General features: G+C 44.2%; 23 protein-coding genes and 2 long non-coding RNA genes across 35 annotated transcripts; 14 read left to right on the forward strand and 11 right to left on the reverse strand.

Moving 5' to 3' along the window:
* Positions 1 to 1,524: 1,524 nt before the first annotated feature.
* LOC6619626 (titin) lies at positions 1,525 to 39,047 on the forward strand. The gene is made up of 7 exons (XM_032722786.1): positions 1,525 to 1,906; positions 17,229 to 17,335; positions 27,914 to 27,952; positions 28,870 to 29,067; positions 29,134 to 29,388; positions 29,452 to 37,201; positions 37,277 to 39,047. Exons 2-7 carry the CDS (start codon positions 17,242 to 17,244, stop codon positions 37,377 to 37,379), a joined length of 8,439 nt encoding a protein of 2,812 aa, XP_032578677.1. The 5' UTR covers positions 1,525 to 1,906; positions 17,229 to 17,241; the 3' UTR covers positions 37,380 to 39,047.
* Positions 39,048 to 39,370: 323 nt separating this feature from the next.
* Positions 39,371 to 40,576, forward strand: LOC6619628 (beta-1,4-galactosyltransferase 7). The gene is made up of 3 exons (XM_002043807.2): positions 39,371 to 39,563; positions 39,625 to 40,243; positions 40,308 to 40,576. Exons 1-3 carry the CDS (start codon positions 39,467 to 39,469, stop codon positions 40,555 to 40,557), a joined length of 966 nt encoding a protein of 321 aa, XP_002043843.2. The 5' UTR covers positions 39,371 to 39,466; the 3' UTR covers positions 40,558 to 40,576.
* Positions 40,562 to 41,105, reverse strand: LOC6619630 (ER membrane protein complex subunit 6). Its single transcript, XM_002043809.2, has 2 exons — positions 40,888 to 41,105; positions 40,562 to 40,831 (listed from the first exon to the last, which is right to left on the reverse strand). The coding sequence occupies exons 1-2, from the start codon at positions 41,018 to 41,020 to the stop codon at positions 40,623 to 40,625; spliced, it is 342 nt and encodes a 113-aa protein (XP_002043845.1). The 5' UTR covers positions 41,021 to 41,105; the 3' UTR covers positions 40,562 to 40,622.
* Positions 41,106 to 41,339: 234 nt separating this feature from the next.
* LOC6619631 (nuclear hormone receptor HR96) lies at positions 41,340 to 45,347 on the forward strand. Its single transcript, XM_002043810.2, has 6 exons — positions 41,340 to 42,307; positions 42,376 to 42,432; positions 42,498 to 43,318; positions 44,306 to 44,515; positions 44,587 to 44,799; positions 44,859 to 45,347. The coding sequence occupies exons 1-6, from the start codon at positions 41,641 to 41,643 to the stop codon at positions 45,057 to 45,059; spliced, it is 2,169 nt and encodes a 722-aa protein (XP_002043846.1). The 5' UTR covers positions 41,340 to 41,640; the 3' UTR covers positions 45,060 to 45,347.
* Positions 45,348 to 45,497: 150 nt separating this feature from the next.
* On the reverse strand, positions 45,498 to 49,502 carry LOC6619632 (telomerase-binding protein EST1A). Its single transcript, XM_032722787.1, has 10 exons — positions 49,206 to 49,502; positions 48,773 to 49,143; positions 48,257 to 48,706; positions 47,817 to 48,196; positions 47,611 to 47,753; positions 47,419 to 47,554; positions 47,268 to 47,363; positions 46,415 to 47,212; positions 46,041 to 46,177; positions 45,498 to 45,980 (listed from the first exon to the last, which is right to left on the reverse strand). Exons 1-10 carry the CDS (start codon positions 49,396 to 49,398, stop codon positions 45,838 to 45,840), a joined length of 2,847 nt encoding a protein of 948 aa, XP_032578678.1. The 5' UTR covers positions 49,399 to 49,502; the 3' UTR covers positions 45,498 to 45,837.
* Positions 49,503 to 49,923: 421 nt separating this feature from the next.
* Positions 49,924 to 55,139, reverse strand: LOC6619633 (YTH domain-containing family protein). The gene is made up of 10 exons (XM_002043812.2): positions 55,015 to 55,139; positions 54,917 to 54,950; positions 54,725 to 54,746; positions 54,493 to 54,588; positions 54,282 to 54,389; positions 52,679 to 52,773; positions 52,451 to 52,594; positions 51,725 to 52,389; positions 50,746 to 51,658; positions 49,924 to 50,677 (listed from the first exon to the last, which is right to left on the reverse strand). The coding sequence occupies exons 2-10, from the start codon at positions 54,932 to 54,934 to the stop codon at positions 50,636 to 50,638; spliced, it is 2,103 nt and encodes a 700-aa protein (XP_002043848.1). The 5' UTR covers positions 54,935 to 54,950; positions 55,015 to 55,139; the 3' UTR covers positions 49,924 to 50,635.
* Positions 52,969 to 54,025, forward strand: LOC6619634 (purine nucleoside phosphorylase). Its single transcript, XM_002043813.2, has 2 exons — positions 52,969 to 53,878; positions 53,941 to 54,025. Exons 1-2 carry the CDS (start codon positions 53,042 to 53,044, stop codon positions 53,974 to 53,976), a joined length of 873 nt encoding a protein of 290 aa, XP_002043849.1. The 5' UTR covers positions 52,969 to 53,041; the 3' UTR covers positions 53,977 to 54,025.
* A 317-nt stretch (positions 55,140 to 55,456) lies between the features above and the next one.
* Positions 55,457 to 56,521, forward strand: LOC6619635 (transmembrane emp24 domain-containing protein bai). The gene is made up of 5 exons (XM_032722798.1): positions 55,457 to 55,708; positions 55,780 to 55,900; positions 55,965 to 56,035; positions 56,100 to 56,226; positions 56,289 to 56,521. Exons 1-5 carry the CDS (start codon positions 55,529 to 55,531, stop codon positions 56,408 to 56,410), a joined length of 621 nt encoding a protein of 206 aa, XP_032578689.1. The 5' UTR covers positions 55,457 to 55,528; the 3' UTR covers positions 56,411 to 56,521.
* On the reverse strand, positions 56,513 to 61,190 carry LOC116801694 (inositol polyphosphate-5-phosphatase A). Of its 4 annotated transcripts, XM_032722794.1 has the most exons (9): positions 60,999 to 61,185; positions 60,553 to 60,783; positions 60,181 to 60,360; positions 59,952 to 60,124; positions 59,806 to 59,893; positions 59,594 to 59,749; positions 59,297 to 59,536; positions 58,717 to 58,753; positions 56,513 to 56,952 (listed from the first exon to the last, which is right to left on the reverse strand). In XM_032722794.1, exons 1-9 carry the CDS (start codon positions 61,074 to 61,076, stop codon positions 56,678 to 56,680), a joined length of 1,458 nt encoding a protein of 485 aa, XP_032578685.1. In that variant the 5' UTR covers positions 61,077 to 61,185; the 3' UTR covers positions 56,513 to 56,677. The 4 variants fall into 4 exon arrangements, with proteins under 4 accessions (XP_032578685.1, XP_032578687.1, XP_032578683.1 ...); XM_032722796.1 differs by lacking the exon at positions 58,717 to 58,753 and having other exon boundaries at positions 56,806 to 56,952; XM_032722792.1 differs by lacking the exon at positions 56,513 to 56,952 and having other exon boundaries at positions 57,141 to 58,753; positions 60,999 to 61,190.
* A 1,159-nt stretch (positions 61,191 to 62,349) lies between these two features.
* On the forward strand, positions 62,350 to 63,489 carry LOC6619636. Its single transcript, XM_002043815.2, has 3 exons — positions 62,350 to 62,511; positions 62,764 to 63,243; positions 63,309 to 63,489. The coding sequence occupies exons 1-3, from the start codon at positions 62,403 to 62,405 to the stop codon at positions 63,386 to 63,388; spliced, it is 669 nt and encodes a 222-aa protein (XP_002043851.2). The 5' UTR covers positions 62,350 to 62,402; the 3' UTR covers positions 63,389 to 63,489.
* On the reverse strand, positions 63,427 to 63,738 carry LOC116801696. Its single transcript, XR_004362173.1, has 2 exons — positions 63,635 to 63,738; positions 63,427 to 63,562 (listed from the first exon to the last, which is right to left on the reverse strand). It is a non-coding gene; the product is annotated as an uncharacterized LOC116801696 (long non-coding RNA).
* Positions 63,739 to 63,743: 5 nt separating this feature from the next.
* On the forward strand, positions 63,744 to 65,505 carry LOC6619637 (thioredoxin domain-containing protein). Of its 2 annotated transcripts, XM_032722797.1 has the most exons (6): positions 63,744 to 63,960; positions 64,067 to 64,391; positions 64,490 to 64,651; positions 64,713 to 64,838; positions 64,928 to 64,957; positions 65,319 to 65,390. In XM_032722797.1, the coding sequence occupies exons 1-5, from the start codon at positions 63,828 to 63,830 to the stop codon at positions 64,935 to 64,937; spliced, it is 756 nt and encodes a 251-aa protein (XP_032578688.1). In that variant the 5' UTR covers positions 63,744 to 63,827; the 3' UTR covers positions 64,938 to 64,957; positions 65,319 to 65,390. The 2 variants fall into 2 exon arrangements, with proteins under 2 accessions (XP_032578688.1, XP_002043852.1); XM_002043816.2 differs by lacking the exon at positions 64,928 to 64,957 and having other exon boundaries at positions 63,745 to 63,960; positions 65,319 to 65,505.
* On the reverse strand, positions 64,490 to 66,339 carry LOC116801697. Its single transcript, XR_004362174.1, has 2 exons — positions 66,251 to 66,339; positions 64,490 to 64,677 (listed from the first exon to the last, which is right to left on the reverse strand). It is a non-coding gene; the product is annotated as an uncharacterized LOC116801697 (long non-coding RNA).
* LOC6619638 lies at positions 65,839 to 69,129 on the forward strand. 4 transcript variants are annotated; one of them, XM_032722801.1, is made up of 3 exons: positions 65,839 to 65,993; positions 67,237 to 67,612; positions 68,541 to 69,129. In XM_032722801.1, the coding sequence occupies exons 2-3, from the start codon at positions 67,370 to 67,372 to the stop codon at positions 68,691 to 68,693; spliced, it is 396 nt and encodes a 131-aa protein (XP_032578692.1). In that variant the 5' UTR covers positions 65,839 to 65,993; positions 67,237 to 67,369; the 3' UTR covers positions 68,694 to 69,129. The 4 variants fall into 4 exon arrangements, with proteins under 4 accessions (XP_032578692.1, XP_032578691.1, XP_002043853.1 ...); XM_032722800.1 differs by lacking the exon at positions 65,839 to 65,993 and adding an exon at positions 66,331 to 66,422; XM_032722799.1 differs by lacking the exon at positions 65,839 to 65,993 and adding an exon at positions 66,355 to 66,679.
* Positions 69,130 to 69,473: 344 nt separating this feature from the next.
* Positions 69,474 to 70,533, reverse strand: LOC6619639. Its single transcript, XM_002043818.2, has 4 exons — positions 70,390 to 70,533; positions 70,071 to 70,208; positions 69,962 to 70,003; positions 69,474 to 69,897 (listed from the first exon to the last, which is right to left on the reverse strand). The coding sequence occupies exons 1-4, from the start codon at positions 70,531 to 70,533 to the stop codon at positions 69,634 to 69,636; spliced, it is 588 nt and encodes a 195-aa protein (XP_002043854.1). The 3' UTR covers positions 69,474 to 69,633.
* Positions 70,534 to 70,905: 372 nt separating this feature from the next.
* On the reverse strand, positions 70,906 to 72,022 carry LOC6619640 (transforming growth factor beta regulator 1). Its single transcript, XM_002043819.2, has 2 exons — positions 71,880 to 72,022; positions 70,906 to 71,816 (listed from the first exon to the last, which is right to left on the reverse strand). The coding sequence occupies exons 1-2, from the start codon at positions 71,940 to 71,942 to the stop codon at positions 71,070 to 71,072; spliced, it is 810 nt and encodes a 269-aa protein (XP_002043855.1). The 5' UTR covers positions 71,943 to 72,022; the 3' UTR covers positions 70,906 to 71,069.
* Positions 72,023 to 72,245: 223 nt separating this feature from the next.
* Positions 72,246 to 80,203, forward strand: LOC6619641 (protein unc-13 homolog 4B). Of its 4 annotated transcripts, none has more exons than XM_032722789.1 (15): positions 72,246 to 72,341; positions 73,470 to 73,749; positions 76,064 to 76,404; positions 76,468 to 76,515; positions 76,823 to 76,982; positions 77,042 to 77,862; positions 77,924 to 78,138; positions 78,196 to 78,473; positions 78,530 to 78,620; positions 78,686 to 78,759; positions 78,819 to 79,184; positions 79,244 to 79,504; positions 79,564 to 79,733; positions 79,789 to 79,970; positions 80,032 to 80,203. In XM_032722789.1, exons 1-15 carry the CDS (start codon positions 72,289 to 72,291, stop codon positions 80,121 to 80,123), a joined length of 3,432 nt encoding a protein of 1,143 aa, XP_032578680.1. In that variant the 5' UTR covers positions 72,246 to 72,288; the 3' UTR covers positions 80,124 to 80,203. The 4 variants fall into 4 exon arrangements, with proteins under 4 accessions (XP_032578680.1, XP_032578679.1, XP_032578681.1 ...); XM_032722788.1 differs by lacking the exon at positions 72,246 to 72,341 and adding an exon at positions 72,860 to 73,027; XM_032722790.1 differs by lacking the exon at positions 72,246 to 72,341 and adding an exon at positions 73,384 to 73,409.
* A 198-nt stretch (positions 80,204 to 80,401) lies between these two features.
* Positions 80,402 to 81,430, reverse strand: LOC6619644 (protein lin-7 homolog C). The gene is made up of 4 exons (XM_002043823.2): positions 81,319 to 81,430; positions 80,989 to 81,255; positions 80,722 to 80,855; positions 80,402 to 80,657 (listed from the first exon to the last, which is right to left on the reverse strand). Exons 1-4 carry the CDS (start codon positions 81,353 to 81,355, stop codon positions 80,508 to 80,510), a joined length of 588 nt encoding a protein of 195 aa, XP_002043859.1. The 5' UTR covers positions 81,356 to 81,430; the 3' UTR covers positions 80,402 to 80,507.
* A 224-nt stretch (positions 81,431 to 81,654) lies between these two features.
* Positions 81,655 to 82,545, forward strand: LOC6619645. The gene is made up of 2 exons (XM_002043824.2): positions 81,655 to 81,781; positions 81,848 to 82,545. Exons 1-2 carry the CDS (start codon positions 81,718 to 81,720, stop codon positions 82,477 to 82,479), a joined length of 696 nt encoding a protein of 231 aa, XP_002043860.1. The 5' UTR covers positions 81,655 to 81,717; the 3' UTR covers positions 82,480 to 82,545.
* LOC6619646 (dolichyl-diphosphooligosaccharide--protein glycosyltransferase subunit STT3B) lies at positions 82,532 to 85,420 on the reverse strand. The gene is made up of 5 exons (XM_002043825.2): positions 83,981 to 85,420; positions 83,732 to 83,922; positions 83,204 to 83,674; positions 82,952 to 83,150; positions 82,532 to 82,897 (listed from the first exon to the last, which is right to left on the reverse strand). The coding sequence occupies exons 1-5, from the start codon at positions 85,370 to 85,372 to the stop codon at positions 82,826 to 82,828; spliced, it is 2,325 nt and encodes a 774-aa protein (XP_002043861.1). The 5' UTR covers positions 85,373 to 85,420; the 3' UTR covers positions 82,532 to 82,825.
* A 299-nt stretch (positions 85,421 to 85,719) lies between these two features.
* On the forward strand, positions 85,720 to 86,739 carry LOC6619647 (zinc finger protein 830). Its single transcript, XM_032720280.1, has 2 exons — positions 85,720 to 85,868; positions 86,021 to 86,739. Exons 1-2 carry the CDS (start codon positions 85,783 to 85,785, stop codon positions 86,697 to 86,699), a joined length of 765 nt encoding a protein of 254 aa, XP_032576171.1. The 5' UTR covers positions 85,720 to 85,782; the 3' UTR covers positions 86,700 to 86,739.
* A 247-nt stretch (positions 86,740 to 86,986) lies between these two features.
* Positions 86,987 to 88,558, forward strand: LOC6619648 (trypsin-1). The gene is made up of 4 exons (XM_002043827.2): positions 86,987 to 87,518; positions 87,581 to 87,967; positions 88,030 to 88,106; positions 88,163 to 88,558. Exons 1-4 carry the CDS (start codon positions 87,260 to 87,262, stop codon positions 88,439 to 88,441), a joined length of 1,002 nt encoding a protein of 333 aa, XP_002043863.2. The 5' UTR covers positions 86,987 to 87,259; the 3' UTR covers positions 88,442 to 88,558.
* Positions 88,559 to 88,588: 30 nt separating this feature from the next.
* On the reverse strand, positions 88,589 to 90,514 carry LOC6619649 (glucoside xylosyltransferase 2). The gene is made up of 4 exons (XM_032720279.1): positions 90,214 to 90,514; positions 90,021 to 90,139; positions 89,465 to 89,762; positions 88,589 to 89,403 (listed from the first exon to the last, which is right to left on the reverse strand). The coding sequence occupies exons 1-4, from the start codon at positions 90,214 to 90,216 to the stop codon at positions 88,735 to 88,737; spliced, it is 1,089 nt and encodes a 362-aa protein (XP_032576170.1). The 5' UTR covers positions 90,217 to 90,514; the 3' UTR covers positions 88,589 to 88,734.
* A 210-nt stretch (positions 90,515 to 90,724) lies between these two features.
* Positions 90,725 to 92,191, forward strand: LOC6619650 (U3 small nucleolar ribonucleoprotein protein IMP4). Its single transcript, XM_002043829.2, has 2 exons — positions 90,725 to 90,972; positions 91,425 to 92,191. The coding sequence occupies exons 1-2, from the start codon at positions 90,786 to 90,788 to the stop codon at positions 92,132 to 92,134; spliced, it is 897 nt and encodes a 298-aa protein (XP_002043865.1). The 5' UTR covers positions 90,725 to 90,785; the 3' UTR covers positions 92,135 to 92,191.
* A 6,223-nt stretch (positions 92,192 to 98,414) lies between these two features.
* Positions 98,415 to 100,629, forward strand: LOC6619652 (fork head domain-containing protein FD4). The gene has a single exon (XM_002043831.2). It carries the CDS (start codon positions 99,203 to 99,205, stop codon positions 100,319 to 100,321), a length of 1,119 nt encoding a protein of 372 aa, XP_002043867.1. The 5' UTR covers positions 98,415 to 99,202; the 3' UTR covers positions 100,322 to 100,629.
* Positions 100,630 to 109,720: the final 9,091 nt, after the last annotated feature.

The following is a 109,720-nucleotide window of genomic DNA, read 5'->3' on the forward strand; positions in this document are numbered from 1 at the left end:
ATTGGACAGCACTTCGACTGCCGGGAGCGGGTGGTTTTTGTTCCCGGCTTTTCTTTATGCCACTTTCGGAGATGCTGCCCCTTGGTGTGGCTGTAGTTTCTGTTGTTGTTGCTGCGTTGCTGTGTTGATTGCTGTTCCATGGTGGCAATGCGACAAATTCCACGCTCAAATGTTCGACACGCGCCGGCGCAGTGACGGAAATCTGGCCAGCCGCCTGACCAAAAGGACCAAGATGCTGAGCGCGGCCAAAGGATGCCGGCAAAGCGGAAATGTTCAGTTCATTAGCGAAACGTGCGCGACGTGTAATGGACGTGCCACCGGCTCGGAAACAAGCCAAATTCCCCAGTTCAAACGGTTGGTAGAACTCGTACTCGCTTTTGGTCATCTTATACTTATCGCGTGCAAAGTGGTTAAGCTGAGTGAGTGAGTGAGTGAGGAGAGCGCGCGCGCGACTTGCAACTTATATTTTGGCCAAAAAAAAAAAACAAAAAAAAGGCCAAAGTAAAATAGAAGTAAAATGCGGGGAGACGAGACAAAGCCAAGTGCGAAATTGCCAACTTGGCGTCGAGTAATTAAATAATTAATTGAACCGAACAAAGGAATTTCGCAAGTCAAAGCCAAGAAATGCGAAAAGCAAGAAACAATTAACTGACTTTAATTATAGGAAAGGTCAATACTACGCAGACGGGAGTCACGCACTTTTTTCTTTTCTGTCTGTCCAGCAGGGAAGCTATTTGTAGTTGGCTAAAACCAAAGAACCGGTTGGTCCAAAGCAGCCAAATCCAAGCCATATTTGTCGCCCCTTGTTTAATTAGAAGTCAACACCTGTACTTTGCATTTTGACTGGGTTCCTTCAGTCTGTGTTTTTCTTCACTTCACGTTATTTCCACTCTTGGCCAAACCAAACCGCAAAGAGCCGCTTGATGGCCAACTGACTGACTGAAGCGGCAAGAGCAGCAGCAGCAGCAGCAAAAGCAGCAGCAGCATCCACTACAGCATCATCATCATCATCATCATCTTCGTCGTCGTCGTCGTCTTGGCCAATTCTTCTTCTGCCCGTTTTGGCCATGGCCAAGACCGCGACCACGAAGTTGCCAACCGAAGACCAAGAACTTGCCGAGCTGCAGAGCGTGTGAGCCGAGCTTTTGGCGTCGCCGAAGCCGGCTTCAAAGCAAACGCAACTGCGCTGCAGCAGCGCCGGCGACGTCGACCGCGGCGTAGTGAGATCCAATTGATGAGCAGTTTGCTTTTGCTTTTGCTTCTGCCTTTGCTTCTGCCTTTGCTTTTGCCTTTGCTCGCACAGCATTTGAGTGTGTTTGTATTTGGGGTTTGGGGTTCTTAGGCGCTCTCTCTCTCTTCGCTGCAAGTTGTTGCTTTTGCTGCCGCTGCCCGCGTCGCTGCCGGCGTCGCTGCTACCACAGCTCATACCTTTGATTTAAAATACAAAAAAAAAAGGGGAAAAAAACCGCCGCGCTACGTAGGCTATATAAATAAGCAGCGAGAAGCTATTGGGTCCAGTCTCTTTGAATTTTATGAAGCGGTTGTATCTTGGTGGTGCCCCAAGCAGCCGAAACGAACCGCCAACAGAGAACATCACCATCCTCAGTTGGCCAAAACCATTCCTTTGCCTTTTACCTCCAGTGGATTACCTTTGCCCTAAAGAAATATAAAAACCAACAAGCATCGCAGCTAAAACTGTCAAGTGAACAAACAACGAGTTGAACAAACCCATGAAGTGCGCGAAATGTTGAGCTAAGTGTAAAAGCGATTTAAAGGATCTTATAACTCTGTGGAGATACAAATCAAAGATACAAATCGAAAGCAGAAAGAAAGTGGCTAGTGATCCCCCAGAATTCTTCGCTGAGTTCTAAACGACGAAATCCGTTCTGTTACTTGCGTGAAAAAGGTGAGTTTCGATTCGAGCAGCGTGAGTCCTTCGAAAAGGACATTGTGGTGTTTGGTGAAGATTCAGAAGATTCAAGAAGTTCCAGAAGTTTTAAGAGCTTAACTGTGATGAAATATTTTCAATACTACTTTTATTATTTTAAATTATGAAATGATTTAAGGTGCTTAGAATTTACAAAAGGTTTCAAATAAAACAAAAACTTTCAGAAAAAAATATTTAAAGTTCATTATTTTAAAATCTAAGTATTCAATTATTTATTTATTTAATTTTTTCACATTCTAAGTAATCAAGTGAAAGCCTTTTTGGAATCGAGAAAATTATTCCATTTATTTTCCATTCTAATTCAAGATATATTTAAATGAAATCTTTAGAACTTTTCCCAAGACTTGTTGATTTCATTCAATAAATTTTTCAATTATTATTTCCTGAGATGACTAGCTGCAGCATAGCTTCTGTAAATTAAAATAAATGCCACGCCAACTTCTATGGCTAATAATAATTAATTTACGGGCCATTTAAACTGGTGTTATGCACATGTGTGACGCGTTGCGCAATTGTTTTAAGTCCGATTCAATAATAATTATTCATTTCCGCGACATTTTCCCACCCAATCGAAAAGTCCCATCGAACTGGGGTGTCAACTCTTTGTAGGGCAAAAACCAGACCTCCCATTAAGGCCATTTTCAAAGTGCGGCTGGCCGGAGGGGGAAGGGGTCACTGCAGTGGAGCGGCTGCATAAGCCGCTTTAATCTTTACGGCTGCCAATTAATAAAAATTAATTTGCTTACAACCAAATTAAAGCGAAAGTCAGCCAGGCGTTAAAACGGCCTCAAAGTTATTCATTCATAAAAAAAAAGAGGTTCGGCTCGGCTCGACGGCTGCTGGTGCAAATTGCTGCCATTCAGTCGGCGGTGGCTGGCTCATTCATCCACAACTGGCTGCACCACCGCACCACTGCACCAATGCACCACTGCACCGCTAACGTAACTGCCACGCGCCGCGGCCCAGACTGCCTTTTGGCCTTTTGGTCTCTTGGCCACGGCCATTGTGCAAATAGTTGCAGCATGCACAGGCAGAAATATGTTATTACGAGGATCCTTATTTAAAAAGAAATTATTACTTAAAGAAATTAATTTTTAATGAAACTATGGCTTAGGTAAATGGAGAATTCTCTGATTGTAATAATTCGATCTTTTCTTCGAGTTACTTCCACAACGTTTGTAGAATCAAGAACCTTAGGTATAGTTGCACATAATTATTTCTTAGAAATTCTCATTGTTACTCGTTCAAATGAATTTCAATTTCCACCGTGTGCTTTGGCATAATTTATGAAAAGCCAGCCTGCAGGCCGAAAATTTCCAGTGAGAGCAGCTCTAATTAGAATTTATGCCCACACCAACTGGCGCGCAGCTTTAAATGGCCAACAGGCCAAACAGGCAGCGTCGACATTTGTCAAACTCGTAAAAACTAAAATAGCCCGAATGTAAAAGCTTTTAGTTAGCCATAAATAATACAAACTATGGCCGAACAACGAGCCCGACGAGACCCGCCATGAAAAGCCTCCAACCCCACCCCTCTCGCATTCCCCATGAAATAAAAGCCAAAACGATATATTTATAGTAGTTACAAGTGCACTGTTCTAGGTCCTGGTCCTGGTTTTGGACCCTGCTCCATGGCTGCTGTTCCTGCTGCCCGCATCACGGCTCCTTTGGCCGGGGGCCCAATAAAAATGCAAATAAAACCCTGCCGCAATATGTGACCATCGTACCCACTCCCATTTCGTTTTTTTGTTTTTTTTTTTTTTATTTTGGTTTTTTTTTTGGTCCCACTGGCTGGCAAACATTTGCAACCTGAAATGACTTTGAGTGTTATTTGGTTGGCCAGAGATTTCATTGGCAGCTGGCCAGAGCGTTTGAGCCTGACATTTGAAGGGCCCTGACCATGACTGGACTCCAGGGCATCCTGCATCCGCACATTCAGGGCAGGAGCAGCAGGTGTTTGGTTGTGTCTCCCTTTTTTCTGGGGGGAGGGAGGATGCCATGTAAGAGTGTCCTGGTCGGAAATAGTGTGATTTATAGACAATTTCCAAAAGGCGCAGAGGGAGCAGGGCAAATTTTGACATTGGGTTTTGTCTGCATCGGCGCCAGCAGGAATACAGATTTATTGATGAGCCAACAGGAAACATGGCCAATACGGATATCGGAAACGGGTCTAGTTGTAGTTGTTATTGCGGCTGCCCCATTCCCAATCCCAATCCGATATCATTCTGTGGTTTCAGCTTTTTTCCAGATTCCACGGCACATCTGCTGCAGCATTTTAATTAAAAATGCCTGAAATGTCTACCCTTATATAAAAGTATATATATATAGTGTGTAGACTTGGCTATAATGACATAAATGCCTCGACTTAGGGCACTTTAAGTCGTGTGGTTGCGATTGCGGTTGCGGATTGAATCGGAGTTGAACGGAGTCTTCAGTGTGGCGAACTTCCGCTGCTTGGGGCTAACATAGAAAGATAGATAGGCACAAACTTTGTTAGAACTCCATCACTCAGGGGAGCGAATCGCAAAGTTCGACAGTTTGCGAAGTTTACGAGCTTATCGCCGGCTAACGCTGCGTATGCGTAACTTTATCCACCTGCGGGTTTGATGAACTGTAGCAGATCTGCGGCTTTCCATAGTCACTTTCAATATCGCAATAGTTCCTGGTCTTTTGTTTAGACGCTTTCTTTGCGATGTTTACACACACTTAGCTTGTACTGAGTTGGTCGGCATTATCATAACAATTAAAAGACGCTGCAGCCAGCTTTATTCGGCTTTTTGGGCTCTTCGACTTTTATGTTAATTTATTTTAATTTTCGTATCTTGGAAAGAAAGATTAAAGCAACTGCGGAGAACAGCTCCCTCCGCGTTCTGACGAGATGCGCAGAAAAAAGTCTTTAAAATATTTAATTGGCTGCCATGAGGCTACTATTTTAAGTTATGATGCGGGCTCTGACATCAGCACACCAGAATATCATAATATGGCATAAGAACACCACCGCCAGAACATCACAAGATCACATACCGGAGAAAGGAGCCGTCGAGAACCCGACAAATTACATAATAATAGGCTGGCCCAGGCTAATGTCCCATTGTTAAGGCTTCCATTTCGCCGTTTGGCAAGTGGCGATGGACCACAACCATGGCCAGAACCAGAAAAGAACCGGTAGGGAAGTCATCGTGACAGGAGGAGGAGCAGCCCGTCACATCACATCGCATAATTTAATTAGACCCAGTGTATGCAAATGATATGCTCCGCTAACTGAGTGAAAAGCTGTGCGAAAGCCTAATGAGCCGAGGCCGGGTCATGCATCTCGTATCTAGTACCTGGCATCTGGTGCGAGTATCTCGTGCTATACGTATCTGCCGGATGCAAGCGGCTCCGGCGTGACTGCCACACTCGGTTATCAGTTAATCCGATTACGACGGTGTCTCTGAACCCATAACACACATAAACAGTCCCTGTCGATGGCCAATATTATGGGATTTGTTCGAGGTTTTATGGCTTTAAAGGTGCAGAAATTATGTCACACGTATGGAAGTTTCTGATTCTTAATCATGAATCTATAGTATTTTAAATTTTAAAGACCACCCATAGCTATTTGCTTTTTGATTTAGTTAACATTTAAAATTAGACAAATGACAAATGTATAGCTTAATGGTTTTTCTTTGCCTGTGAATCATAACCATACATCAATCCATTAGCCGTTTTTAAATATTATCTATCGACTTGAGATAACCAAAGCTGCATGTTCAAGAGATCGAACAAATTAAATTGTGACGCTGCCAGTTTTTCGCCTATTTTCACCTTGGGCACCATTTCTGCGCATTTCAAAGACACTTGAAAGAAACAAAACGAAACCAAACCAAAACCAAACTGAACATCATTCCCGCCAGCGATTTCTTGTGATTTTAAAGTTTAATTGAGTAAATCGGTTTATGTGCGGCATTAGCATTGTGACGCTGTGTATTTTCCAACGTGTTTCTATGGGCCCCAAAGAAAGTAAGCGCAACTAAGCACATTACGACTAAGCGACGACACTTGTCTCGCATTACGCCCAAGTAGCCAAGTAGCAAAATGGCCAAGTAGCCAAGCAGCTAAGTAGCCGTGTAGCCAAGGTTAAATCGTGGTCTAGAACCAGGGAACTTGTGGCAAGAACTCCGACTCTAAAGTGTGTCGTGGTGGGGCGCGAATTTCTCTAACCCAAATTGTTGTTGCCGCTGGATTTTGCTGAAGTCTCGGAAGTTTCTGTCTGAAGCGGCTGCGATCTGGTTTCCAGCCACCGATGGTTTCGAGTTCAATAGCCAAAGAAAGTGTCGGATGGTAGAAAGAAAAAGTGTGCGGAACGAGTGGAACCAAATGGCGACATAGATTCCATTGGAGTTGCTAGTGCAGCAGCAGGCCCACCTGGCGTATGCGTAATGCCTATTATCAGCCGCAAAATGCATTTGGCAAGTGGCTGTTAATGGCCATTTCGCGGGGTGTTAATGCAAGTGACCATTCCAATTTTGGCCACAGGATGGGGGCGAGTTCCTGGCCCGTCATTAAAGCCATTCCGAAGTCCATTAGAGCCAAAAGCCCTGACAGGCATTTTGGCATGGCTCTTAGAGCTCTAGAAAACATAATTTGATTCAATTTCAAATGGCGAGCATAATGGCCAATGAGGCCAAAAGCAAAGTAGGGCCCACAAATTCAATGCGGTCAAGGTGTCAACGCGCACGATGGCCAAAACTACTGCACAAATTAAATATGTTTTTCTCTCTGGTTATTGGTTACTATTGGTGTGTGCAAACGGGTCTACCAAAACATAAAAAACTTAACTGTTTATGGGCCAGCACAATTAAGCCAACGGTGCGCTAGCAAATATCAGGGTCCAAAGCCAATAAATTAATTCAATTAGCCTGAGGCCAGAAACGAAAAATCGAGAAACCTAAAACCCGAAATAGGCAAATCAAGTTCGACCATTTCTTCTGCTCTTTCTGGTGGCAGATCGAAGAAATTCCATTCTTTTGTGAGAAAATATGCGAAAAGTCGTCGTCGCCTGCGTTTGAATGGCCAAAAGAAATCGGCTGGCCGAAAGCAAAAATCCCAAAAAATATATATATACATATAGTATACAAAAAGAATAAAAACTAGTTGTGAGCCCCGCGGCTCTTGGACAGAAAAATGGATAGCGGTGGTGAAGGGGCTGTGTTGACGCGAAGATGTTGCTGCGATTCGTGAATGAAATTAATTTCCATTGTATTTGGGGGGGTAAGTAAGTAAGCCATAAAAGAAATACAGTTACGTTTCAAGGCGGCAAAATATTGCAAATGAAAATGGATGTGAGAATGGAGAATCGAGCGATGATATGGAGATTGATCGCTCGAATCGTCTATAAAACTGAGCTCATTATGGCCTATGCTGATTTCTTATTGCGGTTCGCATAGAAGCTGGCTAAAATCCATAATGAGCTGGAAGCTTCTTTCGGGATTTTTATTGTGGCCACTGCTATATAAATTCCGAATCATCAGCTTTCTGTAGAAATTGTGTGTGTGCTTTCTGTTTAATCAGTGCGATCATTTAGGAATTTCACTCGGCTTAGTCAGACAGAATAAAACGCGCGAATAAATATAAATCAGTTCAATTAAACGAGAAACATCCGAATAATAAACAGTTTGCCCACCCTTTCGATGACGACAGCCCGCGAGTTGTCGCATTTCTGATGGTCTGACACATGTAGATACTTTGAATGCTATAGATAAAGATCTGGTTTTTGGGGGGGCTTTCGTGTCTAGCTGACCCAAATTCGTGGTCTTTCTTGACTCTTGTTTTCTTCTGATTTACATTCCAACACACACACACACCGATCGATTCCGATCGGTTGTGGGTTCTAATGATCCATCACAGCTTGGCTAATCGATTTCCCCACTCTCTGTCTGCTTTCAGGTATGTAAGCTCCAGTCCGGATGACAATTTATCCAAGAATCCGGATGGGCACCAGGTAATTGAGACGTCGGTCTGTCGGCGCGCAGAAGTATGCAATGATAAATTGGAAGGCAAACAAATGGCTGCACTTTTTGTTCCGCTGCGCTGCTTAACTGCTTCAATTTGCATAAATAAATAATTTAGCAGTGCATTCGTTCGGCGCTGAAACAATAAAAGTCAGCAAATTGAGTCGCGAAATGAAGCAGTATGGAAAAGAGTGGTAAGGGAAAAGGGGCGGGACAGAGCTGCTGCCATTTAATTTATGCAGCTGGAAAGCAATCAGAGCACAGCTCGGTTCGCGCAGGAGGAGCTGTGGCTCCTGGGTGGCCAGGAGTAAGGTGCGTGCCTCGACAACACAGACAAGTCGGGCACATGGGCTTTGAGTTCTTCTGATGAGGCAATACACCAGTGCTTTCATCCTTAGACATGGCGCTCATTATTGAAGAGGTTACGGGTACACAGGTCGACTATCCCATCCGGCACATCCTTGTATCCCGGCATATCCTTGTGCGGGGAAATTCCAACGCTTCTGCATTGTTTTGCCTTTGCCACTTGACTTCATTGCCTTCAAGTGCCACAAGCCCCCTCCTTTTGGCATTTGCAACCCTTTTTTCCTTTTTTCCTGCCATTTCAGTCGGCTTTAAGCCCAGTTTGAGCTACTCGTACAGCTTGAATGGAGAACGAAAACAATACGATGGCTTCTAATTGAAATGCAGAATATATGTTTTGCCATTTCCGAGTGGACAGGTCAGCGGCTTTTGTGGTGTGACACTTGCAGTTGGCCGACCGAACAATGGCCATGAAATTGATGGCAAAGTTGAAATTTGTGTTTTAAATGCCACTGCATAATTTATTGTGCACTCACATCGCGGCGAATAAAAATCCATATATCGAACAGTCAATTTATTTTGGCTCATGCAATTATCTAGAATCTCGTGGGGTTGAAAGCTCGCCCGCGATGCCAAAATCAATTTGAAGCCAATTTGCAGGCGCTAATAAATTGAGTTAAGAATTTTGAAATAAAAATTTCTTCTCGTCGTGGTTTTTTTCACATTTCGGGGTGCACTTTATCGCACACCCTATGGAAAATTTGAGAAAAAATAAGTATGGGTTCATTGCATTCTGTCGTATGATGAATATTACACTTTAGATTCTCCACGGAATGATTTTTCTGGCTAATAATACGGGGGGAATTCTCTAATTTAGAATGATTTTTTTCGAGTGGCTGGTTAAGATCGTTTATCAGCCGGGCAGAGTCCGCGCTGTGGGCGCTTCTAATTGGGTATACGTGTGCTCGATGGCACAGTCATTCCAATCCATTCCATACCATACCATACCATACCATCTCATGCCATGCCGTCAAGTGTTATGGCAAGTATTTATACTTATACGAACATCATAATGCGGAAACTCTTACCCGAAATGCCTCGCAGTGGCGGTCGGTTCTAAGAACCCGCCTCTGTTAATAAGAATAAAAACTGGTTGGGGGTTTAATAGCCCCCCACTGGCTGATTCTTCTGCCAGCGTAATAGCCAAGTTGACCAGCCATGAAGTTCAATTTCATTTCATCTCTCATTTGGTCACTCATTCTTTTTTTTTCGGAACATTCTCGGAAGTTAGTTTACTTTATGATGGGGTAGCCAAAGTGTAAAGTGCATTAACCGCCGCTGAGCTACTAAAATAGAATCTGGATAGACTAAAGGAACCCGAAAATATATAAGTAAGCTAAGTAAAGTAAGGCCCAGCACAACACACCTGCATAACTTTTACCGAGACAACCACTTTCCATGGCGGTCTCTTAATAGGTTTTTATATCTCATCGCTCGTAGAGAACACTTTCCTTTGTTCGGGGGGGCAAATAAACTGGACTGAACCTGGCCAAATAAAAGTGAAATTGCCGGGGCAAATTTGTTTTCTCAATGAGCATGGTTTTCTGCTGGTCCAAATCTCACGTTCATCTCTTAATGACGGTACATCATTTTAATTATTCGAATGCACGTGTAGAAATGTCAGGAAAATGCGAAGAAAGGGCTCACTATCTTCCCACTCCTTCGCTACTACTGATAAATCGCATCTTGGCTGGCCTGGAGCACCTGTGAAATTGGTCATAGCACCTCGGCAGATCCCCAAGATACCAATAATCCCGATCCCAATCCCGATTGCAGACTGCGCTTGGGGCGCCGTTCGATGGCCTATCCCGACTATCAAGTGGGAATGGGCCGGGTATCGCCTTTTGGCCTGGCCAGAACCGGGGATGCGCTTTTCGGGATTTATTTGTGTGGAAATGAGCAGCTAACGGTATATGAATCATGACTTTGGCAGGCAGCATGATTTAAAACACTCACTCATATGCGGCGGCGTCGGCGGCATTGGTTCTTCTTCGAGTTTCAGCTCGGATTTGCAGTTTGCAGTTTGCAGCTGCAGTGTGAGTGCCATGACTTTGTGCTGCTCGGTCTGGCCAGGTCGGCTCTGGCCTGGTCTGGTCTGGGCCAGGTTAAGACCGCAAGACGCTTCCCTCGCCGTTCGGCTGTTTGCGCATATTTTAGCACATTTTGCCCTGTCCAACTCGAAGCTCCAAAGCTCTCCTCGATCGGCGATCGCGACGCGACTTTGTAGCGCGTAGGAAAACGTGCGATTTCAAGTTGACAGCACAGCTATGCCATATCCCCCATATGCTATGTGGCTTGAACCCGGGCCCATCCCCATCTCCATCCCCATCCTCTCCGCCTGGTGGAGCTGGTACTCCGCCTGTCTGCCTACCTGAAATCAGCTGGAAAAGGCAACGTTTTTCATTTTCTACATTTTAATGCAATTTTTAATTTATTTGTTTTGTCGAGGCAGCGACACAGACAGGGACAGCGACTCCAGAGCTTCAGAGCTCCAGAGCTCCACCTCCGAGTCCAACTCCAGCTCTCTATCGGCGGACAACGCATGTATTCCTCATTGATTGGCATTTCCTGGTTGGCAGCATTAGACTGGCCAAGTCAAGTGAATTCCTCGAAGCGGACAAGACCAAGGATGAGGCTCACAACTCCACAGCTCCAGAGCTCCAGACTTGGTTGTTTTTCCTCCACTTCAAAGGAGGGCGGGGAGGACATATATATATATATATATTCGCTGCATCGACTTTGAGCAAGTTCGCCCTGGGCATTTGTAATTATCCAACTGGCCAATGAGTCACTGGGAATGATCGATGCTGACTTGCGGATCGGTCGGTAGTCGCAAAACAATGCGAGATCGGCTCCATGACATCACTGATCAGTGGCGAAATAGAGTCGCATCCGGGCCATTCCCATGCCTGTCTTTGGTAGCATCCCCTGGCTCTAATAATAATTTTGGCCAGCACTTCACATGCCAAATTACATGGCCATGAGTAATCACATTAACCAGTCTCGATCCGAAAACGCGCCAAAAGCGCGCGCTCATTGATCCACTTTTCGCCAAATCTACTCCCCAATCACGTATTTACGTCTATTTGGCTAACTGTTTTTGGCCTGGCCGAATTCAAATTGAACGCATTTTGGGCGACTTTGGCATAATTAGAACCAGTTTGCTGGGGAATAGAAGGCGTAACTCTCTTCGCAAACACAACTTAAGTGTTAGTTATATATTTAGAAATGGTACATAACTTCACTGCAGTTACTTAAGCATTTCGTTACGCTTGAGTTTCATTCGAATTCCCAGAGCGTCTGGCACTCGAGCACCTTGATTATTCACCTGTTTCTTTGTTTTATGAGTCAAAGTTGCAAATCGATTTGAATGTTGTATAACCAACCTAGTCGATTGACACGTGTAGGCGTCGTTAAGTTTTCGCCGGCTTTTTGGGCCAAACGGCTTCAAATGGCCAAGAACCAAATGTGCTGCTCTCAAATTCATAATCACGTTTGAAAAATCGCACTGAAAAGTGACCCCGAAAACCAGAGTGCCCCGGGTCGAAAATGCCTAATTGTGATGTTGATTTTAATTAAGCGAATCGCGCAAAAATGGGGAAGCTCATTAGTCAGCGGCGAGCTAGAAATCGCATGCAGCTGCATTTGCAAACTAGCAACTGGCAACTGGCGACTTGCAGCTTGCAACAACTTGCAACTGAGGGAAATCAGAACGCTTCTTCGGCAACAAACTTGACCCCAAGAAAAAGAGAAATTTGTGGCAAGCGAAAAAATGAGGCTCGAAACAAAATCAGCTCACGATCTTCCGCAGTTTCAGTTCAGTTCAGTTGGTGTTGCTTCTGCTGGGTCAGTCCACATATGGCTTCCAGCTTCCAGCTACTGGTATCCACTGGCTACTGGCTACTGACTACTGGCCAGTGGCTTCTGGTTGCATGCCGCATGCTCCATGCCGCCAGCGAGCACTCGGTGGTAGCCAGCGTCATCAAGATTTGTCACAAATCAAGGCGGGCAGGCCACTAATCCAGTCCAAGTGCTGCCTCCGACACAGCGAAAATGGCAAATTGCCGTCGCGCTGCTGGCGGTGGAAAAGGAGTTGCTGTTGCCAGTTGCAGTGGCAAGTCAGCGTTGGCGTTCCACCAACCAGCATCCATACACTTGAGCAAAATCAAGCGACTATTTTGGAAACTACTGAAATCTGTACCACATGAACAAAACGGGGCAGATGTACGATGTGGCTTCTACATTTTTGATAAATTTTCTAAGACTAGGTGCCTCTTTTCGGCGAGTGTAGGAGTGGCATGCCGTGGTGGAGTCGTGCTGGGCAGCTTCCGCATGCCGACAAGTGACTCACAAGTCGGTCTCCAAAGAAGTTCGGTTTTGGCGCGTTTGTTTGTTTGCTCGGTTTTGTTGGCCACCACTCGGCACCGTTATGTTTGCAGATTGTGCTTGTTGGCCAAGTGAGCTGAGCTTTATTAATCTCGAGCCAGCTCCTTCAATTTGGCCGCTGAAGATGAAGATGGTGCCGAAAGTGCCACAAGGTCGATCGGTGCTAAGGACAAGCACAAATTTGCATGGGGTCACTGATTTGCATCTAACGATCTGACAATCTGGCAATCAGACCTCATTTCTGTTACCACTATCACCGCACATTCCGTAATTGTCGCCACACAAAAATCACCGGACATCATCGAAAACCCTGATGCAATTGCAAGGTCGCACATTCCCAGAGGCCAACTGCAAATTGGCTGTTTTCCGGGGTTCAAGCCGCAACAATTTGGCCGACAATTGGCCACAACTATGCGATGTACTCAATAGGCAATAGGCCCACGTGTTTGGGTCCAACAGCAACATCCGCAGCAACAACTGCAGCAGCAACAACTGCAGCGGCAACACGAGATTTATGAGGATGACGTGCTGAACGAAAAGAATAGTACAGCACACTGGGAGAAATGGGACAGTGTGTTCTAGTAACACCCAAAAATAAATGGTGTTTTTCAAAGAATGAGATTCAGATTCTTTGAGTAACAATGAACCATTAAAATATATATAAAACCTTTATGGCACGACATTTCACATGTTTGTGGTTAATTTTCCAGTGCACCGAACGAATTAGCTATAAAATAACAAAAAATGCAATTTGCAATTGCTGCCGATGCTGCTGCACCGTTAAATGTGTGGCACTGCGACGATCGAAAGAACACAAAACCAAATTAACGCCATACAGCAGCAAATGCAACAGCAACATCCAATTGCAATTGCAATTGCAATCGAAGAAGTGTAATGCGATAAGCTAGCTGGAATTGGGATGGGGATGGGGATGGGAATGGGGATTGGCATCGAGATGGGGTCCACCATCTCCAGATGGACGCGTGAGGTTGGGGTCAAAACTGCGGCATTCTGACGGGACTTGGAATGGGGATCGCAGGATCGCCTCGCTTCGCATCGGATCGGATCGCATTGCATTGCATCTCTTCGGTTTGGAGCTAAAGTCTGTGTGCTAAATGTCAATTTGATACTGGGGCCAGAATCCAATTAAAGCTGCAGGCCGCACCACAGTTGCAGCTAGCAAATTGCAAATTGCCATCGATCTTCTGGCTGGGATCTCTGGCCGATGTCGATGGGTCGTCGTTAGATGCGTGCGCCAAAGTGTATTTGTGGGTCATGGCAGTAGCATGGTACCAATCTCGTGGAGACACGGACAGCACACATTGGACACGACAGCCGACACAAGATAGCTCTCTGACAAGAGACACCTTTTGATATGCTAACGAAGGCTTTTCCATTTCCATTGGAGCGGAGCTACCTTCCTGCTCCCTCCGGCCCTCCTGCCCTCCAGCGAACTCGTGCCCCGACTGTCAAAATGCTGCCCATGGATAGCTGCCTATCTGGGAAATTTTCCCACCCTCCATTGAGGCCGTCTGCTGCCTTGGTAAAATGTAAATTTTCGTTTGTTTGCCGCTCCGCAGTGCCACACATTTATATTAGAGCTGAACTGGGCTGAGTTGCAGCTGCAGCTGGGCGCAGAGAGATGAGAAATGGCAACTAGAAACTGGGAGTTGCAACTGACACAGACACTGCCACTGCAACTGCAACTCCACGCATGCGCAGATGCCAAGGCAGCAGCTCCCCTGGCAATTTCCCAGCCTGTCCGCTGGCTATCCTTTGTGGGCATTGCGACCCGGTCAAGGAGGAGGAGTTCTCCACTCCATACCATGCCATACGATACCATGGCATATTCCTTATGCAAATAGCGACCGGCACTCTTCACGCATGAAGACTTTGTCTGGACCTGAATACATTTTTCATGACGCACTTGGCTATTCCATTGTTGGATGAAGATGCATTGCTCGCCTTGCCCTTGCCAGCATTTTCCCAAAAAAAAAAAAAATAAAAATAAAAAGAAAAAGAAAAACAAACAGAAAATCTTGCAAATTTCCCATGACCGATATACGCCCCTGGCCAAGTTAGCCAAGTTGGCCAAGTTAACAAGCGCCTGCCTCTTTTTGGGTAAAAGTTTCCATCTTCCGAGTGCAGCGACTTTTGGTCACTTCATTCACAAATTGAATTTGTGTCACACACATGGCCGGCCGCTCAGTTGGTTGGCTAGATGGCTTACCCAGGCAGCTGGCTGCTGGCCACCCCTTTATTTGGTCTTAACCTAAATACTGAAATGCGGCAGAAATGCGAAAGAATAAAAATTGTTTACCATTTAGCCGCGGCAGAATAATTACCGCAACAAGTTGCTGCTTGCTCTCCTGATGGCTGCTGCTCCTGCTAGTTGCAACTCTTAGTAGTTGCTAGTTGCAAGTTGGCAAGCAGCAACATGTTGCTCGTGTGTTGCTAATAGCTTTAGAACAAGTGCCATTTTGGCCGGCAACTAATAGCCAGTTTGTGTCGCTTCCGTTGTCAGTCAGTCGGGCTCACCATCCACAGCACAATCATCATCATCATCTTTACCATCGCAGCGGTGTGAGATTATCATTATTGTTATTGTCGCTCGTCATGTCAACTCGTCATCAACATGCCGCTTCTCCGGCTGAAAAGCAGACGAGGATGCTGGTGTCTTCTGTCTTCTGGCATCAGCACACAACACACAGCATTCAGCACACAGCAACCAAGCATCCAGCATCGCAGCATCGCAGCTCCGTGGAGCAATCTTTCAACCTGACCGTGGCAGCTTCGTGTGTTGCATACCCCTTGTTATTTTCGCTGTTGCCACGGCACGCAGCAATGCTATTTGTGGCTCCCGGAGAAGCCCCCATCCTATCCCATCCCATTCCATACCATCCCGCCACCCGACCTGCCTGCATTTTAATGAGCACAATTCGCGCATTTATTATGAGCCCCAGCCTGAGTCGAGCATTAGCCGATTTTAATTTGCCTGTTTCGTTAGCGAGCTGATCTGAGTGGAGTAGCAGCCGCAGGGGGAAACGGAAGCCACTCAGATTTCCAGAGGTTCGCGGAAGGGGCAGCTGGGATGAGGGGCCCACCGAGTAGCCGCACTTATGGTATGCCCCCTGTGACAAGTTCGTTACTATGGGATTCGGAATTCATCGGATATCCATCTATTAGTCCGATATCCATTGTGCCAAGAAAAGTATGCTCATGTACTATTCAAATGTAAAATGTACAATAACTTGCCAGTCATTCTGTAAAAACCAAATAATATACCAACTTTAGCAAAACTGTGCTTTATCCCTTACTATTTCTACCAAAATGCGGGTATTAATTTCAACACTCCTCCATTTGCGACCCCAGTGTGCTTAGGTGGAAGTTTTATTGCTTTATGGAATGTATAAAATTGCATAACACATCCACCAGCCACGCCCCCCGAAACAAACAAGCACTCAGCATCAATTCCCCCCAAACTTTTTGGGACACGGAAACCTTCGCAGGAGGGGAGCAGAGCAACCCCTCGATGGAATCACGTGTTGCATCTCCTGGGACTTGATTAAAGTAACATAAAGCAAATAAAGCCGACAAGCGAACTGGGCTAATAAATGAAAATATGAAGCGTATGTGTTGGCCGGCCATTCGATGCCATTATAGGGCGACAATAAAATAAATCCCACTCCATAGTATAGTATACCTTAGTTGGCCAGTTGTCAACCGATAAGCCGTGATATGTGGCGGTTGCCGCCTGCTAATTATAACGACGGGATCACCGGATCTTCGACGGGGGGCGGGAAAAAGCAAACCAAATCGAAGAAGTCGGGGGTGTTGTCCAATTTCGGGAACTTTTCCTTTGCGTGCGCCTGACATTTTCAATCAGCAGCGAAAGCAGCGAAGGACTTCGAGATACAGATACAAATCCGGCGATTTTTTGACCTCTTGGATGAGAAGGGAAGGAAGCGGAAGGAAGTTGCTGGAGGGTTGAGTTTTTGAGGGACAGCGAACTGGGCATGTCAGGGAAAATTGCACATCTGTCAAATCGGCAAACAAGTGATTTCCGCAAACAATTGAAGAAAAACAGCCAGTCAGGACCAAAACGATACGAAGCGAATGGGACAGGACAACGCATCGCAGTACAGGACATTCGAGGAGGGATGCTAGTGGTGGTTTCGGTATTTGGTCGCTCACATGTCAACTCTCCCACCCGCCCCGAAATTTTTGCTTTTCTGCTGTTTGTGCACGTAAATTGCTTTTGTGAGGCCATTGAAAAATTTTCGAAAAACCAAAAAGAAGGAATACAAATGAGTAAAGGAAGCATGGAAATAAATTGAGACACGCCGGTTTGAGGGCGGCATGCGCCTTGTCATGCTTTTTTAATGAAGTGCCAGTCGTTTAAGGAACATATTGCCGCCCGATTTGATTGTTATTTAAGGGTTAAATGGCCTCCTGTCCGCAAGAATGCCGAGCCCACAGCCCAAACGCCTTTGTTATCCCGTACTAAAGCCTGCTCTTTCGACTCCTTCTCCATTGCAGTTACAACCACAAGATGACAAGAAGACGTTCGAGTCCGCCGGGACTCGAGGAGCTGCTGTATCTGGCGCTCGTCCTGCTGGCCATGGTCCTGATACCCACACAAGCCGGTAAGTGGTTTATTATGTCAACGTGAATTATGTTTAGCCAGCTAAGTACCCAGTACTTAGCCCATCTGTCCTATCTGTTTTGATTATTATTTTGCCATAAATCTGCCGGCGAATCCATGCATTTTTGCACTAATTAAAGCCATTGTGGCAAATTGCCATCAGCTGGCAACAGCTGCCGTTTCCAATTGTCCAGGATCAGGGGTCACCCGGTGACCACGACCGAACGAAAGTCTGTTGCATTTCGGCCAGAGGGCGAAAATCGAATTAGGAATGGCCTTTCGCGGGTGTCCCAAATAGAATTGTGTTTAATTGAAATCGAGTGGAACTGAATTTCGGGCTGGCTCATAATTAAAAGCAAGTGCTAATGGCCTCTACCCATCGTTACCCGCCAACTGTCCAACTGCCCAACTACCCATCTGCAGCATGCGAGCTCATCTGTCCAAAAACCAATAACCAAGGAGCTAGCAATGTGTTAACTTTCACATTTACCCCGGCAATAAAAGGCGATGCAACGGTGTCTTCCTGGTTATTTTGGGCGTGTTCGATTTAACGACTTGTTTAAACAGAACACAGAGTCAAATAAACCCAAAATAAAAATAAGACGGTTACCATGGGCTGGGTTTGGGTACTCCTCAGGAATATCGGTCAACGAATGCCAAAACCGAAACGTAGTTACTGCCACTCGAGGGTATAGCCACCAATCATCCGGTCCATAACCGGAGAAGGCCCACAGTCAGAGCCAGAGCCAGAGCCATTGTTTAATGGGCTTTCAATAAACAGGCAATGGCAATGGTTTCGACAGCCACGTCGAATTGAGAACTCCGGGTTTCCAGATCTACGAACTGACTGACTGGCTGGCTGGCTGACTGACTGACTGATTTGGCCCAGTCAAAACGATAGGCGACAATAGTCAGCTCGTTGACCCACATTCGTGGGTACTCCACACTCGCAGCTCCACGATGCCTTGCATTGGGCATTCAGAATTCTTGGAATTTTCATTAACACATGTCCGAGCCGGCGCAGCGGTGCATATGGAAATGGATCTCACTGACAAACAGGGAAATAAAGTGGAAAAGAATTTTGTTCGGTTTTGTGAATGGACGAGCCAAGGGGAAAGCTGTGGAGAACCCATGGTGTTTTAAGTATAGATTGCCCCGCCAGGGTTTCTCACCTACTTATTGATTATTACACACAGTCACAAATCGGTAACACTAACAAGCCGGACCAACAAAACGGCATAGTGGTCTCGGGCTCAGACTCCGACTCCAACTCCAACTCCAACTCCTCGGCGGGTTTGATGAACTCCGGCGTGCAGAGTTTCCCAGCAGGGCCTGGTAATTGAATTGTTCCATTATAGATACGAGCATGACTCAACAGATACATTTGAATCGTTCGGTTACGTACATATGTAGTTCTAACTCCGCCGCCGACAGCTGCGAGCCATAAATCAATGGGACTAGCGGCAAATGTCAGATGCTATGGCTATTCCGAACCGATATGATATACATATAGCATGTATACTTCACAACAAGTGGCATTTGCGTCATAACAAAAGCTGTAGTCCATCCATTCATCGATCCATGCTAATTGTTTGCGCAGCCATCAAGTTGGATATCCAAATCGATTCGAGAGCTTGTCGAGGGAACTTATGCAATTTTAACTGGCCATCAGCTTGGAGCCTTAATTCAAGCTCAAGCTCAAGGTCGATAAAAACGAGCGACCATCTTCCCAACCGGTAGCCGCCACACATTATCATTATTTTATAAGCCACGAAGTAAAGACGGCAATTTCAATTTGGCTCTGGTCTTTTCTTTTTTCTTATTTTTTGTTTGCCGTTTTTGCTCGGCGGGGCGTTTTCATCAATCAACTTCGAACATGAGTTCGTTTCTTGTTTTTCTCATGCTTATTAACGAATCATGGGGGGATGGAAAGAACACCTGCTCTTGGGCTCCTCCAATCTTCCGATCTTCCGATCTTCGAGATTCTTCTGCTTTGGCTCCGGCAATTGACACCTACACCACTGCGCCGATGATGGTCACTGAACCTAGTCCATCCTTTGGCCAGTGATCTAGCAGCTATCCGATTTCGGCACTCAGAATATACTTTATGTGGCCCATTGCCAGTTTTTGTGATTTCTTAATATATAGCCAATTACAAAGGCATTAGTGCGCCGCACGAATTTCTCTTCAATACTTTTGTTTATTGCGCATATAAATCGCCGCTTTACGGGCCCCATCTTTATGGCAGTTTTGCGGAAGCATCTAACTTTCAGAGAACCCTGATGATGCTCGCCGATGATGTGCCTAATTAGCTTGTATTAACTTCTAGCCAGGCTTCGATGAAACTCCAGCTCTGGCTGAGATTGTGTCTGTGTCTGTGGCTCGAGCCCAACTACACTATGGTTTGATATTAATTGCACGACCCGCTGATGTCATCAGCAGCATCGTCATCATCGGGCCCTCGAGCATAAGCGTTAATCAAGATCCAATCATCGTCTTAGCCACGCGCATATAATTAACATTTCTGCCACGGACCAGGTTCAATGTCAAGTGTCCCGGCGGATCCGGCTTATCGGGCTTATCGCCGTTGATAGCACCAGGTAATGCTCAATGGTAAATGGTACATGGTAAGGTGGTATATACCACACCATTCCAACGGGATGGTGGATGGTGGGACCCACAGCTTCCTACTCCACCTCCTCGTAAATATTTCATATATGCAAACACCCCGACGACACCGGGGGCCATCCCATTCCATACATTGTCCGAGTCCGAGTCCGAGTTGTTTGCTGTTTACTATTCGCTGGGCAAACAAAAACCGGCCAAAGTCGCTGACCATTGACCGATATGGCAATGATGGCGATGATGGCGATGCCGAAGATGTGTTGGCTGCGTGGCTGTGGAATTTCGTATCCACTTAGAGAACAAGTACGCGAGCCGGAGATCACGAACTTGCGGGCCAACCCGCACGAACCCCAAAGAACGGGTCTGTCTGGGATTTGGGATTGGGGTTTGGGTTTTCGATTTTGGATTCCCCAATAACCAATATCGTTGACTACCCACTGGTGGCTTCTGTCGAACGTGAGATTCGCCAATGGGGGGCGTAGAAACTTTCGACAGTGACCAATTGACTCTTGGCCATAAATAAGCATTTATGCTAAGCGGCCAGACGACTTTCCTTTCATTTTATTTCGCTTCGCTCGGCCCACCAACGTAGCCTCCCCCAGATGTCCAACTATTTGTCAAAATCGCGCTGGTGTGAAGCCAAATCCGAGCGGTGACTGATGCGGTACACTGGGAGAAAGTTAGTTTAAGAGAATAAAATATTCTTCTCTTTTAAACCAAGTTCCATGTTGGATTTTATACCCTCCAAACTGAGCATTTGTTTTTCCCAGTGCAACTGGTAAGTCGGTCTGCCGAGTTGATATGATAAATTGACCATGGGCTCGAGACACTCATAAAAGACGCATTTGTTCGGCTTAAATGCCCGTACACAGAGCCACTTAGTTGAGCGGCTGATCTGACCCACGCAATTCCCGCGTCTTCTTGAGGGGGCGACGAGGGCAATGACCATGCCGCCAAAGGGCCGCCGAGTTCCAAGATCCAAGATCCCAGTTCCGAGTTCCAAGCGCTTCGCAAGTGCCTCGCTGCACTTGACTCTCCTCCAATTAAATGGCCAGAAGAAGTTGGAGCAGCGTGTGAACCAGAATCGCAGGCGGAAACTTGGAAGTTCGGATTGTTCTTTCCGATATTATCAGCACCAAATTCTCGACTTCCTGCGACAAGGTCGGGGGCTAATTTCACTTAAGTAAATAGGCTTGCGGTTAACTGGCGGCAATTTGATGTGTAACGGTAACGTGGCCACATCCAGATCGAAATCCACATCCCAAAAACCGAAAAAGAAAAAAACCAAGACCTCAGTCATGCCGAAATTACAATTGCAATTACACAATTTGGCTATTAACGCCTCGGCTCTGGGAGTCGTCATGCCCCTCGTGCACCTTTCACCTTGACAATGAAATGGTTTCCAATGATTGCTGTAATTTCTATTTGGCTCGGAGAAACCCACAATGACAGTTGGAAATGCAAATGAATATCTTGCTGTTTAGTAGAGCAAAACGCTATACGTAATACAATACCAGTTGGGGGATTTCTCAGGGCGATAGCGCACGATACAGACACCTCCATCTCAATGGGGTCTATAGCTACCTATATGTATGTCTGTGTGGATGTGGATGCCATAATCATGGCTCATATTATGTATGCTGCTGCTATATTTCCCTATTATTGTTTGATGTCATTGAACTTGAACTTGTCGTGGTCGCCGGCAAACGCCAGTTGGCTATTTCTGTTTTGGCATTTTATGCAATTTCTCGGCGTGAATATGCTAATTCGGATTTGTATAACACGTTGTCGGACCAAAAACGTGTTCGAAATGTTAATTAAACGGCAAACACTGGTGGCTTTTATTCATATTTATGGCAATTAGCAGCCCCGTGACCCAATTTGCCATTTTGTCTCTGCTAATTGCCGTTTATGACGAACGGACGGATTTGGATGGGATTGGATTGTTGATTGGGTTGGGGTCGGAACCGGACCCTTGCCAACATAAATGCACCTCGGCTGAGCACTCAATTAGACATTCTGCCTGGCGCCAGTTGCTAATCGCCGTCTAAGATGGTCAGCACGCTAACAAGCCCAAACACAAGACAATTATGGCCAACTGATGGTGATGTAATGGAGACGCAGACGGAGCTCCTGACAACCTGGCCAGGGAGGTGAAGTTTTCGGTTCGCTGGATGCCCAGAAGCTACACTGCAAAAGGAAGTTCTGTTTTGATAGCAATCTATTATAGTAGTGTATCTTGAAGATTTTTTTTTTTTTTTTTTTGGATATATTAATTTAAAACTGTCCTTCGCGGACAATCATTAAATTTGATGACTAAACTTAACGGTAGAGAATTAATTGATTACATAAATTGTTGCGAAACTATACAATAACTGTCGATATTGTATGTATGAAGTATATAATAATGTATGTGTATAATTTAATTTAATTTGCGTGTCTAATCCCAGAGAGGTCCAAAGGGTGTGATCGGTGCAGCCTCCTGGTGCGTTGACTGGTGTCCATCAGGTCTTGTGCCAGGTTGTTTGGGTGGTCTTGAAGCCTCTGCATGTACTGCCTGCTGCTTTTCTTAATCTCATCCTTCACCCAGGGGAAGCTGAGGACCTCGTGTATAGTGGCATTATCGTGGAAAGGGTGAGCGTTTGTGACTGTGCGGAGCGTATCTTGAAGATACGATTCACAGTTTAAATTGCTAATTTGGGATTATATCGCATATTAGTAAGCAACTACTTGCCAGAATTGGTCAAGCACCGAAAGATGCTGATACTATTTGTTATTCATTTACAAAGCTTACTTAGTTGCCCAGTTAAATAAATCTGCGTGTAGCAGAAGTGTAGTTAGCAGACGAGACAAGCGAAGTTGGCGTGTTAGAATTCATTTTGACACTATTAAGACAAAGGCTTCTCGGGTAGCTGATCGTAATTAGCAAAGATAGGTCTATAGCAAGATCTACTATACACAGGGAAAGATGGAAGAAGGGAGATCTCGATCGCAGGTGCAATGACTTGGCCGCCTGGGAGCGTTCTCTTTCAATTGTGTAACCCTAGCCCTACCATCTAGCCCTAGACCCCTCCGTACTAGCCCTATTCTAACGCCCTGGTGGGGTTCAATCAACTCGCCTAGCTGGCTGGCACCTTTACGCATGGCAACCGCCAGCTATTCAGCTCCAAAGCTCCATCTCCGATCCGAGGCGATCCCGTCTGCGACTTCGAGACGGGTCATGCCAAGTCAGACGCTCTCGCTTGAACTAATACTTTGTATAATTATCGCTTTGCTGATCTCCTCTGCACATGATGTATGGAGTGCCCGTGCGAGCTAGCTGGGCCATTGAGTTTTATGACTTTCGGCTGGCTGTGGGACACGCAGATTTCTGCAACGTGGAACCTAGAACCTAGAGCCCAGAACTGAGAACCCATAACCTGCACTATCTCCGGTGTCCGATCATTAGCTAAATGCCGTGCCAGCGTGGGAGGAGATACCAGATACCATATGGTTACTAGATACTGAATGTTAGATACAAATCGAGGGAGACACACAACCGGGAAACAAAAGTCAGCGGGCAATTAGCTCCTCGAGTGGCACTTAATTGAATCGCGGTTTTTCCCGTCCAGGAAGGACATCGAGTCGTGAGAGTTTTTCCAGTGCAAATTAATAAACAGTTACGCATGCGCGGAAAACTTGTTGCGCTAGCTGATTGCCTGGGCATCCATCACCTGTTGGTGGAGCAACTTCAGCTACAGCTCCAGCTCCAACTCCATCGCCAGATTAATCTGCAGCAGCAGTATCTGGATCTGCATCGGAATCTCCCGTTGGTCGAGCCTATTATTTCGGCAATTGCTGTAATCAATGCGCTGTTATCAATAACAGCTAGCGGTGTAATAATTGACCGGGTAGCCATGACTACTCCACCCCACCTGGGGGGGATTGGGGCCATAAGAATTTGTCTAAACAAAATTGCGCAAATAAAAATTATGATATATTTGAGCCCACCAATACACACAGATCCTCCAGAGACGGAGCGTAGTGATTAGCCGAAGTCAGGGGAGCACTGACAGGCGGACAGATTGATTGCTGGCAGGAGGGGAGGAGTCTTCATTAAAGCCATGCAAAAGCCATCAAAACAAATCAAAGCCAGGACACTCGAGCACCCTGGGCACCGGGCTGCGTTTTAGGGTACCTAGGCAACGAGGCAACCAGGGACTGTGGGAAAGAATGCTGGGCTGGGGCTCGACTCCTCCCTTAACTGCTTAATTACAGCGCCCAAGGCCAGACTCATTATTATCTATTAAGCAGTCAGGAGGAATACTAGTTGCTGCTGCTCCATCGACCTGACTAACTGACTAACTGACAAACTGACAAGCATACCAGGCCCTGACTCTCTAATGACATCGGGTAACCAAGCAAGCCAGCCAGCGCAACCAACCTACTAGCCAGCCATAAATATGCATATGAGATGGGCTCGGAGGACCACGAGCCCATGGGACCGCCTGCAATTACAATGTCCACATATAGACGGGCCAAATAGGCCTAGACCCCGCCGATATTGCCCTAGCCATAGTCATAGCCTTATCCTTGGTAATTGTTTCATATGCACGCCGGCAGCAGATGGAGCAAGAACAGCCTTCGACTGGTGCAATTTTATGGCATCCTCAGTCCCAATCCCCAATCCGCAATCCTCAAGCCTCATCTCCATTCGCGGCATCATGACCATCGGGCATAATTTACTTAGAAGGAATCATGGCCCGGCCAAGCAGCCTCCTCCAGTTTGGTAATAAAACACAGCGTCACGCCAAGGTAGCGCCCTAGCCAGCCTTCTAGGTCTTTTTAGCCTTGCGCAACTGCGTCCAATTTGGCCGCAATCGAGCAGCAAAAGATGCAGCAGCAGCAGCAGCAGAAGCAGGAGCTTCGATGTCTACATTGCTACCTTGTCGCCGACATAATCATGTTAAATTACTCGCAAATTCATTTGCTTGGAAGGCCTCCTCCGCCGCCTTCCTGTTGCAGCAGTTGCAGTTGCATTGTTAGGGCGCCTGCTGATGTTGCTAGTTGCTGCTGCTGCTGCTAGTTGCAAGTTGCTGGTGATGCGGCTGCCTGGCGGCTGCTTTCAGCATTGATGCATGGACATGATACGGGGATGGAGAGCCTGGGCTATGCTCTTGGTCTGGTCTGGTCTGGAAGGCAGTCTGTTGTTAGCTTGTCGCTCACTCCATATTGATCTGCTCGGCATTATGGAAATTATGTGATCAAGGCCAGGGAAAATGGAAATTGTTTCTGCAATGGAAATTTGCTGACCAGAGGAGTCTGGCAATTACAGATCGATTTATTGCTCCTCTGCCAGCGGCTTTGTTATTTCTTGCCTCTTTTTTCCCTTATTTTCTTATTTTTTGGTTGCATCTAATTAGCAGCCAGATAAACGCAGGCAGGCTGGGTGAGAAATTGCTATAGGATCCAAGTAGTACTCCACCCATTCCTATTACTCTTTTCATTCCTGGATGGAGCTGGGGATGGAGATGGAGGTGGGTGTGGTCAAGAAGTTGCTGATGTTGCAGCTGCGGCATAGCGGTAAAAACGCATTTGGGGACAACAAGCCGGCAAAGATTTGTGTTTATTTTGTAATCTTTGAAATATTTGTGGCATGGCAAATATTTTCACTCGCGCCTGCATTTCCGCATAGCCAGTAGTTAGTTGGTTAGTAGCGGCTGGTAGTGACAGTGGGGGATGTGGGGAAAGTATACGGCTATCAACGGGAATATTTGGGAAAACTTCCACTTTTTTCGCATCTGCCCCGGGCAACCAGGTCCACCTACAGCACTAAATAATAAAGCGTAACCAGCAAAAGGCGTGCCTGACTCGGGGTCTCGGTTTGGGTTCGGGTGGAAACCATGGACCATGGGAGCTACAGTGACTTTGGTCCGAATCCCAGAGTCCCAGAGCCGGAGCACCTAGGCCTACTTATGTAAGTAAGGCTGCCAGTGCTTGTGGCTCGTATTTTATGGTTTGTGTACACATTTTTGCACACATGCGCGCCGGGTCATTCAACTTGTTGGAATCAGGGGTACGATGGGGAAAGCAGGCGGAGCAGGAGGCGCTGGAGGAACGGAGGCGGTGCGCGCGCGCTTTCCTAGAATAAACAAAATGCACGACTTGGCCGAGAGCCGCCAACAACTTTGGCTTTGGCCTGGCCCGCTGCTTGGCTGCTTGAGCACACGAAGAAGCCGCATTGCACTGGGAGAAATCAGCAGTCTACGAGCAAGAAATGAAGAAATCATTAAACTTAAATTACTAGAAACATGCCAAATAAGTTTAGAAATCAGTATTTATATCAGTTCAGGTCACACACTCATATAACCCGAATTTCTACACAAACTGATTAAGCAGTTATTTGGCTCAGTGTGCTGCTGTTGCATCCACATCAACACCAGCCACATGCAGCACATGCAGCAACAGCAACAGCAGCAACTTGGCTGACTAACTGACTGACTGACTTCTGTTTGTTGGACCGACACGACCATGTTTGATGTGTACCATAGCCATCATTATCATCATCATCATCCGCGCCAGCCGCCGAGCAACTCAGGCGTCCCCATCGTAATGATGATGTATGTATATATGCGGCTTGTTTTACTTGTTGCACTTGCGCAGTGCAAAATTGTTGCATAAGCTTGCAGTGGGGCTTGCAACTGGGGATTGTCTTGGCCTACCAGTTGCTGCCACGCCGGCCACATGATTGACTCCCATTGCAGCCAAGTCCGCGGCCAAATTCTTCGCACTGCCAAGGCTCAAGTTCGGTCAAGTGGTGAGAGAACGGGGGAAACATACCCCCTCCCCCTATTTGGGATCTCCCGATCCCTCGCCGGCAATCCTTAACAGTTAATGTGTGAATTTTTATGCGTTGCCAGGCTCCGAAGAGTCGTGTTGTTGTTCTTACCGCATAAAATGTAATTTACATCCGTTAGCTTCGAGTGAGATGGAGATGGTGCCCCCATCTTCTCCAGCTCGAAATTGCTACTCTGATTAGTGGCTGCCGTTCGGAGGCCAGAGTCGCTCGTCGAGATTCAGTATTCTAGATTCTGGACTCCAGCCTCCGTTGCGGCCAAATTCATGCTTATGAGCACTTGCCGTTAGGATTTTCATTGTTGTTTTGCCAGCAATTTGTTGCCAAATTGTATGGGCCAGTTCTTGGCCTTCTGCCTGCTGCCTTCGATTTAAATGTGGATCTGGGCAAAGAGCCGAGTCATTGGCCCAACTGGCCACCCCACAGGTATGCGGAAATTAAAATGTGAAATATTCGAGAAATTGTCAACCCTTCAACTGGACGCAATTAATCAAAGTCGAGACCGCCAACAGCAATTCATAAAACAGTAATTTGTCAAATCATTTCTGCCGCAACAAGTGGCAGCAACAGCAGCAACAACAACTGGTCTTCCTGGCCAACTGTCAGCTTAGACAATTTGTTTGAGCCATTTTTGCGAGGGGGCCAGTGTGGTGGAGTGCGCAGTGTGGGACACACGCAGGCAGCGCTTCTTGGCCAGAATGGCCGCTACCTGCCACGTTTCCAGCTGGATGCAGTGCTGCGCCCTGGCTAGATGTTGCGGCCAGGCTGCATTTTGATTATGTGGTAATAACACGTTGCACGCACACAGCCAAGCCAAGATGTTGCTGCTGCAATTTGGTGTGGCTCTTGGCTCTTGGCTTTTAGACCCTGTTATCACGCCGGGCGAGGCTATCGAGCTGGGCAAACGTGGCCAAACCTACGCAGCTCCCTGGCCAATTTCAATTGCATGCTGGCACAATTAGAGTTCGGCATTCGCGCGGCAATGGCAAATTAATTTATTATGGTCATGGCGATGGCTAACGGATATGGCCATCGTAAAATTCCCGCCATAATGGGGGAACCTGCAACTATGGCATTTCATTAAATAATAAAGATTCCCTCTACCTTCTCTCATTGCAGCCCCGGTCCAGGAGTACACGGAGATCCAACAGTATTCGGGTAAGTCGGAAAGCCGCTTAACTACTCTAACCATAACCGTCCAACAAGAGGAGCCTAATAAAAATGCATTCGGATCTGTTCCACTTTATGGTGATTGCCATTTCGCCAAACAATGCGGATGTGAACGATCTATGGCAGCACCCCATTTTCATATTTACACAATGTTCCCAACCTGGTCTTTGATCTTTTATCGATACTATAATAATGTGATTGATCCGCTGCCCAACTGTCTAATTATAATAGCCACCCAGTTGTCGTAAGCCGCTAATCGCTGCCCAATTATCGCTGCCATCCGCTGTCATAAAGCTGCATTAGCCGAGGTGTGAAGAGGCACACACATGGCGAAGACAAATGGAAACATAAAGAAATAAGCACTGCCTTTTTATGAGACACGCTGAAAAACGTGAGCTGGGCTCCGCGCTCCATACCCCACCCCAAGCCCAACCCAAAGATTTCAATCAAAAAATGGTCTAGCCAGTTCACAGAAGCCGGGGAAACTGCGGCGCTTAACGTGTTAATGATGTGATGTGAAATTTATTGCGGGTGGAAGCCACTAAATTACGCAGCCAGCTCAGTCGGAAAGAAGTAGAAAAAAAACCACTCACTGGACGTGCGCATATTTTAAGACAGTTGACTTTTGTTTAACGACACTGATGAGTTCTAAAAATTGTCAATAGCGCCGTGTATTATGACAACCAAGTGGCGCTAATCCGCGATTTATGGCCCAAACGACACAGTAGCACAAATCACATACTATAGTATATAGTATAATACGGATGGTCCGCTTGCATAACTAATGCCAGCGCCGGAATGTATTAGCCAGAAAGAGTTAGCATTGTGTTTGGAGCACAGATTCCCAGGCTTTGGCCCCGATAACCAGGTCTCACTCTCGAATTATGTATATCTTGTACTTGCAGAGGGATGCTACTACAACTATGCGCATTACCAGGAGGGCGACCGTATCATGACCAATGAGCCGTGTCTGAACTGCACCTGCCACAACCGCATGCTGATGTGCTACCTGCGCGTCTGCCCCTTCACCAAGCCCATTGGACACGATTGCATCGTGGAGAAGCGGGAGGACCAGTGCTGCCCCATCATCACCTGCCCGGAAGGTGAGTTCCCTTAGCAGGAGAACCGCTTGCGTTTACACTCTACTGATGGCTCTACCTCCAATTTAGTGCCCGTGGATGTGCCCTACCACTCCCCGGAGCCCGGAACCGAATTGAGCATTCCCGAGAAGTTCGGCTGCAGCATCGAGGAGAAGTTCTACCCGGAGGGCGCCCAGGTGCCATCGAATCCCAATAAACCTTGCGAACTCTGCTACTGCATCAACAACCAGACCAAGTGCGTCATGCAGGAGTGCACTCTGCACGTGGACGGCTGCCTGCCCATCTACAACAAGGGATCCTGTTGCCCAGTGCGCTACAGTTGCGGTAAGTTTCGATAACATAACAACTTGGGATTCCCCAGCTAAGAACTTTAAATCTTCGCTTCAGACCATGAAAACGAGTTGGACTTTGTGGACCAGTCGACCACGACGACAACCACTACGGTGCGACCCACCACTGGATTCATCCTGGCCAGCACCATGACACCACCCACCACCACTGACTGCATCCACGATGGCGAGATCTTTGCGGATGGAGCCTCCCTGAAGGGCAAGAATGCCTGCGAGCACTGCTACTGTATGCGCGGCGACATCGTGTGCGCGGTGCAGGAGTGCGAGGTGCCCATGATGGCGGCCAATGGAAAGTCCTGTCGCGCAATGCCAGCAGCCGAGGGCGAGTGCTGTCCGAGCAACTACGTCTGCGAGGACGACAGTGCCACCACCGAAATTGTTGAGATCACCACGCCAGAGAGTGCTACTTCGGTTCCGGCCAAGGGCATTCATGCCGAGATTCCCAAAGAGGATGTGGATCTGCAGGAACACATCGATGACGAGGATAAGAATAAGGAGACCGCCACAATTCCTTCCGCCGAGCTGGGCAGCGGTGAGGTTGAGGTGGAGGAAGAGGAAAGGGAACAGGATAAGATCACTACGGTTGCACCTGTGCACGTTACGGACGAAAAGGACTTCTCCTTCGAGCCCGAATCATCCACCGCCGGCATTCCTTCCGATTCCAGGATCGATTTACCATCGTCCACCGAAGATTCCAAGGAGTCATCCACTGAAGCTGCCGAAGAAGATATCGTTAAGATCGTCACCACTCCAGAGCCTGAGGGTAGCGGCGAAGATGATGTGCCTAAGCCTGCCCAGATTCCCGAAAAGGAGATCACTGAAGATGAACTCATTAAGGTCAGCACCTCTGCTCCAGCCAAGGCCAGTCCCGAAGAGGAAGTGGTTAAGGCCACCACCTCGGCGCCAACGGAGGAAGACGTTAAGCCAACAACCGCCGGAACAACTAGCGAGGAAGAGGAAGAGGGCAAGCCCACACCTGCAGAGGAAGGAAGCGGTGACGAGGAGAAGGACGTCAAGGTCACTGCAGCTCCAGAGGAAACCGAAGATGAACTCAAGCCCACTTCTGCCCCAGTGGCAAGTGATGAGAAGGAACAGGAGCCCAAGCCAAGTGAGGGTAGTGGTGACGAAGAGCTGGATGTCAAGCCCACAACAGCTCCAACGGCAGGTGAAGCGGATAAGGATGCCACTCCAGCTCTCGAAGAGGTAGAGGAGCAGGATGAAGGCAAGTCTACTGAAGCTCCAACCTCTATCGATGACATTGAGCCAGCCAAGCCAACTGAATCCTCTGAGGAAGCTAGCGGCGAGGGAGAAGATGTTGGAAAGGAAACCACACCTGCTGGAGAGGCCAGCATTGCTGGTGAGGAGGAGATCGTTAAGGGAACCACACCAGCTGGAGAACCTAGCAGTGAAGGCGAAGAGGAGATCGTTAAGGGAACCACTCCTGCCGATGAATCCAGTAGTGAAGGTGATGATGAACTCGCCAAGGTCACCACACCTGCCGGTGAACCTAGCATTGTTGGAGAAGAAGAGATTGCCAAGGAAACCACACCTGCCGGAGAACCTAGCATTGCTGGAGAAGAAGAGATCGTCAAGGTCACCACCCCCGCTGGAGAATCTAGCAGTGAAGGCGAAGAGGAGATCGTCAAGGTCACCACCCCTGCTGGAGAATCTAGCAGTGAAGGCGAAGAGGAGATCGTCAAGGTCACCACCCCTGCCGGAGAATCTAGCAGTGAAGGAGACGAAGAGATCGTTAAGGAAACCACCCCTGCCGGAGAACCAATCAGTGAAAGCGAAGAGGATGTCATCAAGGCCACCACTTCAGCTCCCAAATCCGACATCGAAGGCGTCAAGGAACCTGAGACAGCCACAGAAGTACCAGCAGAAGAAGTCGAGGACTTCGCCAAACCCACAACGCCAATCGCTGAGGCTGAGGAAGAACCCATTGCCGGAACTCCTATTCCAATTGACGATATCAGTGGTGAAGAGGAGATTGTTAAGGGCACCACTCCAAAGGCGCTCGAAGAGCAGCCAGAAATTAGTGAAGAATCTACCGAGGGGCCAGTCGCTGAGGGCGATCTTTCGAGCTCGACCAGTGCTCCAGCAATCGCCTCCTCGACTGAAGGTGTCCACGATGCTGCAATTGAAACGACTTCCACTGCACCTGCCCGGGCTGGAGACAAGGACGAAGCTGCCACCACAGTGCCTACGGCCGAAGACAAAGATGATGAAGAGGTTGAACAGGATGCCACAGACTTGCCAGTCGAGGATGTTGTCCAAAGCACAACTGCAAAGACCACAACCACCGAGCAGCCCAAGGAGGAGTCCTCTACTGAGGCTGAGGACGCTGAAATCGAAGTTACCACTAGCAGTCCCGTCGATAAGCAAGAGGTACCAGAAGCTGAACCAACAGACAAGGATCATAAGGATAAGGAAGATGAACAGACCGCCACTGATTTGCCAATCGAATCTGATGTTGTGCCACCTGTTGTCGATACCGATGCCACTACGGGTCAGCCTGAGACCAGTGATGAGACGGCTACCGATAAGCCACCATCTGTTTATCTGCCCCCTGGTGGAGAGAAGGATACTGAGAAAGAAGACGGAACTACTGCTACGGAGCCCTTTGTCCAAGAGGAACCATCTAAGCCTGTGGATATCTCTCCAGTGTCCCAGGAAGTTCCTTCCAGCACTGCTAATGTTGACAATCGCAACGACTTCGAAACGGAGAAACCAACGCTGCCGCCAAGTGGCGATGATCAGAGCTCTGAACCCATGCCCGCCATGGATCTGCCCGCTGCTATTCCTGGCGAAGGTGACTGTCTGGTGCAAGGCAAGACCTATGCCAACAACACCATCGTTCCCGCTACCGCACCCTGCGACGTGTCCTGCAGATGTATCAGCAGCCTCGTGGCCTGCCAACAGATGGAGTGCAAGTTGCCCGAGAACCTGGAGAAATGTACCGTGGCTGCCGATCTTCTGGATGGTTGCTGTCCCACTTACATTTGCGATGAGAGCATTGAAAGTGCTGAAAAGGATGAGGAATCTACCTCCAAGCCCGACGATAAGATCGACGAGGACGTCTCAGAGATCAGCACTGAGGAGATTCCCAAGGATGTCATCATGCCTACTGGCATCACTGAGCAGCCTCTATCTCATGTCAAGCCCGATGAAGAGATCCAACCAGTGACCTCGATTCCTCAACAGGTTGATGAATCAACGACAGCTAAGGTTGATGAGAAACCAATTGATGAATCCGCTGAGGATAAGAAACCAATTGATGAATCAGAGGAGGATTCGAAACCAATTGATGAATCCGAGGAGGACAAGAAACCAGTTGAAGAATCTGAAGAAGATAAGAAACCGGTTGAAGATTCCGAAGAGAAGGAGAAGCCATCGCCGGCTGTCACTCCAGCGGGTGAGATTGAAAAGGATTCCAAGCCCGAGGACGAAAAGAAGACTGATGGTGACTCTGCGGCGCCCACTGAACAGCCAGAGGCTACAACTCCCGCCCAGATTGCCGACACTGCTGATGATAAGCTGGCCACCACATCTGCTCCTGTTTCTGGTGAAGATAACCTCAAGCCTGCCGATGAAAAGAAACGCACTGAGACAGCGCAGATCCCAGATGCTGAAATCCCTGCTAGCACCGCTGAGCCCGAGTCCTCGACTGAGCTACCCACTGTTGATCTTGACAAGAAACCAGAGGAAGATTCAACTAAAGCCACCGAGGCGCCTGAGTCTGATAAGGTTCCTGAAGTTTCGACCAGTGCTCCTGCTGAAGATGAGATTGAGGAGTCTGACAAATTCACGACTGTCGCTCCACCAAAGATTTCCGCTTCTGACGAAACAGAGCCCGCTGCTGAGGAAGATCTCGTTCCTGCAACCTTTGAGCCCATCGAAAGCGAATTTGAAGTCAGCACCAAGAAGCCAGCCGTGCAAGGACCACCACTGCCCACTCTTGCTCCGGCTCAGCCAGAGAAGAAACCAGTCGATGAAGAGGATTCCACTGAGGCTGATATCAGCACCGAACCAAGCGCTGAAGTTGAAAAGGAAACGTCTGGAGAAACATCCGAGTCGGACAACAAAATCGATGCTGGTGCTCCTACTACTCCTGTTTCTGTTTCTGCTAATGAGGACAAGGCCCCAAGCACTGAGAAGACTGTCGAGGCCGACGACAAGTTCACCACTGATCCGCCAGTTGCTGGTGATGAAGAGGAGTCCAATTTGCCCAAGCTACCACAAGATATCTTTGAAGAGGAGGTGCCTGCTGCGGTTACCACCGCTGCTCCATCGAAGGACGACGGTAAACAGAAGCCAGTCGAAGTTGAAGAGCAACCGATCGAAGATGGACAAAAGCCTATTGATGACGAAACCTCTACACCTGCTTCATCTGAAAATGAGATTGAGCCTGAATCTGACCGTGCAACCACTATTGCTCCTACTAAGGAAGAACCTTCCGAACCATCCACTGGTTCTCCTACTAAGGATGAATCTGCGGAACCATCCACTGATGCTCCTGAGTCTGATGAGAGCAAGGAAACGCCTGAGTTCGAAGTGCCCACTACTGTTGCTCCTGCTGGTGAGAAGATTCCAACAAGCAGTATCACTCCCGATGAGGAACCAACTGCCACTTCTGCTCCTGTTGCCAAGCCTGATGAAGATGTAGAGAAAGAAACCAGCACCGAAATACCCACTGACACTCCTGCATCGTCTGAAGAGGATGAGGATTCCTCCACTGATCAAACCCCATCTGAGATGCCAGAAAAGAAACCCGAAACTCCTGCACAGACTCCAGAAGAAGAAGAGGATATTGTTGGCGCAACTGCAGCTCCAACGACCTCTGATGAAGTGCCCGCTGTCCAGAGGCTGCCTGAGGAAGTCCTTGCTGAGATTCCGCAGCCCTCGACTGAAACTGGAATTAAACAGCAAGACGAAACAACTGGTGCACCTATTGACCGCAAGGAACCCTATGTTACTGAAATCGATGAAGAAGCCACCACAGTGGCTCCTATCTCCGAAAAGGATGAGAAGCCAACTGAGGAAGAGAAACCAATGGAGCAGAAGCCAACTGGAGAAGAGCCATCCGAGGAAGAAGAGAAGGAGAAACCCATTGAACAGGATGTATTCACTGAGGGACCAGCTTCTACCGAAGCTTCTGAAGATGGATCCACCGAATCGTCTGAGGAAGTTAAGCCCTCGACTGAGAGAGAAGTTGCCGAGAAGCCTGAGGACAAGCAGCCTTCTTCGACTGCCCAGGCTCCAGTTGAGACAATTCCCGAAATCTCCACTGAACTGCCAGCTGAAGAGGCCGATGCCGAAAAGCCCACAAGCGAGGCTCCTGTTGACGCCGAGGAAGATACCTCCGCTCCGTCCGACGAGAAGATTCCCTCCGTTTCTGGAGAGGAAGTCGAGAGCCCAGAAGTCACAACTGCCTCACCTCAAGCTTCCGAAGAAGACGAACTTAAGACACCTGCGGAGAGTGAACCATCTTCCACCGACAAGGTACCAGAAACTGAAGACCAGAAGCCCGAGGACGAGATCAAGGCTGAGGAGACCCCTGAGTCTGCTACCCAAGTATCTGATGTGGCATCATCTACATCAGCCCCAGTTGCTGGTGGAGACATTGAAAAGGACGAACAAGCCACCACTGCTTCTCCTGAAGAGGAGGAGGAGGAAGAGATCAAGCCAACCTTCGCTCCAGCTGCTGAAATTCCTCAACCATCCGAGAAGGAGCCCGTGGATGAGCAAGAAGTGGAATCCGGAACCAATGCCTCTCCAGCAGAGTCTGACGAGCAGCCCATTGATGAAATTGCCCCTGCAACATCTGGACCCATCGATGAGGCTTCCACAGTCGTTCCTCCCAAGGAGGAATCCACAACCGCTGGTAGCGCAACTTCTCCAGCTGTCCACGACTATGAAATTAAGGATGTCACCACCGTGCAACCAGTTGCCGTTGAGAAGGAAGTGGCTGCTCCTCAGGACGAAACGAAGACATCCATTGATGTGTCCACCGATTCTCCCATCTCCCAAGATGATGAGAAGCAAGACAAAACAGAGGCTCCAGTTGCACCCACCACTGTTGCATCGCCGGCTGCTGATTCTGCTGTTGATTCTACTACTCCCTCAGTGGAGGTTCCATCTGCTGTTGAAATCGACACGAAGCCAATGGATGAAATCATGTCCCAGACTATTGCTCCCCATACCGCCGATGAGGCTGCGTCCACGTCCACTGAAGATGAAGACCAGTCTCCCGTTACTGTGTCTCCTCAGGATGCTGACAAGACTCCAGTTTCCGCGGCTCCCCAGGATTCTGATAAGACTCCGAGCTCAGAGGCTCCCCAGGATGCCGACGAAATCCCAGCTACAGCGATACCTCTTGACGAAGACAAGATCCCAGCCACTGTGGCTCCACAGACTGATGATGAGGTTCCAGCTACCGCAGCTCCTCTTGATGAAGACAAGATTCCAACTACTGCGGCTCCTCTTGATGAGGAGAAGATCCCATCCACAGCAGCTCCTCTTGATGATGACAAGATTCCTGCTCCAGTTAGCCCCGTTGTTTTCGATGTGGAGCCAAGCAACGAGAAGCCTGCTGTATCTGAGTATGATGGTGAAGACAGCACCGAACCACCTGTCCATGATGTGGAGACCAGTACTGATGAGCCAACTGCTGATGCCAAACTGAAGCCACCTACTTCTGCCCCTGCTACGCCATCTGAATCTCCAGTCACAGAGGCGGAGATTGTGCCAGAAACTGCAGCTCCAGAGCTTGAAAAGGAGGTGCCAGATAAGGCCACGGAACAACCTAAGCTTGAGAAGGAGACTCCAGAGAAGGCCACCGAACAACCTGAGCTTGAGAAGGAGACTCCAGAGAAGGCCACGGAGCAGCCAGAGCTGGGGAAGGAGGTGACAGATAAGGCTACAGAGCAGCCAGAATCGGTCGATGAGAAGACCACTCCGGAGCCAGTCGTTAAGCCCAGCTTGGATTCAGCGGAGGAGGATGAAGAGTCCGTTGAGTCCGAGGAGGAATCCGCTGACAAGAAGGACAAGAACAAGGGGACAGAGGAAGATGCTGACAAGAAGCCAGAGGAGCCTGAGGTACCAGCTGTAGTTTCGGAGATTCCTCAACCAAGTGAAGAGGCCGTACCCACCACTGGTCACCCACTGTTCCCGCACCTTGCCAGCAGCACCACGACGGCGCCAGCCATCGACGACCGTGTGGGCGAGGAGGATGAGGAGAACACCACTGTCAAATTGAGTAGCTCCACCACCACCAGCACCACAGAGGCTCCAGTGACCAGCGCACCATCGACGACGACGGTGGCCAGCCAACAGCAACAGCCGATTACCCCGCCGCCCTACGGCCACGCCCCCGAGTACGAGGATGAGTACGACGAGGAGGAGGTCTTCGGACCCGGAACATGCCGCTACGCCGGCAAACTGTACGTGTCCGCCCAGCAGATTCCACGTGACGATCCCTGCGACTTCTGCTTCTGCTTCCGAAGCGACATCATCTGCTTGCAGCAATCGTGCCCGCCGCCAATTGCCGGCTGCCACGAGGAGCCCATCTCCGGCTTCTGCTGTCCGCGCTACGAGTGCCCCGTGTCCATGGCTGCCGTGCTGAACATTACCACGAGCACCACCACCACCAGCACCACTCTGCCGCCACACTTCCTGCACTATTCGCACGGCGAGGCGGTGAAGCACACCGGCTGCTTGATCAATGGCCGTTCCTACCGCGTGGGCGAGCAGATCGAGTCCACGAGCGGTCCCTGCATCAGCTGCACGTAAGTACAGCGAAGCCACCTAACTGGGTATTTTGTATATTCCTATGACTAACCTGCATCTTGTTTCAATTTCAGTTGCGGTGGAGACGGCAAGATGAAGTGCGATCCCCAGCAGTGCTTTCCCGAACCCACCATGCAGCAAGTGATGGCCGCCGTGGCGTCGGGACGCAAGAGATGAACCACCAGCCATGCTCACTAAATATAATTTAACTAATTCTTAAGCACTGCAGACAACAATCACGAACCGACGAACCAACCAGCCCAGATAGCACCACTCGCCAACTAGCAGCAATAGCAATAGCAATAGAAATCATAGAGCCAGGAAACCGGAAACAGAACCAGAACACAACCATAACTCTTGAAACCGGAAATCCGAAACAGGAAGTCCGGATAAGCCAATAGCAATAGCAATAGTGTAACCGGACCAGATGCAATAGTGTTAATTTTGGGTTTGCCGACACACGCACTCTATCAATTGGATTACGCCCACTTGTTTCGGATTAGGTTACGGTGACGAAGCAACCAGTGATATTGTACTGTATACATAGTATAGGTGCAATTAATTTAGACGCGCTCACTTAAATCGATTACTTATTTGTATTTGTATGTGTACTAGTATTTTGGGCTTGTGACCCTAGTGATAGGACATATAGCCACCACAGCAGCCGACGTAGCGCGTGCCTTGTAAGGTCGTTCATTGTGCCCGCCGCCATACAATCGCTTTCAGGAGACTCTCAGCACCCCACACCACACTACACCACAGATAGGTAGAGCGACGATATTCCGGACACGGATCGCAATCAATGGCGTTACGAAGCCACGGCATTCGGCCGCCGGGAGGGATTCTATACTTGCCCCCTCCGGCGGCTCACTCTTCTCCAATGCGCTTTTATAGTATTTTAGTCACCTTATTTTAAACATTATTATTTTTGTGTATAATTGTTGCTTCTAGTCTTCTTTTGTTGCAAGAGCAACGGAATCCGCCTGTAACACGCGCACAACCCGATCGATCGATCGATCGTATCATATAACATCAGATCAGATTAGTCTAGATCAGATTAGATCGTGTCAGATCGGATCGGATCGGACCAGTTGAATCAAGATCGGATCGGACCAGTTGAATCAAATTGAGTTGAGTTGAGTTGAAAAACTGTATCTTCTACGAACTATTCCAAGCTTTTATACTTTTATATACAAGATACGTGTAGAGTGGAGAAACGAACGAACTAGTTTTTATAGCAATTTTACAAAACGAACGCACGAATTGCATAGTTTTAACGGATTGAATTTGTACTTCGCCCTAGTGCACCTGCACTGGCACCCGTGTCAGGTGCACATGAGGTGGCCAAACCGTAGTATACATAGAATTTTTAGATCAACTGAAACTAAAACGGAAACGGATACCGATTACGGAACCGGAAACACACTGTCGGCCATCGCTACTGCTCGACTGACTGAAAATCGCACCGATCGCAGAGAGGAGCTATCTTTGTAAACTACTTTTTTTAACTACCAGCTGCCGCGCTGGTCATTACTTTATTGGTCGTAGAATAGAACGAAACGAATGGATCTTCAGTCACTTGAGCCTTAGCAATGCGCCGAAATCTTCAAGCGTTTGAATCGCGCTGAATGAATACGAACATCAATTAGTTTTATATAATCTCTAACTATAGTTGTAGCCCTAAGTATTTAATTTTAAAAATAAATAAATAAATTTTAATTTAGATCTTATTTATTTGATATGTCTTTTAAGAACAGCTCTTGTGTTTCCATACCTTATCATAATTTATATGCAGCTATTCTTTGTAATCTAATAAATAAATACAACGCTTTTTATTGAAATGTATATCTGGGGAGTGTTTTGCAATTCAATTGGTCATTTCGGTCATATTTTATACACTGCATACACAAATGTGATATGTTCTTAGCAGGAGACGGGGTTTTTAATGGCTTCCTTCACAGAACCAATGGTTTGATTAAATAAAAATTAGGACACAAATTAAAGTAATTGATTGCTCGCTCGGTGTTTTTAAACATTCCTTTATAGTTTAGTTAAATTTTTAAAAAGTCGTTATAGCTCACCTTTTTAAGCGGGAAATTCGATGTCTTCCAATCGAGCAATCGAATATATTTCTACGTTGTGGTATTTTTAAACGGTTCAGCAGCGGGCACACTTCCAACCGGCAGCTAAAAAGTTTATAATATTTTCCGCCTATGGCCCGACTTCGTTCAAACCACTGGACTTCGGTATAAAAGCGGCTCCAAATGGTGAATATATCCACCATAAACTGGGTCTTCGTCTGCGGCCTGTCCTTCTGCCTGGGCGGGATTGCGGTGCTCAGTCTCATGCCATTGGGATCAGGTGCGTCTGCGAAACATGAACGCTTGCTATAAATACTGATCCGGAACCGCTCTTTTAATAGACTGCGTGTGCCCGCTCTCCAATCCGCTGGCCAAGTTTGCCGGTGAAGGAGGAGTAACCGTGATAAAGAAAGAGGCAGCGGATGAGAAGCAGCCACAGCCACATGACCACGGCGCGTCCGCACACAAGATGGCACTGCTGGTGCCGTTCCGGGACCGATTTGAGGAACTCCTTCAGTTCGTGCCGCACATGACCGCCTTTTTGAAGCGGCAGGGCGTGGCGCACCACATCTTTGTGCTGAACCAAGTGGACAGGTTCCGCTTCAATCGCGCCTCTCTCATCAACGTGGGTTTCCAGTTTGCTAGCGATGTGTACGATTACATTGCCATGCACGACGTGGACTTGCTGCCCTTGAATGACAATCTGCACTATGAGTATCCCAGTAGTTTGGGACCACTGCACATCGCCGGACCGAAGCTGCATCCCAAATACCACTATGATAACTTCGTCGGAGGAATCTTGCTGGTGCGACGCGAGCACTTTAAACAGATGAACGGCATGTCGAATCAGTACTGGGGCTGGGGATTGGAGGACGACGAGTTCTTCGTGCGAATCAGAGATGCAGGATTGCAGGTGACGCGGCCGCAGAACATTAAGACTGGCACTAATGATACATTCAGGTGAGACCAGTGCTCCGGCGTCCGCAACTCGACGGGACTAATGATTTTTGTCATTGAACCTCAGCCATATTCACAACCGCCATCATCGTAAGCGGGACACCCAGAAGTGCTTCAACCAGAAGGAGATGACCCGCAAGCGGGACCACAAGACGGGCCTGGACAACGTGAAGTACAAAATACTCAAGGTGCATGAGATGCTCATTGACCAGGTGGCGGTGACCATCCTCAACATTTTGCTCGATTGTGATGTAAATAAAACGCCTTGGTGCGACTGCTCCGGAACGGCAGCGGCTGCATCGGCGGTACAAACCTGATGGGTTGTGTTAAACCAAAGATCCTATGTTTATTTCGCTATTAATGTGTTTGATTTGTAAATGCGCTAATACACGTGCACCATGCCATAGAGGAATGTCCAGAAGAGCACATAGGTGCAAAGGCCGCCCATGAACTGATTGGTCAGCAGATTTCTGCGGTTAATGAAGAACTTGCGCCACTGGGTGCCCGATTTCACAAGCACCAGAATCCAGAGCACAAACACAGACAGGAAGTAGAAGAGGAATCCCAGCGTACCACTCAGGCCCAGAATACCTGCGAATTGGTGGGACATTAACTAAGTTGGTTCACCATCAATTGGAGCCAATTACCCGCAGCGCAGCCCGAGATGGCGGCCATCGATGTGCGGCAGTACTCCACGGCGGATATGTTGTTCCGGATGGCACTCTCGCTGTAGGCGATGATTTCGCCAGTCTTGGACTGTGTGGTCTTCACTCGATTCATTTTATTTGATTAAATTCTACTTTAATTTCTAGCAAAAATCTCCCCGGCTGTGAAATTCGATTGTATGTCGATTGCGTTATCGATTGGTGCCGATAACTATGCACTGGGAAAATTCACTAGCGATTTTTTCAGGATAAATATTCTTTGTAAGTTTTCCGAGATAAACTGATGAGCTGCTTAACGTTCAAGAATGAAGTTTAATACAATATGAAATAGATTTAAATAATTTGCTGCATTGGATATTTATTCTCACCGCTCTGTGCATCGATGGCCACACAATGGCTCACAATTGCGTTTGCCATTCGCCCGGGCACGTAGATTGTTGTTATTGGGATTGGGCTGGAGCGCTCGGACGGACAGTAATTCATTAAAATATGTGGTGATAACGCGAGCTGCCGAATCTGCGTGCAATTCGTGCGTTTAACGTGGGTAATAACTGCTATGCTGTCGCGCGGACAGTTGTTCTGATTCGCGGAGTTCCTGCCCAACCACACACCACTCCATAAAAACCACCCACCCAGCGCCTCCTCCACCGCCAGCAGCTGCTCCACCGCACCACCAGGAGAGGGGCAATTAAAAAATCAATCAGAGGGCCCTAATTGAAAGCTGCCACCGTCGAAATGTCGCCGCCAAAGAACTGCGCGGTGTGCGGGGACAAGGCGCTGGGCTACAACTTCAATGCGGTCACCTGCGAGAGCTGCAAGGCGTTCTTCCGACGGAACGCGCTGGCCAAGAAGCAGTTCACCTGCCCCTTCAACCAGAACTGCGACATCACTGTGGTCACCCGCCGATTCTGCCAGAAATGTCGCCTGCGCAAGTGCCTGGACATCGGGATGAAGAGTGAGAACATTATGTCCGAGGAGGACAAGCTGATCAAGCGGCGCAAGATCGAGACCAATCGGGCCAAGCGACGTCTCATGGAGAACGGCACGGATGCATGCGACGCCGATGGCGGCGAGGAACGGGATCACAAAGCGCCGGCGGACAGCAGCAGCAGCAACCTTGACCACTACTCGGGGTCACAGGACTCACAGAGCTGCGGCTCGGCGGACAGCGGTGCCAATGGGTGCTCCGGCAGACAGGCCAGTTCGCCGGGCACACAGGTCAATCCGCTGCAGATGACCGCCGAGAAGATAGTCGAGCAGATCGTATCCGACCCGGATCGGGCCTCGCAGGCCATCAACCGGTTGATGCGCACGCAAAAAGAGGCTATTTCGGTGATGGAGAAGGTAATCAGCTCACAAAAGGACGCCTTGAGGCTGGTGTCGCATTTGATCGACTATCCAGGTGGGTGCAGACAAGATTTCATCGTTTAGCCTTCTCCGCTGACCTATGAACTACTTGAATCTTTACAGGCGACGCCCTCAAGATCATTTCAAAGTTTATGAACTCGCCCTTTAACGCGCTGACAGGTTAGAGTTTTAAGATTTGTGGTTTTAAACTTAATTTTACATTCCGTGTTATTTTAAATACGCAGTATTCACCAAATTCATGAGCTCACCCACGGACGGCGTTGAAATTATCTCAAAGATAGTTGATTCGCCCGCGGACGTGGTGGAGTTCATGCAGAACTTGATGCACTCGCCGGAGGACGCCATCGATATAATGAACAAGTTCATGAATACCCCAGCGGAGGCGTTGCGCATCCTCAACCGAATCCTAAGCGGCGGCGGTACGAACGCAGCCCAGCAGACAGCAGATCGCAAGCCATTGCTGGACAAGGAGCCGGCGGTGAAGCCTCCAGCGCCGGCGGAGCGAGCAGATACTGTCATTCAAAGCATGCTGGGCAACAGTCCGCCAATTTCGCCACATGATGCTGCCGGGGATCTGCAGTACCAATCGCCCGTCGGGGAGCAGCCCAGTACATCGAGTAGCCACCCCTTGCCTTACATAGCCAACTCGCCGGACTTCGATCTGAAGACCTTCATGCAGACCAACTACAACGATGAGCCCAGTCTGGACAGCGATTTTAGCATTAACTCAATCGAATCGGTGCTATCCGAGGTGATCCGCATTGAGTACCAGGCCTTCAATAGCATACAGCAAGCGGCATCGCGCGTCAAGGAGGAGATGTCCTACGGCACTCAGTCCACGTATGGTGGATGCAATAAGGCTTCAAACAATAGCCAGCCACACCTGCAGCAGCCCATCTGCGCCACATCCACCCAGCAGTTGGATCGCGAGCTGAACGAGGCGGAGCAAATGAAGCTGCGGGAGCTGCGACTGGCCAGCGAGGCTCTCTATGATCCCGTGGACGAGGACCTCAGCGTCCTGATGATGGGCGATGATCGCATTAAGGTAACCAACAGCCCACGGTATTAGCCTATCGGTCTTCCTACATTTATAGCTCCAACACCACGGCTTATCTAATCTGAGTGTGCGAGCGGCGATATATGTACACACGGCACCTGGCACTTTTTAGTCATTCGGTGATTCAGTGCGTCTCTCGATGTTGGCCTATGGGCCGTATCTTCGCCAGCACGTTTCTGGGGTCCCAGCAATGCTCGCCTACCAAATGTAAACACACTTTTTAATGGGGTGGCTCCGATTTGGAGCAAAGAAAAGTGATCGAACCCGCTAAGCTATTTTCCCCCAGAGGGTTAATGAATTTAAAGTCATGCGACTGGGTCTAGTTAAGATCTACTTTGCGAGCAAGTGCCTTTATGTGTATACTTGATTACGAAAATTGGCCTTAAACTAAGACCTTAAACCAGACAAAGTTTGCTTACTTCTTGCTGAGCATTTAAACATATCTTCAGCTTAATCTTTTTTTTTAAAGATGTGTCAACACCTTCGATCGACCTCTAGTTCCCCTGGAAAATGATTTGGAATTATCCAATAATGATTCATCAGCTCCAGGAACTGTTGTCCCATTAATCGAGCCACCCTAGCTTTCATGCAATCAGAACTTCTGGTCTGCCAAGAACGAGCAGACAGTGGCTTTATCAGCCTCTGGGCGTGCCAATTGTGACATTATCAACCATTATCAAGAGCGCCAGCAGGCGCTCATGAGTCTCCAGCCAGCAGTCGATTTGGGCGTTTATTGTCGCTTAGACTGTTTACCGATTTTGCCTCATCGCAATTAGCACATTTCAGTATTGTTAATTAGGAAAAACGATACAATTTTGACGAAATATATGGAGCAGCCAGGTGTTGGGCGCTATGATAAGCAGTGCTCCGCCATTCGATTGAGTCACGTTCCAGGGAGAAGCCTTTACGATTATGGCGATAATAATGGCCACCTGTGCGTTCTTTTCCATTTTATTTTTTTTTTGTCAACCACAGCCCGACGACACTCGCCACAACCCAAAGCTATTGCAGCTGATCAATCTGACGGCGGTGGCCATCAAGCGGCTTATCAAAATGGCCAAGAAGATTACAGCATTCCGTGACATGTGCCAGGAGGACCAGGTGGCCCTACTAAAAGGTGGCTGCACAGAAATGATGATAATGCGCTCCGTCATGATTTACGACGACAATCGCGCCGCCTGGAAGGTACGTAGCCTTAATTAAATAACTAAATATTCTATTAGACTTAAATGATATGATACAATGTGCTCCTACAGGTACCCCATACCAAAGAGAACATGGGCAACATACGCACTGACCTGCTCAAGTTTGCCGAAGGCAATATCTACGAGGAGCACCAGAAGTTCATCACAACGTTTGACGAGAAGTGGCGCATGGACGAGAACATAATCCTGATCATGTGCGCCATTGTCCTTTTTACCTCGGCTCGATCGCGAGTGATACACAAAGACGTGATTAGATTGGAACAGGTGAGTTAGCACTTGATACCTTCATACTGCAGGCCTACTAACTTTCTCGCATTCGATAGAATTCCTACTATTATCTTCTGCGAAGATATCTGGAGAGTGTTTATTCTGGCTGTGAGGCGAGAAACGCGTTTATCAAGCTAATCCAAAAGATTTCAGATGTGGAGCGTCTGAACAAGTTCATAATTAATGTCTATTTGAATGTTAACCCATCCCAGGTGGAGCCCTTGCTGCGTGAAATATTCGATTTGAAAAATCACTAGACAACCGATGCGTGTCGGGCATTTAATGCCCATGGCCACGCCGATGCCCAATGATTAATGGTCAACAAGCTGTAGTTGTTGTTGTTGTTGATGTCTGTTTTATCTTGTCGCTTGTAATGTTAGATTTTAATCGAATGTGATTGTTAGATTTGCATATACTGCATAGATTTTATATTTCTACATCAAAGAGAGCATATTTAGGATACCAAGTGCAAAGCAACACAATCTATATGTAATGTACACCGTTTACCTAGTTTCAAATAAACTAAACGATAATGCAATAACTAATTTGAAAGCGTGGGGTTCTGTGGAAAAAGGAAAAAAGACGAAAAAATAAACTGACTTTGAACGAGTGGTATTAAAATGTCTCATATTATTTTCTATTTGAATGGATCTATCAATTTCGAAACCTCCAGGACAAATTACACAAACGAGCGATTTTGAACAACAATCCAAAATGATTTTATTCCGAAAGTCACAAAATGAAAATTTGAAGTAGGAAAAAACAAAGAAGATGCGCTTCGTCAAAGCATCAACCCGGGGAAACACCACAGCATCCGCGCATGTGTACCCGCAACCAGTCCTCAGAAATCCACGTCGTGTACGTATCCGTATCCGCAGCCAGCGTATGTGTCCGCATCTGCCGACCCCGTCTTACATAGTCATTTATGTATAATGTAGGTAATATAATAGGTCGAGCTCGCTCCGCACCACCACTGTGCGTTGTGGCAAGTTCATTTCAATTGTTATCTGGTCCACTCGCCGCGCAAATCGGCTTTCAGGTTGATTCGCGGCAATCCTTGGCCCATTGCAGGAACTCATCCAACGCGCTGACGGCCAAGTTGCGAGAAAGAGCCTTCACACGCAGATTACGATCGGTGGTAATGAGCACCAATTCCGTTTGAATGAAACACTTGCCATCTGCGAAAGAGTTTTAGTTACAAATGGTATCAGAAAGGAAACTTAACGCAAGCAGCTCACCTGTGCATTGTTCGGATTTTGCCGTTTTCGAGACAGCCATTGCCGTTGCCAGAATCTTGTCGTCATTGGACAGATACTCCTCCTCAACTAGGGCAAACACCGAAGCATTGACAAACGAGCCCTTTGTGGTAGCACATCTAGAAAAGAAATCGATAAGACATTATTGATCAGCAGGAAAAACCGTCCGAACTATTATGGCTACTGATTTAAAAATATAATTTCAATACATTATCAGGAAACGTTTTTTCTATCTCAATAGCAACCAACAAACTAGACAGAATTATAAATAGCTAATCGCTAGTAAACCCATTATCAGATATCAATAATAAAGGAACTATTAGCTGACGCGCGAAATATAATTAACAATAGCTTACTTCACATTGCCTTTGGCCGACTTGATGAACTCTAGCGACTTTTTGGCCCGCGACGACACTTCGTCAAAATGGTGGATGCGCTGCGTCTGTTTCGAACTGCGGTACGAGTCCAACTTAACGCCCTTGGATAGGCCATCCAGTTCCTTAACCACTGTCAGTGGTATAATAAGTGTGTAGCGTTTAAACTCCGTGGAGAGTTTTTCAAAGTCTTCAAGGCAGTCGATAAAGCAGTTGGTATCCGGCAGAAGATAACGCGGTCGCACCTCGATGTATATTTTAGTGTCCACGAACTTGAGAATGTCCTCCAGCTTGCTGGTGCACATTTGCTTAACCCTAGCCTTGGCCTCAAGCTCTTTTTTCAGCTTGCACAGCTCGGAAACATCGGAATCAGTTGCACGACACAACAATTCCTCAACGGCTTTACACTGAATCTTTGAAACGTTCGCCGCAAGACCACAACTTTCAGCATCAAAGCTTTCCAATGCGTTCTTCATCGCTGCGTTTAAGTGCTCGACAGTGAAGCTCGATTCCAACGGCTGCTGTAGAGCCTCTTGGTGCTGGACGTAGTATTCCTGGAACTGGCCAATCCTACGAACACGTTCGAAAAACTGAAGACGTTCGGATCCTCGTTTGAGATAGTCCGTGCTCAGCGTTTCACGACCCAACGGAGTGAAACCGCTAAGAGCCACATCCTCATCCAACAGTATTTCGTGTTTCTCAATTTTGTGCTTTCCCATCAAGCATTCAATGTAGTCAAAAAGGATAGTTAGCTCAGCCCAGCAATCGATGAAAGAGTGTCTGCAATATTGGAGTTTATGAAAAACTGATCCAAGGCATTTAATTAAATACATACTCTTCCGATCTGACGGGTTCCCAAACGTCCAAGCTGATGCTCAACCAATGTACATAAACATTTACGAACTGGAGGTATGTGTTCACAGTCATAAAGCTGAAATGAATGATTAATTAGCAAAGATAAATAAACAAGGGTCATTTTAGCTTACTCTTCTTCTGGAAGACACTGGACATTTGTGGAATCCTCTACAAAACCAGCCAGCAGCTGGTTCGTTTTCTTCATCATGAGTCCAAAGAATGAGTTGGCAAAATTGAAGCTGTGATAACGCATCTCGCGGCGTGACGCTATACAATAATAGAAAGCATTAAGTTTTACCACGATTAGGCGTTATCGTTCATACTTTTGCGTTTGTTGTGCTCGACGACGAAAAAGTTGAGTGCCACTATTTTTAGCAGTTTGGAGCGTGACAACAGGTTTTTGTGCCTAAGAGCGACGCCTATTTGGATTTGCAGTTTCCTTAGCAGCGGGTACAACGAGTCCACACTGTAATCGATTCGACAGTTAAGTAACTCATCGGTTTTCAACTTTCACTTTAAATATACTCACTCTGTGCCGGTGTAGAGTTTGCCTAATAAGTACAGATAGAGGGACACAATGCGAGGCAGAATCTCCTCCGGCGGCATCTCCTCGTAACGATTGACCTCTGCAATAGTGGCCTTGTTGCCCTTCGTCTTGTTGCCCTTGTCATCGGTGCGATGTAGGCGTCTGATCCCATCCGGATAGATCCATACCTCCTTGCGCATCTGCTTCGACTTTTGATTCTTCGATCCAGCTGCATAGTGCATGGGAGATTGCTTCATCTCGGTCTCCTCGTACTTCCGCCGAATCTCATCAAATAAATCCAACAGGCTTTCCTTGGCAGATTGAATGGAGTTCGAAGTCAACAAGCTACGGACATAGTAATAAACTGCATCGAAGCGGTTGTGCTGAAGGGTAAATATAAAGATTAAAACTACAATCAAAAATTCTTTTTAGTTTTTTCTTACGTGATAAATGGATATGACCGCCAGCTGGTTGAAAGGTGCCCCGTTGCCAGGTACCAGCTCCTGCGCCCGCTGATAGTACCTGGCCGCCTCCATGTAATCTGTGGCTTTGACATGGCTAACCCGGTAGCGCGATAGATCGCCCAGACAGATGAGCAGTCTCTGGGCCACCACCTTAAGTGCGCTGTCGCGACGCGACGATGACACGCACTTGGCCATCACCTTCTCGTAGAGCATGCGGTAAAACTTGGTGGCCTGTTCGATCAAAAGGAGCGTATGTGTGTGCGCCTGGTCCGTTTGCTGGCCCTTCAGGTAATACCGCACATTGTAGAAGAGAAGTTTCCAAAAGAAGACATCAACCTTGTGCTCGCAAACGAATTTAAGTTGCTCCAGAAGAAGTTGCTTGAACGCGTACTGCAGCTGGTCGTGAATGTAGCAGAAGTTCTTCCAGTTCTGGGCGAGATTACATGATGTTTGTTTAGTGGCGGTGGCTTTTGTTGCCCAGCTATATATACTTACTATCAGTATGAGATTCCTCTGATTGAGGACCATGAGCTGATCGTACAGATGGACTATATTCTTGGTATGGGGCAGACCCAACAGCGGCTCAAACCAATCCGGATGCTCGGTGGTCAAGCGCGTGCGCGTCACTGGCGACTGCGTAGCGTGCTCCTTGTCCTTGCGACCCCTGCGCCGAGCACTGTTTCCGCTCTTGTTCTTGCCCTGACCCTGTCCGTTCCTGTTACCCTCGCACGCCACCGAGGTGGACACGCGCAGGATGCCTGGAATCCCGCCCTCCCGCGCCATTTTCCCGCTGGTATCCAAAACGGGATGCTTTGCCTGGACATCGGGTTTGCCTCCTCCTGTGCTCGCATTGCTCAGGATTTCGCCTGTTGCGAAATCGAGAGATGTTATTGACGAACCTATTGTGATGCGTCATGCAAACACTCACCTGGCCTTGAAGCATTCGCTGTCGTAGCCACGGGCTCCGCATTCTCAGCGTTTTCCGTCTCCAACGCCTTTGTTGTTGTTGCCGCTGCTGATGCGTGGCTGCAGCTGGCCGCGATTTTGTTCTGCAGGCGTTTCGGCAGCGTCCCAATTATCAGCGATATATCATTTTGTTCTCGCGTTCCCTTTCGACTCATATTTTAAACGATGCTTTTGCTGTTGCATTTATCCCTTGGAAGTTTGTCAAATGTGTAGAGTGTAAATTACGCCTCGAAAAATCTTTAGATCACCAGTGTGGCCGTTGGCCAATGCGGATGAGTGTGACCAAACCGCTAACAATGCTGTTTGAACTGCTGGCAATCGCATTTTCTTAGCGCCAGATTTGAATGCCAAATGTTTTTGAACGTTTGCTTTAGAATTGATTTTCTTTGACCGGAATGCTTGATTTTTAAACATATAGAAACATATATAGAGATAATCGATCTGCAATTCTAATTTAGCGACAAAATAAGCCATTTCCCAAGATGAAGTGGAATTCTAAAGGTACACTTAAACATGGAAAATTCGAAATTTTCATTTTGACCTCTGAACTGTACTTACCTATTTCATTTGTCGCAGATTACAAAACCAAGATCCTTTGTTTCTGCCTCTTATTTAGCCTTCTATTTGCATTTAATTTCAAACTAAAAATGATAGCTCTTTAATCAGAAAAGTCGTTGCAGTTTGAGTATGAGTTCTCTTTATGTTTGCATGTTTTGTTGGGCTTAATTTTGTTACGTACATGACTTCGTTTATTATACTGTTTCAGTCTTCCACTAACGTATAATTATTGGATAGCGCTGTGAAAGTAATAATATGCGGCCCATATTGCTTGCTTTACGTGTAAGTATTATTTAGAAAATACTATTTTAAGCTGGTTGGAAAGGTAAGTTTTCGATCAATCTCTTACAAATAGCGCATTTATGTGTCGAGAGATGTTGGTAGATTAGTCAATGAGTAATTGATGGATTGGTTACTTTAATTATATTATACATACATAAGTCGTGTACACTTTAGATTCAAATAAGTTGTATAAATTGTTACAGTGCAACTACAAGGAATGGCTGAAGCAGACTCCTTGGTGTTTATAAATGTTGTATATATATCGGCAAAATCGATCATTAATTTTTTATGAACTGTTCAATGTGAGCGTCAATAGATTTATATAAATATTGTAATAAATAATTACGTAAAAATGTTATCATACTTTAATCGTTAATCCTAGATCCCACATGTTCGTTTTATATGCTCGCCATGAATCGGGATTTTATCTTGTACACGCAATGGTTAAAAAATCTAAAAATTATAATTTAACGTCTCTAAGCAATTCAACGGATTGTGGGAGTCCATTCAATATCATTTAAAAAAGAATTCTACCGCAGCAGCTCAGTAAATTTATGAATATTCATTGCTTCGCATTTTATCCTTGTCCGTGTCCTGCAAGCAAACAAATTCGATTCCAATAATTAGTTAATTGTTAAATTAATAAATGCGAATGAACCCACCTTAAAGCGCACGCCGATTTTAATTTGTTCAGTACTAAAATCACGATCTCGGGTTTTTAACCTGGCCTTGTTCGTATTATTGTGTTGATATTCATTTTTTCGGTTATTGGACCCGTAGTGGGATCCAAAGTCATTTTCTCTGTCAAAGTCCTGCCCATCGCGATCCTTGAACTGATAGTCGCTGCTTGATTTATGGATGTCGAAGCCTCGACGATACTCGCTGTAATTGTTGTGTGATCCGCCACTGCCGGCGCCGCCCCTATGGCCTGGATTACGGAAACCAGCTCCTCCTCCAGAATTGAAGTGCTTTTGTGACATGCCGCCGCGTCCGTCGCGATCCCTGTCCTTGTCGTCCGCCTGGCGATTGAAGCTGCGGGCGAGTGGGGCCGGCGCGTGGTTGTTGCCATCGGGCCCATGCATTGGCGGACGCTTCGAGGAGACCTGTTCCTCCTGCTTCTTTTCGTAGTGGAAGAAGTCATCGAATATGGACATTGAATGGTTGTACGAGTGCAAAATCTGCAGCACTTCGATGCCTTTGTCGTTGGGCACTTCCTGGGTGTCCCTCGAGTTCGTCACCGACTTATTCTCATTGTTCTCCAGTCGAATGTGACGCAGCATTCCGTTAGGCACATCTTTGACATATATCCATTTCACTTTGAACTTGCCCCTCCACTTGTCCTGCGACCAGACGCTCGACGTTGAGTTGTAGTCGACCGGCGTCATCATTTGCGCCATGCCGCAGAAATGGCCAGATCCATTCACAGAGAAGAACAGCATGATGTTGCCGCCCTCTTCGTGTCGCTCCTTGAAGGCATCGTCCAATCTCTTATTGCCGTGATCGGTTGAGCACCAAATCTCATACTTTATACTGCGGTGGATGTCATCTTCGGAATACGATTTGATGACAAAGAATCTGAGAGGAGAAAAGTAAGCATCAGTATACGAATACCACCATTAAAATCAAATATAGCTAATTTACCTGGCTGATCCGGCTTTTTTCAAGTCCAAAACTTTTGGGTTGTAATTGTTTTTGTCTTTTAATTCGTCCAACACAAGTTGGGAATCGACAGGCACCTCTTCGGTTGCAGATGTGGCTTCCACCGGTCGTGATTGGTTCTCGTCGCGGTATTCGAACTTAGAAGCACTCTCAAACTCGCTGCCGCGGAAACTGGAATAGTTGCCCGAGCGCTCCGAGTTCCGGCTTGGATGCGGCCCGCCGTCGTGTCGTCTGGCGTTCGGTGGGCCAAATGAACCGGCATTGGTCGCAGGACGCGGGGCGGCATGGTGGACAGGCTGCTGGGGTCCCAGATTCCTGCGAACTGGTCCCGTGGGCGAAACCTTGGCTCTGCTGAAGTTATTGTTATTTCCCAAGCCCTTGTGCTCGTATTTCAGAAAGTTCTCAGTGTCCTTGTGCACTTTCTCGGCTCGTGCGCCCAACGGCGGTGCCGTGTTGCTCGATATGGAGAAGTCAGAACTCAAATCGGAATAGCCCAAGTCGATCGGCGAGGGTGGAGATGGTACAGGAGGTGGTTTGTTGTTCGGCAAATCCCATACGTTAACATCTAAATTGTGCTTTCCCGGAACCATGGGTGGTGGTGGCATGCCAGGTCCCTTCTTCTTGCTGTTGGAAGTGGTGGACGCTGCCTGTGAACGTAGACAGGATATAAGTGGTGTTGCCCGGTGGCCCAAGGAGTCAGGTACTCACTCTGGATGTTAGTTTGGCTGGCTGGGAGGCAATCGAGGCCCAGGTTGTCTTCTTGGGAGCGGCGACAACTTCTTGATTTTGTGCTTCATCGCTTGTTCTGTTGTCCAGTTTTGTAGACGGCTGATCGTTCTCATTTCGAAACGACTTAGGGGTTTTACGAAAAGTAAACATTAAACATTCATTCCAAATATGGTTTCAATATAGAAAATAAATTATGTTTTTAAGTACCTGTGCTGCTGGCTTCCTGGAATTCCAAGGATTTACTTGATGCTCGTCGCGTCGTGTGTTATTGGGAATACTATGTCCATGTCGTTTATATGAATCTACAAATATCGTGAAGGACTACATGTCAGAACAATCTTCAAGAAAGTTTGATTGCTTAGACAAACATTACATTAATTATTTACATACGCTAAACCTTCACACTTCGAGTTTATGATTTCTTGAAACACCCAAAGAAACTTGCGTTATCTGTGGGTGAAAATGCATTTATACAAATTTAAGGAGGCACAGCAACTTGAATAACATTTCGTTTTTGTTTTACTTTCTGGCAAGCAGATTTTACGAAATTTATCCAAATTTACATTTGCAATGGAGGCGGATTTAGAAGTGCAGAGCGAACTTGAGAAGGACACCATCCCCATCAAAATTGGCATAATTGGAGAGGCCAATCTGGACAAGCCCATCTACTTGGCGGAGCGCATGGAGTATGCAGTATGCACGCCGTTTGGAAAACCATCCGATGTGATCATCGATGGCCAGATAGAAGGCGTCAATGTGTGCCTGCTATCGCGCAATGGCCGCAACCACGACATCATGCCCAGCAACATTAACTACAGGGCGAATGTGTGGGCCATGCGCAAGATGGGCTGCACCCACATCCTGGTGACCAATACGTTCAGTTCGCTGAGGGACACCTTCCAGCCGGGTCACTTGGTGGTGCCCAACGATGTGATAGATTATACGTCCAGGCGTGCTCAGACCTTCTACGACGGCGCCGTGGGTAGTCCATTGGGCGTCTGTCACGTGCCCATGAATCCCACCTTTTGCGAACGCACCAGGCAGCACCTTCTGAGTGCCGCCGAAGAGCTGGGATTCCCGACGGGATCCAGCGGCACGGTGCTCACTCTCGAAGGACCGCGTTACTCCACCGTGGCCGAAAACAATATGTTCCGCAAGTGGGGCGCCGATCTGCTGAGCATGACCCTGTGTCCCGAGGCCATTTTGGCCAAGGAGGCGGGCATTCCGTACGCCTCGCTGGGTCTGGTCACCAACATGGAGTGCTGGTGCGCCAAGCAGCCGAACGCAACCACCCATGAAATCATCTACATCTTCAAGAAGCAATCCGAAAACCTCCAGAAGGTCCTGACCACGGCTATTCGGAATATGGCTGCCGAGGATTGGGCCGAGGATATTCTTAAGGCAAAGGTAGCGTTGATTTCAATGCAACTTACATATATAAAATTGATTCTAAAACCAATTTTCCTTAGTTTCTGGTGTGCAGCAACTTTGCTAATAGTAAATGATGGTCGGTCTTGTGAAAGGTATTGTTTAAAAAATTATGAAAATATAAATTATATTAGCGTTCGTTTTGGATTGTTCTATGCAATGGCGCAAAGCTACTTATCTTGACCTGAGATAATTATGCTAGATTATAAGCTACAAAGAGCCAAGTGAATCCAATCGGAAGCTAATCGGACTAATCCCGACTTTCCGGTGCACCGACTTATGCATATTCGCAGAGTCGAAAAACCAGTTAGTGAGAACGATTACGCGCCGAGTGCAAGTCAAGTGCTGGGTGAAAAAAAAAAAAAAAAACTGCTATACATACCATGGTTGGCGTTCGCCTTTCGGCCCTTGTTCATATTATTCCATGGAGTGTTGCAATTCTCCTTGAAGTTGAACGGCGGATATTGGAATTGCATGGAGTTGTCGTTGCCTGGGTGGGTGGAGGGTGGAAGGTGCGGTGTGGAGGATTCGGAATAGACATGGGTTAGCTGGCTTTTGGGAATCCATTTATTTATTTTAGTCGAAGAACTCACCAGAGACTTCATCGTGAGTGGGAGAGGATAGATTTTCGTACGAGGCCTCATCGACTTGCTGACTCCATGGTATGTTGCGCTCCTCGACCGATTTAGCTGCATTGTGGGGCATGGTAAACAGAGAAAATCGCATTAAAACCGCACATTAAGCAAGAAATACGATCGAAAACTCGGCCGTCGAGTAGTTCCTGTCTATGGGAAAACGCTCTGTCTGTGGTGGTAGGTTATATACCTGTGTTTCCTGGTATTTTCATCTGAAACGGAAACGCAACGCAGGTTAATACACTTATCGTATCGTATCGCTTGTCAGCCACTCTATATCCGAACAATAATCGCTGCTTAACAATGGAAAATCTTCCTGCGAAATCCCGACATAAATCGAATCGAGCATATGTACATATGTGTGTATGCAAAATACAATTACCTGATCCACGCCTGACATTTGCTGCACTTTTTGCCTGCAAATAGGAAATGGCTTAGTATGGCGGCGCCGATTCGGTTGGCTGCACGTTGCTATATTACCCCTTTTTAAAATAAATGATATAAAAACACAAGGCAGGCAGAGTTTGTTGCTTAAAAGTTTTTATAAACTCCGATATATTTTTTTACTTAAAGAACCACATACACTAACACCACACGCACATTAACCAATACACTGACGGGATTCTTAACGCTTCCGAAGCCGTCACTTTTCACGCGAACGGCGTTGCGCAGACAAAGCGATATTAGCAACACTAATTTAACGGCTGTGTGATAAAAATGCGAGATGGTGGCATATTAAGCTTGGAAGTGTCTTGGAACTTGAATTAGATGGTATTCTATTAAAAAAAACTTGAGTTAAAATTTTTTAGAGACATAGTTCAATTGCGGTATTTTTAGTATTTATTTAGTATTTAGTACCGATTGCGCCAAACCAGGGCTGTCCAAACTCTAGACGCATCGATAACATTGCCAAAACATCGGTCTTGTGCCAGCTCTATAAAATAGCCACCTCATCTTTGTCAGCCGTAGATTTTGTACATTTAAATTGTTAGCTATGGCGAGGGCGGCTTTTATTGTGTGCCTACTGATGGCCTGTGCCTGGAGCAGCCATGCGGTGATGTTCAAGCTGTCGCCGAACACCCAGAAGTGCCTCAAGGAAGACATCCAGGCGAACCAACTGGTTATGGGCGAGTACGAAGTTTCCGAGGTACCCGGCCAGATCATCGACTACATTGTGAGTTTTCCGCTCGGTACACGTACTTAACCTACTCCAAGCACTTAACGCACTCAATTTGCGTCCAACAGGCACGCGACACCAAGGGACACATCCTGTCGCAGAAGGAGCACATCACCAAGGGCAAGTTCAGCTTCATGTCCGAGGTGTACGAGACGTACGAAATCTGCTTCATATCCAAAGTTCCTGCACGTAAGTTATAGTTTGCAATAAACTCCTATAGCGGATATGTATAAACGTTTCGATTTTTGTCCAGATCAACGCGGCGTTGTACAGGAAGTATCGCTCTTGACCAAAAAGGGAGTGGAGACCAAGAGCTACGAAGGCGTAAGTACTCTTATATGTCCTTTTTGCATATTTAATTGACTTGCAATCCTTGAATCATATGCAGATTGGCGAAGCATCCAAACTGAAGCCCCTTGAAGTTGATCTTAAGCGTTTGGAGGATCTCTCCGACTCCATTGTGCGTGATTTCGTTCTCATGCGCAAGCGGGAGGAGGAAATGCGCGATACCAATGGTAAGTGAGATAACGAAATGCCCCAGAATCCCGTCTAATTATTGTTCGCATTCTGCCTACAGAGAAGACCAACAGCCGCGTGCTGTTCTTCAGCATCTTCAGCATGTGCTGCCTGCTCGGTTTGGCGACGTGGCAAGTTCTGTACCTCCGCAGGTACTTCAAAGCCAAAAAACTCATCGAATAGTCGCCTAGCCGTAGTCTTAATGCGTGCGTGGAACTGTGTTTAAATGCCTGCTTTAGATTTCATCCTTTCATCTTTTGAACGTTTTTCTGAAATAAATGCAACTACCACGTATGTATATTTTATTACTGCGACTGCTCTCCACATTCCTTGGCGGTGTGACAAATAAATAGCTCGTTTTGGACGCGTTTAACATAACAGGTACATAACACAAAACCACACGGTACAAGTTATTGGCTCAGCTGGCATAAGTTAAAAGTTGCGATTCCCCTAGACGGTTGTTTCCTTCAGCAGCATTGCACTCTCGGTATCCAGTCCGTCGCTCTTGGCGGCCAAAGCGCCTGCCTCGTCGGGGTCTTCCTTGCACGGACTTGTGGTTCCCTTCTTCATCAATATATAGCGCGACTTGGCCGCGGAGCTGTTCGATGCACTCGAATCGTCCACCACGGACTGCTCCATCCACAGGCTTTCGTCGTTCAGCGCCTGATTCACCAGGTTCGCCAAGCTCTCCGGTAGCTTCGATATAGCTGTGGGATCCGCAGGGCCTAGAAAAGCATAAATATAGGATTATAGGACTTGAAGAGATCTCATAAACGGTGCTGCGAGCTGGACTCTTTATCCACAAAAATTTTTATTCGGTCCGCTGGCAACTTTGATTAGTGATAGAAAACTGAAAAAGAATCGCACTTTTACGTAAAATATATAAATGAAAAGAAAAAGAAAAGAAGACAAGTGAGGTATAAAAAAGTAATTTATTTTCTTAAAGATGACGAACACATAATAAACAATGTACATACTTAAAACACAGATTCAAAGAAATAGTTTAATACGGGCTTAGGCTGAATCGCTTTCACTGCGAAAAGGAACAGGGTACATAAGATGAATATAAGAGATTTCGGTATGGCTTTTAAATGCACATGTGTTCAAGATTATAACTACACTCGCTCGACATATTTACACACGATTCCATTGGGTCTACAATTATATATATTTACACAACGTAAATTCAAAGATATCTCGTGCACCTTGGCGTTCGAGCTTCCGGCGCAGGTCATTGTAAAACTAATATAACTTTTACCTTTCGATTTGGTACAATATAGTAATTAATGTTGAAAAATGAGTTTCGAAGATGCAGAATATAGAGATTTCATTACTTAAGTTAAGTAAAAAAAATATTGAAGCTAAGACTCAGACATAGCCATTAATTGTTTTGGTAAATGGATTTAGTGCATGCAGATGCAAAGAAATCTTTGAATCGTTCTTACTACATAAATTAATATAAAATAACTATAAAATAATGCGTAGCGTTTTAACAAGCGGTATTTTGAATCGCCAGCTTTAAAATACTTCTCTTAGCAACAGAATATAAATAAAAATAACAAAAAACTGGAATTAGTTGATAGTACAACACATAGGAATAACTTTAGAGCGGCGTTTTGGGCGCATTGGAGCAGCGTTTGGGGGGCAAACAGCGCCAACATGTTCAACATCACCACCCACCCCCGACTCATCAACCGCGTCCTCGCCCTCATCCTGGGCTTCGTCTTTGATGGATAAGCGCTTCAAAGTCTCTAGCCGTGATTTCAGTTGACCAGGCGTAACAGTGCCTCTGGCCGGCTTCTCCGCTACCAGATCTCGCACTTCGGGACAGGGCGATATATCCGAATCGCCAGCTTTGCTCTCTGTCGCCGGCCTGTCCGTCGCTAGTCTGCGTTCGAAGGGACTGCGCGAACTGCTCGAGGTGGAGGTGCAGGAGCTAGTGACCTCCGGATAGGGCGAATGGGACTCGGTGCTCTCCGGGGTGTACGGATCCTCGTACTGTCGCTCAGAGTCCGTAGTCAGATGCTGTGTGTCTATTCGGTTAATTATGATATCCTGCGATATCATCAGGCGCTTGGACAGCAACTTATAGCGATGTGCCACTGGCTGCCTCTTGATTATGTTCCGGCACATGGGGCAAATGGCCTCGCCAGTTCGGTTGCAGTCGTCGAACTGCAGCAGACTATTGCTAGAAAGGTGTGCGCACAGGCACATGCAGATATTGTCGGAATCGATTATGTTAATACTAATATTCGGGAAGATCGAGGAAGTCGTTCTGTTCGCCTCCGCGTCTTGGCTAATATTAAGGGAATTGTACATATTGCGAGCTTCCGTGTCAACGATCAACTTTGAACTTGTCGCTATATCCTCAAAGAGCTTATTTGAGTAGGGACAGTATTTCAGTTTGACTGCGGGCAGTGGTGATGTTGAGATATTGTTGGGCTTGGCGTAAGTATTCGTGTAGTTGCAATCACAAGATCTATAAGTACCTTTGTTTGGTTTAAGACGGACAGTTAAGTAAACAGGCTACATGACAAAAAAGAAGAGATAATAATTATTAGACCGATTGAAGTAGAAAGTTTCTTTAGAAAATGGTATATACATATGATTCCCTGCCATTTCGCTTGACCTAAGTGCAGATTAGAATCTATACTACGAAATTGATTACCTTATTCAAACTTCGATAAACCGAAGCTTTTAAATATCCTTGCAGATTCATCTAGAATTGTAAAGTGCTGATGTTAAAAAGAACTAATATTTTCTCCACAGTTTCTATTTTCTTTAAGTTTAAATGTAAATTTTAAAGAATAAAGTAAGCGCACTACAAGTGGACAAAGCGACTCCATGCCGAAGGGGAAACATAGTTGTTAGGAATGGAAGCAGAATTAGAAACAGCCTGTATGTGTAAGACATTTGAAAGGAGCATAAGAAGCCTCTAATAGCGAAGAGCAAGAATATTTGTCAAAATTGGTGCAAGAGCTAAAGGCAATCGGGTTTTGTAAGTCATTTTAGATTGCTCCTGTAGTTACTAAAAAGGGAGAGTTGAAAGGGGCTACTAATTAACTTTACCTTGTGGTCGCCCATGCAGACAGCTTCTCCAATCATGCCATATGTCCAATCATCGCTCTGGATAATCTCATTGACTTGGGGACTCATCAGAATCCGGTCGCACCAGGCTGGACAGCGCGTAGACATATAGTCGGTGGGCATTTCTGGGTCTTCTTCGAAGGGATACGAGGGAACGAACTTAATTGGATACTCGACTAGGACGTCTTTAAGTGGCTCCAGTTCTCTGTCAAATTTCTTTAGCTACAAATAAGGGGAAACTTAGTAATTGTGTTTTGTGTCAGGAATGTCATTACTTACCCAGTCTTCTTTGAACTTGAGTTGATGGTCGGCATGACTAAATTCTTTCTTTCCAACGGTAAGTACGTTGTTTCCAGTTGAGTTGCGATAATGGATCTTAACGTTCTCATTCTTGACATTTTGAACGCGATGAGGGGTCAAGTTTTCAGTTAATTCCTAAGTGAAAACGATTACAGCATTTCTGCTCGGAATGATTGAAAGGTTTAACTTACTTTCACAACGCCTTCAGTGTCACATCTAAAATTAAAATCACCAAAGAGGAAAAATGGCACAGTGCCATTCTGTTCGTCCAAATGGAACCTGTTCAGGGTATATTTACTTATTATTAGCTAAAATATTAGGCAGCAGCAACAGTCACCTTTCAATAGTATGAACTAGAGCTCTTCTGCGCGTCTTACAATAAACGGAGGGGAAATTTTCGCATGCAGCCAAATTGGATGCATCGTGGAATAAGTGAATGTTGACTAGATCGATGACGGTGCCATTGATTTCCCATCGGGTTCGCATAAAACCCTTTCGGGACCATTTACACTAAATAGAATATAGTAAGAATATGAACAGTACCTAATGATTTGCACTAAACGTACCTCCGGAAAGAAGTGCTGTGGGAACTTGGACTTTTCTTTGGTGGCAATAGTTTCAATATTTCCGGAATAGATATGTTTATCCTTGACATCTTGAAGACTTTCTTCCCAGCTGTGGGTTAGGAAATTCCAGATCTTCAGAGAAGCAACATCCTTATGCACAAAGTACAAACTTCCAAGGGCCTAAAAATAATAATACAATAATGTGGTTATTGGGTTCAACCCGATATAACTTTTTTGTATGTTGATACGTCAATTCAAGACTCATTTATCATGACTAAGCCCAGTGACTTAATTCATATTTTTTAAAAGGCTTTCGGCGCCGATTATGATTTGATGTGCCGATTAACCTAGAAATACGATTCACCCACCCACCGTAAAGTGCTCGGCCGATTTGAAGTCCTCGTCCATGAAGATGTGTACGCAGGTGAAGTCGCCCATTTCGGGGGCATCGCAGAGGCACCTGATGAACTCCTGGACGTACTCCATGGACTTCTCGTACGTCTTGCCGCCCACCTCCTGCAGGTGGAGGGCCAGGAAACGGGGCTGCGCGACAGCGATCTTGGCGAGAAATTCGTTTAGCCATAGCTGCAGAAGCCTCTCCGGCTGCAAATTGGATTGGAAATTCGATTATCGGCGGGCGCTGAATGTACTGAATACCAATTTGTTTGGGAACTCGGATTCGGATATACATATCTATGTATGTCACTGGGCCCATACATAAATATGCGATTTACGCATCGTGTATGTATGGGCCGTACGTAAACATGTATACTTCCTAGCCCTGTGGACATGGCGCATCCGTTCCAACGGCCACTTACGTCCTCGAACAGGCTGCCAACGTTCGCCGTGACCAGAAACACATCCGTGCTGGACGCGTCTTCCTGTGCTGAGTCCATTTGATCCCACTTTCGCCTGCGATGCAAAAATCTTATTCACTTTTTATCAGCGTTCCAATTGTAAATACTAATTGAGTCAAGGCGCAGTGTGACCGTACCGACTGCCGAAAACTAGGCCATTTCGATTATCAGCTTTTGAGTGACCGTACTCGTTTATATTTTAAAGATATATATGTATATATCTGCAAAGTTTTTAAATGAAACTTATTTATTTCGTTTACATTGAATAATACCATACCCTTGAAGAATTAAATAGTTAAGCTTCGTTTCTTTCAGAGTTTGTTAACTTTAGGTTTCTGAATCGTAATTAGGTCACTTCCGGTAGTGACCGAGATAAAAAGTAACGGTAATAGCATGAATACAATTCCAGTTAAAATAGATATAAACAATTAGGTAGTACAGGAAAGGTTATATATAAATATATGTTATTACTAAAGTAATAACATTAAAGCTTGTAAGTTCCAAATGTTTTAAAGTTCTTTGATCATCAATATTATTATTTATCCTAATATCTTAATTTAGATTTAAAATTTCAGTGATACTGCAATTAAATGATTTATGCGCAGTTCGAAATTAACAATTCAAGAGGTGTGGTGGCACATTAACCAAGTTGAAGATCCGTCGTCTATATTATAAGCATATCCGCCGACATAAAACTATTAAGGCCCATTAAGACCTACGGTGTAGATCAAATTTTCATTCAAATAGCTAACAGTAGTTACTGCGTATATATGACGCTTTCATCTTCAACAGAATTCCTAAGTATCTTCAAAAGTATTACATTCGCAATGTTTGTACGAAATGTCATCAATTTGTGTCACTTATGCAAAACCGTAATTCCCACAAAACGGGTTTAACAATTTGTCAAAAATTCGGTGTCAAATACCCAAATGAAAAACAAACTGGCGAACACTATATAATATAGGCGGTTTGCTATTTTCAGGCTTTTTGAAAGTTGGGAAGTGAAAGTTGTATTGAACTCTGTGCGTCTCTTTCGAAATCTCCAACACAATCCAAGCGATTGCACGTAGCATGAATACTGAACAGCACGTGAGACGGTAGCCACATTTCTTGCAAGAATACACAAGTGAATCCAATTCCTCCACTCCGGCTCCACGCTGCATACATGCCCTATAAGTGGGGGCCAAGCCTTTCGGGGTAAATGCGATGGCAGTTATAAATACTTGCACACACGTCCGTCCGTCCACCTGATATTTTCTTTGCCACAATGTTTTCGGCCCCAAATTTATAAAGAGACGGGCGGCAGGCAAACCGTTTATTGTACTTTTAGGAACCGCTTAACTCATATCTCAACGCGATCGCAAAATGCGTACCGAATACCTGGTCGTTCTGATTATATGCACTTCCTGTATCTGCGCTTGTGCTGGAGATAGCTATTCCGGGGATATACAAAGCTCGAACTCATTGGATTTCGGTGTGTGAAACATAATAAGGATCAAAAACAATTCTAAAGTGCTGAAAAACTCATAGACCAGCAAACTGAAAGTGAAATTAATATTATAAATTTACAAATATATGTGTTTTTGTACTATCAATTGGCACTGAGTGCTTAAAAAGATAATTCTGTGTACAAACAACTATTCAAATCTTTATGACAGAAGTCATTGGATTACGTCTTGGATTATCCTTAAAAGCTTAACTCATAAGATTTTTTTGCATTTATCAGGCAATGATAGTGGGGGCTACAGCTATAGCTCCCCGCCGAGCAACAGCTACTTGCCTCCAGCCACTCCTGCTCCGGAGTACCTGCCTCCGCCGAACAATGGATACCAGTACAATCCGCCACCGAACAACAACTACCTGCCACCGCCTAACAACAACTATCTGCCTCCTCCTCCTGAATATGGACCGCCAGCTGGCTATCCTTCCTATGGGCCACCGCCTCCTCCGTTTTACAAGCCAGCTCCGTTCATTCCCTATCACTCGCACGACTCCATTCTGGAAAAGCTTAAGTCCAAGATCAATCTGTACACGCTCGGAAAGATATTGCTCAAGCTGTTGATATTCAAGAAAATCGTCAAGTTCATCGGCCTGATTTTCTTGCTCTTGGTTCTCCCGAAGCTGAAAAACATTTTCAAGGATGATATGATGTCTGGATCTGGTGAGAGCGATGGAATGGAGAGCAAACTTGTAGAGACAGATAAGGGTAAGGTGTTTCTATAAAGTGTTTTAAGCAGTAATTATTAATATTTATATTTCTCCCTTTTACAGATAAACTAGCCCAACAAATTGAAAACCTCTACGATTTTGTAATAAACTCTATAGAAAATTTTGAAGGAAGAAGTTCGTAGATCAATACCAAAATTAGTTATAAATGCATTGTTACAAATTGTATTACACTTGATTATTTATTTGTTAAAATCTTATGAATAAAAGTATTTCGTATTTTACTCTTGTGCATGTCCTTCAAATTGGTTCTTAAATCGATCCGACTTGTGGGGGATAGTAAATGATGGTTTGATATGCTAAAATAGTTTTTCAAACAGTTCTAATTAAGCAGTTCAAGTCGAGTTAAACAAAAGTTTATTCCTATTTACCAAAATATTACCCTAGGTACAGATTTGTACCTGTATCTAGGTACGAAAGCTGCAACCTTGCACATCACTGGCGGCGATACATTTCGCAGACTATCGATAGCCGGGCTCACTCTGCGTCCGCATCCAAGTTGCGATCGGATTCATTCGCATTCGCCAGTGATCAACTCCGCTGCTGCAGATCCACAGCCAGATAATGCTGCACTTAGTATCGGTTGTTATTATAGCCCTGGGTCTAGGCTGTGCTGCAGGCCAGGATTTGCGCCGTGTGGACGACACGGAGTTGATTCAACACCTGACCGGCAGCAGCAATGTAGTTGTCCTATTCAGTGAGTATTGATAGAGAAGTCAGCCAGAGAAATCCAGCCTACGTGTCCACTGTGCATATGGAGGATGGCACACCGGTTACTGGCTAACGAACACACTTAATTGCAGACAAAAACAATTGCCAGCGCTGCGTGGAATATGAGAACATGGTGACCAAGATACGTGACCAGCTGGAGGAGACCTTGTCGGCCATTGTGGTCCAGTCGGTAGACAGCAACCTGGTGTCCATCTACGACCCCAGCAAGGAGCCCGCTCTGGTGTTCTTTAGGCGAGGAATACCCATTCTCTACCACGGCGAGATCAACGATGACGAAATCCTAGACTTCTTCAATGACAACTTGGAGCCAGCGGTCAAAGAGCTTTCTGACGACAACTTCGAGCACCTGACTCAAGCCTCGTCGGGTGCCACTACCGGGGACTGGTTTATCTTCTTGTAAGCTATATTAGTCATGCGTTGAGGTCGCCATCTAAGCGTCATGAGATTTACATACATATGTATGTGCACATATGCTCACCTACACCCACTTCCAGCTCTTCGGCCGAGTGTACCGTCTGTCAGCGACTCTATGCCGTCTGGGAATCCGTGGGCGGAAAGCTGAAGCGAAAGCTGAATATTGCCCGCATGAACAGCTTGGAGTCTGGAATCTCAACTGCTAAGCGACTGGGAGTATTGGAAGCACCGGCTTTTATTTTGTAAGCACTCATCGCTTTGCTTGTGTCTAAGAATAGATTATATAAACTATAATTATTACAGCTTGAGGCAAGGAAAGATGTACAAATACTCGGCCAAGCAATACAGTCCCGAGGACTTTGTCCAGTTTGCTGAGAAGGGATATACCCAGAGCCATCCTCAACCAGTGCCCGCAATCCCCAGTGCCGTGTAAGTATCCCTTCTAATAGCTTAAATGATTTTAAATTTATCTATCGATCGAATTTTAAACTCAAAGTCCGATTATGACCTTTTTATAGGGATTTGTGAGAAACTGATACATGTGTTTAGTAAGTGAGCCAAGATAAAACTTGTAAACCTATTAATAATTACAATTAGTTAACAAATACTGATTCTTGGTCCCCGGTACACGGTTGCATATAACGCCAGTTTGAGGGTATTCAACATAGACACTGATTCCTACATCGAGCATTAAACAATTGTTAATATTACTCCGTTGATTAATATCGAACCAAATGTTAATAGTAACCGTTGTATAATATCCAGTTTGTACATAAACAATATTACAATAATCAATTTTACCCTGTCTAAAACAGTTCCTGGTTTGAGAAGATCGAATTTAATACTACAAAACGTTTATCGCAATAAGAATGAACAAATAGCTAATATTTTAACTTTCGTACTTTTCAGAAACGAATTTTTGGGCCCACTGCAGAGTTATTTTGCAGCTGAAAACATAACATCGCTGGCGACTTTGGGTATTTTCGCATTGGTTGCTCTCTTATTTGTTGGCAAAAAGGTGGGCAAAATATTCAGTTCAGAGCCGGCGAAAAAGAAAAATAAGTCGAAATAAAACTAATATTAACACGAAATGAAACACGACATTTTTGAATTAGTCGAATGACAACAATTAGCGGAAAAGTGGGCGCGAAAATTCAGCTGCTGCAATTCCTAACGCCACAAAAACTGGCAGCTCTTCTGGCTGGAACGGTGGAAGTGGAACACGCAGATACAGATACCTAATATCGCAAAAGATCCATTGTTCACTGGCGCACAACGCAGACAATACCTATATCCTATCTCTTGATTGCTTTCAATTAATTAGCGCGCAAGCAAACAAAAATATTTAGATCGGCCCATTTAGCAACTGGGCTCGCAGTTCAGGGGCTAACTCGGCTAGCAATCTAGCCAATTGCTTAAGTGCGATGATGGTTTGGCGTGGAACGCTCAAATTAAAGCAGCGTTTCGTTTCGTAAAGCGTGAGATTCGCGATCGTGTTGTTAGGCAGTTTTTTTTTTTTTTGTTTCACAGCGGTCATCGTTGGCGTAAGCGTATTCCTCGGAACCTGGATTTTTGTATCTTGGGGTAAATCACTCAAAACACGCTATTTATACACCCGCAAATGTGCCCGAATTGGTGTTGGTGAAAACACAGTGCTCGCTAAATGTCAGCTGACGTCAGAAGGTCTTGAAAAAAGAGCGAGGAGTACACACGAATGCGAACACAAAAACGATTACGAATACGAATACGAGTGGGAATGGGAATCGAAGTATATATGTATGGTGCGGTATATCGATATCGGTAGATCGAGAGAGCTCACTACACACTCGCACTACACTCACATTCGCATTCGCAGCGATTTTCGATTGAGATTTTGGTTGGCTGTGGCTTTAGTCAAGCAAGCGCACATGAGTCAGATTCGTAGCTTTTGTTTTGTTCAGTCGAGTGCGAGTTCTGTGCGATTCAGATACTCGCTGCCATCCGAACCGAACTGAAGTCCAAGTCGAATCTAATGTGCGTACTTACGTGTAGAGCAGTTCAAGAAAATGTGCAGACATTCAACGGTCGCATTTGTGTGGATGTGTGGTTGTAGTGAAGAGTGCCAGCATTAATCGCATTTTTCCCCTGCACGAGCACCACGACTAGAAAATACTCGACACGTCTGTCTGTTTTTTCTGTTTTTCTGCTTTACTGCTTCTACGCTATTTTGCTTTTCCGTTTCGGTTTTCCTCCGCTTGGCCTAGTGAAAAACAACAAATTTGATATATTGTGTAAGTTATGTCTAGCATTGAAAAGATGAAAAGTGTCATTCCTATAAATACACCACCTCGGGAAAGGCAGTCGCAATAGAGAAACTGGCCAAAACCCAGCACCAGACACAACAAACAAAGGAACCGCTGAATATAACCAAACTTCGGAGTAGGGGCTGAGCCAAAAAGTATAGTGCGCAGCCATCATGACTAACTCACCACCCAAAACGCCAGCCCAAGTACAGAAAATCGATATTCTAGTCGCGCTGTAACGCTGCGTAGCTGCTAAATACACAGCTCCTACCTGCAAACAACTCGAATACAAAAACAAAAAATAAAAACTACGAATAACAAAACAGTCAGGCGAGGCATTAGTATACCGAAAAGCGAAAACCACTTCCGCCAATGGTCGAAATCGCCGTCGCCATCTCGACATTCAGCTAGCCATATAGCAAATGTCTTACATATCATACCGATATAATAGAAACCATCTGTGATACGCGTGTACCTTAAAAATGAACTAACTTTGCACCGATCGAGGGTATCACTGGGAAATTAACGATGCGTCTTGTCCGCAGTAAATGTTGTCAACGTGATGTTTCTGTAACCGACTATCTGAACACCCCGCATCCGCACCAGCACCATCCATCGTCCACCGACGTCCAGCACACCAAAAACATATTCACACGCTACTGGGACGACCACATAAGAATGAAGGAATCGAGCGAGGGCAAGTCAAGGGCCAAGGCCTCATCTGCTGCCGCATCCGCATCCGCCACACCATCGTCATCTTCAGCACCTGCCAAACAAACCCAGAGCGTTACGTTCGTGAGGACCAGTAATGCACCAGCTGTTTGCGACGCCAACGGGAACGGGAATGGGAGCTCCATCCAAACGGAGTGGACATTCCCCCCAAAGGCGCCCACACCGCACATCTACAATTGCCTGAGTCCGGTAAGTCCACACTGAAAGTAAAAGCGTAGGAATATCATGTGAGTTAGGATCAGATACAACTTTATAATATGGTATGTAATATATTTTCGAGCGAATTAGGATTGTAAAGAGATATTTCTTTGAGATATGGCGTTGTTTTTTTTTGTTTATTTTTTATTCGCTTGCATAGTTCCTGTGTAATAGATAGCCCACCCACCATTCGCCATTCGCACAAGTTTCCGCCGCAGTGCAGATTATCATGACGTAACGATTATTAGATACTCCACGGGCGACCGTCTGTACGTAGTATAGTTAGTTCCTAGTCTTTGTGCTCGCGTGTTGGCGGAAGATAAAGGGGAAACAAATTGTTTGCACTTCAGAAATTGCCATTTAAGTCATTAGTATGTATGGCGGTATGAACCTATGTACATGCGGACATTTGGCAATATATTATAGGCTTTTGCTTGGGCACGCTCGGCCATAAATAGATCCATTCCGGGGAATTTCGAAGATAAGATTAGAGAATCGCAAACACAAGCGCAGGTCAGCTAGGGTTCATAAATTACAAATTCACTCGGATCGTATGTTTATAATTAAGGAAGGGCTAAATCACTTTTGTTTTCCGGTTTTCACTTTCTCGTTTGCAAATTTGCAAATCTCACTGATATTCATAAAGAGTACAAGGACTTTTTGGCGAAACACTTACAGTACTCAATTCAGGAAACTCCCTGTTTCAATGAATCAACAGAAGTAACTTGACACGTTCTAGGAATTTTGCAGTTTTGAAATATGCATTAGCGATAAGGCAAAACCAGAATATGACTCACAATCAGCGTGTAACTAAGTAAATATTATACATAATAAGTAAATGTATAATAAGTAAATTTATTTCGGACTTTTTAAGATATTACCAAATTTTATACTTATCAAATACTCTTCATTCTTCCAGGACATGATGGCCTCAAGTGATAAGAGCAGCTTTAAGGGATTTCGCAAGCAATTCAGTGGACGGTTCAAGCGCCTAGTTACTCGAAAAGTGGAACACACTCCAGTGATACCTCCAGAATTGAAGCCGCAACTGAAAACAATATACGTTTACTAACTTAAGATGTAACGACAATTGCAAGCACAAGTGTTTTCCCCACTATATACGTATGCACCTGATCGGTTGGCGTATACATATGTATGTAAATGGCAGGAAACATTAGTGATAGGAAAATCAAGATAAACTAAGTAATCATAATACCATTCTGATTGACAATTTTAAGTATTCAGCGAATCGTGCGTATTGTTAGGCTCAATAAAAAACGAACATTGCAAAGGCAGACGAGGTTTAAAATGAATTGGAACAAGAGTCACGGGGTTCATGAAATACATATCGAGAAAGAATATACAAAAATGTTCAAACATCTGCTGGTATTACAGGCACCGAAACGAATCTATGTATTTGCTTCTTTTTCAAATAAGTTAAAGGAACCTACTATCCCTATCCCTACATGTTCATTAATTACGATTAAAGAAATAGTTTAATTACCAAACTGCTGAAATAATTCTTGTGTTGGTAGTTTCTGTGTGAAGAATGAAATGGAAAGCAATTTAACGATATACATGGGTACATTATCTCGGTATGCTTCAATCGGTGAACCAAGGAGTACTCCCATATCGAGCAACATACAACTGAAACCACAAGCCATGCTAACTTAGTGGAACAAAGAACTGGCTGCTATCATGTGAAAAGAATTTAGCCACTAAAATGGTGCTGCGATAAGATTGAGGTAAGCAAAGTGGATATGCCACGTTGAGCGGAGTGAGAGAAGCGTTGGCAACCACGAAATGCGCTATCTTAGTAAAACATACCCCGAAATCCGCAGTAAGAATCCCGTTTAAATGGTACACTTATAATCTGTATTCGAAATTTACTAGACAATTAAATACAATGCTTACTTTATTCCAATCTAAACGTACACACAAACGCGTCTATATATATGTACATATGTACTCGTATATATAGCTCCACCGACCAGAGACGAGGTTAGCAGTCATTAATCTGCATGGGTTCCTTCAACCTTTTCCGAGTTGCCTGTGCCAGTCTCTTTCTTTCGGTGTCTATTGCTGGGGCCAGCACCACTGGCATCGTGCCTTTCGCTTCTCTTTCGTGTGGACACTGCGGTCTTTCTTGACTTGGGGGTTTGGGATTCCTGGGTCTGTGGACGAGTTTCAGCTGCGGTGCTCGTCGACTCGCTGCGGGGGGTCGCTTGATCCTCCTCATTCCGATTGGGGCACTCGTGAACCGAGCTTGAATTTATCTGGAAAAGCCAAACGAAGTGGGTGAGATGATACCTCCTCAATAGATTGAGCTGTACAACTCACCACGTCCTCTTCCGATTCCACGCTGGATATCGAGGGATTTCTCTGCATAATCAATGATATAGGTATTGAGTGCAATATTCTTTTATGGAACACTATTACTACTACTTACTTGTGCTTTGTATTTGATTAACTTAAACTTGCGCTCCTCCCGCATCCGTGTCAGACGCATCAGGAGAGAGTAATGCTGCTCCACGCGATGCAGACATGATTTGCATATGGTTTTTGGCAATGGATCAGTCGGAGATATCTGGTGCAATAGAGCAGTAGGTGATAAATCAATAAATTATTTCACTAGATGCTGAAAGTTGGAGAAAACTATTGGAATGGCTGCCATTGGGTACACACAAACATCCTTGACGATGGGAACGGAACGTGCTTTGTGTGTAGCTCCGCCTTTTCGGCAGCGTCCATTAGTTGGCAATACTCACTGTAATTGGTAGGTAACCGTTGATTTTCTCAACAAGACACAAACGCTGGCCATGATCACTATAAATATGTATTACTGTGCGGTGCATCTCTGAACACAGTCGGCATAGAAATCCCGATATACACGCCTTTTCTATGCTCCCCATCTCAACCGATTCCGATTGTGCTGGTTGGCTATATCCTTAGCTGCTGTGGGGATGTCGTTTTATTGAACGCTAGCCAAAACAACTTTCCCAAAATATTGTTTAATACTTTTCAGATAGGTGTTGTGTACATATGTTTCGGTCCGAGGGTTGTATTTCCGATTGTCTCGGCAGGTTGCCAGCTTGTTTTTTCGGCATTTCCATGAAAAAGTTGATAGTTGTACTTTTGTAATTGAGTTTTAAGAATAATATGTTATCTATTTAACTAGACATTTTTAACCAATCTGTCTAAAAAATTGTAATAATTTAATATTTAGTATACCGCCAGAAAGTATATTTTGAAACGGATGGAATGGAACTGAAACAAATGCATCATCTGGTTCTGGTTTTTAATGTTTTCGTATCATGTACCAGGTACATACTTAGGTACATAAATATGTACTTCTTGCAACGATCGTACCAGAGAAATAAAATTCTTCTTTATATTATAAACATATTATTCTCGAAAATTAAATCCTAAAACTGACTTAAAAACCTTATCAAGATAGAAATCCCTGGAGCGTCTCAAAGGATAAAGAAGCGCTATTTAAGGACTGAACATTCTGCACCGCAAATCCCTTGAAATTCGTGCACTGATGAAAGGCAGGATCCATCATAAGGAGCGATTGTGTTTTTTGGTTTGACAAGCCAAAGAAGACCTCGCCCTGTACGTCGAAGGGTATTTTAATTTTAACGCAGGGAGACCGCTGAATGGAGTTCAAAAGCTCCATGTGACACATATTGGCGCTTTCTCCGAAGAAAACTCCATCCAGATCATTGTCGGGTATTATTTGAAACTGAGGAATCCCGGCGTTATTTAAAATCTTACATGTGAACACACACTTCTTGCGTGGATCCTTAGGATGGGCGTAGATTCGTGTGGCCACATATCCCACGGGATATATCCAGCTCTCGGTGTGAAAATTGAGATTCACTGATATTATCTCGCCCAGTGAGTGGAGCAATACGTTATTTAGGTTCATCGGAAACATGGGCTTCTTTTTCCGTACAATTGTGACATTTTTTGGCTTATCTTCGCTGGGGTTCTTATGCGAAACTACAGGACTGTATTTCTTTGTGGTTTCAGCGGCGTCGGCTTTTCCATTCGAGACACTGGGTCGTCCACTATTGGATTTCTCCAAGCCCTCGTGAAACATGAGGCGCTCTATCAAGTAAAGTCTTTGGGATCGGGTCACAGATAGTTCGGCCTGCAGGCGACAGATCTCATCCGTGAGGGCGGCGTTCTCCTGAAATTGGTATTCTAGTGTTAATAGATCATATAACTCCCCGTAAATGTTTAACGCTCTTACCAGTAGATAACTCTTGACGGAGCGTTTTAAGCTCTCGTAACGGCGCTTGTACTTTAAATTCATGACTTTTTATTTATGATTTCAGCAAAAACAAGAGATACGAGTTGCTTGTTGTTATTGCCGTGGGTTTGTTATGATTATCGGACTGCAGGGCTGTCATTCGTAAGTTATCGAAATGCGGTATTCGGTAGACTTATTTATGTTGGTATATATTAAATACCAAATTAATAAACAAAACTAATCTAATCTAATCTCTGTTTATTTTACAATATACAAATAGAGTTTTAAAGTGTGCGAGAAAACCCACGCTTACGTTAATTGGAATTGGCATTCAGAAAATGCCTGATGGATTTTAAAATCCTCTTAGCCTTATTCAATCTGGCATTCTGACCTTGCAAAGGACGTAATCATGCTAAAAAGTTACTTCCGGCGCTCGGAATTAAGGATATTTGAAAAAATAAGGTAAGTTTTTAAAGTAGTTAAATAGTTACGCATATAATTTAGCTTGGCATCTGAAAATGTGCTTAAAGTGCGTAGTTTGACCATCGAAGCCCCAGTCTGGAAAGGTAGTTACAAGAATACCAACACCTAGCCCTTCAAGAGTATACATATGTACATACACAGGTGTGCGTGAGGCTTGCCACGATTAGAACCATTCATTGGTAACATAATAATGAAGTTTCATTCAACAATTTTACAAACTATAAGTTTTTAAAATCATAAGCAGCGCTGTGCTTGAAAAAACGGCCGATCACCATGGCAACAGGTGTCTGTCTGTATTTATCATCCCGTTCCTTCCCATTTCCCCACATTCGCCCAACGTTAGATGCTACAAACATCCATAGCTCATTATAATGTGTGTGATGATAGTGTAGGGAAGAGCGTGTGAATACCACTGAGAAAAATCTACGTCGGAGAGCAGCTTTGGCAATGAATCACATCGTTTGTTCGTTTCGGTTTCGGTGCAAATAAGCCGTTAGTATGTTTCTACACTCCGGAGACACTTGTTGGATTCCGATTCCGATTTCGATTCAGTGCCTCTGAAGCTGAAAACGCAACTTCACAATGGACGAGGAGCAGATGTGGAAGGGCTTCTTCTTCAAGTTGCAGGAGCTCAAAATGAATCCACCCACGGAGCATGAACAACAGTAAGTTGGATGAATAAAATACAGACTCACGCATACCTGTAGAAAAGTTGAAAACTCACAGATAGACAAACATTTGTTCGCCAGACGAGCCGAAATGTGTGTTTCAGTTTCTCTAGTCAAATATGAACATCTTGGAGAACTGGAACTGTGTCATCAGATAAATTAAAGATTATCAAGTGGAATTAACGTGTGTGCGTGAGGAATGGCAAGTGATGTAAGGGAGTCGGGGAGCCACAGATCGATTTTACCACCCACTCGCAACTTAAACATGACTCAGTTTTAGGGTATTTTTCGCTGGGCTTTCAAATACATCTACATAAGGTTGCTCATAGTACGAGTATCCCTAATTGAAATGGAATCCCCATTAAGTGATGACTAGCCAGTGCAGATAATATTTAATGACTTTTTTTCGAATTATTTACTAATTGCACTTTTCCCGCAGACTGCAAGACGGAGATGATGGATTTTTCGAAAAGTTTGGATCCCTACTGCGGCAGAAGTCCCAAATCGATGAGGGCGTACTCAAAAGTTCACTGGCTCCCTTGGAGGAAAATGGCAGCGGTGGGGAAGAAGATTCGGACGAGAGTCCCGATGGCACCCTGCAACTCAGCCAGGATCCGGAGTGCACCAGCATAGATACCTTTGCCACCGAGAGTACCCTGGCGTCGAGCTCGGACAAGGATATTAGCACTTCCGTTCTGGACTCGGCGCCTGTGATGAATGTAAGTTTTGTAATTGAGAAATCAGTGCTCTGAATCAGGTTGACAAAGCCATTAAAAGGTCACAACGAATCAGACAATCAAACTGCATTCCACCTGGTGCAACTAATACAGCTCCAGCTTAAACTAAACGTAGCCTATAGTTTCATTATAAGATTAATATATTATTTATTTGATTTAGTATCTTACATACTCCCAAAAGCGTACGTTAAGATGTTTTTTTGGCTACCCCAGTTTCATATTTATACAAGTGATTCATACGAGCACTTGTGAATTCGTAAAAATCAGTTTAAGGATGATTTATGGTTTAAACCGCCCTAATATATATATATATATATATATATATATATTTATTAATGATAGAGTATTGATAATCGTCGCTATAGGAACTCGTTTTGACTTGTTGGGTTAGTATGCACTGTAGCTTTTAGGATTCGAGTGAAAGTACATCAAGATAAAGCTCGTCATTCACTTTGGGTTTTACCAGGTCGACTCCCAAACTAGCTATCCACCATGGTGGGTATTGGTGAATATGGATATGGTCACATTCACGTCATAATTACTAGGCCCGACTACCGTGGAAGTTTCGACATAGGTCAGTTTTCCAGCTTGCAGCGCCGCGTAACGATAACCTACGAGTTAATTCAATGTTTTATCTTGTGCCAACATTTTGCTGTTCGCATGTTTGCCGTCTGGGCAGGTGTAGTTTAATTGAACAGAAACCGAAAATGAAGTCGTGTCCATAGAAACGAAACGAAACGCTTGCACAATAAACAAAAGAACTTGCCTATATAGTCGGACTGTATAAACAAACCGAATAATGTATACTGACAGCATAAACAAGCACTACAGAACATGCAAACATTGAAGAACGCCAGAGCGGCCAATTGAAGGGTGGCGGGGGGAGAAAGCTTAATGTACTTTAGAAAATACATTTTTCATTACCACCTTGAGCTTTTCCTTTTTGTATCCGAAAATAGACCATTTTCTCTTAAGATTGCTTTATTATTGCTCACAAACACTTGGTTATCATCGTGTACATACGAGTTTGCACAAATACAGCAAGCAATCTGAATCGAATTGAGCGCATACACTTTTTATCTCATGGTCAACGTCAAGATATTTCGGATATCGCAAAGATTTCCCACACCGGACGCTATTGTACTTAGCTACAGACTCTTCTCCGAAGCGGTTGTGTCCAGTCGGTGCTCCTGAGTCCGTGGGTGTCCACGATCTGTCCACCAGCGCATCCGATCGTGCTCGATAATATGTGCGTCTATATCGAATTGTGTATTTGCCAGAGAGTATTTGCCAAAAATTTCAATTTCGCTTGCACCTAGAGAAAGACATTGAAAAAGTGGAGTGATCGGTTAGTGGCTGGGTTCGATCATGAGCTACCTATCGCTACCACGTGTTCTGAGCAAGTTCGGCTCCCAGAACCACAGTCCGTCTAACCAAAGTTCGAAAACCAATAGCCTAACCAGATCCAGTACGCGCACTGTATGCGACGAGATCAGACTGCCGCGCAAGGCATCCTCCACCCAGTCGCTCAACAAGCCATTCGAGCGACGGATGAGCATACTGAATCGGAATGGAAGCATTTCCAGTCGACACTTCCGTGGTGTCCACAAGCATTTACTCGATTCCCACGCCAAGGCGGTCTGCCATTCGATGACCGTAAGTAGAGCCCGAAGTTTGGATGATTGCAGGTGCTACATCCATATCTATATCCCTGTATCTGGCATCCATAATGAACTGAATCGGTTCATCAGTGCCTCGGTAAACAAAAGCGATTGTATAAGTTCATTGATTTGACATAATTGTTGAGTCACTCGAGTTAAGTGCACAGAGTATTTCAGTTCTTAAAAACATATATCTATGTACTTGTTTTTTGCAAAAATCATAATTGAGAATTATGTAAAGTGTATCTGCAAGATATCCGAAAAATCACATAAAATATGAACATTCTGAGAAGATTATTGATTTGAATTTGGAGCTAAGTCAATATTTATGTTATTGAATAATTTATGGGAAGGATAAAACATTTTGTTGTAGCGAGCATCCAGAAGATACTTATTTAGAATGTATCTAAGCAAACATGACCTCAGCTGGGTCTGTTTTTCCAATTTCCCTGCGAAGATTTGTTTATATTTCCGTATTCTGGAATTTGTCGATATTTACTTCGGCTGTTTGACCTTTAGAGAAGTGACTTATTTCTATTTTTGCTCAAAGAAATTAAAATACTCCACTGATTAGGTGATTTATAAATGTCGCTTGTGTTTTGGGATTCAACTAATTGTTCCTTTTGCTTTTGCAGGTCACAGATCTGTATGAAGAGATATTATTTGAAATTTTCAACAACATTGGCTGTGAAAACAACGAAGAGTGCACAAACAGCTTGGTCGAATTTGTGCAGGATGCATTCAAAATTCCGAACGCCACTCATGAGGAAATTTATGAGGCGGCGCGTCTGAAAGAACCGCCCAATGTTAGACTAAATGTCGAGATTATAAAGGCCGAGAACCTTATGTCCAAGGACTCAAACGGCTTGTCCGATCCGTTTGTTACCCTGTACTTGGAATCGAATGGCTCCCATCGATACAACTCATCGGTCAAGCCTGCCACATTGAATCCCATATGGGAGGAGCACTTTTCACTGTGAGTCTTAATTCTTTCGTGTAAACACTGAAATCTATTTGTTAATGTTTACTTTCTTGCTAGGCCAATTACTGAAAATGCTCGGGACGAAGTTCTTATCGTTGAAGTGTGGTAAGTGTGACTTTGTTTGCATATTGAACTCATATAACGCACTCATAAAACCTAAGTTATCTGGCTGATAACGCTTCTTGAACTCTAAAATGCACTTATCGCGGATCAATAGGTTTATGGTTTATGGTCTGAATCTAACTAACTCGAAGGTATGGCATCTTAAAAACTCATAATTCTATTTGAAATACGTTTGAGTAGTTATGTAAAGTACGTTGTATAATATTATTTATAACTTCGCATTTTTATGTTACAAGCGCATCTATCTATTTATACGCATAGTTCTCAATTAATATACATACTTTTTCAGGGACTTTGATGCTGCGGAAACCGTCAAGGAAAAAGTCAACAAAATCCTGGATGTTAAGGGGGTCAAAGGACTTAGCAAGCTGATGAAGGAAATAGCTGTAACAGCTTCCTCCGGAAAACATGATAATGAATTGATTGGCAGAGCTGCAATCACATTGAAAGTAGGAAAATATCTAATATTATCAAAGATTTTAACACTAGAAACACCCATATTCTTTAGTCTATTCCCGTTTCCGGCCTCACCGTTTGGTATAACCTAGAAAAGGGAAGCAAGGGACGCAGTCGAGGATCACTTCTGGTTAATCTGGCCTTGAGTGCGGAAAAGAACAAAAGTGTCGCCGTGCAGGAGCACAAGAACCTACTGAAACTGCTCCTGATGTACGAGCTGGAAACATCGCAGGTGGCCAACTACTGGTGGAGCGGCAAGTTCAGTCCCAATGCCGAACTCATTCGATCCCAGCATGCTGCCCAGAGTGGTTTAACTCCATTCGACTGTGCGCTAAGCCAGTGGCACGCATACAGCACCATCCATGAGACGCACAAACTCAATTTCACACTCTTTAATTCTATTCTGGACGTGGTGGTGCCAGTGATCACCTACATGCAGAACGATTCCGAGGATGTGAAAACATTCTGGGATGGCGTGAGACGGCTGCTTCCCTCGTGCTTCGCAGTGCTAAGGAAACTAAGATCCAAAAACACCAGTGATAAAAACATAATTAGAGCCCTGAACGAAGTGCTGGATATTCTAAAGAAGATTAAGGAGCTGGAAGTGCCGGAGAATGTGGACATATTCCCCAAATCGGTGTATGGTTGGCTACACACAAACGACACTGGTGAAACGTGCAATATTGACACTGCCATTGAGGATGCAATCAACACGGGCACAAGGGAATGGCTGGAGCACATAGTGGAGGGCAGCAGGCAATCTAAGAACACCGAAACCGATGACGAAAAGCTGCAGTACGTCATTAAACTGATACAAATGGTGCGGTCTGACCTGCAACGTGCAATGGAATATTTCGATAAAATATTTTACCAGTAAGTTTCACAATTGTGCATTGATGGATCAATATTTATTATTTACCTTGTTCATTTCCAGCAAAATTCAGCTTAACTATTCCGCTGTACTTTATTTATTTTATGACTCAAAACTTGCTGAAATCTGTAAATCAATTATAATAGAAGTGTGCAATAATATTAAGAGATTGGATGTGCCAGATGATCAATTCGAATATTTGCCCAACCTTGAGAATGTAAATATGGGCACGACTTTGTTTGAAGTCTATTTAATACTCAAGCGTTACGTCCAATTAGGTAAAGTACTTAAGTACTTGCTAATAGCAAATCAGTAATTGTTTATTCTACCTATAGGAGAATCTCTTTGCTCCGAGCCCCTGGAACTGGCCAACTTTTACCCGTGGTTCGAGAGGGGAGTTACCCACTGGCTGGATATTTCAATAATCAAGGCGTTGAGTCGCATCCAGAAAGCAATTGATTTGGATCAGCTGAAAGCGGTCGATGAAACAGTGAAATACAGCTCCTCGGCTGTGGACACACTTTCCATATTCTACCAAATCAAGATATTTTGGCAACAACTTGACTGGCCAGAGGTCGAGGGTTCCTACATCTTCGTAGCCAAAATAGTCAATGTGAGATTGAATATTGTTATGTTATGTTTTCTTTACTAATAACTATATTTTAATAGGACCTTTGTCGCTGCTGCATATTTTATGCTCAACAGATGTCCCGCAGAGTCGAGAACATTTTTATTGCTGATGATAACAATAAAAATTTCAGTAAGTTCTATTTGGCAATCAATTTTTATCATCCCTTATTTGTAATTAATTAATTTATTTTATAGTTTTGTCGGAGGAGTGGTGCATAGCGATAAACAACATGGATTATATCCGCCAGAGCTTACCTTCATTCATAAAGGTAGAAGTTTTATTTACATAAATCAAGCAAATTTATTAAAAGCATATATTATATTTCAGGAACTTAGCATTGATGACATCATCAAGAGATTGGGGGAGTATCGAACTAACTTAGAGGCTGAGAGATGCGCAAGCACCATCAAAACTGTCATTGAAAATGCATTGGACACCGAACGCAATCAGATTGTTGAGCTCATAGAGATTGTGGCAAGGAAAATGGCACCGCCAATTAGACGATACTTGGCCGAAGGTGCTGAGGTGCTCGCCAAGGACTCCAACTCTATGGATCAGTTGATGATGTACCTGGAATCCTCATTGGCCACGCTCTACGACACTCTCAATGAGATTAACTTCCAGAGGATACTAGATGGCATTTGGTCGGAGTTATCCATTATTATGTATGACCTAATTCAATCAAATCTTGACGTAAGTTCTGACTTCTCAAGTATGAAACAATATAAAAAAGTACTTCATTATCTTTTCAGAAACGTCGACCACCAGCTTTCTTCCAAAATTTGAACAATACTCTTCAGACAATGATGGACTGCTTTAAAATGGGCAACCTTCAGACTTCGGACATAAAAATATTGTCTTCAATTCAAAGTCGACTAAGGCTTTATTCCCTGGAGACAGCGGATCTTATTCATCAGTATTACTTGGAGCGTCTAGAAAACCAAAAGAGCCAAGAGTCATCTCCATATGGACAACTTACCGTCACGGCTCAGTTAACTGATTCCGGCTTATTGGTAGGATTGCAATCATTTGAAACATAAAATCCTATTAATGAATTATATATATTTTATAGTTAAATATCTTAAATGCTCGCAATCTGCTGCCAATGGACTCAAATGGTTCGGTTGACTCATTTGTTAAAGCCAGTTTCATGCCCACAAGTCGATTCAACGACGTACCCACTGTGAAGACCAACGTGCACAATAAAAGTTGTTTCCCGCTTTACGATCAGGAGTTTCGTATGTAAGTAGTTACTTTTTATTTTATAAATCCATATATTTATACCTTCCTTCGACAGAAACTTGAGTGACCTCCAGCGAAGTGAAAAGAATAGTCTAATTGTGTTTAGCATCAAAGATAAAGACTTATTCGGCATGTCGAGCCAGTATATAGCAGAGAGCTATATATCCTTCGCAGATCTGGAAGCGACACCACCGGGCGAGCAAATAATGATGAATCTATCCAGACCAGAGTATACAGGTACCTAAACATACTTTTGGCAAATTAAAACTGGAAACTTAAATATGTTTCCTGCTTTCAGATTCCGAATCACTGCGTGCCTTGGAATACAGACTAGGTGATAAGCAGGCCAAGGATTTCCTTAAAAAGCTGAAGAACCGATCCTTCTCCTGAATTGCGAAAAGTAATACGTTGTAAAGAAAAGCAATAAAACTGTATTTTTATATTCTCTACCGCAGTCGTACTAAAATTTACAAAGTTGTGTTTAAAATGGGCCCCTTTTATGGATTAAAACTTTTGAAGAAAAGATTCGAATTGTTTGACAATTTTAATTACATTTATTGAAACAAAAAACCAACGCGGTAATTAGTTACAAATACATAACACTCACTTTTTACGATTAAAGAGTAATTTTCCAGAGTTTCTTTGTAATAAATAATATTTAAATGGTATTTGTGTTAAATTATATTATTCGTAAGGGCTTGATTCACGCATACGTGAATATCAGCATGGTCTAATGGCAAAAACTACTATGGCACAAGTTTTTGCCGATTTGCCTTATTGGCGACGACGTGTGTTGCGTTGCTTATCAAATCGCATTTCCATTTCCTCGAGAACCTTTGGTGTGTAGCGCACCACCAGCTTTACAGATCCGACAGCTTGCTTCAATAGCTCCACGGCCTTCTCGTGGTTTTCTCCTTCAACAGACTGAAATATTGATATTTTGCATATTCTTAAGGAGTTAAGGTGCATAAATGAATTATTGACTTACCACACCATTCACAGACAGAAGTTGATCTCCCCTTTTCAGACCTCCATGCCTGTCAGCCACGCCTCCAGGTATTATACGCGATATATAGATGGGCGAGTTTTGCTCCTTGCCTCCCATTACATTGAAGCCCAAGCCTGAAAAATAGAAATCAAAGATTGGTAGAACATTCCATATAAGATGTATAATAGAAACATATTACGATCATGGTAATGTTTCTATGATATAGGGGAATCCGCTCCATTCTTAGCTCATTGGGACGTGTCTTACCCTCCTCCGTTTTGGGCAGCTCGACGACTCTGGGATGAGCGTGCCCCTCGCTGGCTGCGAAGGCTGCCACAGTGGCCTTGGCAGTGGCGGATGCCCTCACGTCGTGGGAGCCCTGGATGTCCACCGTCTCGTAGACGTGCTCGTACACCTCCCGCACGGAGGTCATGAAGTCCGAGTTGAGCACCTTCTGCAGGGCGGCCAGTTTTGTCGTGGGGAAGTCGCCACTCGCTTGCAGCTTTTCCAGGAGCTCTATCGATCTTTTGACATCTGAAAGTTGGAGCATTGGGTGTGAGTTTCCTCCAACTGGGAATGGTCAGCATGCTTGCTTACCTCTAGACAAAGTCAGTGGTTCCGCGTTATCGGCCATATTGTTGTTTTATTTAATAATATTCAGTCAAATTGAGCTGACCTGAAATATTATTCGAGCAGCTGAAAATAATATGACCGTACGTCTCAGGGGCACAAAATACCATTCCATGAAATTATATTTTCTATTTTTAATAATTTGGCTTAAAAAAAATAGTAACAACAATTACATTTTGTATATATAACAACTATAATAAAATTATAATCTAATCTCAGTACATTTCGTTTAAATAACTCACTTTAAAAGAAACAAGTTTATTGGAAGTGTGGTATTTTATGCATGTACTCCCATGGTCATATTATTTTATATTGATATTATTTCCGCACCGTATTTATTTAAACTAACAATAGAATAATAGCAAAATGAGCCTGCCAGCTGCACTATTGCAGCGCCTGAAGAAGCGCGGACTTGTGACCAAACAATCGGGTAAATATAAAGATCAGGATAGGTATAGAATCTAAAAAGAGGATAACCAACTTCATCTTTTCACAGGAGCAGCACCAGTTTCAGAAGCAATAGAAGAGATTATAGCCGAGAACTACGACGACGATGACAAGAGCGGCCCTTACCCGTACAAGGAGGACATATCGCCGGAGCCCAAGCGCAGGAGCGTGGAGGAGAAGTTCTGGTCGCACCGCATCAAGGAGCGGATCGGCGTGAACGAGTCCTACCATGGCTACAAGCTGTGTCCCAACAAGTACAACATATACCACAAGTGCTCGCTATACTGCGTGAACAAGTTCAACAGCTCACCGCCCTCGCAGCCCGGCCATAGGTATCTCAAGCGCTACAAGAGATTGCTGCGGAAGTATCCACTGGAGGCGGGCTGGAAGGATATCTACGATAAGGGCTGCAAGGCGTTTTACTTCTATAACTCAACCACACAGACTGTTTCGTGGCTGCCTCCTTCGCATCCCAAAGCACGGATCACCAACAGCGCCGCCGTGTTTCGCAGACAACTAGCCAACTCCAACGATGAGTTCAACTTCGATACCAACATGGTTCAGCCCAAGTCTTCTAACCAAAATGAACTCGACGAGCCCGACGTATTCGTTCCCGCCAAGAAGCAAAAGTCCAGGGACCTGGAACGAAAAATCCAGCGACGTCGCCGTAATGATAACTAGCCGCACTGTAGTTCGCTACTGTTCAAATAAAAATAAATAACTATGATAGATATTAAGGTTTAAAAATGTACACTTTGCTTTATTGAATTGCTAGCTTAAGACAATGAATGGTGGAGCCGCGAACAGATTTAAATCGAAGGAACCGGAAATTTCATAAAAGCAGCAACTCGATAAAATTGTGTCGCACGAGTCGGGAAATATGTGAAAGTTGATTTTGAGGCGGCGATTAAAGCCCTCAACATGAGGATGCGGTGGACACACTTTCACCAAACCATGTGCTATGTGTAAAGTGTTTTAACCAAGTTATATATATTGGTGAAGGATCAATACAATTATTTATTTGGGTTTATTTCAAGGTTCGTTTTCCCTTAACAACAACCGGTCGGTTTCGTATGTAGCCCTTGCGACGCTTCGAGTTCTGCAAAGAATCAGATTGTTAATCGAGTTCATTTAGAGCTGCAGAGCAAACTACCTTTCTCGAGATGAAGTTGGCTGGAGGAATAGTTCTCTCCTTGGTCTTCAGTGATGGTCTGTTGAACTCGTGCGGCTTCTTAACCCTATAGATGCGAACAAGCCAGTGTTCTGTGGTGTAGGCCTCCTCCAGGTAGGTCAGATCGAAGTCCTTATTCCCAATGACGGCGTTACGTGTGCGATCATATCCAGATGGGCCTCTGAAATAGGCAATTAGTATGCATCGCTACCTGAGAGAAATGTTTCCGCTTACCTGTAGTCCAACTTCAATTCCCCGAATCTGTAGTAGCTTAATTTGTACATAAGGCAGTTGAGCAGGGCCGGAGCACCTTCGGCATCTACCCTGAATTCACCGCGGTCGGTAAAGTAATCGCTTTCCTTAATGTCCTTGGGATGCTCGCCCTCGGCAATTCGGACCATCCACAGGAACTTGTTGATGTCATCGCCGGAATAGCCGATCACACCGCCGAAGATCACCAGAACGTAGTCCACGTCAAGAGATGTCATAATTTCGTAGGATTTCTCCTCGGTTGAAGACATTGCCTTGCCAACCAGCGCTATGTGACTATTGTTCCACGTATTATTATCCACTAGCGTCGTTCTGTTTGCCATTCCCGCTATCTGGTATCCGTAATCCCACCAAGACATAACGCGGGCATCATCGGCAGTGTTCTGCGAAAGCCAATAGTAAGCCTCCCTGAAATCGTCTAAAATGTTGCGGGATCTAGCGGAGAAAGGGTTAGATAGGTTTAAAGAAGACATGGTGCTACTTGGTGCTTACCCATCTTGACTGTTGTGGAAAGCCAAGACAATGGAGGGACTGGAGTAGGCATTGCTAGTCACCCACGTGCAGTGGACAGCGAACATCATCAACAGCATTAGAACGGCCAAAATAACAATACTCTTCAGGTTGGAGCTGACGCCAGTATCCTGCTGGGCATCATGCTTAGTACGATGCTTCAACTTGCCAGCCTGCAAATACGATGTCTTTAAAACCAAATCCAATGAATGTGTGTTAATAGTAACTCACCTTGTCGTACAGAGTCTTCTTCTCAATGGAATCCTCAGCTTCGTCCACTTCGGTGGCTGTGCTTATGGCTGTGCCCATTCGCTTCGACGAATCCTCTTGCAGGAACACATCCAACAGTCCCGAAAAGGCTACTCCGGCCAGCATGCACACCACCGGCGTAAGCGTCAGCATCAAACGCACCATCACACCAGCGAAGTAAACCGCACTGATGGCGTACAGCACCACGAAAACGCGCTCGTCGTTGATCTGCTTGATGCAGTACCACACTCCCACTGGGAAGGCGGACACCAGGATGTGCAGATCGAAGAAGAACGAGAACCAAGTGGTGGGCTGATGCTCCGACACGGATGCAATGATGGGAATGTGGATCTTAGCGTAGCCAGTATCCCACAGCGAGTAGAAGCGTCCACTCCACGGAGCCACAACGCCCAGCATGGTGAGCACCACGACGGCCACAAAGACGCCAACGCCCACCAGCAATCCGCCGACGATGAACAGCTTCCGGAACTCGTTGCGCGACAGCACGGACTGCAGATGGCGCAAGGTGGCAACGGCCATCAGGAGCACAAACACTCCCAGAGCAGCCATGTGTTCACTGGTGCGTATCGGCTGGAATCCCACGAAGGGGATCTGCATGGAGAACAGCAGTCCCAGGATGTAGAAGGTGCTGTAGCTGGTCAGCAGACGCGGCGAGTACCTGCCCATAATGAGCAGCACGAAGACGTGCAGGGGTATCAGGTTGATAATGAACACGTAGCCTCCCCAGGCGGACACCATGTAGAAGTAGGACAATGCGGCTGCGGCGGACCAGAACACGGATCCAGTTTTCACAGAGCGCACCCACAGGAAGTAAGTGAACTGCAAGGCGAATATGGCAATGCCCTCGTTATCGTACGATCCAGCCACCGACCTACTGATGTAGCCGGGCACGATGGCGATGAAGCTGGCGGCGAAGAGGCCGGCGCCCGCGGACCACAGCTCCTTGGTCAGCAGGTAGGTGGAAATGGAGGTCAGACCGCTGAAGATCGGCGCCAGGAACACGCAGATATCGCGAATGTGAACCGGTATGTTGAGTACGTGCAGCAGCCAATGGATTCCTCCGGACGTAATCATCAGGCCTGGATAGACGGTACCGCCCACAATCCTGCCGAGCGGATACCAGGCCCGCTCGTCGAACCAGTTGAGGAAGTTGTACCAACCATTCTGCACCATATAGGCGGTGGCACGGTAGTTGAACCACGGATCGAACTCATGGATAATCGACTCGAAACGGATGACGGCGAAGAGGCGAGAGGAAAATCCGGCCAGCCAGGCGATTAGCAGGATGGCGAAGGTGATCAGGCTGCTATAGCCAGCCACCTTGCTGTTCAGCATCTTCGGCGTCCGATTCATGTCCTAATTCCAGCCAGTAACTCGAAAATTATAACCGATCTGAAATGCAACGACACATTCTTCGCTTAGACACGTAGTCTAAAAAAATTGCCGGGTAGACTGCCAACTCGTTTTTAGAGACGCTATCGATAGTGCAATCGATAACAAGACCAGGGCAACGTAACTTTGATTGCTTTTAAATTTGTATTTACCTCGTTTTTCTTGTATTCAAAAATAATTTAAAGTACACTTAAACAATTTTTTTCATTAACTTCCTGTTCGTTATATCAACATAGCATATCAAGACAATATATTGCTCCATTCCGTTTGTTCTGTGCCAATTTAAAAACAATCGCATGTGAGCTCATCTCTAGTTAAATTCCAATGATTGACAGACGCCGCAGAAAAACCTAAGAATATTGAAAGTCAACATGAATAATGGGAATATTAAACGCCTTCAAAAGAAACTCAGCGTTTCGAAAAAGCCAGCAGTCACTGTGGATTCACCCTTGGCAAAATATCCTTTACAAAAGCAAAAAACCCACTAAAATTGTATTGTTATTTACACTTTTTAGCCGGTGTTTACTAAAACATTTTGTTTTCTGGTGTAACTTTTAAGTTCAAATAAATATTCAGCCAGTTGGTTTCCTTAACTGAGCTTAACTATACGTATGACTCCTCGGGCATCTTGACCTGCATTATTTGCAGGATTCCTATCAAACCCAACGTCTGGAAGGTGCACATAAACTCCAAGCAGCACAAACTAAATGTCGATCAGGCGAAGCAGAATAAGGTGGAGAAACCCGTCACCACCACTGCACCCAAGGACCCTACAGCTCCGTCCGCCAAGACTCCAACTCCTGCCAAAACCGCCAGCACACTGCCAGATAAAACTCCACAGAGCAGCAAGGAAAAGCATCCTTCCATCGTTCAAGAGAAAACTGCTCAGGGAAATGCGAGCATCAAGCCTGTTAATGAAACTAGTGCCGAGAAGCTGCCAGAAAAGTTCTTCGACGAGGATAAGACTAATAAATCTGAGGCCGCTCGCCTTCAGGATGAGGAATGGCAGCGATTCCAGCAGGAGATCAAGCGGGCGGACACGGAATCCAGTGTAATTGTGGCCGACGAGCAGGAGGACATCAATCTCAAGCGACACATCAAGGAGATCGACGAGCAGATCGACAACTGGAAGAGATTCATCAAAATAAACGACCAGAAAAAATTGCTTCTTGGTAAAAAGCGAAGAGTAGACCCCAAGATGGAAATCGATCCGGAATTGAGTTCAAGCGAAGAAGATTGCAGTGTGGATGATTTGTTCGACTGGAGAACGAAAAATCTGCATAGCTAGAGAATAAATATGATATTAAAATGTTACTGTTATAAAACAACAAACGTCTCTAATTATTATTATAATTAATTATTGCATTATTCCATTCAAGAAATCTTTCCAACGCCAAAAAATTCAAAAAATAAGCGTGTTTTAAAATTTCAAAAATACATTTTGTATGCTACATTTTTTCGTATATTTTTATAAACTGAAAGTGGAAAAAACTGGTGGAACAGCTGATGCATCTTGACCATGAAAGTGACCAACAGGTAGAAAGTGGTACGTGGCCACACTGCGACTAACTCTCACATTTTGTATTAGCGCTAAGCGATTCATACGCTACATTACCATCAGATTTAGTACATATTTTATGTTACATTAATTCGTTACAGACTCTTATTTATTCTTAGGCCGTATTTACAGAAACCTTGTTAATGTTGTGTTAAGCATTACGTTTTAGTTGTGCAAATGTTTTGTTGTATATAAGAATGTTTTGAATTCGTTACGTTTTTTGATGTGATCAAGTTTCTCATAAACACAAGCATATCCCCATTTGTAACAATGATATCTCATTCGTGAACATGAGCCCAAAGTATATAATCTTTTTTTGGATGTTGACGGCGAACTATTCCAGTGTCTTGAGCTTGGAATATTCAAAAGGTTTCAACGAGTCGGACGCTATTAACACCATTCACACGGGCCACAATAAACGAACCAGTAAATTTCTATTTGACACAATTTTTCGCATAAGTTCGGGAGTATCGAATGCCTTTGGACTTTCGGATACCGAAGACGTGGTCGAGTATACCGAAAATTCCAGCCTAAAAAACTGTGACTGTGGTATGTGCATGTGTTGTTTGTTGCCGATATTCAAATTAATGTGATAAATTTCACTCGTGCAGATTGTGGCTTCTCGAACGAAGAAATCCGGATTGTGGGGGGAAAGCCCACGGGTGTCAATCAATATCCTTGGATGGCACGCATCGTGTACGACGGCAAGTTCCATTGCGGAGGATCCTTGCTGACGAAGGATTACGTTCTATCGGCCGCTCACTGCGTGAAGAAACTGCGAAAGTCCAAAATCAGAGTCATATTCGGCGACCACGATCAAGAGATCACCTCGGAGTCCCAGGCCATCCAACGTGCGGTTACGGCCGTGATAAAGCACAAGAGCTTTGACCCCGATACATACAACAACGACATTGCCCTGTTGCGACTTCGCAAGCCTATATCGTTTTCTAAAATTATAAAGCCTGTCTGCCTACCGCGCTACAATTATGACCCCGCAGGTAAATATTTCTAGCATTTCTGGCAATATAAATGTGCAATATTATTCTTTGATTCGATTTAGGTCGCATTGGAACAGTTGTCGGCTGGGGACGGACGTCCGAGGGAGGAGAACTACCATCCATAGTTAATCAAGTTAAGGTGAGTTATGCTAGTTGTGCCCTGAAGTGGATTGTGACCATCTCCGAACATTGCAGGTGCCCATTATGTCCATCACGGAATGCCGAAATCAAAGATACAAGAGTACTCGAATTACCTCATCCATGTTGTGTGCGGGTAGGCCTTCCATGGACTCATGCCAGGGCGACAGTGGAGGACCGCTGTTGCTATCCAATGGCGTTAAGTATTTCATCGTTGGCATTGTGTCCTGGGGCGTCGGTTGCGGCCGCGAAGGATATCCGGGTGTTTACTCCAGAGTGAGCAAATTCATACCGTGGATTAAGTCTAATTTAGAAAATACCTGCCTGTGTTCATAGTCAATGTTGTGTGCAAATACACGACCTTATTTATTGCCTAGCTAAGTCCGTTTTAATGCAAAGTGTCTTTGTTACTACACCAATCCATCGAAAATAAAATTAATTGTTTCGTTTAAACTATTGAGATATCAATTGGATTAGCTGATGCACAGTTTTCATATATACATTTTTATTGCGTATATAAAAAACCTTTTAGTTCTATAAAAACTATGACTAATGTATACTCGGATATAAATGCTACTGCTACACTTTCTAATAATAACCTAGTGTATTATATTAAAATTACTCTACTGCTAGACTTCCCTGTACCTTTTACTTATGACTGCGTTCGCCACTTTTAAGACTTCACTTGATATTTTTCCACAGCTTGAGTTCTTGACGGATGGTATTCTGAGTGCTGCATGCAAGGGCATTAGGAATTCGGTGTTGGCGTTGGAGCCCAGTTGGTAATTCTCCATAGCCTCGTAGATGCTCTTAAAGAGTGGCTGCCTGTCTGAGTGGAAATAACCACGATTTCCGTGGATTACCTTAACGCCGGCGTGAGACATATTGCAAATGCTCATGTACATGCAGTGATCTGGACGGTAGTTGTATTCGCATGGCATGATGTACAGCTTATCAGGATGATAGTAAAATAGTATGTTGATAATGTCTTGATCCCCCCAAATAATGCGTAGCTTGTACTCCTTATGAATAGACACGATATGTTGCTCCCATTTCATTTCTCTCATCCGTGTGAGATTCATTAACATAACGCCGGAATTAACGCCTAGTCGGCCATAGAATGGATGTCGTGCAAATCGATTGTACCAGCCAATGTTTTCGTTCTCGTGCTCGGGCGTCAGTGCGGACATTTGCGTCTCATTGAACTTCTTAAAGAATCGCCAGATATCCGAGATGGGCGACAAAAACAATATATCCGTGTCCACATACAGCAATGAGTCCACATGCGTTAGCAATGACTAGATAAATAAGGGTTTGTTACTCTTTGAATTATATGTATGTATGAAGTAATTAACTTACCGGCAAGAAGAGACGTTGAGCTGCACATGGCTTAAAGAGATTCCTCCACTCGACTTCATTGCCACTGGGAAACTTCAGTGGCAAAATCTCAAAGTCAAATGTAAATGGCTTGATATCGCGCCAGTCGGTCAGCTTTTCTCTGAACTCATCACCCTTCCCGTCCTCCGTGAAGATCACAAACTTGACGTACTCCTCGTCGTAGTTGAACAGAATGGCCGACTTGATCATAACCAGAGTCTCCTGGACCCTCTGACCGCAGCAGACCACCACGATGTAAAGCGGCGGTTTCCCAGTCTGCCTGCAAGGTAATATTATATTTGTTTATTTGGAAAGTTTAAGTGAATCATCTGTTTAAATGCAAACACGCCTTGCTTATTTGCTTTTCCATAATGGGCTTTTGTTTGGCAACAGGGAAACTATAACAACCGGAATGGCCGAAAAAAAGAGGTCATAAAACCCGAGGTGAAAGCAAAAGTTTTACATTCTTGACTAATAAAATATATGGGTTTTTTATATCTCTGGATGCATCTGTATATATATTCTGATCTGGACTTACAATTCGTTATAACCGAGCACCTTTCCCTTGTTTTCGGTTACCCAGGAAGGTCGCTGATGGACGAAATATGAAAGTATCGCTAATGCAATTAAGCAAAGCAAACACATGTGAAGATGTTGCTGAAATGGTGCCAAAATTAGTATTTACACTTAATATTACTCTGGGACTCTTGCAAACCAATTCTTTTATTTACCATTTTCAGGTTTTGCGTAAACAATGTTTTCGCCGCAAATTGTTTATGTTTTTTAGGACGCCAACCGACGATGCCATAATTTTTCACTGCAACGAGCAAAATATGTGCACAACTCCTTATTTAACCAAACGAAGCAAAGGATATTGCTTGGTCCTGCGATTTGGCTACAGTGAAACCCATGATAAATGCATTTTTGTTTAAACAATGTGCAAAAACACTAAACAACTAGCACATTTTACAGTCGTAAATATTTGTGTTAGTCAAGATAGCGGCAAGGTCCTGGGCTTTTTAAAATCTCATGAGTGTCACTGAAAAATATTTTATATCTCCGCGTACAGATTACTGAATAAATAATAAAACAACATGCTTAGAGCCTGCAAGTATATATTACTTGTATTACTATTTAGATTTGAACATAAACATATGTTATATATTTATCCACCGTGTTTCTTTTCCACTCGTTTCATCAGCTGCTATCGATAAGTTATCGGCTGTGATCGAGTGGTGTGGGTATTGTTTTCATTTATTTTCAACAGCACACGTGCAACCAAAAAATATAATAACAAATAAAAATGCTGCGAAAACAAGCTAGACAGCGAAGGGAATACCTGTATAATAAAGCGCTCACTGAGCGCCTCAAGTCCAAACAAAAAATCCAGGAGACCGTTGTGAAAAGCATTAATGAAAACAAGGCGATTGGCTCCAAAAATGTGAAGAAAAGTCTCACCGCCTACAAGTCGCTGAAATACGCGGATGAGGGTAATATAAATATACCATCTATTAAATAATGTTTTAATAGTTTGAAGATAGTGCAATTATGCTGTTAGATGAACCTGCAATACAGTTGTTTTCGTTTAAAAGCTAAAATCACAAGAGCGTACAAAGCTAGCATTCGTGTTTCTCAAATAACAAGTCGAGATTTTATCGGTAGTTAAGAACTAACAATTACAATTAGTAAATAGTAATTTCCCATGCGTGTTTAGACGGCAGACAGCGACACCACATATTAAATGTTGATTTTAGTGCAATTATACATGTGTGTCCTGAGATTTGAGAAGATAAAACCGGCTTTATTGAAAAGGATCCTTCTTTAACTATAAAACGTTGCACAGATCTTAAAGGTGTTATTAATAAAGATTCTTGTCTAACGTTGAATCTCAAACTTTGTGTATTAATTATAATTGTATTAAAAAAGAATCTATGTATTTCAGGTGTCGATGACCGCACCGTTAATGATGAGTATCACTATGCCGGATGCGAGGATCCGAAAATAATGCTGACCACCTCGCACAACCCCTCGTCGAGATTGAAAATGTTTATGAAGGAACTGCGGCTGATTATTCCAAATGCGCAGCAGATGAACAGAGGAAACTACCAGCTGACTACACTAATGCACGCCTGTCGTGCCAATAATGTAACCGATTTCCTAATTGTCCATGAGCATCGTGGCATCCCGGACAGCCTTGTGGTCTGTCATCTTCCGTACGGGCCAACTGCCTTCTTCAACATATCCGATGTGGTTATGCGACATGATATACCCGACATCGGGCACATGAGCGAGCAGAAGCCACACTTAATTTTTAATAACTTTAAAACGCCCATTGGCCTGAGAACTGTTAAGATACTCAAACACTTGTTCCCGGTGCCCAAGGAGAACTCTCAAAGAGTTATGTCTTTCCTTAACCACAATGACTCGATTATATTCAGACATCATCAGTACAAATATGTGAACAAGGAGTTGGAGCTCAGCGAAGTGGGGCCCAGATTCTCACTGAAGCTGTACCAAATTAAGCTCGGCACTTTGGAGAACATCAAGGCAGCTGACACGGAATGGATAAACCGTCCTTATATGAATACCTCGCAGAAGAGGCTCATCTTTTCTAACGATCCGGGCATAATAAATAAGGACACCGAGGCTTAGATTAAGAGATACCGACCGATATAAGAAAAATAAATGTGTTTTACTTTTATAATGTAACTACTTCTTTCATTTTTATACGGCTATTATTTATCCCAACTATATTACATAAAGAATGCACTAAAAGTATATTTAAACAAATAATGAAAGACTGCAAAAGAAAAACGGCCAATTATTGGAAGACCGACCTTTGAAAGATCATTCGAACAGTAGTCGTGAACATTTGGCGATGACCGTTTGACTCTTGAAGTTATGAGTCCCAGAATCTGTCTAAGAAGAAACCAAAGGATGCTGCAGAAGATGGGTATTTCAGATCTGGGTCACGCCCCCTTTTGCCTCTTCAGGTCACGAATTTCTGTGGCTGGCGAACCCAACAGATGCGCCAAGCCACTTCTACGAAAAAGTGGAGTTATTTTCTCCCACCTACGCCAATATATTTTCACTTTTGAAAAGAATTTGTTTCGAATGATTCCTTCGTGCGAACCAATTACCTTTTGGACTATACATTGTATAGGGAATACTTATAGTTATGCATCATTTAAGAGCACTTAAAAGGTAGTCAATATGCTAACTTTTTCGTATGTCCTTCTAATATTAAGTTCTTTTAAGGGCTTACACTGATCGATTGTAATAAGTTCTGGGTAATTAATGAACACAAATTGTTCATTGTCTGCGACTCGGACAGACGATTGGCAGGGATCCGCATCCGCTGTTCCATATCAGTTAGTTAGATCAAAGGCTAACACGATCTAATAAGGTGTAAAACACCTGACAACACCAGCCATATAATTAAATGTGTTTATACTAATTCCGTCTATCATTTAGCAGCTGTCCGATGCTAATGATGGAACGCATTCGCCTAAATAGCCTGCCTGCCTGCCTGTACAGGCTGTTGGATCTGGCACCCATTACTGGCCATGCCGATGATCAGCAGGCCGCATGGAGTATGGAAACCCGTCGACTTCGTTCGACTTCGCTCCGTTTGGACTTGGACCACATACAACTTGATACCACTGCCGTGAAACAATGCAGGGGATGGGATGAGCACTCGGACACACAAGCAAAACCGAACCCAAACCCACGGATTCACATGGCAGAGACGGGAGAATTCGTGTGTGCCTTTTTACCTTTCTGCCGATCGCCCTTTTCTAACACCTTTTCTGTGGTTCGATCTTAAACACAGGCGTGCCGCTGCGTTGTCGGCGAGTAAAAAGTGAACAAATGAGTGCCGCTCGATTATTTAAAGCCAATATCTCTAATTACGGTTCTGACACATCGCACAGCAGTTTCCATTTTTAATTTATGGCTTTCATTTAATGTAAACTACTTCTTGGCCCATTGTTACGCTTTGTCGGACAGGTGGTGCATTGGCCGCCCAACGTCGGATATTAAATAAAATATGACTGCCTGTTTCACACTCGTATTTGTAAACGCTTCTCAATAAATAAGTAAACAAGGGCTTATTCCCTCATAATTGATCAGTCTTTTGCTGCGGCTTAAGCGCATTAAAGTGGAAAGGATTTGGCGATAAGCATTAACCTCCCATGGAGTTCCTTATTTGACCTTAAATACATTAACAAATTGTGTATTATTAAAAAATTAGTTGAGCCACACAATATTGGATTTAATTTTGGAGTAAACATAAGAAAAACATTTCTAAGCTTTATCGATTCAGATTTATACATTTTATTCTCATAATCAGTATTATTTAAATTGCAAATAATTTAATTATTGATTTTTGAAATATTTATTTAAAAGATTATTCTTACCTTCCATTTTTCTTATTTTGAAAGCAACATTAATCTCGAAAAATATCTTAGCTTAATGGGTGATTCCAAATATTAGACGAAAAATTAATTTAAATACGCTATTAGCAAATTATCCAAGTAACTTATTAACAAAATGATTAGTTCCACCCATCAATATTAACAACAAAGTTTTAATTCTGCAAATGATTATTGTTATTTCTTTGAGTTTATGGACTAATGATTGTGTTTCTTATAAAACGATTCCAAATGAAAAATCATTTCCGCATGATAATTGCTTAAAGATGAATAAGGCCCACCTAGGCGGTCAAACTATTGACTCATTTAAATAATAGTCTTTGGTGAAATTCGCAACATAAACTTGCAATAAAACGGCTGGAAGTCCATTATAAAATAGTGTTGCAGCTGGCGAAATGGATTTCGAAAGAGCAATTTTTGACAGCAATGCGAATAAAAATAGATTTTGAATTTGGGCCGGGGGTTATTTTATTATATTGTGTTTATTTTCATTGGTTTCCGTTTCGGTGGTATTCAGCCTGGAATGGATAATGGTAACAACTGTTAACCGTTTACCGCATCGAATGGATTGAAAGCGTGACTTTCTGTTGGTCGGATGTCCTGATTATTACGCATTTACAAGGCAAATGTCAAGCCTGCTGGGTGGCTAGGCTGGGTGCACTGGGTAGCCGGGGTATGCTGGGCGAGTAAACGATTTGAAAAGATTTATGGTCGCGGGTTAAATACCTTGACCATCCCTCTGCCAAAAGAATTCACGTAATGCCTTGTAATTGTTGGGCGTGAAATTTGTTGTGATTGTATCTGTTGTTCCATCGGATTTGTGTGTGTTGTGTGTACGCATTCCCATTTGATTGAGCAAACCTCGGCGGCTATAATTTCATTAAAAATATGGTTCTGGGTAAAATGTAAATTTATGTCCCGCTTTCGTCACGCTAGCGCATTGTGAATGCCTATTCATGTTTCGGCAAATGGTTTTTAAATAAATTTTAAATATAATTCACGCCTAAATTGAATAGCTTGGGTGTTGTTGAATGAAATTAGGACACAGAATGTCCTGGCTGATGGTAAAAGCTGCTTGTTCTCATGCAAACACAACCAGGAGAATAACTCGATTTAATTTATTAATGTAAATTAACCATATTCACATGATTCACACAGGGTTGCACGCATTCTTCTGAAAATAACAAGAGTTTAACTAATAAAAAATTACAGATTTTCTGTTCGAATGCCACAACTAGCTATTAGAATGCTTAATATATGTCCTTAATATGAGTCTAAAGATTCTTTAGGATTATATGTTGTTTCTGGGCTTTTAATAATAAAGAAAGGCAACCAAGAATGTTGTTATTGGTTGGTTATTATATTATATATTATATTATAAGTAGGTTATTTCGTGGAAAATTCGATTTTACTCAAAGTTTATTCCAAGTTGAATTCCAAATTGCAGCGGAAATGAATAAATTTATCTTCATTCACTCTATGTTACTATGAAGCAGTTCTGAAAGGTTTTATTGTCCAGAAGTCATTCATTCATCAGCAATTATCGTCGACAAATATATTTGAGTTAAGAAGATTACAAGTGATGAAGTATTAAAGTTTAATTAATGAATTAATTGCTTAATAGCTTTCTGGCTATAATCCTTTCTTCATTCTGATTTTAGCGATCAAATCATATTTCCCCGAAACTGAAATGCTTAATTTTGTAGACAGTTATGATGAAGAAATAGTATGCAATCTCTTAATAGATCTTCATATTTAAAGAATTTAACTAGAAAAGTTGTAAAAAGAGAATGCTTATAATAAATATGTGCAATTTTGCTCGCCGGGGATGAACTTTAATATGAACATAAATGGCAATGGTGGATACTCCATGATTATTATTATTATTATACAAATGGCCGCGTGGCTCAATTAATGTCACACATGCACGAGCAATAATAAAGCTATTAGGTGGGGAAATACTGGCAATATGTACATTTCTAATTATATAAATTATGTAAGCACATATTTATATGTGATCTGCTTGTGGAACTGCGGTAATTTGCGTCAACTTGATTATTTATAGCGTGTAATTTAACGGGCTGATTGAATTTCTGTAGATATTCAAAATCTCGTTAATGGTTAATCAAAAGTGCTACCGTGGCCATATTCATATGTCCACTTAAATTAAAATACACAATTTCATTACAGTGCGCACCAGGCCACGCCCACCCCCGACCACCGTGCTCCAGCGATGGCCAATCGCGTCCTAGGTTTCCCATTCGTATAGACAAGCGGCGGAGCGAGATGGAGCGAAAGCGTCGCCGTAGTGCCATCCCGCTTTGCCGCCACATGGCTCTCACCCCATTCCCACTCGGAGTTCCCCCATGCCACATACCATACCACATACTACATCCCATACCCATGTCCATGTCCATGTCCATGCCCAAGTCCAAGGCGATTCTCTCTCTGCGGGCCACATCGCTGTTAACCTTCGCTCGCCGAGCACCTAATTATCGCTATGAACGGCACAATTATGGCCCAATGCGATTGTTGTTTATAAACAGATAAACAAATTCCTAATTAACTAGGGCGTGCGTTGTAGGAAATATATTTATATATTTATAAGCAATTTTTAATGAGATTAATTGGCATGGGTGTGCTATACTACTGGCTGTATGAAATGATTACAAATATATGGAACACTTTCTATCTAACAATAAATTAGGATAGTAATTATTATAGTATTATTTGTACCTTATGCTAATTCTGAGCCCATCTGCGCTATTCCTCAGAACTGGCAACAAAAGGCAGGCCAATAGTTCATGTGATTAAAATTCAATTATACCGCTGAGCAGCTATTTGCCACTGCTTAACTACTCATTTGCCTTCGTGTTAGCCAGATATCATTAATTTACACTTGGCGAAGAACAGGAAGAATGCAGACTCATTAATAGCTAATGCGATTTAATACACCCATCCGGGGGATTGCGATTTGCTGCTCTATCGGGCGCACTATTAAAGACAATTATCCATACTAGTGTTAAATCGAGTCTCGCCAAATCGCGCTGCTGCCCCATGAGCTCCATAATCCACTGATGGCCCATACCCATGTACCCATACCCATACTCATGCCCACACCGAAACACAGAAAACACTAAATACAAAACACAAAACACAAAAACACAAAATACAAAATACAGGCCCAAACCCACACGTTCGCCGAATGCGGTGGCAATGTGCTTTGGCTTTTACGTTCTGTGGAATCATGGCCGAGTCGCAAGCAGGCAAATTAACTAACAAGATTATGAAAACGTAAAATCAGTAAATCGGTAAAGTGGTTGTAATTTTCTTTTTCAACACCTCTCTCGCATTGGGCCGTTAGCCAGTCGCGGCCTGGCCAGAGTCCCAGTCCCATATCCATACCCATACCCACTTCCAGTCCCAGCCATGGCCAGAACTGCCGGGGCGGCTGCTCTTTTGTCCGGAGCAGCAGCAGCAGGAGCAGGCAGCACCAGCGCTGAGGCAGCGGCAGCGGTAATACCAAAGGCAAAGCTAAATAAAACCGACGAGATACTCCCCTCGTACACGGCGAGAAATCATGTGTGCTTCATGTAAATTTTAATGCTAGAAAGCTTTTGAAAATTTATAACTATTTATAACTTAATAACTTCAATTACAAACAGCGGCTAGTTGCATGCAGAGCGAGAAGTAGGTCATTAGAAAAAGCTTACTTTTTACAATATTTTATATATTTTATATATTTATATTTACTGCTATATATTTACTGCTAGTAATAAACATAAACAGTAAAACACAGGCAAAAGTTTACCTAGCACAATAATAGATTTTTATTTGATTTATAGTAATATTAACATTATAAAGGATCTCTGAATTGGGCAAGCCTAACCACCAATCTTTTGGATGAACTTTGAATGTAAAGTTCGATTTATATGATCCCAATATAAGCAGTAGTAGTAGTAGTTCGAAAAAATAAAATACTTTGAAAAGTTTTGACCTTTATCTATATATCTATAATCTATCAATAGGTCTCATAGTTTAAGTATTTAGATAGCAGGACTCATAGCTCAGCTCCTTAAATAATATATGATGCAGCACTCGTAGACACTCGTAGGGGATGTCAAACTCATTCGCTCGTTCAAACTTCGAATAGGGGGTGGGTTTTTCGGCGAGTGTACCGCCTAGCCGCAACCACCGGCGGGTCAGGGATAGGGGAGGTGCAGGGCCACGGGCAGGAGCTCTCCGCTGGAGCGGCGCAGTGCGGTCTGGTCAGACTGGTTTATTCGTTTAGTAAATCTCAGACTCTTTGCTTTGGCTCTCCTCGCCGCTTTGAAGTTTCGCCGTGGCGGAGGGATGATGCATGTTCGCATCGCGGTGATTGGGAGAGAGCACGGGGGCAATGATGTGAGTGATTATATTTTGATTGCATTGCTCACTGTGGTTGGTTGTACGTACGGACCGCGGAGGACTGCAGACCTGGACGACTGCAAAACTGGAGGACTGCAGAGCTGCAGAGCTGCAGAGCTGGAGAACTGGGGACGGCATTGCTCACTTAGTACAATAACCGGCACGTCGTCTGCCAGTCTGCTGAAACAGTAATTTTTTGTGTGCCGTGTTCTTCGTTTGTTGTCGTTTGTTTTGTTCCCGCTCTATCGCTATCTTCGCCCCAAGTTCGCCCCAAGTCCGCTCCAGCTTTATAGCCCACCACCACCATCACCACCGCCGCCGCTCACGTATTCGCATTCAGCTTTTGATGGTAATTTGCCAGGCAGGCGGAGGGCGGCAGGGCGCACAGTCGGATGGGGAAACCTCAGTGAGAGTGCTTTTCCTTCTATCCAGTCCAGAGTGCCAGAGTGCCAGTGGCAGAGCAGAGCTGAGCTGCTCCAGTGGTAGGTAGTGGTGGTGGCGAAGCCAGTGTCGTCGCCGGAGCTTATAACGAGCGTAGTTCTTGCGCAGAGTTTATTGCCGACAGTTGGCGCGATCTTGTTTGCCGTCGCTTCTTGTCGCTATCTCGTCCATATCACACATCGCCATGCCGCATCGCCACCGTGCCCCCAATGGATGTTCCTTGCTAGCAGTTCCTCTAACTGTTCCCGCTTCTGTTCCTGCGACGGCACGCGGCACTGCTGCTCAATACGCCGCATGCATTTAGGATATTCATACGTGTGACGGACGAATAATACGAGTGATTAAGCAAGTGCTTGAGTGCATTCATAAATCAAGTTAGCCCGCAAATATGTAACACTGTGATGTGCGGAGCAAATTGAGCCGAAAACATTGTGTAATAATGCCCCGGCCCTCGCGAGAATCCTACGGCGAACAGAAGCCCCCCTATTCGTACATTTCGCTGACGGCCATGGCCATCTGGAGTTCGCCGGAGAAAATGCTGCCGCTCAGCGATATCTACAAGTTTATCACGGACCGATTTCCGTACTACCGCAAGAACACCCAGCGCTGGCAGAATTCGCTGAGGCACAATCTCAGCTTCAACGATTGCTTCATCAAGGTGCCCCGACGGCCGGACAGACCCGGCAAGGGAGCCTACTGGGCACTGCATCCGCAGGCCTTCGATATGTTCGAAAACGGCAGCCTGCTCCGGCGGAGGAAGCGCTTCAAGCTGCACAAGAACGACAAGGATCTGCTCAACGAGGAGCTGACTGCCTTGGCGAACCTCAATAGGTTCTTTTTTACCACCCGCAACGGAGGCAGTGCAGCGCACATGTCGCCGCTGGACATGAACAATGCGGCCGCCATGAGACTGGATCCACTGCCCAGGAGCACGGCACACATGCCTAATTCCCTGGGTCCAGGTGTGCCACTGCCGCACGTAATGCCCGCCTCCATGTCCGGTGCGGATCACACGAATCTGGCGGACATGGGACTCACCAATTTGCCCGCGCTAACCAGTTCCGAGATCGAGGGACCGCTGAGCCTGCGACCCAAGCGATCCTTTACGATAGAGAGCCTGATCACGCCCGACAAGCCGGAACATCCGTCGGAGGACGAGGACGACGAGGATGACCGCGTCGACATCGATGTGGTCGAGTGCAGCGGTATGAGCCGCTATCCCACAACGCCCTCCGCCTCCGAGGAGTATCTGTCCGCCAGCCGATCGAGCCGGACGGAGGATCCCCTGCCGCCGATGCACACGATCAATGCCGGTGCCCACGTGCCGTTCCTGCACTACGCCACGGGCGCCAATGTGGCCGGACTGCCAGCGACGGGAATTCCCAGCAGCCCCACCACCTACGAGCTGGCCATCTCGCATCCGCTCTTCATGATGGCGGCGCCCATTGCCAACATGCACAACATATACTACAATAATGTTACCCTCGTCGCTCCGGCGCAGCAATATCGGAGCCCCGAGGTGCAGAATAGAATAGACAACGATATGCGTACGATATAGATAAGTGGCAACAAGCAGGGTAGTAACGAAACACACCTATGTACTATATAGCATTATTTATGAACGATATATGTATATGTATATTTATGTATGTATATCCATCCAAACGTAGTTCCTTTTGTATTAAGATTAATTGTAATAGGACCAAAACATATGGTATACATTCATAGGCGTAGAAAGGCTTGTAAATACAATTTTATTAGCTTGTATCACATATCCGTACTAGTAAATTATTTATTTTATTTGTATCGAACCTAGTGCATAGATCGATCCTTTTGTGAAGAATATAAACATTTAAACAACTTAAAGAAGTGTTTATTTGCGAGAAATATCGAGTGGAAACAGTGAATATTGTGAGTGTAAGTAAAGTTTAGTTTTCTATCTTTTTTCCAACTTTAAGATCATCACCCAGCTTTATAAATGATCCCATATAACTCGAGTTGAGACCGAAAATCAAATGCCTTATCCAGTCTATATACATTTTTAGCCAAATAGAGTATTTCAGTTATGGCTTTTAGTTTGGTTGATTTATTCAATTATAATCACATTAAAACGGTTTTATATTTTATAAAAGCGGTCCCTAAATAAATTCTAGAATATCAAAATTTTAATTTACTAAATTTCGAAAATCGTTTAAAACAGGGACAAGTTAAACTTCGTTGGTTAAATCTGTAGTTTTTAATAAAAGCCATTTAGATTACGAATATTTTAGAAATATTCCAAATCTTTTTTGAAAGATTTTAGCAATATCCTCTTTCTAAAAACGGGTTTCTTCTTCTTTCAAAAGTAATTGTTTTATATTTTGCTGTCTTATAAAAAGAAATGCGTTAACGTCTTTTAAGGTTTGCTTATATTTTAATCGAAATATAAAACGTAATTATTTTGAGGAATGCTTTTTATTCCGCTTCTCCCTTAACTTTTACTAAGTTTTTTTTTCCTTAATAATGTCTTTGAACGATCTAATTTAGCGAGTGATCCGTGGTATCAAGATTTCCTTTTTAGCCTCTAATAACTAGCAGATCCCCTAATTCTGAAAAAAATATCACCACTATTGCCTCTTTCGCCTTGTGATAATTTTGTGGAACGCGTCGGTCCTTCCTTTCTTGTTGAAATAAACACATGTCTGCATTTAACAAGCAGGACGCGTGAAATTTAAAACACTTTCAGGTTATTAACATGAAGGCAGCAATAATAATGAGGAGCGCAGGGAACGAGGCTAATGAATACAACAGCTGAGTTATTTGGCCATAAATACACACATGCACATAATCGCTTCGAGCCGTTTAGCGTTTCTTAGCCTCCTTATTAGCCATCCTTCTAGGCCTTCGTCCGCTCGCCACTCATATTCTTAGCAAAAACAAACCAGCAATTAATGATTTAAAGGAGTGAATAGCGAACAATTTTTTACTATTTAAAAATGTATTAACTACTCTTCAACATGTGATTTTCCAATAAGGATCTTATGATATATAAGAAAATTGAATAGTAGAATATTTAAGGGATTGAGCTCAAATACCATTCATACGAAAATTTTTATTTTTAGGTTTTGAGTTTCTACTTAGATTACTATCCTATGATTTGAGAACTACGGAATTTTGATTATGTCGCTGGCAATTTGCTCAATTTAAATAAGTTTACTGATAAAAACGATTATCATTTTGTAAAAATTAACACATTTACAAGAAACTTGTTTTACTCGCGTGACACAAGTTTAAGGCTTAGCGAATAATAAGTACATATTTACATGAATTAGTTAAGCGAGACCCTAAGTAATCAAACAATTTTCGATGCTCGATTGCCATGCGTGCACAAAATCAAATTACTAATGGGAAAATTAGCTTGAAATAAGGTAAGTTTATATAAATGATTGGCAACAAAAGTTTCGGGTCCAAATTATATTACCTATCTACAGTGTAGATTAACTAAAAACAAAGCTCGAAGGTATAAAACTACATATTGTTTTCACAGAAATTATTAAGCTAGTCTGATGAAGTAATTAGCTTTTAGTTTTGAACAATTTTCTTGTAAGAAGAAGAATACCCGCCTTTTGCAAGTGTTGCAAAATCTTCATATATGATATCACGTTCCAATAAACAAAAACTAAATCTTTATGGTGGTACCGGGCCGTCGGAAGACGGCAACCAGCGGTTGGCCCGATTTAATTATATTTGCTTAGGTCAAATTAGTGGAGTCGGAGTATTAGCGGCAACATGAAAGTAGTCCAATCTTTACTTTCAACTCCAGCTGCGAGAAGAATTATGCTGTAATAATTAGTTACAAGCCCAACAATATGTTTTAGTGTTATAAATGGCTTCTTGGTTCTGTCATTACTATTTACCTAAATATTTACCGTGAAATTAAAAATGTATGGGGTCTCTCAATAAACAATGTCCATTAAGCACTGAACCATACTTAGATTTCAGTTAATCATTAATATTCAATGGAAATTCAACTTCACTTCAAACATAACGAGGTACTGTTGCTGTCGTTCCATTTAATATATTACTAATTCTTTTTTTAAATTGGGAAATGTATTTTAAAAATGGTACCTATTAATATTTAGACAGTCACATAGAAATTATTTGTATGCCAACAAATGTTCTGTAAATAATTAAAAGAACACAGTTAAATAATTCATTTCTTCATGAGTTTTCTAATTACTTTTGCTTTCACATTTACATTTTAAAGTTGTAGAAACAGTACAATATAGTGGTATTAATCCAAAACGAAGATATATTTTTTAATGTAGACGCCATAAGGTAGGCCACAAATTTTTAACAAAGAAGAACAGCCATAATTGAACAGAAAACTGAGATTTTTGAAAATTTTAAACACTACCAAAACTTCTGTATGTTTTAAAATGTTTTTCAGATGGAGAATCTTATATAAATTTTAATCCTAAATAGTAAATGAGTATATAGCCTTGCAGTAAAAAGTTTTTGATCAAATTACAACTATAATTATACATACCAATTTAAAAAAAGCTCTAATCAAAAACATCAAAGATAGGTAGTAATGCAATAGAAATTCGAGTGTTTCATTAAGATTAAAAACTGAGATTAAGAAATGTGTAGAAACGGACGGACTGGCAAACGGACATACATAGTCTGTTGAAACTAATATATACTTATATAAACTATAATATATTCTATATGTTATTTTAACAGTTTACTTAACTAATTTTATAGCTTAGAAGCTATTCACATTTCTCAACTGATTTGTTTCTATAGACTCTACAATAGACATTATCTATGATTTCAGATGGTGGCGATGCAATAGCAACTGATCCTCCATCGGTTGTTTACTTTATGGCGTGGCAAAAGCTGTGCTTATAATCCTTTGTGGTTTGGAGCCAAAAGAGATTCATTTGCATAATCGCTGTTGCCTCGAAAGAAGATCGGTAAACAGAATAAAATTACAGGTACGATGAAGGGTCTGTGTTGAAATTATAAAATTCGATACACTTAATTTGCTTTCAGAACGACTTTTAAGCATACATACTTATGCAGTTTATGTTGGCAGCTTAACTTTTTCAGAACCCTAACTGGTATTAAGGATATTTTGCACATAAAGAGCATCCTTAATGTGGTCATGTGGTAGCAAGTGCTCCACCAGATATATAAGCAATATGAATCATATATGAAGATAGTACTCGGCTCACCCAGCTGAGCTGAAACCTTTGGAATCGAAAGAGGATCCCCGAAGCTAATTGAGATCAGGTCACAAGCTCAAGCTCCATGGAGTCCCAATGACTTCTCTTGTGGCGACTGCAGTCAGTTGGCCAAAACAACCATGCCCCACGCAAGGGTATAAAAAGGTATGCTGGCTTAGACAGTGGCTTTAAATTATCGCCACGGGTGTTCTACCAGTCGGCTCTCTCAGCAGTCGGAAGCCTTTATAGAAATCCATTAACAAAACCATCATGCTTTTTGTTATTGCCGGCACATATCAAAGGCGCGTTTCAAAAGGTTGTGAATACTTAGAGTGATCGGAACGAATAGTAATCGGTACTTTGTCACGAGCCCATCTGTATTTCGGCCGATTCAAATGAGTGTTTTGTTACGTTTACGTTTGCTTTTGTGTGCACAAGACGGCTAATGATATTTGTAGCAGTTAAGCGGATATTAATTTGTATCTGTAAATAAAAGGGTGAAGGCATAATTATAAAAGAGCGCTGCGACTTCAAAGGAAATGCTCACTTGGGCAGCCAGAGGCTATGGATTTTCTTTGGAGCCACAAAACACTTCATTTTTCCGTTTATCCCACAGCAACTAACTATTTGGGTAATATAACGAATATATAACTTATCGAAGCTGATTGTGATTTCATTAAACCACATTAAACACACACAGGCAAAAAGGCTGCAAAGTCATCTCGGTTGGGAAAAGGGGCACGAACTCATAAACAGTAATGATACAATAAATCAACACGGTGCGTATAACATCACTTCCTAAAAGGATCGTCATGGTGTTGTGGGCCAACATTAACAAAATGACTCTGGTCTTAACGTTAGGGGATGCTCTGTATATGCTCGGCATTCCAAGCGATGGGGTTGCCGTCGGATTTGGCAAACATCTTGTGGCCAGAATTGATTTTACGACACCCACTTGCCGCAGAAAGCTAATGAGCCGCAATGGCAATTGGCCGGCCCATCGCCATTGTATTTATTGCCACAAGTGTCACGTGTCCACTTGATTGAGGCAATTTGGCTGCGGCATTATTTGCCATTTTTTACAAAGCGCTACAAGCGCAGCAGCCGAGTTATTTGTACAATTTTGAATTATTATGCCATAAAATGTTTTGCACGACTCGAGCGTTTCAAGCCGCGTTGTCGACGGCTACGCCTAATAAAACAATGCGATGGAATAATTTCAAATTGTACTGCGTACGCTGAGTAGTCGAAATGCATCAGCATCAGTTAGTTAGCCAAAGTGTTTATAAGGCTCCAATTTTCCCTCCCCATCCGATGCGGCATGATGAAAATGTGGCAAGTAGGCTTTATCTGACTTTATTAGAGCAGTGCCCAGCGCGCTTTGATCGTCTGAAATTCCCATGCGATCGATCTGAAGACTCGGCGGTGCAGGCATATGTTGAAGTATCTGGCCCCTGCGGCTCCGACTTATCCGTCAGTGGAGCAGAGCACGGAGCATGGAGCATGGGGCACAAGACACACGAGTTGAGTGGGCAAGGCGGCGCAGCGGCTAAGTAGCTTCAACACCGAAAACTAGTTTCACACACAGACTAGCTTGCACTCGAGCTCGGCTCGGGTGTTGATGCTGATTAACCATATTTATACTTAAAAAATTGAAAAGGGTTTTTAAGTGGCCCGGGCAAGTGCTGACCAATTTGCAGATACCCTCTACCGAAATAGGCGAGTAATTGTGGAAGCTTAGAAAGCAGATACAGTTGCAGATGCAGATTGCGATGCGAATCGATTAAAAGCAGAGCTTTGATGACAGACGGGCATGGGAAGTGAGGAGTGAGCTACGTTGGCCTAAACCCCATATTATGCTGGTTATTATAAAATTGTATTAACTAAATCGAGCGAAAGGCAGAGGTGCAAAGACGGGGCCCAAAAGCAAATGGTTCTAACAGCTTACTTTGTATTTAAGCACGAACTGTGCGAAAATCACCATCCTACCAAAGACCAAAGACCCACCAAGCGAGCAACCGACCATCGCAGCATCACCATCTAAAGGTATTTCTTGATCGAAAGAGGAGCGGGCCAAAAGCGGAGAAGGCCGGCAGAGGAGACTCGGTATAAGAATACCGCACCGCCACTCTGTCTCGCAAAGTCAAAAGCGGCATTTTTAAATTGGTAGTCAGATCTCAGTTTCTCGGTTCGTAGAAAGGAGCTCGAGCCCGGGCCATTATGGCTTCCATCGAAGTGATTTTTACTGTGGCTGCTTGTGCGCGGCCTGTTTGTTAGCCTGATGTCTGAGCACACCTCTTATTATACTTACCACACCACCACGCACACCTCTGCGAATTATAAACGTCTGTGTGCCGGCAACTAGCGGCTGTTCAAATTGCAAAATATACAATGCGTTCCTCCTCCTTCATCGTCCAGTCCAACACTCCACTCCACTCCAGTCCAGTCCAGTCCACCATCCACGCAACTGGGCGAAACACCAAACACCACACCGAGTTTAATTTGATTTCGATTCAGCGCTTTAGCTTCAGCAGTCGGGCATCGGGCATCGGGCATCGGGCATCGGGCATCGGGAATCGGGCATCAGGAATCTCTGGCTTGCCAGGCGGCCTAATCATTTACCCAGCTCCATATCCAGTGCGGAGCATCATCATACCGGGAACATCCAGACCCCTCTGTCATGAATAAGGTTATGATTTAAATGCGCTGCGATGGGTGCTGTGTGAATGATATAAGCCAGGCGAAGGAGCTGACGATGTTCATTCTCACCTCGTCGACACTAACGATTGAGCCGACCGATGCCCATTTAATAGGGGCAGTAGGAAATCCGAATCCGAATCCGCCTCTTAGCTGCTGACTCCACTATCCATGGCATCTTCTGTCGACTGTTCTTGCGTTCATTATCTGAAGGAAAAAGTTCTTTAATCGGCTAATAACACTTCTTTTGATCATAAATAATAAATCATAAGTTAGGAAAATATTATGCATCATAGTTTTTATTTACTATTAAATTCATAATAGTACTATCATTTACGCTAGCTTAACTGACTTTTTCTATACAAATAAATATCTAACATAATCATCACTATTCTATGTTCCTTTTATATATATATATATATATATGTTCCTTTTTGAACATACCAATAAAGTTTTGATCTATTGATCCTGTAAACTTAGAAATCTGCTTGGGTTTTAGCTTCAAGTTTTTAGAACCTACGTGTTATATGAACCGCATAGAGTGATTTTGCAGACCAATAAAACAAATGAGCGGACATAAAATCGAAAGCTTGATGCTTGCAAAATTCCAACCGGGCAGGATGCCTCAGATTTCCCATGTTGCAGGTAGAAGCATGAACACTGCACTTAAGCTTTGTCGGGAAGATTCACTGGGATACACATGCGTATATACATACAAGCCTGGCCATAGAGACATACAGACATCCTCGGGGTAAACACAACTCAACTCCTCAAATTAGTGTGTTAGCCTTCAATAAATTGGCGGCCTGTTGTGTTCAAACATTTATTCCTGGCGAGTATAAAGCAATACAAAGCCGGCAAGATCCCAACACATAGGAAAAATAAATACTGACGGTTATTATCCCGACACCAACAGAGATCTTGTCTTCGCACCCGATTTTTTATAATTTCTTTCTTTTTTTTTTGGACGTACAGTGCCCTAAATCGATATAATATGGCTAAATGTGTTATTTGATGGCCAAAAAAAAGGCAACTACTCGCTGGGCATTATCCACATTTACATGCTGGCAATGCGAGTAGTGGTAGCACTACGGCCATATGGAATCGCATTATAGCCAACTCTCTACGAGACTCTACAGTCCGATCTTCATCAGCGCTAATCTTCATTAACGAGGCGAGCAGCCGTAGGACGGAAATAACTAAATTGATTTAGTTTATCGGTCGAGCTGCTTTCATCTCAGCGCTGCGAATTTCGGTGTGCTAAAAAAGAGTCGACAGGAAAAGGAAAGGGAAAAGGAAAAGAGGAGAAAAACTTATCGATTGGTGATTACCGACCGACCGAACGAACGAGTAGTTGTTTTGACTGAAAGCCTGAGCACATACAACGATTTCAACAGCTCTTCGCGTTAATGGTACACACAGAACACCACCTTTTCACTTGGCCTGGCCTTAACGGCCCATCTTGGCCATCTGTCGACTGCAATGAATGCTGGCATCTTTGACACTAAAAAGACCACAAGGATCGTGTTTAGCTCGAGTTTTTACCGCTCGGACGTGATGAAGATCAATAAAAAGTCATTACGCATCATTAGCATTTCCAAAATGCATTTAGTTTTTCTCTTTTTGAAATAATTTCACGCCCATTTCCGGCATTTTCCCTAGAAAACTTGAAATATACCAATAGTATGCACTAAACTTATCCTAGATATGATTTTTTTAAATTGATAGATTTTAGATAAGATTTTACTGTTTTGTCTTTAGATTGAATACTTGCTGTGAAAAAAACCAAATATTTAAATTCAATGGCTTTAAATACTTAATTGTGTACCTAAATGCATACAGATTATGTAAATTAGCATGCACGCCTAAACGCTGGGATTAACTAAGGAAGCTAGACACCAAGTTCGTTAATTAACGAACGAATAAAAAGAAGACCCCTTCTTATTCTCTGCTCACACCTCAATTATCTCATTGGCAGTCTGGAGGGATCTTTGAGTTAGTAGAGCGTTGCTACTAAATTATTGTTATTTATTGCCGTATTCATTACTACTCGTTGGGTAAATAGCATGGTGTTTTTCTTTGGAAAGTTGAAGAAATGATAAATATATTATTGGAAGGCGATGCATTAGATATTTTTTCTTGCTTTTATATGGGAATGTGGCTATTAACTTCAAGCTGGACTGCAAATAATCTCCTCAATCCCATTAACTTTAAATTTCGAAGTCAACAGAACAATTTAAACGACTTAAACTATTAACAAGCTAAGAGATTTTTGGAAGTAAAATATTTGTTTAATTCCGAGTATATCTATAACAATTTAATGGCGTGAACAAGTACTGACTACCATTATATTAATATTTATCATAAGTCATGTGTTTTTGCTCACACTGTTCCATTAATAATCGTAATTAAACCACGGCATTATTTAAAAACCACTGCAGGAAATGAAGGGGATCATTAAACGGAAGAAGACTGAAACACCTAAAAAACGATGTTTTTGTGATTTATATTTTTGTTGGCTGCAGGCCGTATAAGAAGTAGTTCAGCTACCATATAGATTTAGATTTTATTAAGATTTAATAATAATAATAATCCTACATAAAATAGAGTGTGTTATGAGCTTAACTAGCTTCTTACAACTTCTGACATTTACATTAAATTTAAGCCACTAACGACCAAACCGAATGTATAATTTTTATTAGGTCAATTTCTTTATTTATATTATATTAAAGATCAGGATTAAAAGTTATAAGATAATCAATAAAAATCTACATCAGTTAGTAACATAAGAATTAAAATTTGTTAGTAGCAATCGGGCAACAGCTTCATGTAGCCTATCTAGCAATAATAAAAAACAATAGCAGAAATATGATACAGATATTTTAGCCTAAATTTAGTATTATGTTTTATCCTTAATATATCCCTAATATATGTATCTCTAGATAGATATAAAACGGAAAGCACCTTAATTTATTTGTAGGGATATGTTCAACTAAAGCTGGCAAACGTACATGATAAAGCAAATACGCTGGTGCTCATAATTTATTTTT

Source organism: Drosophila sechellia, chromosome 3R (genome assembly GCF_004382195.2).
Source record: "Drosophila sechellia strain sech25 chromosome 3R, ASM438219v1, whole genome shotgun sequence".
NCBI lineage: Eukaryota > Metazoa > Arthropoda > Insecta > Diptera > Drosophilidae > Drosophila > Drosophila sechellia.

What these genes read in the sequence shown, in the direction of transcription:
- LOC6619626 (XM_032722786.1), top strand. Translation starts at nt 17,242, where the DNA reads ATGACAAGAAGACGTTCGAGTCCGCCGGGACTCGAGGAGCTGCTGTAT. An exon ending in GGAGATCCAACAGTATTCGG is followed by an intron (nt 27,953 to 28,869) that starts GTAAGTCGGAAA and finishes TTGTACTTGCAG; the next exon opens with AGGGATGCTACTACAACTAT. An exon ending in GGTCCCTGCATCAGCTGCAC is followed by an intron (nt 37,202 to 37,276) that starts GTAAGTACAGCG and finishes TTTCAATTTCAG; the next exon opens with TTGCGGTGGAGACGGCAAGA.
- LOC6619628 (XM_002043807.2), top strand. Translation starts at nt 39,467, where the DNA reads ATGGTGAATATATCCACCATAAACTGGGTCTTCGTCTGCGGCCTGTCC. An exon ending in TCTCATGCCATTGGGATCAG is followed by an intron (nt 39,564 to 39,624) that starts GTGCGTCTGCGA and finishes CTCTTTTAATAG; the next exon opens with ACTGCGTGTGCCCGCTCTCC. An exon ending in GGCACTAATGATACATTCAG is followed by an intron (nt 40,244 to 40,307) that starts GTGAGACCAGTG and finishes ATTGAACCTCAG; the next exon opens with CCATATTCACAACCGCCATC.
- LOC6619630 (XM_002043809.2), bottom strand. Translation starts at nt 41,020, where the DNA reads ATGAATCGAGTGAAGACCACACAGTCCAAGACTGGCGAAATCATCGCC. An exon ending in CATCTCGGGCTGCGCTGCGG is followed by an intron (nt 40,832 to 40,887) that starts GTAATTGGCTCC and finishes ACCAATTCGCAG; the next exon opens with GTATTCTGGGCCTGAGTGGT.
- LOC6619631 (XM_002043810.2), top strand. Translation starts at nt 41,641, where the DNA reads ATGTCGCCGCCAAAGAACTGCGCGGTGTGCGGGGACAAGGCGCTGGGC. An exon ending in TGGGCGATGATCGCATTAAG is followed by an intron (nt 43,319 to 44,305) that starts GTAACCAACAGC and finishes TGTCAACCACAG; the next exon opens with CCCGACGACACTCGCCACAA. An exon ending in ACGTGATTAGATTGGAACAG is followed by an intron (nt 44,800 to 44,858) that starts GTGAGTTAGCAC and finishes CGCATTCGATAG; the next exon opens with AATTCCTACTATTATCTTCT.
- LOC6619632 (XM_032722787.1), bottom strand. Translation starts at nt 49,398, where the DNA reads ATGAGTCGAAAGGGAACGCGAGAACAAAATGATATATCGCTGATAATT. An exon ending in AAACTCTACACCGGCACAGA is followed by an intron (nt 47,754 to 47,816) that starts GTGAGTATATTT and finishes AATCGATTACAG; the next exon opens with TGTGGACTCGTTGTACCCGC. An exon ending in GAACCCGTCAGATCGGAAGA is followed by an intron (nt 47,213 to 47,267) that starts GTATGTATTTAA and finishes CCAATATTGCAG; the next exon opens with ACACTCTTTCATCGATTGCT.
- LOC6619634 (XM_002043813.2), top strand. Translation starts at nt 53,042, where the DNA reads ATGGAGGCGGATTTAGAAGTGCAGAGCGAACTTGAGAAGGACACCATC. An exon ending in AGGATATTCTTAAGGCAAAG is followed by an intron (nt 53,879 to 53,940) that starts GTAGCGTTGATT and finishes AATTTTCCTTAG; the next exon opens with TTTCTGGTGTGCAGCAACTT.
- LOC6619633 (XM_002043812.2), bottom strand. An exon ending in CAGCCAAACTAACATCCAGA is followed by an intron (nt 52,390 to 52,450) that starts GTGAGTACCTGA and finishes CTACGTTCACAG; the next exon opens with GCAGCGTCCACCACTTCCAA. An exon ending in AAAAAAGCCGGATCAGCCAG is followed by an intron (nt 51,659 to 51,724) that starts GTAAATTAGCTA and finishes TTCTCCTCTCAG; the next exon opens with ATTCTTTGTCATCAAATCGT.
- LOC6619635 (XM_032722798.1), top strand. Translation starts at nt 55,529, where the DNA reads ATGGCGAGGGCGGCTTTTATTGTGTGCCTACTGATGGCCTGTGCCTGG. An exon ending in GCCAGATCATCGACTACATT is followed by an intron (nt 55,709 to 55,779) that starts GTGAGTTTTCCG and finishes TGCGTCCAACAG; the next exon opens with GCACGCGACACCAAGGGACA. An exon ending in AGACCAAGAGCTACGAAGGC is followed by an intron (nt 56,036 to 56,099) that starts GTAAGTACTCTT and finishes AATCATATGCAG; the next exon opens with ATTGGCGAAGCATCCAAACT.
- LOC116801694 (XM_032722792.1), bottom strand. Translation starts at nt 61,076, where the DNA reads ATGGACTCAGCACAGGAAGACGCGTCCAGCACGGATGTGTTTCTGGTC. An exon ending in ACACTGAAGGCGTTGTGAAA is followed by an intron (nt 59,750 to 59,805) that starts GTAAGTTAAACC and finishes GTTTTCACTTAG; the next exon opens with GAATTAACTGAAAACTTGAC. An exon ending in TCAAGTTCAAAGAAGACTGG is followed by an intron (nt 59,537 to 59,593) that starts GTAAGTAATGAC and finishes CCTTATTTGTAG; the next exon opens with CTAAAGAAATTTGACAGAGA.
- LOC6619636 (XM_002043815.2), top strand. Translation starts at nt 62,403, where the DNA reads ATGCGTACCGAATACCTGGTCGTTCTGATTATATGCACTTCCTGTATC. An exon ending in CTCGAACTCATTGGATTTCG is followed by an intron (nt 62,512 to 62,763) that starts GTGTGTGAAACA and finishes TGCATTTATCAG; the next exon opens with GCAATGATAGTGGGGGCTAC. An exon ending in ACTTGTAGAGACAGATAAGG is followed by an intron (nt 63,244 to 63,308) that starts GTAAGGTGTTTC and finishes TCCCTTTTACAG; the next exon opens with ATAAACTAGCCCAACAAATT.
- LOC6619637 (XM_002043816.2), top strand. Translation starts at nt 63,828, where the DNA reads ATGCTGCACTTAGTATCGGTTGTTATTATAGCCCTGGGTCTAGGCTGT. An exon ending in GAAGCACCGGCTTTTATTTT is followed by an intron (nt 64,652 to 64,712) that starts GTAAGCACTCAT and finishes TAATTATTACAG; the next exon opens with CTTGAGGCAAGGAAAGATGT. An exon ending in CCCGCAATCCCCAGTGCCGT is followed by an intron (nt 64,839 to 65,318) that starts GTAAGTATCCCT and finishes CGTACTTTTCAG; the next exon opens with AAACGAATTTTTGGGCCCAC.
- LOC6619638 (XM_002043817.2), top strand. Translation starts at nt 67,220, where the DNA reads ATGCGTCTTGTCCGCAGTAAATGTTGTCAACGTGATGTTTCTGTAACC. An exon ending in TCTACAATTGCCTGAGTCCG is followed by an intron (nt 67,613 to 68,540) that starts GTAAGTCCACAC and finishes TCATTCTTCCAG; the next exon opens with GACATGATGGCCTCAAGTGA.
- LOC6619639 (XM_002043818.2), bottom strand. Translation starts at nt 70,533, where the DNA reads ATGGGGAGCATAGAAAAGGCGTGTATATCGGGATTTCTATGCCGACTG. An exon ending in ACGGTTACCTACCAATTACA is followed by an intron (nt 70,209 to 70,389) that starts GTGAGTATTGCC and finishes CTATTGCACCAG; the next exon opens with ATATCTCCGACTGATCCATT. An exon ending in TAATCAAATACAAAGCACAA is followed by an intron (nt 70,004 to 70,070) that starts GTAAGTAGTAGT and finishes TTGATTATGCAG; the next exon opens with AGAAATCCCTCGATATCCAG.
- LOC6619640 (XM_002043819.2), bottom strand. Translation starts at nt 71,942, where the DNA reads ATGAATTTAAAGTACAAGCGCCGTTACGAGAGCTTAAAACGCTCCGTC. An exon ending in CCGTCAAGAGTTATCTACTG is followed by an intron (nt 71,817 to 71,879) that starts GTAAGAGCGTTA and finishes TACCAATTTCAG; the next exon opens with GAGAACGCCGCCCTCACGGA.
- LOC6619641 (XM_032722788.1), top strand. Translation starts at nt 72,945, where the DNA reads ATGGACGAGGAGCAGATGTGGAAGGGCTTCTTCTTCAAGTTGCAGGAG. An exon ending in TGGGAGGAGCACTTTTCACT is followed by an intron (nt 76,405 to 76,467) that starts GTGAGTCTTAAT and finishes CTTTCTTGCTAG; the next exon opens with GCCAATTACTGAAAATGCTC. An exon ending in TAACTGATTCCGGCTTATTG is followed by an intron (nt 79,505 to 79,563) that starts GTAGGATTGCAA and finishes TATATTTTATAG; the next exon opens with TTAAATATCTTAAATGCTCG.
- LOC6619644 (XM_002043823.2), bottom strand. Translation starts at nt 81,355, where the DNA reads ATGGCCGATAACGCGGAACCACTGACTTTGTCTAGAG. An exon ending in GCTGCCCAAAACGGAGGAGG is followed by an intron (nt 80,856 to 80,988) that starts GTAAGACACGTC and finishes TCTATTTTTCAG; the next exon opens with GCTTGGGCTTCAATGTAATG. An exon ending in TTCTGTCTGTGAATGGTGTG is followed by an intron (nt 80,658 to 80,721) that starts GTAAGTCAATAA and finishes TCAATATTTCAG; the next exon opens with TCTGTTGAAGGAGAAAACCA.
- LOC6619645 (XM_002043824.2), top strand. Translation starts at nt 81,718, where the DNA reads ATGAGCCTGCCAGCTGCACTATTGCAGCGCCTGAAGAAGCGCGGACTT. An exon ending in ACTTGTGACCAAACAATCGG is followed by an intron (nt 81,782 to 81,847) that starts GTAAATATAAAG and finishes ATCTTTTCACAG; the next exon opens with GAGCAGCACCAGTTTCAGAA.
- LOC6619646 (XM_002043825.2), bottom strand. Translation starts at nt 85,372, where the DNA reads ATGAATCGGACGCCGAAGATGCTGAACAGCAAGGTGGCTGGCTATAGC. An exon ending in TTCCACAACAGTCAAGATGG is followed by an intron (nt 83,675 to 83,731) that starts GTAAGCACCAAG and finishes TTTCTCCGCTAG; the next exon opens with ATCCCGCAACATTTTAGACG. An exon ending in CCAACTTCATCTCGAGAAAG is followed by an intron (nt 82,898 to 82,951) that starts GTAGTTTGCTCT and finishes GATTCTTTGCAG; the next exon opens with AACTCGAAGCGTCGCAAGGG.
- LOC6619647 (XM_032720280.1), top strand. Translation starts at nt 85,783, where the DNA reads ATGAATAATGGGAATATTAAACGCCTTCAAAAGAAACTCAGCGTTTCG. An exon ending in GTGGATTCACCCTTGGCAAA is followed by an intron (nt 85,869 to 86,020) that starts ATATCCTTTACA and finishes GCTTAACTATAC; the next exon opens with GTATGACTCCTCGGGCATCT.
- LOC6619648 (XM_002043827.2), top strand. Translation starts at nt 87,260, where the DNA reads ATGAGCCCAAAGTATATAATCTTTTTTTGGATGTTGACGGCGAACTAT. An exon ending in CCTAAAAAACTGTGACTGTG is followed by an intron (nt 87,519 to 87,580) that starts GTATGTGCATGT and finishes TCACTCGTGCAG; the next exon opens with ATTGTGGCTTCTCGAACGAA. An exon ending in CCATAGTTAATCAAGTTAAG is followed by an intron (nt 88,107 to 88,162) that starts GTGAGTTATGCT and finishes CGAACATTGCAG; the next exon opens with GTGCCCATTATGTCCATCAC.
- LOC6619649 (XM_032720279.1), bottom strand. An exon ending in GTGCTCGGTTATAACGAATT is followed by an intron (nt 89,763 to 90,020) that starts GTAAGTCCAGAT and finishes ATTACCTTGCAG; the next exon opens with GCAGACTGGGAAACCGCCGC. An exon ending in CTCAACGTCTCTTCTTGCCG is followed by an intron (nt 89,404 to 89,464) that starts GTAAGTTAATTA and finishes TTATTTATCTAG; the next exon opens with TCATTGCTAACGCATGTGGA.
- LOC6619650 (XM_002043829.2), top strand. Translation starts at nt 90,786, where the DNA reads ATGCTGCGAAAACAAGCTAGACAGCGAAGGGAATACCTGTATAATAAA. An exon ending in GCTGAAATACGCGGATGAGG is followed by an intron (nt 90,973 to 91,424) that starts GTAATATAAATA and finishes TATGTATTTCAG; the next exon opens with GTGTCGATGACCGCACCGTT.
- LOC6619652 (XM_002043831.2), top strand. Translation starts at nt 99,203, where the DNA reads ATGCCCCGGCCCTCGCGAGAATCCTACGGCGAACAGAAGCCCCCCTAT.